The sequence below is a fragment of the Mus caroli genome, unplaced genomic scaffold (genome assembly GCF_978045245.1).
Source record: "Mus caroli unplaced genomic scaffold, Mus_caroli_1 scaffold_6, whole genome shotgun sequence".
Classification (NCBI taxonomy): Eukaryota; Metazoa; Chordata; class Mammalia; order Rodentia; family Muridae; genus Mus; species Mus caroli.
The window spans coordinates 14,306,247-14,450,425 of record NW_028227261.1 but is presented as its reverse complement, the minus strand read 5'-3'; the positions used below and the strand labels follow the sequence as shown (position 1 = coordinate 14,450,425).

Genomic DNA, 144,179 nt, shown 5'->3' with positions numbered 1-144,179 from the left:
CTGGGTCTTAAAGTTGCCATCCCATCTGCCAAGGACAAAAATGTTTGTAAAGACCCTGCCCCAACTCACTCCAGTTTTCCTGATAGTGCTCTCTTTGGGGAGTCAACTCCAACACTGTTGGGACTCCAGGGCTGGCAATCACCTGGTGAGGCAGTGCTACAGGCACCTGGAGGGAGTGGGCATGTGCCCCAATTTCCCAGCTGCAGTCTTCTCAGCTCTAGGGTGTGCTTTTCTCCAGAGATGGTTAAAGCCTCTTTGGGGTTGAAGGTACCAAAGACAACGGTGCAGCTCCTTTACCCACACACAGGTTTTCTGACAGGAAGGAGCCTTTCCTGTGACAGCCCTTGGTCTGCAAAGGTGACATCAGCTTGTGTTTAGGGTTACCTAGAAGCCAGAGGAAGCCATGAAATAACCCCAGAATTCAGATGAGATCTGATTTCATATTGGCATGTTCGTTTGTTTTTTTTTTTTTTGAGACAGGGTCTCACTGTGTAGACCCAGCTGGCCTTGAACTCACAAAGATGTGCCTGCCACTGCTTAGGATTAAAGGCCTGCACCACCACACTCAGTTTGTCTTCTGACATCTTAAGTGATTGAGCAACTCTTTTCCTGTCATAGAAAAGGCTCTTTTTACATCATGGAATCTTAGACAACAGCGATCACTCTCTGTGACACTGAGGGAGAGGCTCTAAGGCAACCCCAGATGGGGGTCAGGGGAAGCCTTGACTTTTGGTAAGAGAAAAACACCCTAAGACAGAGGAGAAACAGCCCGCTTTCCAGGGACCAAGAGTAACCAGGCTACTACCTAGGATTCAAAGTCATCAAGCCACACACTGTCCGGATGGATAAATGGAGGCCCTGTGAATAATTACACCAGGGTAAGCGGCATGAGCCAGGATGCATGGGTCTGCATAGGTTATATTAGACTAATCCTGTACATGGTGCTAATGTAACAAGTTACTACGTGTGAACCTAATATTACCACCACCATCCCCACATCTTTGACAGTAACTGTTCTCAGCAAAAAAAAAAACAAAAACAAAAACAAAAATAAACATAAAAACAAAACAAAAACAATAAAAAAGAGGAAGCTGGGAAAGCTAACAGGTGTCTTCCAATTGAATTCATCGTTTTGCTCTATTCTCCCTTACTTACCAAGTACTCCCTGGAAATTGTATTAGCCTCCGAGGTTTCCTTCTCCGGAAAGTTCCTGTTCAAGCTCTTGCCCTGTAATATGGTTCCGTTCTGTTTTCTGGCTTTCTTCCTGATTACAAGAGCTTTCTTGGGACTGCTACACATTAAACACTTATCCCGAGGCTTTGTCAGGGTCTTCTCACCATAGGTCAGCCTCTAGTAGTTTTGCACCTGGTATCTTTTTTTTTTTTTAACTAGAAACAAATGTGGTCAGACCCACTGAGTTTTGGACTTACAGTCTTATTTACTAATCTTGCCAAAGGCATGCTTCCTTATTTCTGGTCACAAAGTTAGCTTCCTTCTAACACAGTTTTACCTCTCGTGCTGTGATAGTTAACTTTGGTTATTACCTCAACAAAATCTAGAAAACAGCTGAGATCTGAGTCTCACCAATGCACTGTCTAGATCAGGTTGGCCTATGGGTATGTCTATGGGGAATTATCTTGATTATATTAACAGAGGGGAGATGACCCGCCCACTATGGGTGGCACCATTCCCTAGGCTGAAGAATCTGAACTGTATAAGAAAGGGGGTCATCTAGCTAGCTCAGTGGGTAAGGGCACTTGCCTGACAATCTGAGTTCAATTCCTGGGAACTACATGGTGGAAGTCCCACAAATTACCCTCTGATCACATGCATACAATGACATGTGCACATGGGCACACATACAAAGAAGTGGGAAAAATTGAAAGGGGGGGGGTAGTTGAGTTAGGCATTAATTCATTGCTCTCTGCTCTTGATTGTGAATATTATGTGACCAGATGCTTCAATTTCTTGCCACTGTGACTTCCTTACCAGGATAATCTGTAACCTGGAATTGTGAGTGAAACAAACCCTTTCCCCTCTAGGCTGCTTCCTCCAGGGAGTTTTGTCACAGTAATAGGAAACAAAACTAAGACATGTACATGGTGTTCTTAGCCTCAGAGGGGCCTACTTATACATCTGGTGTTAAGCAGTGACAGTTACCGTATCCCCAATATTGTGAACCAGTTTTATTTTCAACCCATCTTTTTCTCCTCTGCAATGGATTGAATGTCTCATACCCACAGTGTTCTATATTGAAATCATAACCCCAAATATTAGGCTATTAGATGTTAATGTACTGGGGAGGCCAATTAGATTCTGAAGGTGGAGCCCTTGTGAATGGGGTCAGTGTCCTCACATAAAGGATGCCAAAGATCTCCTTTGCTCTCTCCACCAAGTGAACACAGGAAGAAGGTGTGGTCTGCCACCTTAGAATAACGTCCACACCAAAACCAGACCCAGCCTTCTGGTCTGCAGAATAGAGAGAAACATGTATTGTTGTCTAAGCCACCCAGCAGGCGGTGACTGACTAAGGCCCTACCCAGCCTGCCTCACTGTGGCTTCAATATCATCAGATAGTCTCTATTTCCGTAGATGTGGGGTGATGTCTCTGCCCTGTTCTGTGGATTCCCAAGACTATTCTATCAATGCTAGCATTTTAAAGTTACTCGCCAATATTTATGTGTATGTGTGCACGTGTACTCAGGAGTGTGTGCATGTGTACTCAGGAGTATGTACACGCATGCTTGTTTATGCAGGGAGGTAATCTCACTAGTTGTGTTTTGTTTTGTTTTGTTTTGTTTTGTTTTGTTTTGTTTTGTTTAAGCAGGATTTCTTCACTGGCCCAGAATTTGACTGTTCAGTTGAATGTATTGGTATAAAATTCCCTTTCTGTTGCTGTGAAAAATACCCTGATAAAATGCAGATTAGAGAAGAAGGGTTTTACTTTAGCTTACAGGGCCAGAGGGGACACAATCCATCATACCAGGGAAGATATGACAGCTGGAACACAAGGCCTGCCTGAGAGTCAGGAAGCTGGCTGATCACGTTCCATCTACGTACAGGAAGCAGAGAGAAAGATTAAGAAGTAGAGTACAGCTATAAACCCCAAAGCCCACCCTTAGTGATATACTTCTGTGGAGGCCCCTTCTCCTTAATGACCTCCAACTTTCCCAAATGGTTCTACCAACTGGGGACCAACAATGCAAACCGTTGGCCCTAAGGGGGACATTTATCACTCAAGCCACATCACCCAAGCTAGTGGTTTGAGTGATCAATGCCCCCATAGGGTCAAGGGTTTGAATGAGCCCGTGAGCCCTAGCACTCCCCTACCTCCACCTTCCTGGTGCAGGGGTCACTAACCCACACCATTGTGTCCAGCTTTTTACATGGACTCTGGGAAATCAACCTTAGCTCCTGTGTCTACACAGCAAGCACTTTACCAACCGAACTATCTCCCAGCCCAGTAAACAACATCTTAAGAAGTCTGGGTTTCCCACAGGGCAGATTTCATTGACCCTACTTGCCTTGTGCTTCAGTCAACAGAGATTCGCCTTCCTATGGATCAAGCGTACATCACAGATTATGCCAACAAGGATGTGGCTCAGGATTAGAAATTACTTCAGAGCCGGGTGGTGGTGGCACACGCTTTTAATCCCAGCACTTGGGAGGCAGAGGCAGGCGGATTTCTGAGTTCGAGGCCAGCCTGGTCTACAAAGTGGACTATAAAAAAACAAGACAAAACAAAACAAAACAAAAAAAAAACAACAAAGAAATTACTTCAGGAAGGAAAGCAGAGAGATTTCCTTTCATAGCCCATGCCTAATCATAGCTTCACAATTAGGAAAGTTATTGGCTAATGGTTAGGGCTCTTATTCCATCTTTACTAGAACACTGACTAAATATCTAATTGATAACCAACTCCAACATAGATGGAGAAGTAGGGAGAAGAGAGAAAGGAAAGACAACATGTTCTCTGTCTGTCTCTGCTAAATCTAAGGAGCTATTGGCCATACACATGGACAAGTATACCACACAGTACATCACAGGCTTGGTAGGCCTTCTTATTGTAGCACAGAACAGACAAGGGCTAGCACCTTTTGTAGCTCTGTAAGGCACAGAGCATCAGCACTGGTTATAAAAGAAGGAAGAATTACCCCTGAAGAAGGAAGAGGATTGTGCTAGTGGAGAGAAATTTGCTCCAGTCAAGCCCTTTGTCCAAGGCCAATCTAAAATACTGTGTTATGCTGAAAGGTTTTAGGGTCAGTCCATTTAGGGCTCGTAAGAAAGAGATGAATTTTCCCTGGATCAAGTCAGTACACAGACCCATATTTCTAAGCTCTCCCTGGGTACATTTTCAGTCTGATAGATTCTAAATTGACTTTTCCCAAAGGGCTCTCTTGACCTTGCAACCCTTGAGAGCTAAGGACTGATTCCACAGGTCAGGTCAGCTGCTATCACCCACAATTCCCAGAAGGCACAGAGAAGCAACTACAGCCATGTAGCACAGACAGAGGCAAGGTAAAGGGTAATGTCTATAGTAATGTGACCCTGAGATTAGAATCAGCTGTCTTATGATATTTCATTCCTCATGGCCAAAGAGTGTTCTGTCAGTCTGATTCATGTGGGTAATAACACAGCATCACAGCCTGGGTATGTTTTAAATAAAGAAAATCTCATTTTGGTTCATGGTTCTTAGAAGTTCAAGGTGGAGCTGCTTCATCTGTGACAGCCTTCTTCCTTGCAGAGTCCCTGGGAGGTTCGGGTCATCACATGGTGTTAAGGTTCAGATATCAAATGTACCCTGCCCTCCCCAAAGCTCACTCACAGATTGAAGGCCTGCCCCACCCCCACCCCCCAGCAGAAGGTGTCACTGAGAGTTAATTCCTCCATGAAAATGCTAATATGTTCAACGGTCAACCTATTGTGGCGTTCATAGATTGATGGGTTATTTGGAGGTGGGACCTAGTTGCAGGAAGTTGGTCACTGGGGGAGTGCCTTTGAAAGCTTAGCATGTTCTCAGTCCATTTGTCCCCATCTTCCTCCTCCTTCCTTCCTCTCTCCCATTCTCTCTCTCTCTCTCTCTCTCTCTCTCTCTCTCTCTCTCTCCTTTTCTGCTGCTAGGAAGTCAATATCTCTTTCCATTACACCATAGTTTATGGTGCACTGCTTCACCAACATAATGAAGCCAGTTGACCAACCATCCCACCCCCAATACCTCCCCCATCATACCACACCACACACACACACACACACACACCACCTACAGTAATTTCACCATAGAATAGACTAGACCCTCTGAAACCATGGGCCGAGATGGGCCTTTCCTTAAGCTGGCCCACCTAGACATTTTATCACAGTGAACCACACACATGGCAATGCACCTTTCTGGTCTCTCTCCTATTACAGAGTCACTAGTATCCCATCACGGGGACTCCACCCTCATGGCCTTGTTCAGTGCTAACCACAGTCCAAAGGCCTCTTTTGAACAGCATAGTCAAATCAAGTTTTCACCCTCGATTTGGTTTTTATTCATCAGGATAAAAGTTCAATTTCACTATGAATATAGTACATTTCAGACCATCGTGGGCAGCTGAGGAGAGGCGGCTGCACAGCATGAACTAGGGTACTGTCGGTTCTGTACTGTATTATACTTTTCAGTCCTGTATGTTCTGTGAACATTCACATTTGCTAGCAGATGCTCACACACCCCTTCCCACAGGAGGAAATGTAAGTTTAGAAAAATATATGTGCTTTGCCAAGATCCCCCAGCCGAGTTGCCTAGCTGTGAGTAGGTAATTTACCTCTAGGTCTCACGGCTTTCCAACTAGCAACGGCCTATCTCATTGAGAAACTGTGCTATGGCTTAGCTACAGAGGTCCCATAATGACTCTAGTTGTCTAGAAAAGTCACAATGATGAATGTTCTCTTAGATTTTTTTATCAGCGTAATTCATATGCTGGATCATTCTATTTATGGTATATATAGTTCTGTGGTTTTGGTATATGCACAGCCAATGACACAGTCAGCATTAATACATTGTAGAGAACTGGGGAGGATGTCTCAATCATAAAGTGCTTGCCACATAAAGACCGGAGTTCAATCCCCAGCACCCATGTGACAGTCCACCCATGGTGGCTGCTCTCATGATCCCAGTGCTGGGTGGTGGTGACAGGTGGATCCCTGAAGCTCACTGGCCAGCCAGTACAGCTTAATTAGCAAACCACAGACCTAGTAAGAGACTCTGTCTTAACAAGCAAGGTATATGGCTCCTGAGGAATGAAATATGAGGTTGGTTTTTGGCTTACACACACACACACACACACACACACACACACACATCCACAAACAGAGAAAGAAAGCTAAGAGTCTCAGTTGTCACCCCCACCCCATCTCTCCCTCCAAACCTCAAAAGGCACTTACATTTCCACATCTATTCACTTCCCTGGTCTGTATTTTTCTGTAATATGTTAACTTTTGTTTGGCTTCCTAATTTTATTATATTTTCCTAATATATAATATATATGTATATTATATATATATAGTGGTTTGATTGAAATTGGCCCCCAAAGACTCATATGGTTGCATGCTTAGCCCCCAGTTGGTGAACTGCTTGGAAAGATTAGGAGATGTAGCCTCGTTGGAGGAGGTGTGTCTCTGGGAGTCAGTTGTCTGTCTATCTTTCTGTCTGTCTGTGTCTAGCTCTCTGTGTGTGTTTCTCCCTGTCTCTGTCTGTGTCTCTGTGTTTCTCTCTGTCTCTGTGTCTGTGTCTTTGTATGTCTCTCTGTCTCTGTCTTTGTGTCTTTCTGTGTGTTTCTCTCTCTCTGTCTCTGTTTCCCTCTCTGTGTTTCTCTCTCTGTGTTTCTCTCTCTATGTTTCTCTCTCTGTGTTTCTCTCTCTGTGTTTCTCTCTCTGTGTTTCTCTCTCTCTCTCTCTCTCTCTTTCTCTCTCTCTCTCTCTCTCTCTCTCTCTCTCTCTCTCTCTCTCTCTCTCTCTCTCTCCTTGCTACCTGAGGATCATGATGCAAAGCTCTCAGCTACTTCAGTGCCATGTTTGTCTGATGCTGATGCAGACATGCTCCCTGCCATGATGAAAACGGACTAGGCCTCTGACATTATAAGCAAACTCCCAATTAAATGCTTTTCTTTTTAAGAGTTGCCTTGGTCGTGGTGTCTCTTCACAGCACAGAACACTGACTAGGGCAGTGTGTATAAACCCCTCTCTACTCTTCTGTTTGTCTAATGCTGGGCATGTGGATTGCTCCCACATGCTGACTGTTATGTTATTCATATTGCGTCGTATCATTTATTATTTATGTGCTATAAGTATATGTAAGCATATCTGTTTGTTTGTTTGTTTGTTTTTTGTTTGTTTGTTTTGGTTCTGGCATCTATTTTCATTTCCCTTGGGTATGTATTGAGGAATGGACTTTCTGGGTCATGTGGTAATTCCATGTTTTAGTCTTTTGGGGAACTGCCTACTTTCCAACAGTGTCATCATTTTTCATTCCTGCCAGCAATGTAAGAGGGTTCCAACTTCTTCACATCACCGCCAATGCCATGACATGATACAGAGCCAAGCACTAGACTCAAAGGTGCAGAGCCTGCACAAATGGACACATGGGTGAATCAGCCTGTGCGTACAGACATAAACAAATTCATACAAATGTGGAAGGATGGAAGGAGGTGGTTTCCTTTGTAGCAAGAAGGCAAGCAGGAAATGTGCAAAATGCTAAGAGTGGAAGTTTGCTGTCTGCAGCCTTCCTTGGTCATGTCTCATGTAGGAGCCAGCCATGCTTGAGAGCAGAGGGTTGATAGGAGGCTGTGTGCCTACAGACTTGAACAACATCCCCACAAAAAATCTGACATCCACAACAAGAGATGAGGTCTCATGCCTAGCCTCCTAGTACATATAGGGATATTGATACATATCAGTGCTTATAAATTATACAAATTATGGCTATCTATAACTAGCAGTATTCTATTCTATGCTAGCATATTAATGCATTGAAGTATTTTAAGCATATACAGAAATAAAACATAGAACAAAATAGCTTAGACATTAGAACAAGGCAAAAAAAAATTAGAATAGTCTAAAGATCCTTTCATTGCCCATGCCAGAAAAGATATTAATTTATGTAAACCTTTGGTAAGTCGTGTGCCTGTGTCAGTCTCTTGAATAGCCACTGAAGATTATTTAAAAATTTATAATGTTACCATGCTAATAGGAAAAAATGAGTATGGAAATAATTTTTAAAATGTCAGGAAAGAGAGAGAAATTAATTATTAAGAAAGCTGATGTGGGGCTGGAGAAATGGCTCAGTGGTTAAGAGCACTGACTGCTCTTACAGAGGTCATGAGTTCAATTCCCAGCAACCACATGGTGGCTTGCAACCATCTGTAATGAGATCCAACGTCCTCTTCTGGCCTGTGGATGTATATGCTGCAGAACACTCCTACATTAAATAAATAAAATAAGAGAGAGAGAGAGAGAGAAGGAAGGAAGGAAGGAAGGAAGGAAGGAAGGAAGGAAGGAAGGAAGGAAGGAAGGAAGGAAAGCTGGTATAGAGTCATATTTGGGGGAGTGTGACTGTCATCCTAGAACACAACATTATGAAGCAGGAGGATCAAAAGTTTGAAGCCATTGTGGTATGGGCTACATAGTAAGACCTGGTATGGTGGGAGAGTTAGAAGAGAAGAGAGACGAGGGGAAGGGTAGGAAAAGAGAGGAAAGGTAGGGAGGAGAGGGAAAAGTGGAGAGAGGAACAGAGAGAGAAGAGGGAGGAAAAGAGGAGACAGTGAAGGAAAGGAGAGGGGAAGAGAAAAGAGCAGGAGAGGGGAGAGAAGAGAGAGAAGAAAGGGAGAGGAGGGGAATGGAGAGGAGAGGAGACGGGAATAGAGGGTAGGACAGAGGAGAGAAGAGAGGAGGAGAGGGACAGGAGAAGGTCTTAGCCACTGTGTACACACATAAAAGCAGATGCCCACAAAGGTACACACATCATACCATCAACAGCAAAGTGGAGCAGTAGCCCAAAGAGGCCCAAATGGAAAATGACAATAACAGATCTGGAAGCTGATTCCCCATGACATCATGACAGAGACACCACACCCAGTAATGGAATGCTCTGTGCAGCTCAAGCAGTTGGAAATGTATGAAAAGATATAAAATCTGACTTTTTTGCCCTCCCAACACAGGCAAAAGTCAAAGTGAGTGGCATACGGATTCCTGTGTGAAGTTTAAACCAAACTCCCTGGCAATGATGGAGAACAGTTTTGTAACATCAGGACAGCGGAGCAGGCAATGGTTTCTTCACTAACGTGCAAAAAGCACTGACCGAACAGAAAGGGATTGACTCATCAGATACCAAAGTTAAGAACTTCTTCTGGGGCTAGAGAGACTGCAAGCAAGTGGAACTGAGTTCAAATCCCCAGCACCCAGAAAAACAAACAAACAAACAAACAAACAAAGCATGGTGGTACACATCTGGAGCTTCAGCACCAGGCACACAGAAATAAGAGACTGCTCCAAGTTCACTGTCCTGCCAATCTAATTACCGGTGAGCTCCAGGTTCAGAGAAACCATGTCTCAAAAACAAACACAAGGTGGGTAGCAGTAGGGAAAGACACCCTGTGTGAATCTCTAGCCTCCACGAGTGCATGCACTGGCTAGTACATCCATGCATAGAGATGTATACACCGCCTTCGCCCTGCAGCTTTTGTGTCCACTCTCCTGAGGCTGCCCCCTGGTGAAGGGATGAAATTTGAAACACCTATAACCAAGAAAAGGTATTTTCCTCATTTCCTTTCAACTGCTGTAATATAATAGAACACTCTGACCAAAAGCAACTAGGGGAAGGAAGGGGTTTATTTGGCTTAGAACTCCCTCCACATCATAGTTCATCACTGATGGAAGCCAGGTCAGGAACTCAGAGCAAGGAAACTGTATTCAGAAATCCTGTGGGAAAGCTGTTTGCCAGCTCTCTCAGGCTCAGCTACCACTTGGGACCACTTTCCTGAGAAATGGTGGAGTCCACAGTGGGCTTAGCTCTCCCACAACAATAAACAGTGAAGGGAATTCTTCACAGACAGCCCCACAGGTCAATCTGGACAGTCGCTCAACTGAGACTGTCTCCTCTGACGACTCTAGGCTGTGCCAAGTTAACAGTTAATGCAAACTAGGACAGATGCATACTCTTATTACAGAGAGAAACCCTTCTGATCAGTTAAACCAACAACTCGCTTAAAGCGTAAGGAAGGAACCTGGACGGGCACTTTGCCGATGATGCCTACGTTTGCTATATATACTTGGTTCTGAGATGGTCTCCAGGGCCGTGCGTGATAAAGGCTCTTCCCCCAGCTTGGTGCTACTGGGTGGTGATGGGAACTTCTATGAGGTGGCCTTATGTAAGGTCATGGAGTCATTAGCACTGTAACCATAAAGGAGACTGTGGGACCTGAGTCTCTTCCTCTCTCTCCAAACTGGCTATAAGCTGAGCAGTTTTGTTCCACCAATCTCTCCTACCAGGACACACTACCTCACAACAGGTCTAAAGCAATGGTGCCAACCAATCACAAAGGTACCTCTAAAGCCACAAGCCAGAATAAAAACACTCTCCTGATAAATAATTAAGTATCTCGGGCGTTTTAATACAGTGACGGCAAGCTGACTAATACACCGTATTTAAAACGGATAGCACGAATAGACAATCTCTGCCAATATTCATAAGGAAAGCAAATGAGCTTATCAATGAACTCTGATTATGTATTCACATCGTAGCCAGCACTGGAGATTGACACCATCAGGTGTTCACAAAGGTGCAGTGCAACAGGAACTCTCATGTGACTGGTGGAAGGATGCAGCAATGGGACCCTTTATAAAGCCATATGGCATCTCATTTTAGAGTTGAGCATCCTCTACTCTGTGACTCTGTCCTAGTGAGCTTTTTGGCACAGTCCAAAGTCACCTGAGAAGGGAGTCTTAAAGAAGAGACTGTCCAGATCAGACTGACATGTAGGTAAGTCTGTGAGAATTGTCCTGATAATTAATTGATGTAGGCAGGACAAGCCCAATGTAGGCGGCATAATTCCCTAGGCAGGTGGTCCTGGATTGTATAAGAAATTAACTGAGCACGAGCCTTTGAGCAAGCCAGCAATAGTCTTCTTCCATGTTTTCTGCTTCACCTCCCGCGTTGGCGTCCCTCAGTCACGGACTGTAATTTGTAAGCTGAAATAGACCCCCTTTTTCCCCAAGCTGCTTTTAGGCAGTGTTTTATCACAGCAACATAATGAAACTAGAGCGCCCAGCAAGTCTCCTAGGTATGTTCAAAAGAGAGCTGGAGAACATCAGCGGAACATTCCCGGAACCATTCATTATTCATGGCGGCCTCAAGCCGCAAATAGCCCAAACTTCCAACCACAGCAGAACAAAATGGATGAGAATATTCATACGGTGGAAGAGAACCAGGATGAAATTGGCAGATGGCAAGGACAGCTGAGAAATAAAGCCAAGTCAAACAAGTCAAACTCCATGGAGCTGCATCTGTTTGAATTCCGTGGACTCATGGCCCTAGGGATCAGAATAGTGCTCACGTTTCTAAAAGGTGGAGAGAGAATTGTGAGGCTCTGGAGCGGCCCACGGACGCCTGTGATGTTCCCTGGGTACAGGCACTTTGCTTTAGTCCCTGTCTGTGTCTCCCTGTTCTGAGTAAGCAATTTTAACCAAAACCACTTCTCTCTCTCTCTCTCTCTCTCTCTCTCTCTCTCTCTCTCTCTCTCTCTCTCTCTCTCTCTCTCTTTCTCTGTATGTGTGTATATGTATGTGTCTGTCTGTCGGTCTCTCCCCCTCCTCTCCCTTTCTCTCCCCCATCCCTCCCCTCCCCTCCCCTCCCCTCCCCTCTCCTCCCCTCTCCTCTTCTCTCCCCTTCTTTCTCTTTATTTTGTTTTGGTTTGGTTTGGTTTGGTTTTGGTTTTTCCAGACAGGGTTTCTCTGTGTAGCCCTGGCTGTCAGGGAACTCACTTTGTAGACAAGGCTGGCCTTGAACTCAGAAATCTGCCTGCCAGTATAGCTTCTCGGCCTTTTGGCTAAGATCAAGTGTAGAAATCTGCCTGCCTCTGACTCCCGAGTGCTAGGATTAAAGGCTTGTGCCACCACTCTGGGCTTCTCCCCTCCTTTCTTGTCTTCTCCCTCCCCCTCTTCCCCCTTCCTCTCCTCTCTGGTATTGTCCTATAGGAGCTGTCTACTTTGAGGATTTTTGTTCTGTTTGTCCAGGAGAGGTCAGTGTTTTTGAAACATTCTTTCATTGATCTGGGCTAGTTTGGCCAGGGAGTCCCAGAGATTTGCCTCTCTGTGCCTCCCTAGAAGCACATTTCTGGTTTTACTTTTGTTTGTTTTCACTTGAATTCTCGGTTCTAACTCAGTTCCTCAGGGCTGTATAGCAAACACTTTATTGGCTGAGCCTTTATTAATTTATCTTAGACTCCTAACTTTTTGTCTTATAAGACAATGTCTAGCTGTATAGTCCTGGCTGGCCTCTAGCTCCTGTATCTACCTTCTAAGCGATTTCACAAGTGTGCAAAAGCCACTTTGGATGATCCAGATGGATGTACACTGACTTCAGTGATTCTCACCTTGAACCAGGAGGACCACTGGGTGGGTGATGTTGTTATTTCAAAGTGTCTAAACCAGAGTGGTCCAGTTCTCACTCATCAAGCTGAAGCAGGGTGCTGTGTTAGCGCTCACCTGGAAAGCTTCGTGTTACCAGGTCACTGCTCCTGAGAAAGGCTTACTGGAGGAGTGAGCTGTTCTGAAAGCAAGCTTTGCCTGTGTTAGCAGCGTTTTGGCAAGCTTTCTCCTGAACACAGCACAAAGTCCAGGATCTCTATGTGGGTTTTGTTGAGCATCATTAATGGATGGGATCTGGCTGAGACCTAGGTACCAGATTCCCCTGGAATAGATTTTCTTTAAGGAGCTGATGGGTAGCCAGTGCCTTGAGTGTGGGTTTAGTCCCCTCAGTTCTGTGTCATTACGGGGCCTATCATTTACTGCCCAGACCAATGCCTTTGAAAGTGTGACAATGGTTGTGGTGGAGACTGGGGGAGATGGCTCAGCAGGTAAAGCATGAAGACCAGAATTCGGATCCCCAGCACCCCACATAAATACCAGGTGAGTGTGGTACACCACCTGTGATCTCAGTGCTGGCAAGGTGGACACAGTAGATCCTCAGAACAAGCTAGCTAGCTAGAAGATGCTGTTGCATGTCTTGGATCTGTACATAGGTCTTAATATAACTATCTGGGCATAATCCGAGGCTGCTCTAGATAGACTGGGAGGGAAGGTCGCAAGGGATTCTGGGACTAGGAACTTGACTCTACAGAAACTTCCAAACTTAAGTCAGGATCCTCTGGGATCTGGGCTGTGCTGCCAGGCGTGTTATTTGAGTGGTAATTAAGCAGCTTGCTTTCTACACAGCAGCTAATGCTGTTAGCCCTGAAATAGAAACCGGTGCTGGATTCATCTTTTGTGTGCCCCTGTAGCCTTTTGTGCTTTTCCCTACTTTATTATCAACTGGGTGCCACATGGTATTCCTGGGTGGAAGACACCTGGGGGCATGTTTTGCCATCATGACCAATGCAAACTAACACCTCTCTCTGCTCCAGTTGCTTCTCTCAGGGTTATAAGTCCAAGTGTGGGCTGCAATCCTGAGTGGCTGGTTAAAGGCAGGAGGTGCCAGAGCTCAGACAAGTGTTTATTAAAGACTCAGGTGGTCCATGCTGTCCTGTTTGCCCACCCTGAGCATGGCACATTAGCACCTGTGGTTCACCTGCCTTGCTTCTCTACATCCTTTGGACTCGGAGTTAATTCCTTCTATTTCTCAACTCTGATTTTGACCCCACAGCCTCACAGAAGATAGCTCTGGCATCCCTGAGTGAGCCAGCCATCTCTACTCTTTAGACATCCTGTGAAGTCAGATTTTGATCTAAGAGTTGAGAGCCATGGTCTTTTAGGACAGTGATTCTCAACTTGTGGATCGCAATCCCTTTGGGGTCTGCATATCAGATATTTACATTACAATTCATAACAGTAGCAAAACTACAGTTATGAAGTAGAAACAAAATAATTTTATGGTTGGGGGTCAGCACAACATGAGGAAGTGCACTAAAGAGTCACAGCGTTGAGAACCACTGTTACAGGGCGAGGTAAACCCGGCACCTGCAATGGGCATAAAATTGAAAGATCTGCCAAGCAACTCAACATAAAGACAAGTAACATAGTTTTTTTTTTTTTTTTTAATCTATAACATCAACATTTAATTTCATTCTTATTATTGTCTGCAGAGGCGTGTGAGTGAGGGGCAGGCATGCCAACTCCTGTATATTAAGGTCACAGCCCAAGTCTCAGGAAGTGGATCTCTCCTTCCACCATGTGGGTTTTTGGGGTGAAACTCAGGCTGCCAGGCTTGGCAGCAAGTGCCTTTGCTGGCTAACAGCTTGGTGGTCCCAAAATCATAATTAAAGGCTGGGTATTGAGGCAGGGCTTGTCAGAGTACAGAGGGCAGAGCCCCATAGTACATGTAACATCCTCCTCTTCCTCACACACACAAGTCAGGGGCTGGAGAGATGGATCAGCAGTTAAGAGCACTGGCTGCTCTTCCGGAGAACCTGGGCTCAATTCCCAGCATCTACATAGTGGCTCACAACAGTCTGTAATTCCAGTTCCAAGAAATCTATGCCCTCTTCTGGCCATCTCAGACACTGCGTCCATGTGTTGTATAGACATATAGACAAGCAAGACACCTATACATATAACTTCAAAATAAATCTGAAAGGTAAGAATGGCACATATGGTGGCACATGCTTACAATCACGCTCTGGGGAGGCCGAGATCGATGACTTCCAAGGACTCATTAGAAAACCACTTTCAGGCCAGTGAGACGCCCTGACTCTAAAAACACAGTGGGGGCTGATGAGATGGCTTTGTGGATAGAGGCACCTTCTGCCAACCCGAGTTCCATCCCAGGACCCTTGTGGTGGAAGAAAACAACAAACTCCTGTACAATATTGTCCTGTATTCTTCACATGCACATCCTGGTGTGTGTGTGTGTGTGTGTGTGTGTGTGTGTGTGTGTGTGTGTAATGATTGTAATAAAAACATTTCAAATTAAGATAGTAAATGAAGTGGGGCATTTCATGGGAAGGACCATGAGTTCCTTACAATAAAATACACAGTGGGGGCACAGCTACAGTGACAATCTGTGGTCTCAAAAGCTCATAACTCACTGTGACATGAACTCTTCAAGAGTGAATGGGGCATTACCCAGTACCTGACATGCCCCACACAGGGCTCAAGAACCTTCCCTTCTATTTATGCAGTGATTATTGCATCTCCTCCAAAAAATTTCCTTGGAAACCCTAATCCCATCCCATCCATCTTTGTGTGACACAATTTGGGAGGGTCTACCAGAAGACCACTAAGGCTCATGAGGTCCTAAGAGTGGGCTGCGCCCAATCATGTTGGCATCTGTATGAGAAGAGGAAGAGAGACAGAGTTGTCCTGGCATAAAAGAAATAGCCATTGGCATGCCAGAAAGAGCATTCCTCAGCAGCTAACCCTACCAAATTTGCTATCTTGGACTTCAGCCTGGAGAACCATGGGAAAATTCAGGCCTGTTACAAGTATCTGTCATGGCCCCTCAATAAAACTAACATAACTCAAGCATGAAAGCCCCTAGTCTTAGAAGGACAACCGTTGTTACAGAGGACCAGTAATTCCTCCCAGTTAAAGGAGAGTTCAGTTAAGTGTGGACCCCCTCCGAGACGGTCAGTGCTGCGTAGCACTGAAGATCATAGTCCCAGAGGGTATCATGCCATTGACTATACACTGCTGTAACAGGGTTATTCCCTGCCCTGAGTTGAAACCACAGTAGGCCTCAGGTTCCCTCTTGGGCCTGCTTCTAGCCTTGGACTATAAAGGAGAAAGGAGCCCCGTGCCTCCCTGAATAGAGGCTTCCACAGGGCTTACAAATGCTTCGGTGTGGAGGGAAGGACTTTGTGGTGAAGAGAGAATGGAGGGGAGTAGAGCACTGCGCTCACAGAGATGTTCATCCATCAGTGCCCAACCCTGAAGCAGAGATATCCGCTCTTCTCCCATTAGCCCAACCAGAAGCCACGATGCAGCTTCAGGCAAGAAAGAATTCTTCCCTCCAAAGAACTCCCGGGGTGGTGCAGATTTTCTTTCTTTTTTTTTTTAATATTTTTATTACATATTTTCCTCAATTACATTTCCAATGCTATCCCAAAAGTCCCCCATAGCGCCCCCCACTTCCCTACCCACCCATTCCCATTCTTTTGGCCCTGGCATTCCCCTATATTGGGGCATATAAAGTTTGCAAGTCCAATGGGCCTCTCTTTCCATTGATGGCCGACTAGGCCATCTTTCGATACATATGCAGCTAAAGACAAGAGCTCCGGGGTACTGGTTAGTTCATCATGTTGTTCCAACTATAGGATTGCGGATCCCTTTAGCTCCTTGGGTACTTTCTCTAGCTTCTCCATTGGGAGCCCTGTGATACATCCAATAGCTGACTGTGAGCATCCACTCCTGTGTTTGCTAGGCCCCTGCATAGTCTCAGAAGAGACAGCTATATTTGGGTCCTTTCAGCAAAATCTTGCTAGTGTATGCAATGGTGTCCGCGTTTAGAAGCTGATTATGGGATGGATCCCTGGATACGGCAGTCTCTAGATGGTCCATCCTTTCATCACAGCTCCAAACTTTGTCTCTGTAACTCCTTCCATGGGTGTTTTGTTCCCAATTCCAAGAAGGGGCACAGTGTCCACATTTTGGTCTTCATTCTTCTTGCGTTTCATGCGTTTAGCAAATTGTATCTTATATCTTGGGTATCCTAAGTTTTGGGCTAATATCCACTTATCAGTGAATACATATTGTGTGAGTTCCTTTGTGATTGTGTTACCTCACTCAAGATGATGCCCTCCAGGTCCATCCATTTGGCTAGGAATTTCATAAATTCATTCTTTTTAATAGCTGAGTAGTACTCCATTGTGTAAATGTACCATAATTTCTGTATCCATTCCTCTGTTGAGGGACATCTGGGTTCTTTCCAGCTTCTGGCTATTATAAATAGGGCTGCTATGAACATAGTGGAGCATGTGTCCTTCTTACCGGTTGGGACATCTTCTGGATATATGCCCAGGAGAGGTATTGCTGGATCCTCCGGTAGTACTATGTCCAATTTTCTGAGGAACTGCCAGACTGATTTCCAGAGTGGTTGTACAAGCTTGCAATCCCACCAACAATGGAGCAGTGTTCCTCTTTCTCCACATCCTCGCCAGCATCTGCTGTCACCTGAATTTTTGATCTTAGCCATTCTGACTGGTGTGAGGTGGAATCTCAGGGTTGTTTTGATTTGCATTTCCCTGATGATTAAGGATGTTGAACATTTTTTCAGGTGCTTCTCTGCCATTCGGTATTCTTCAGGTGAGAATTCTTTGTTCAGTTCTGAGCCCCATTTTTAATGGGGTTATTTGACTTTCTGGAGTCCACCTTCTTGAGTTCTTTATATATATTGGATATTAGTCCCTTATCTGATTTAGGATAGGTAAAGATCCTTTCCCAATCTGTTGGTGGTTTTTTTGTCTTATTGATGGTGTCTTTTGCCTTGCAGAAGCTTTGCAGTTTCATGAGGTCCCACTTGTCAATTCTCGATCTTACAGCACAAGCCATTGCTGTTCTATTCAAGAATTTTTCCCCTGTGCCCATATCTTCAAGGCTTTTCCCCACTTTCTCCTCTATAAGTTTCAGTGTCTCTGGTTTTATGTGAAGTTCCTTGATCCACTTAGACTTGACCTTAGTACAAGGAGATAGGAATGGATCGATTCGCATTCTTCTACATGTTAACAACCAGTTGTGCCAGCACCATTTGTTGAAAATGCTGTCTTTCTTCCACTGGATGGTTTTAGCTCCCTTGTCGAAGATCAAGTGACCGTAGGTGTGTGGGTTCATTTCTGGGTCTTCAATTCTATTCCATTGGTCTATTTGTCTGTCACTATACCAGTACCATGCAGTTTTTATCACAATTGCTCTGTAGTAAAGCTTTAGGTCTGGCCTGGTGATTCCACCAGAGGTTCTTTTATCCTTGAGAAGAGTTTTTGCTATCCTAGGTTTTTTGTTATTCCAGATGAATTTGCAGATTGCACTTTCTAATTCGTTGAAGAATTGAGTTGGAATTTTGATGGGGATTGCATTGAATCTGTAGATTGCTTTTGGCAAGGTAGCCATTTTTACAATGTTGATCCTGCCAATCCATGAGCATGGGAGATCTTTCCATCTTCTGAGATCTTCTATAATTTCTTTCTTCAGAGACTTGAAGTTTTTATTATACAGATCTTTCACTTCCTTAGTTAGAGTCACGCCAAGATATTTTATATTATTTGTGACTATTGAGAAGGGTGTTGTTTCCCTAATTTCTTTCTCGGCCTGTTTATTCTTTGTGTAGAGAAAGGCCATTGATTTGTTTGAGTTAATTTTATATCCAGCTACTTCACCGAAGCTGTTTATCAGGTTTAGGAGTTCTCTGGTGGAATTTTTAGGGTCACTTATATATACTATCATATCATCTGCAAAAAGTGATATTTTGACTTCATCTTTTCCAATTTGTATCCCTTTGATCTCCTTTTGTTGTCGAATTGCTCTGGCTAGGACTTCAAGTACAATGTTGAATAGGTATGGAGAAAGTGGACAGCCTTGTCTAGTCCCTGATTTTAGAGGGATTGCTTCAAGCTTCTGACCATTTACTTTGATGTTGGCTACTGGTTTGCTGTAGATTGCTTTTATCATGTTTAGGTATGGGCCTTGAATTCCTGATCTTTCCAAGACTTTTATCATGAATGGGTGTTGGATCTTGTCAAATGCTTTTTCTGCATCTAACGAGATGACCATGTGGTTTTTGTCTTTGAGTTTGTTTATATACTGGATTACGTTGATGGATTTCCGTATGTTGAACCATCCCTGCATCCCTGGGATGAAACCTACTTGGTCAGGATGGATGATTGTTTTGATGTGTTCTTGGATTCGGTTAGCAAGAACTTTATTGAGGATTTTTGCATCAATATTCATAAGGTATATTGGTCTGAAGTTTTCTATCTTTGTTGGGTCTTTTTGTGGTTTAGGTATCAGAGTAATTGTGGCTTCATAGAATGAGTTGGGTAGAGTACCTTCTGTTTCTATTTTGTGGAATAGTTTGTGAAGAACTGGGATTAGATCTTCTTTGAAGGTCTGATAGAACTCTGCACTAAACCCATCTGGTCCTGGGCTTTTTTTTGGTTGGGAGACTATTAATGACTGCTTCTATTTCTTTGGGGGATATAGGGCTGTTTAGATCATTAACCTGATCTTGATTTAACTTTGGTACCTGGTATCTGTTTAGGAACTTCTCCATTTCATCCAGGTTCTCCAGTTTTGTTGAGTATAGCCTTTGGTAGAAGGATCTGATGGTGTTTTGGATGTCTTCAGGATCTGTTGTTATATCTCCTTTTTCATTTCTGATTTTGTTAATTAGGATGCTTTCCCTGTGCCCTCTAGTGAGTCTGGCTAAGGGTTTATCTATCTTGTTGATTTTCTCAAAGAACCAGCTCCTTGATTGGTTGATTCTTTGAATAGTTCTTCTTGTTTCCACTTGGTTGATTTCGGTGCAGATTTTCATATGAATGAAGAGTCACCAATTGATCAGAGATGGCACACAGGGGCTGCCTGCTGTCCTGAGGCACACACAAGATCTACATTTGATAGCTCCTTTTTTCCATCAGGATGAGAAGTGACAGGGTGTATTTTTCATGAGGCTCGGCCATCTCTGCTTCACTTCTTTTCCTAAATAATCAATCTGCTGGGATCCTAGCTGCAATAAATGTCGTCATGATTTGTGACTAACGCCACTGCCAGTTGGTAGGGGGTGGGGGGTGGCTGGTGACTGAGGGGTGGGGGGTGGCTGGTGACTGAGGCCACTCCCACCTCACTGTAGCAGAGAGAAATCAAATTCTCAAGGCTGCAATGACATTTCTTTTTTTCCTGTCACCACTCCATGGAGACTTGTGATTCCATTTAATCCCACATCCTCACAGGAGGGAACAGGTCAGTCAGGCAGAGGATTTCCGTGATGTTCAGCTGACCTTCAGAAGTTCAAGGTCTCCAAAAGGAGGGCAAAAAACGTGGACTCTGGTCTTTAGAAGTATAAATCACTGAGAAAAAAATGATCTGTTGCTCTTAGAGACCACCGATGAAGAGCTGGTAGTGTATAGAGAGAGGACTTGGCACATCTTGAAGCCACTGCCCCTCCCCCTTGTTTATTTCCATTGGCTTTTGGTACAGATAACCTTGTTCCTCATTAAGCCATTTTGACTTTTGTGTTATTTGTGTAGTGCTGAGATTTGAACCCAGGGTTTCACACACACCAGGTGTGTAGCTCTCTCCCAGCTGAGCTACAGTCTCAGCTCTTGGCTGTTGGTTTGTTTTTGGTCCAAAATGTCTTCTCTGACCCTTGACTGGGGTGTGAACTTTCCTCTGCGTCCACATAGTTAATAGAGACCTTGTAACTTTACCCAACAGCAAGTGTGTCTTTTGGAATCAAGGAAACTATTGGGCAGCTTTAACAAAGTGGGGACTTGGGTTAACTTCTACATAGACCCCAGACCACCAATGGAGATTCAGGTCTCTGTTCATGCACCTCCCTGTCACTTCAGCTGGACAAGATGCCCTAGAATGTTCATGCTATAGACAGAGTTGCCCACGCCAGCCCCCCAGCCTGCATGTTTATAAGTTGAAGTCTTATTTGTCAGAACCCTGTGTCTTAGTTAGGGTTACTATTGATGTGATGAAGCAGCATGGTTAAAGCCTCTTGGCGAGAAAAGGGTTTATTTTGCTCACAGTTCCACATAGCAGTTCAGCAGTAAAGCAATGAGAACAGGAACTCACAGAGAGCAGGAACCTGGAGGCCACAGAGGGGTGCTGCTTACTGGCTTGCTCCTCATGACTTGCTCAGCCTGCTTTCCTATAGCACTCAGGAACAATAGCCCAGGGATGGTAGCACCCACAATGGGCTGTGCTCTCTCACATTAATCACTAATTAAGGCAATGCCCTACAGACTTACCTACAGCCTGATCTTATGGAGTCATTTTCTTAACTGGGGTTCCCCTCTCTCAGATGGCTTTAGTTTGTGTCAAGTTGACTCAAAACTATCTAGCACACCCTGCAAACTAGGACCGTATTTGGAGACCAGGTCTTTAAGGAGGTAGATCAGTGGGGCTGAATGAGGCTATATGGACGGTTGGACCCTGACATACAAAGACTAATGCACCCATAAGAAGAGACCAACACACAACATGCTCACATGCAGGAGTGACCATGTGGGACACAGGAACTAGACAGCCATCTGTAAGCAAGGAGAGCAACCACAGGAGACCACATCCATCATCACCTTGACCATGGAATTCCAGCCTGTTTGTCATGGATTCTGTGCAGTTTGTCATGGCATCCCACAGACTACAGGATCCAGGGTAAACGTTGTCCAACAAAGCATCAGAAGTGGATGCTAAGGTAAGAAGGAACTGACTGGACCATCTGGCAAAGCAGCTGTTTAAACACTCAGGAGCTGATGTATGTGTCCTGTTGTAACAGGACAGGGTGAGGAGAAACAGGAGGCTTAGAGACAAGGAAAATCATCCTGTTTGTGGGGACAAGAGCAGGGATTTTAGTGGTGGTAGCAATTCATATATATATATATATATATATATATATATATATATATATATATGCACTGTCATTAGATACACCAGAAGAGGGCATTGGATTCCATTACAGATGGTCTTGAGCCACCATGTGGTTGTTGGGAATTGAACTTGGGACCTCTGGAAGAGTAGTCAGTGTTCTTAACCACTGAGCCATCTCTCCAACCCTGTTGATGGCACTCCTAACAGCAGGAACACACACAAAGGCTCTACCAAGCTTCTTTTCAAACAGTGAATGCCACTTCTTTCTTCCCTCCCCCAAACAGCTGTCTTCCCCAGCTCAGCTGTGCCTTCTGTAGCAGAGCATAAGCAAAGTTAACATTCCATCTTAGAACGAGAACACAGGGAGGCCATTAGACCCTTGCTTGAGATTCAGCCACTCCTCCCCAGCCATTTGTTTGCAATTCTGCCCCCACTGTATGTGGCCTGGGAATCTCAGGGCATACAGTGCTAAGGTATATAGGTCCGGAGAGGTTAACTGAGAGATACTCTGTGTTGGGGAAGACTTTCCAGGGTAGTTGCTTTGGGGGATCACACATATTCCAGACAATAAGCCCTCACCCATGCTTTTAAGGGCTCCCAGTAAACTCACTGACTCACCAGGGTGGTCCCTGGTGGAATCATGCTTTGGTTTGACAATGGGACCTTGTGAGAAGGAGGTAGATATCATGTATGTATCCCCTCAACAGGACACAAGCCAGCAGTCACCTGAGCATGATGGTGATGGGAACCCAGAGCTTAACCACAAGATGTTGTCATCAAGTCTCCATCAAACTAGGGCTGGAGAGGTGGCTCAGGGGTTAAGAGCACTGGCTGCAATTCCAGAAGACCTGGGTTCAATTCCCAGCAACCACGTGGCAGCTTACAATTATCTGTAAATAAATAAATTACTTTAAAAAAACTTTTTTAAATCAAGCCTCCTCAATCAGACCAATTTGTTCTCGTGTATCTTGTGATGTCACATATGTCCCTAAGGCCATACATCAAATCCTGTGTTGAAGAAAGTACTGTAAGCATTAGTGGACAATTCCATCTTGGTAGCATCCTGCAAATCCCTCCCCTTCCTGTATACACAATCTCACACTCTCCTGGTCAAGACCGCACTCTTAGCAAAGAGCAGGGATCACAGATACACACCACCCTATCTGGTCTATGCCATGCTGGCAATGGAACCCAGGGCTTGCTTCATGCACACTAGGCAAGTACTCTATTAATCTAGCCACATCCCCTGCCCCGACAGTCTTAGAGCTTAAAATTTAGTGTGGACACATTGCCACTAACGGTCTGTAGGCCAGCGCTGAAGTGCTTTTACTTTAAAAGCAAACTTAATTTTCCTAACAACATGCCAACTTTACAGACAAGCAAACTGAGGTACAGGAGGCACAATGGCACCTCAGGACCACAGAGCAAGTTGATGGCACAGTTGGTCCTAGTGTTTATTTTTTACAACAACCTGGAGATAGGAGATCTTGTTAGGTTTTCTCTTACTTTTTTTTTTTTCAATTACTAACAACATAAACTTTCTAATTTAAACAAAAATAGTGTTTTGGAAATCACACCAGTGCCTTGGTGCTAAGGAAGCTCAAATGGGTCGTCTGCGTGGTTGTTAAGGGGTAGGCGGGCAAACCTAAACCCTTAGAAGCCACTGAGGGAGAGATAACCAGGAAGGCAGGCTTCATTCTTCTGGTCTCAGGTAGGGTTTTATGTACCAACCCTGCCTTGCCTCTCTTGGTCATCAGCCCTCCTTAAAGTATTTCACTGCACTTGGGGGCCACAGAATGGATGCATATCAAGGCAGTTCCCCGAAGCTCTTAGCAACAGCCCACTAGGAAACGCTCCTCCAGCAGAGAAGGGAGCTCACTGCTGGTGAAGCCCTTTCTCGCCCACAAATGATTTTATTTTGCAACATCCTGCCAGCCATTGCCCAAACAGATCCTCTTACTCATTCTTCTGCCTCTGGGTCTTTATATCAGATGGCAAGAGAGGGCGGCTATGCATTTAAAAACCAAAACGAGATAAAATCTCGGGCATAAAGCAGAAGGCAGAGCCACAATCCCAAGATGTAAGTGGCAGGTGTCAAGAGTCACTTGAACACTCTTTAAAGAGTCCTCAGGGCCCCACTTGACATTCGGTGACCTTTGCATTCAAGGCAGGAGCTACTCTTGAGAGCAGGGGAGTCACTGCTCCAGCAGCTGGGCTAAAGGCCAGTTGACTGTTGAGCATTCGGTGTCAACTGAAGAAGTCTCTCAAGCTGATCCAGAGGAGAGGGACAGTGTAAGGGCAATTCGACCTCTGCACAGGGCTGCCAGACAGGGCAACATGGGATGCCCAGGCACATCTGAATTTCACACAAACGGCATTTTAGTGTAAGCGTGCCCTGTGTGGTATTATGGATGGACTTACATTGCAATGTTTTTTTTTTTTGTGCATGTATGATTTCCAAAAAGTTCACATTTGATGGGCATCCTGTATCTTATCTGGCAGCTGCTTTGGGAACCCGTTCATTCCCTTGGAGGACACAAACAAAGGCCTACTCTTCCTTGTAGGCCACCGACAACAAACCAAAATATGATTCCACCAAAGCCCAACTTGGGGAAGCGATGAGCTAACTGGGCGTAGGGGAGGGCTTCCTCAGAGGAGCGTGGGTGGCTCCAAAGTAGCTGTTATTGCTGGAAAGTCTCACCCCAACACGAATGGAGACTTTCCCATAGCTGCAAATATGTAGTCCTCCAATCAGTTAACCTTCCAGCCTCTAAGCACTGCCTGAGGCCATGTGCAATTAGGGCAGAATTACATACAGATAACCAAAAGGTACAAGAGGGAGTGGTTAGAATCTCCTGAGGGTCCAATAATCCTCCCCACTCCCTCCCTCCATGTGGGAATGTCAATTGTCAACAAGCCCAATCACGGGAGTTTCTCGCGAAGGTCACAGTGTTGTCAAGGAAGATGGCAGCTGTATACTTGGAGGATAGCACTGTACAATAGCAAGATACCTGAGAAGCAACATTTACAATAAAGACACCTCATTTGGCCCTTGGACCCAAAGGTGGGCACACAGAGAGCTGACACAATAGCCGAGCTAGGCACAGAGACCATGTATAGAAGTGAGGACAGGCACGTAGCCCCTGTGCAGACAGAACATTGGTAAGCACAGGGCTGAATATTCTACCCAGCTTGACATCTTCAAACCAGTCTTTCCATACTGTGATGGTTTGTATATACCTCACCCAGGGAGTGGCACTATTAGAAAGTGTGGCCCTATTGGAATAGGTGTGTCATTGTGGGTATGGGCTTTAAGACCTTCATCCTAGCTGCCTGAAACTCAGTATTCTGCTAGCAGCCTTAAGATGAAGATGTAGAACTCTCAGCTCCTCCTGCACCATGCCTGCCTAAATGCTGCCATGTTCCTGCCTTGATGATAATGGACTGAACCTCTGAACCTGTAATCCAGCCCCAATTAAATGTTGTCTTTTATGAGACTTGCCTTGGTCATGGTGTCTGCTCACAGCAGTAAAACCCTAACTTAAGTAAGACACATACCTTGAAGTTAAAAACAATACAGCCAAGGCCTCTCTGAAGTCTAATCTCCGACACACACAGAGGCCTCCGGTGCATCCTACAGTGACATCCTCCTGAGGCCAGAGGGTGGAGCTGGCAAAGGATACAGAGCTGGTCTTTCTGCATTCATAGAGTTGATGTTTGAGAGACGCTAAAGACTGGAAGATCCCATCCAGCACCAGCTGCAAATAGAAAGCTTCTGCCAACAGAGTGGACAGAGAGAGAGAGAGAGAGAGAGAGAGAGAGAGAGAGAGAGAGAGAGAGAGAGAGATCCTAGGGAGGTGGCGTTTCAGCAGAGATCCATGTGATCATTGAAACAGGGAACAGATTTAGTTCATGCCAACACCTCATAACAGAGGATAGCTTATACATCCCAGTATACCTTAGTGAAATGCAGCTGCTATGTCTGGGCTAAGAGAACAAGACACCGAAGGAAGTGATTACTCAGCATAACAAACGCACAACACCTGGACCACAATAGGGGTACACAAGCAAGGTAACTGGGGTACAAAGTTAGAAACATTCACTCTCAGATTCCCTAGAGTTGGGAGGCTGAGATGGATGATCAGCTGATAAGATCTTGCTGCCAGTTGTAATGACCCGGGTTCAATTCCCAGGACCCATATGGTGGAAAGCGAGAGGGAACCCTTGAAAGTTGTCCCCTCACCTCTACATATGCACACCCGCACAAGAGAAACAAATGCAATGAAAACGATTTTAAAATAATCTAGATTTCCATGAGTGCCAGTTCTCACTCATAGCTCTTCCGGTAGAAGTTGGGTGGCAGTTATCACATGATCGGGCAGCCTGAGCCTCTGAGCAAATATGGCCATATTTCCTGAATGACTGTCCAAGTGGAAAGGCCAGTCAGAAAAGACAAGGTGAAAGGAAATTTACTTCACACTCCACCTATGGGGCCAGGTGGTTCGTCCCATTTTCCGATCGACTAAGGAACTACACCTAACAGCCTGTTATCATCAGAAAGGGGCAGAGGCCAGCTTAGGCTTGGATGAGCCTCCTATGGGGATTCTGCTCTGCTGTCTTTGGTAAAGCAACCTAGAACCCTGAGTTTATGTTCCTCTAGTAGCAGAACCCAACCTTGGGGACCAGGCAGACAGGATGGAGTTGGGTATCTCACCCCAGATTATGGCCTTTCTCCCTTGCTACACACCCAAGGGCCATACCAAGCCTTCCTTTCCAAGGCACAGAAACTCCTGGCTCCCTTGTCCCACCAGACCCATCCTGTCCCTGCCCAGCATCCTGGAGCCCCAACTCCAGGGAGGACCTGTTTGCTGTCAAGAGCCTTGGTTGAACCTACCCTACCAGGACCTGCACAGCTTTGGTGTTAACCTGACTTAGGCAATGGATGAAATGAAGAAATGGCAGACACGTGTACAGAAAAACTGGAATCAGGTGGGGTATGTACTCTAATGGAGACACACCAGAAACCAGAAATTTTGATGCGTTTATTAAGTACAACTGGATGAGGAGGAGGCAAGTTAGCAATTCTTGGTAGGGGTACATTGTAGGGAGCTGTCTCCTAGCTGCACTCATCCAGAAAGAGGAAAGCTGTAGTTGATAGCTTCAACATACACTGACTGTCAATATGGGTACACAGACCAGGAGAAAGCCCTGCCATTCCCCATGGGTCTCGGGCATCGGTGTCCTTGCTGTGGTCCTATTCACATCAACAGTACGTACGCTCAGGATTTCATCCAGTCTCCCTAGGCTTCATTTCCTCCCAGTTACCCAGGATGATGGTCCAACTTCCCAGCCAGGACTAGAAGCAGGTACTATTTAGGAAGCACTGTGCATTCAACTCCAGTCCTCGGGGCATATGTGAGTTTAGTTGTGGTCACTCAGCATTTGTTAAAACCCAGACTTCACCAAAGTCCTGCTTTGCTGTGATTCCCCACTGGGTTTTAAACCATCCCAGAGAAGTTGAAGCCATTCTAACAGCTGCTGGCACAGAGGGATATGGAGCCTCCTATCTCAATAGACTGTCCTTTCGTTACCTCTTTGGAGCCAAGTGGCTGGGTGCAGCAGGCTCTGGGAAGCACCTGGAAGATACACAGTCACATGAAGGCTGGAAAGACAGATAGCTCGATCAATTATGTGCCTTGCAACCATGACGACCTGAGTTTGAGTCCTCAGAGCCCAACTGGAGGAAGGAGAGATCCAACTCCCACAAGTTGTGCTCTGACTTCTACACACACATACACTGTGGCATGTGCACACATACACACTGAATATATGTAAAATAATTAACTAGCCAGGTGCAGTGGTGTGTGCTCATTAATTTCAACACAGACAGAAACACGGGACATCACGGGGCTTGATGGCCAGCCAGTCTAGACTATTTGGTGAGACTCTCCCTTAGAGATGGAATTTTGGAATGGATGTCAGCTGTGGTGCCAGGGAGAGGGACTGTGGTCTGGTGTGGGGTGCCCAACTACTATTTCCAACCTACCAGGTCTCCAGGGTGGCATCTAAGCATGACAAGTAACGTTTCCCTCTGTCCTCTACATGCACACATATATATGTGCATACATGTGTAGGAGGTATACACATACACTGGAGGACACCTGTGCATCCGTGTATGCATGTGTACCTGCACACAGAAAGAATCATCAGGATGTCAGAACTACGTTGGCAATCTCAGTCTAGTGTCTGGCTCAGCTCTGCAATGCTGGTCTCTGATCTGGGTGGCTCAGCTCTGCAGTGCTGGGCTCTGATCTGGACTGGTACTGCAAAGCCTGGCCTGTGAAACCTGAGCCTCTTCTATGGCCACGAACCTGACTTGGAACAAAAGTCTGGCAGCTGAGTGCTCTGTCCTGGGGGTGAGACTGGTCCCTGTGGCAACATTCCCATCTGCTGGAGAAACCAACCCTGTGGAGGTGGAAGGAACAGTGAGGGCAGGGACCAGCAAGTAAGAAATGTCGGCCATTGTTCCCTCAAAGGCTTGTGTCCAGTTCCTGGTCCATATCTACCTGCTGTGTGATGCTGGCCAGATCGTTCAACATCTCTAAGCTTTTGGTGTGATGGTAACTGATGCCCACAGAAACGGCTTGTTGGGAACTGCCTGGCACATCATGGGGCTCAGAAGCTGGTCCCTTGCAACGGCAGCCACCTGCCCAAACACTGAGTAGATATAGTCTAGATGCATTTCTTAGCTTGCCAAAACACCACCTGCAGAGAGGACCCTTGGGACCTGCCCTGCCACACAGAGCCTATTAGATGAGATAGAATTGCTAAGACTTGGCAAGATTCCCAAAGGCCCCTCCCTGCTGCTTCTATTCCTGGGGTTAAAATAAAGCCCACCATGACCAAAAGCAACTTGGGGAGATGGGTTTATTCTGTCTTACAGCTTGTAGTCCATCATCCAGGAAGGGCAGGGCAGGAAGCTGGAGGCAGGAACTGAAGACGACTATGAAGGAGTGCTACTTACTGGCTTGATCCTCATGGCTTGCCCAGCCTGCTTTCTTATATTTTTGGTTGTGAGCCTAGCCTTTAACAGCTGAGACATCTCTCCAGCCCCCAGCCTGCTTTCTTATATGATTCAAGACTACCTGCCCAAGGGTGGCACTGCCCATGATGGGCTGGGCCCTCCCACACCAATCACTATCAAGAAAATGTCCCCCAGGCTCGTACACACACTTTCTCAGTTGAGGTTCCCTCTTCCCGAGTGACTTAGCTTGTGTGAAGTTGACAAGAAACCAGCCAGCACACCATCTGGGAAGCAGCAGCAAACATCTGGGGCAACATCTTGGGGAGGAAACTCCGAGGAGCCCATGTGTTGGAGGAGGCAGAGGTACCGACTGAATTCTCAGACCTGTCCAGCTGCCTGTAAGTTGTGCAGAGCTCCTGGGTTGCTGCTTTTGTGTGCCATAACGCAATGTGTCACCTGTGCTATGGTGGACTTTTCAGAGATATAGTTGCACAGTCCTTTGACTATAATCCCTCACCTATGTTCCTGCTAGCCCCATTAAAAACTCACTAGTTCATCGAGGCTAGCAATGGCCCCACAGCTAAGAGCACTCCTGCTCCTGCAGAGTACCCAGGTTCAAGTCCCAGGACTGACATGGCAGCACACAACCGACTGTGTCTCCAGCTCCAAGGGATCTGGTGCCTTCTTCTGGACTGCCCAGGCTCTGCGTCCATGTGGTTCACAGGCACACATGCAGACAAAACACCCATACACATAAAATAAAAAATTTAAATATACAAAAACAAAATCTCATCCACTCACCAGGTTAGACTTCAGTGTAGTCGGGGTTTTTTGTTTATTTTTGGTCTGTCCTGGACTCCCTTTCTGCGATGAGTACGTGTGTGTGTGTGTGTGTGTGTGTGTGTGTGATCTCTCCCCAGGAAAAGTCTGTCACACAACATTGCTATACAGAGAAATTACTTCTGGTGCCCAATATGGAGATCAGCTGAGGCCTGATTAGCATCAGCCAGAGTTCCTGCGACTCCTTCTCTTCTAGGAAACCCTGATGGCCAACTCCAAGCCCTCTCAACACCCACGAGGCAGGCTGACCTCCTTAGCCGCTCTCTTTAGCATCTCAAATGCTCTAGTTTCTCCTGTATGAACTTGGCTGGCAGTCTTCTTGCCACCACCACTGTGGGATTACAGAGTGAGACCTGTGTGAACCCAGCCCTGAAGTCCAGGACCATAGATTGAAGGTGCGGGCTTCACCGTGTGAGAAGGTTCACCTTCACTTTGCTCCAGAGTGGGAGGTTGTATGCAGTGGTCAGTCCTGCACGTGGGTGGAAGTGAACACTGGATCAGGTTGAACCTGATTTCAAGGTATCTGAGGTTTTCATATGAGAACACCACTTCTTCAATCCCAGAGGATGCACGAGTGTGTCCGGCCTTGTACAACCTCTGGAAGGGGCTGAAGAGAACAAAATTAGGTGGAGCTCTGCCCGGTCCTTGCCTGTCTTAGCATGAATGACCAACTGACACTGCATAAATATTCCCCTCTTAATGAGTCTCAGTGCAGTCTGTGTACTTATCAGGTTGGCACAAGCTATTGTCTTCATTGATGTAGAACGGCCAAATCTACAGTGGGCTCTGTAAGAAAGCTAAGCATGAGCCTGTGAGTAAGCCAGCATCGTTCCTCATGGTTCCTGCCCCGATTTCCCTCAGTGATGGGTTGCAACCTGGAAGTGGAAGCCAAATAAACACACTCTTCCCCAACTCACTTTTGGCCCGAGTGGTTTTGTTGTTGTTGTTTTGTTTCTGTTTTTGTCTTTTTGTTTTTTAATCACAGCAACAGACGGAAACTGGAACAGTACCCCACTTAGGTGGGGCTGATGTAGCTCGCCTCCTCTCCTGACTTGGGCCTGGGACATTCTGCTGACACCACTGGTCCTCAGGTCCTTGGACCCAGAGTGAATGGCACCCTCTGCAGAGCTTCTCAGCACCACGCTTGCAGACAAGCAGATCATGGTGCCTCCTTTTCCATATATGGAAATCTCCTCCTATTGGCTCTATCTCTCCGGGGAGGGGGTGGGAGAGGAGGGGGCTGATCTGTCACTTCTGCTTTTTAAAGAGTGTTCAGGTGAAAATAGAGAACTTTGAACTCTCTCTCCTCATACAGTATCTGGACATCAGAGAAGTTTTGCCCATAACACAAAACAAAACACTGATGTGCGTTCTTCTGTAAGTCTACTGCATCCAAAGCAAATTAGCTCTCAATAAACAATGGAGAGGTGGCCCGGGAGTTAGGAGCATGAGCTGCTCTTGCCAAGGGCCCAGTTTGATTCCTTGCACCCCCATGTCGACTCACAGCCATATTTAACTCCAGCTCTAGGACATCTAGCATCACTGTTGGGGTGCAGGCCCGCCCCCCCACACACACACACACAGGAAGACAACAGTGTATTGCAATCATGAGACTGACCAGCCATAACTGAATATGGTAACATACTATCTGATGCAAGGGAGAGTGACTTGAAGCTAGAGAAACCTTGCCCAACCAAGGACGTCCCCACCACTGGCCTTCTCTAAGCCTCTGGTTTCTTTCATTCCTAAATCAGAGCCTACCCCACCTTTGCTCCACCAGCCCACAATCCACCAACTGGGAAGATGAAGTCTGAAAACGGAGAATGAGCGTGCACACACTCGGGATTCACAATCGCTCAGCACTTTTATTGTTCATGGTCTTCACATGGCAGAATACTGAATCTTCTTCACTGGGACGGAAATCCACTCGCTCGCTCGGGAAGACCGCCACTGACCAGGAAACACCTCGTCTGACAAAACTTTCTCTTGGTTTTCCTGACAATCTGGGAAGTGTTGAAGGGTGACCCAGCACAGTTTGCACATGCAAAGGGAGGGAGGGAGGGAGGGAGGGAGGGAGAGGGAGAGAGAGAGAGAGAGAGAGAGAGAGAGAGAGAGAGAGAGAGAGAAAGAGAGAGAGAGAGAATCCCCCAAGAGCCCAGCAACATTTTCCAAGTTTGACTGAAAGCAGTTTGCCAAGGCTTTGGGTTCGTGCGGTTTTTCCTGGCTGCAGGGCGGGGCTGGGATACAGTCCGAGTGACCAGCTGTAGGACAGACTGTGTCAGTGGGGTTAGCGACAGCCATGAGTCCATGCTTTCGAGGACTAACTGCAGGGTGCGTAGAAGGAGAAAATTCCAGTTGAAGAAATAAAAGAGGGGCACGCCAGAGTCTGGCTGGGTGGGTAAATCGGAAAACTGTGACACTGGACGATGATGGATGTTTTCCTGCCCATGTGAGGGTCTCCAGGGACCCTTTTTCCTGGACCAGTCAGTCCCCTTACTGCAGCCAGTCAACTGATTAATTAAATAACACATGTTATAAAACTTTAAAAATGGGGCATTTACAGCAGGGTCCATAAATACGTGCTTTTAAAAGTGTCTACATACATATCTACAGAGTTGCAATATCAACCATAGTAGCCCTGAAAAAGACAGCCCCTCTCTTGTGTGACAACTCTCCCAAGTTCTGTCCTCCCACTTTGACAGGTAGGGACCAGATCGGAGCTGAGGAAACATTACCAAAATCGTCTCAGGCATCCTCCGCCCCAAAGGCACAAAACCCAAGGGACCTCAGTGAGCAAGGTCCGTGTTTCTGCCAGGCTCCAACTGTCCACCACAGCAGAGGTCAGAGGTCAGCCCTGCCCTCCCCTGGCAAGCAGTTTTATGGCATCTGAAAATCACCCGTTCAAATCCTCCTGGTTTTTGTTTGTTTGAACCCATCCATATACTTTTTATTTCCCTTTTTTTATTTTTTTTTCCTTTGCTTTACTTTGCAGCTAACTTGCAAGGGTCAAATGCTAATGGTGTGGTGGGTCCCACCATGGGAGACAAAGAAGGGCACAGGAGAGTCACATCTCCACCCCAGTGTCCCTAGACACTGCTTCTACTAAATGAGACCAGGTCTGAGAATGGGCGCGGAGGCTGCATCCTGAGCGCGTGGGCTCCAGGGTTCCCAGTGGAGACTTCAGAGCAGTGGACTCCTGAACCTCAAAGGAGGAAATGACTTGAAAGCTGGCAGCTCCAGTTGCTTAGGGAGAAAATGGGGGTTTCCTAGTGCGAGGGCCAAGGCTCAGGCTCAGCCCTGATGGATCTATATGCTATTTGCTATTGATTCCCAGAGACAGTATGAGGAAAAGGGCGGTGAGGGCGGTGGGGAGGGGTGGCATGAGGGGCAGCTTGACCTCTGAAAGGTCATCCTTAGCTAGGACCCCTCCCCACCCCTCGGGGCCAGATCAAAGTCCCAGCGATGGCAAACGCACAGCTCAAGAAGCACGAAGCAGGGCCAAGGAACTCTTTTAAAAAATTGCATAGAAGGAGACGCCCCTCCCGGGCAGGATGGCTGCACCACAGAGCACGGTTCTGGGCCATGTCCAAGGATCATCCAGAGGATGACATGAAGGTCCTGCTCCTGAGGCTGGGACCACACATATGCACCAGCACACACATACATGCACACATGCACTCTCCTTTCTCTCTCTCTCTCTCTCTCTCTCTCTCTCTCATCCTCTCTCATGTTCATTCTCTCACTCTCACAACTGGGAGAGGTCAGTGCTCTCTGCAGGGCAGACTGCTGGTCCCTTTGGCTTCACTGATTCCAGGTCACTTCAGGTGCTGAGGAGAGACAAAAAGAAAATGACAATGTCAGCCAGTACTCGCTGAACTTCCGATGTGATCTATGCATTACATTAAGCAGTTTCCTGAAGTATGATGGACATATGGATAAAAGCCCCACTGGATATCTTTGAGGCATATGTCCAGCATCAGATGAAGATGCAGAATGTGACCCTAACCCATCCTGAACCATCCCCCTCAGGATACCTCCCCACACACAGCATCACTTTAGACGGCTGGCCCTTGCCTGTCTCCCTGACTTCCTTCCTTCCATCCTGGCGTCCTGCCTCCCACACTCTAGCCACGCACCCTCACCACTGAGCAACATCCTCAATGCCTCTTTACTTTATTTTGAGACACTTTCACAATGTGGTCCAAGGGGACTTCAAACTCTGAAATCCTCCTGCATCAGCTTCCTACACGTCTGGAACTATATCGTGTACCACCAAGCCTAGCTCATTTTTAAAAACGTAGACCACACATTGAACTGATGGGCACCTAAGGCTCTGTGCTTCAGTTTTGCATGTCTGTGAAGTTCTGGGCATGCAGTTATAGCTCTGTCTGTCTGAACATGCTGTGTTTCTGTCCATCTGACCATGTGGGTGTAGCTCTGTCTACATGCTGCTCTATAATATGTGGAAACGTGCCACATCTGTCTGTCTGTCTGCTCCACTGCTGACGCACAACTCAGACGTTCCTGGTGGGTCAGTGATGCTCCTGGCATGGCACCACTGGAACTTCCTGTGTGGGTCTAGAAGCCATGGATGATGTACCTGTGCCAAGGTGATGCTGGCAGAGGTACTGCTAAGCCCAAAGGAGCCAGGATGTCAGTTTTGGTGGCCACTAATGGCTGGTTCTCCCTGTGAGCCAGCGTTTGCCCCTTGCTTCCCTCAAAGGTTCACACAGACTCTATGGCAGACAGCACAGATGCTCATGCATCATGAAGGAAACAGGCTCAGAGAGGACTAACTTTTCCTGAGATCACAGGAAGTTTAGGTCCTCAGAGTGACCTTCTCTCCTGCACGCATGTGGCCAGCTCTCCCTCCCTGGGCATAGTCACCTAAGGTTCACCTCCATCCATTCCAGGACTCAGAGGACCAGAGTTCTGATGCACGTCCTACCCACCCAATTCCCGCTTGAAACAGGAGGGTGCGGACCTGTGTGCTATCATCTTGAGCTGAGGTTCTATGTCTCAGATGTCCAAACCTTTCTGTAGCTGTGTCTGGTAGGTTCTACAATGAACTGTGTCTCCCTGGAAGCCCTGTGTTGTAGTCAAACCCCTCAGTGTGATGGAGCAGGACCTTGTGGAGATGGTTAGGGCCCCATCATGTGCGGACATGGTAAGAAAGAAGATACTGTCTACAATCCAGAAAGAGTGTCCCCACCAGAACCGACCGTAGCAATCCTGAAGGTTGTCCTCTGACCTCTACATACACATGTGCATACACACAATGCTTTGGAATACTAGATTTGTTATTTGTTATTTCCTTATGTGTATACAAGGCACGCTGGTGACTACTACCCTCTCTCCCCCTCCTTTGTCTCCTCCCACCTACCCCCCCCCCCCCGCCCACACCTTTTTCGAGCCCCTCTCCCAATAAGTTCCTTTTCAGTCTTCCTGAGTTATTGTTTTGAGACCCATTGAGTGTAACCAGGGCTGTCTGTGTGATTGTGGGTTTGGACCTCTCCACTAGAGACATCTAGTGGAGCTCACCAGTGGGTACTCAACTGACAGCACTGGCTCCCCATTTCCCAGAGCCTCCCAGTGGCCATCGCTTCAGCAGTGGGAATACAAGGGCCGTGCACCCTCCCTTCCGTGGTTGAGGGTTGGCAGGCCTGGTGCAGGCAAGCATATGCACTGATCTCATCGCTGGACCGGTTGTATTACACAATGTTAAGAGAAGTCTCTTACTGCCTGAGTCTGTTTGGGATGCCATAGCAAAATATCATCCAATGGGCAACGTCAACACAGAATGGTTTGCCATTCTCTCCTCTGGAGGCCAAAAGTCCTCCTTTACACATACGGAAGTTGAGACTTGGAGAAACTGACTTGTAGCCCTACAGCCAGCAAATGGTGAAACTAGGGTTTGAACCCTGGTGGTCCAGAATCTACTTGCTAAGCTATAAAACCCGTGCCTGCAGAAGGCCCCGTGCTAGCCTGGAGGGTGCTTGACACGCCATCTCTCCCGCTTACTCACTCACCCAAGATGTACCTGGACCCCACCCTCGGACCCAAGAGCCAGGAGACGGTGCCAGGGTGCCTCTGCCTCCTACCTGTTAAGGAGCAGACAAAGTGCCTACTCTTTGAAGAAGGGTCCCTGGAACGGAGTTGCTGCTGCAGCCTTGACCTTTCTGCATTGTCTGGTAATATAAGGGGCTGTTGATGAGGCGCATCGCGATGCCAGGCGGAGGCTGTAGCTGTATGGAAAGAAGAGCGCAGGTCATCAGCAGCAACCAGTTTGGGCCTCTGGCATCACTGAAGGTGCAGGGATATCTTTGCCACCCATATCTCCCAGGCCCACACAAGGTGGCTCTTCCTGCATGTTCGCGCCACATACCTGGAGGGGTAACAGAACTTCCTAATGGAAATGTCAGTCCAGGGCCCTTTGTGTTTCACTTTTAAAGAAGTGTTTGGAAGAGAGATGACCCCAGCCACCTCTCATCTTCTTTTGTCACACAGACAGCTTGTGCCCAGCTGGGCTCCCACCTCCTCTGGGAAAGCTGCCCTCTTTGCCTCCTGTGAGAGCACCCCATGCCTCATCCCCACGCTGTCTCCCCATTTCCATCCTTGGCATCCTGAACTGCTATTGTGGGACACAGGAGCTGCTCTCCTTCTGGGGCACTAAGAGCTCATGGCTCCTTAGCTGCTGCCTGCACCATTGGCTTAGCATGACAAGAGCCGGAATGGTTGTATGTGCCCGTAACCCCAGCAGCCCAGGAGGCTGAGGCAGGAGAATGGTGAGATTGGAGCTAGCTTGACTTATACTATTGACTGTGCTTCATATAGACCAGCTCCCTTCTTCATACGAGCGACTGACTCAGACCTGTATTATCCTGAATTGACAGAAGGGAAAATGGAGGCACCGAGAGCCCAGGAGCCATCATCATGGGAATCAGCATTATTTAACCAGGGCATGTGCTTGTCAGTGTCTGGTAGTATTTGGGTTGTCACACTGGAGGGGTGTTACACACACACACACTACATATGTTAAGCAATGCTCAGAAAGTTATGAAACACCCCACTATGCACAAGGCAGCAAACAGCTAGAGTCTAACACAGTAGCACCCGCCCCTTAGCAACAAGGGATCTTCTCCAAGACACTCCATCCCCAGTGGGAGCTTGAAACTACTGAGCCTAGTACTGAGACAGTACTGAGCCCAGTACACAGCATGGTTATCCCCACACATACAAGCTGTAGTAAAGCTTAACTTAGAAATCAAATGAGCCAGGCCTGGTGGCTCATGCTTGTAACCCCAGCACATAGAAGCTGAGGCAGGAGCATCACATGAGTTTGGGGGTCAACCTGTGCAACAGTTTCCCATCAGCCTAGGCTAGAATAAGATCGCTGAATGTTCTTTTTCTCTTAATTTCTCGCCGCATGTTCAGCTTCCCTCTGAGAAGCCTTGACAGCTACTCTCTGGCATCTGATACCACCCTTCCTTGTGAACCTATCCAACATTCAAAATCAGCCCCTAGACACAGAAGTCTTTGCAGGCCCCACCTTCCTCTCTAGGCGGCCCCTCTTCGCCAGGAGGCAGCAAACACAGACATTTCCACAAGGGGGCGCACTCTCTCCCCAGCCCAGGGTTTCTGCCCTAGTGTTTCCCAGCAACCTGCAGGAACGGCCCATTCTGTCATTACCCCTGGGCATCTTTGGCAGGAAGGGAAGACAATTTCAGCCACACTCCCATGGCCTCTGTGAATTCCACATCCTTTCTCTCTGAATCCTCCACCCCAGCAGTCAAAAAGAGCAAATGATTCTATGTTCATTTCACAGATAAGAAAATGGAGACATGACTCAAGGACAGGGGCTTATTCTTGGGGTGGCAGAGCTCCCTGACTGTGGTGGACACCAGGTCACCACCTAGGTGACTCTCACGAAGTCTGCGGTTAAGACTCATCTGTGAGATAGACTCCTTCCTGCCTTGGGAGGTTGGGTGCTCACAGCAACTCTGGAACGAGTTGGTCCCCTGCTTAACCTAAGGATTATATGAGTTCCTGAGCCCCAGTGCAGGTGACAACCACCTCATGATCCTGGAGGTAAGCTTGGGGAGCTGAGGTCTGAACCTAGGTCTGACCCCAAGCCTGACATTTCCGAGCTAAGTCTCCCAGAGGGGACATCACCTGGACATTTGGGAGACCCCTTGAATTCAGATCCTGACCTCAACTTGTGACACACATCATCTCTTTCTTGGTTGGTGACTGGTACTCTCTTGACATCCTGAAAGCCAGACCGATGGGGGTCTTCCTGTCCCCTCCTCAGCTGCTGTTGGAGGCTATCTGGTTCACCTTCCTCCCTCAGTCCCCCACCATGGACCACCTCTCTCCAGGTTTCCTACAATGTTCCTTCCTCACGGGGCTTTTCCTGGCCACACGGGCCTCCCTCCAGTCTGTTCTGCAGAACTGTGATCTTTCCCCACAAAGGGCACATTAGACCACGACACCCCTTCACTGCGCCTCTCCCTCCCACCACCCTCAGGACAAGCCTACCTTTTTTCTATACTTAGGATGTACAGCTCTACTGATCTCCTAGCCTACCTCTGTCAGTTCAGGGCTCACTGCTTCAGCTAACCCGGCCAGAGGGTTTGGTAGCAGCTGGTTTTGGACAGCTAAGAAACACAGCCATGTTCCTAAGATTCCCTTTTAAGCATCTGACTTCCCTGAGATTGAAGCTGTGTTGAGGGAGGGGAGGGCTTTCTCTGTGCTTCACATGCACTGGCTCTGCGCAAGGGGGGTGCACCACCCGTAGCTTGCACAAGGTACCTTTCAGAAGCTGCACTTCAGGAAACAAAGTCCATAGGCCGCACACACCATGCAGCCTACCCCCAATCTGTACGGACAGATGGCATAGTGCAGACACCGTAGACAGAGCTCCTTACCCACACCTGGCACTTAGGCAAGGCTCGGAAAAGGTGAGCCACTCGTGGCACGCAGAACACAACCTATTCTATCAGGCAGCCATTTCTACTTCCTGTGTGTGTACTCTGCCAGGCTGTTCAGTCTATCAGGACTCTCTTCCTCTCAAGACGCCCCTTCCTTCCTCTAGGTCTTTACTCAGATGTTTCCCTGTTAAAGACTGTACCCGACCCCTCCTGGAAGATCTATAGGTGATTAATAGCTGCTGGAGGACATGGAGGAGACATGCTATTCAGTGGTGTGGCCACTGTTGAGGTGACAGCGATCCTGTACAGAATCCTCACCCATACTCCTATCAGCAACACTAATGACTCCCAGTGAACGGGTCACAGAGGGGAGGGGGGGAGGGGGGAGGGGAGGAGGAGGAGAGGAAAAGATGACAGCTAGTTGGAAAGAGAAAGGGGACCAGTGAGAGTCAGAAAGGGAGAGGAGAGGACAATGGGAGATGAATATGACTAAATTACACTATATACATGTATCAAAACATCATCATGAAACCTATTATTATGTAATTGTGCAAATAATTCCCCCCACCCCCACCATTCAGGCTTCTGCCCTATGGCCTATAGAGGAACAGCTCTGTGTCCAAGGGAGCTGGGTTCTAGGGCTCAGGCCTCAGGCTGCCAAAGGGTTATGTTCCCTTTTCAGCTCCCAGGGATCCGTGTGAAAGGAACCCAGGTAAGATGGTATGTACAGGAGAAATGGGAGGAAGTTCAGAAGAGGGGGTGTGGGAGGAGATTGGGATGGAGGGAGGTGATACAGGGGCATAGAGGAGCAGCCAAGAGCAGCTAAGTCTCAGGCTGTCAGCAACACATGGTCCCTGAGGGAGTTAGTCTGCTTGTTTGTCCTGGTGACGGAGCCCCAGTGGTTACCACCAAGCCTTGGGGAGCAAGGGAAAAGGTTAGGTCACACCTGAGCTTTCTCAGGGACAGGGGACAGGGAACCTGAGACCAAGGTGAAATAAAGCCATAACAAAAACTACAAAGAAAACAACAACAACAAACAAAACAGAAACAGAAACCAAAACCTCAGAAGGGGGCTGGGGTGTGGCCCGGTTGGCAGCTTGCTGGCAGTTATGGGTTCAAATCTACCAGCACATAAACCCAACGTTCTGGTGCTGGGGAGGCAATCAGAAAGCCAAAGTCATCCTAAGCTACGGCAGGAGTTCGAGGCCACTTTAGGCTACATGAAACCCTATCCCAAAATAAATAAGTAGAAGATAGGTAACTTTATCAAGAAGTCGTTTTAAAAAATAACTTAAAATTGGCAAAAGATACCAAGTCACTGAACAAATTTCAAATATAAACACTGCTAAGTGGCACAGCAAAAGAACAGCACATACCATCACCTTCAAAAGCCAGAATGAAGTGGCCTTTGCATGTGAGGAGACACGGCAAACCCAAGAACAATCCCCAGCTTCCACCACAGAGGTCCCTCCACAACTCCTGAAGTCTGCCCACTGCACCCCTCTTGAAGCCACATTCCCAGACCTAATGCATACACAGATCGTTGTCCAGCACAGCAAGGAGACCTGAAGCACAGCACAGGGTGTCAAAGCCTGGCTCCCTGGGCTCATGTGTGGTAGACATAGCCACAAGGCAAACAGGCACCCAGGACTCCTCAGCCCATAATGGTTAAGTGATCATTATGTACAGAAATGAAGGCAGGAGGGAGGCCGAGACCATGCAGAGGGAAGGCAAGGGCTGCAAAGTCAGAGGAAGGCTGTATGTGAGATGCCAAATGTGGATCTCAAAAGCACTTGGTTCTTAGAGATGCTTGGGCAGAGGCGTGTCTAAAACACCAGAGAGGTGAAGGGGAGGGGAGGAGAGGGGAAGGGAAGGGAGGGGAGAGGAAGATCTTGTAGGCCCTGGGTGAAATGAGAGCTCGCTTGTCCCTGATGGGACAACTGTGGGTTTCCAGGGCCAGAACTGAGAAGACCAGCCACCAGGCACTTGATGCCATCTGGGAACAAGTGATGGGGGCAGAGGGCTGGCCTTTGTGAACTCCTGGAGGCTGAGCAGTGAAAAGCCCCAGCTTTACACACACTGGGATCATGGCAGGAGAAGGGCAGGTAATGACACGGTTGGACATGGGTGTGTGAAGAGAACATTCAGTCTAGCTTAGCTCCAGAGCAGGATGAGTTTGTCCTGCTGCTGTGAGGAAGGGACTCCAGGGAGAGCCAGGCCAGGTGGGAGCAGATTCAACTTGCAATACTGACTAGGCACCCAGGGGACATGTCAGGTGTATGGCTGACCCAAGACCCAGATAAAAACATGAACCCGGGACTGGTCAGCACCCAAAGTTGAAGGCAGGGGCAAGGGGTCCAGGGGCCAAAGGTGCAACGGGATGTGGAGGAACTGCATCCAGGTATAAAGACTCTTGGGGACAAGTAACAGTGACCACCATTAGGGTGGGACACCACCAAGGCCCAGAGCCACCACACATTTAGTCTCTCAGAGGCCAGTGTTAACCTTGGGAGCTGTGATTCCCACAACTGATGGACACAAATGCTCAACAGAGACTTCAAGAGAAGGCTGAGAGGAAAGCACGAGTAGGCAGAGACTAGGTCATGGGAGCAAAGTGAGGACCTTGGAGAGAGCAGGTAACTTAAAGGGACAGGAGCTCTCCAAGGCATGAGGGTGGCTGCTGGGTCTCTGCCTGGCCTTCACCTGGCTCTTCTCTCTCTCTCTTTCTCTCTCTCTCTCTCTCTCTCTCTCTCTCTCTCTCTCTCTCTCTCTCTCTCTCTCTTTCTGGCACAGACGACATTGGGCCTCACACTGATGTCTCACCCATCTCTATAAATTTGTGGCACAGTTCACTGGCAATCAGTACTGGAGGTTCTGTATTGTGCGGGAGGTGGAGGGGAAGGTCAAAGGCGTGGTAGCTGGTGTCAAGGGAAGACAAGCCTGAAACCTCTGCTGAAATCCTCTGTGTACTGAGTGAAGGAGCCACCAGACACCTCCAGCAATGCCGGTCACCTGGCATTACCCATTGTGGGCACCTGGGTGATCCAGGAGGCCCTTCCCATTCAGAGCCTAGCTCTGCCTCCGACTTGCCTTGGGGCCTCTACAAGATTCCTCAACCTCTCTGAGGCACAGGAGACTCTCCTGCAAAGTAAGTACCTCAAGAAGAGGTGGTGGCGTTGGGCGTGGTGGCACACGCCTTTAATTCCAGCACTCGGGAGGCAGAGGCAGGCAGATTTCTGAGTTCGAGGCCAGCCTGGTCTACAAAGTGAGCTCCAGGACAGCCAGGGCAACACAGAAAAACCCTGTCTCAAAAAACCAAAAAAAAAAAAAAAAAAAAGAAGGAGAAGGAGAAGGAGGAGAAGGAGAAGGAGAAGGAGAAGGAGAAGGAGAAGGAGAAGGAGAAGGAGAAGGAGAAGGAGAAGGAGAAGGAGAAGGAGAAGGAGAAGGAGAAGGAGAAGGAGAAGGAGAAGGAGAAGGAGAAGAAGAAGAAGAAGAAGAAGAAGAAGAAGAAGAAGAAGAAGAAGAAGAAGAAGAAGAAGTGGTAGCATGACAGTGTTTGTGACCTGAACACTGGGGGGTCGAGGAGGGTGCTATTTTGGGTCCTTTGCAAGAGTTCTTTGAATCCCCTCCCCTGTGAGGTAGGGCACCATGATCCTGTCTTATTGGAGGGGAAAGAAGAGGTTCAAAGGAGTGGAGGCACCAGCTAGCCAAGTTTACAGGGAAGCGGTCACAATATGAATCCAGAACCATTTGCTCCCAAGCCTATTTGCACCCCTGACATAGGTCCAGCAGCAGTAGCGATGGAGGGTTCTTCAGTGTGGGGTTCCTCTGCCCTAGATCTGCTGACAGACCTCAAGGAGCATGCTCGGTCTGCTTTGAGTTGTCCCTTTCCAAGCTCAGAGGAAGCTGGGAACAGAGGCTCTCTAACTCAGATGCCCTGGTAATGCTTAAAACACCAAAGATAGGCCTCAGAGCCTTCGATATTTGGACTTGGCTCCCCCCACCCCCACCCCACCCCACCCCCCATAGCTCAGCACTGGACATGAGAGCAGGCTTGAAGAGTTGGTGAGCTCCGTACTTCTGCTCAAAATGAGGTCCACGGACGGGCAGCACAGTAACCATGTAGGTGTGACCTACAGATGCTCAGAACCAACAAAAAATCTTAGAAGAAACTGACAGGGGTGGGGCTGGGGGCGATATGCTGAAGGCTTCGAGGGCCTGCAGCTGAGGACAGGTAGGTAGAGACAGATGTACAAATACTTTCTGATCTGGGTTGGGGCTGGTGTCCAGCAGCTGTAAACAAGTCCCTCTAATGCAGGAGTGGGGAAGAAAAGGCAGGTGGTCCCAGAGGGCCAGAAAAAACGCTGGCCCTCCTGGGTTGCCAGATGGCTCAGCAGGTTAAAATGCTTGAATAGCTGAATGGGATTGCTGTGATTTACATAAAAACCGCCAGAAGTAGTGGTGCAATCCCAGCACTCCTACAGGGGGAGGAAACAGGAGACTCACTAATAAGGCAACTAGACACTGTTGTGGAAATAAGAGCAATCTTGTCTCAAAAAGAAGTGGAATGCACCATGAAATGAGTACATCTACACACACACACACACACACACACACACACACACACACACACACAAAAGCAGAAAGAAAAAATTCTTGGGCCTGGCTGGTTCTGAGTCTTATGACACTGGGGCAAGCTGCAGTTGACATGGGCAGTCGGCAAGCACAGCCTAGGCTCCTGCTTTTGGGGGCTCTTTTAGTTTCATCTCCTCTTTAACACTGTAAGATGCCCATACCCTTTTGATGGAGGAGGGTTTCTGTTCCTTTCCAACAGGCCCACAAGGCCCTGGCCTCTTTCTCACCTAAAAGGTCTTATCTATTGAGCTCTGTCCTGTTGGGGCTTCTAGTAGAAGGTCAAACCTGTTTGGTCTGAGCACCACTACTTCTGGCGTTTTTTATGTCTAGTGTGTAGCAAGCTCCTAACACTTGACCCAATTAACAGGAAGGCTGGCAGGCCAGCCAGGCCTGAGGACCTCAGCCAAGGAAGTTGCCAGTGGGGAAACCCCTGTGCGGACGCCTCCCTTCCAGCCAGCAGAGGAAGAGGCCAGCAGTGCAGTGTGGTAAGGAAGCTGCCACTGGCTTCTGTCTCACGAGGGCAAGAGCTGGTGGAGTGTAGGGAGCCCTAGGAACACAGAAGGAAGCTTGGGAGTCGGGAGTCTTAACTGGATAGACTCTCCTTTCCCTTCCAGCTGAACCGAAACAACCAACTGCAAAGGCGCCAAAGGACAGCTTGTATCTGTCCATTTCCCACCTACGGGGCCATCACTGCTGGGGGCACAAAGGGGCGCCCAGAACGTGCATCCTGGGACAATAAGGAACAAATCCACATCTGAGCTCTCCAACATGCAGGTCCCTACTCCCAAGAGTCAAATTCTCCAAGCACTTGCATCCCAGAGGGGTTCACTCTCTTGCCAGAGTCCTGCCCAGAACATGGGTCAAGGTGTCTGTTTTTAACAACTCTGTGAATACATCTGAAGATTCAGACCTCTCCCACAGACCCCACCCCCATCCCACCTAGTGCTGCCTCTTACGTTTCAGGGACATCATCTCTGCAGGAACCCTGCTACCGCTTGAGCCAGCATAGGAATGATCCCCCTGACTTTCTCCTCTCTACATCTCTCTCGAATGCTACTTCCAGGTTCTTTTTTTTTTTTTTTTCCTCCAGTTGAGTGAAAACACACCATTTGCAATGAAGCTGAGAAGAGAAATAAATACATGTGCCAGGAATGCTGACTGCCAGAAAATTAAGACAACCTGTGTGGAAAATCTAAAGAGGGATGCTCTTCCCTGGACGGTACATGGAATTGTTCTTGTCAGTGACAACGCCCTTTGGAGATGCTGAAAACATCATTGGGACCTGTCTTTAAAAGAAGAGCTTAGCCAAAGATGTCAAAAGACGAGGTGAGTACCAGGGCCAAGCAGGGCTCAACCTTCATGGGGTTTGCTATTGGTAGGCTTCATGTGATGTCAGTGGTGAAGATGGTTCATCCTAAGAACAAGCCCAGAGGTGTGCAGCTCACGAAGGCCTTACTGCCCCCACCTCCGTGGAGAAGCCTGGTGTTCCTGGCTGGCAGAGAGTCCCAGACACACGGCTGGCACTGTCACTGGAAAGGCATGCTTACCATGTGAACACATGGCATTAGTCAATGAGAATGGAGCTGCCAAAAGAGCAGGGACATCGTGGGATGGGGGCCAGGTCCCGCCTTCGCTTCTGTGCCTTCCCCCAAAGTCCTCACCCTGTCTGGCGCCAACCTCAACAGTTTAACCTGCTCTACAAATGGGAGGAGACAGTATGGCCTCAGGTCACCTGTCCCACCCTGGGCTGCTTCTCCAGCTCACTGGGTGGAGACCTTCTAGAAAGGCTCCTCCTGGCTGGGGACAGACAACCTGGCCCAGCTACATGCTGCTTCTGACTTGGGGAATACACGGGCTTGCAGCCACGTGTAGGCAGGTATAGAATGGCATTCTCTCCATTTCTTCCCTTACCTGCCCTTGCTAACGGCATGCTGGGGGCCTTGTTCCTTGAGATTTATTCACCAAGAACTGTGAGATGGGTATGCCAGCATTTCAGACAGGGTAAGCACCTTGCCCAAACCCAGACACCTGGCTTGAAGAACCAGGGTTGAACTCAAGCAGTATAGATTCGAAAGGATAGGAGGCAGCTCATTACTGACCCAACCTCTTTCCCCCATTTATCTAACTTGTTGGCACTATGTGATGTAGCCTTGAGCCAGGCTCAAACACTGCACACCCGGGGAGGCAGAGGAGGATGCTCTCCAAGGAGACGGATTTGCTCAGGGACCTATGCTAAGCCTCAAGAAGACCAATGTATAGTTTCGTGTGCTCATGTGCATGTCAAAGACAGAGGACAAGCCTCAGGTGTTGTTCACCTTGTTTTTAGACAGGATCTCTCCTTGGCCTGGAAGTCACCAAGGAGTCTTGGCTATCTGGCCAGGGAGCTCTAAGAATCTACCCATCTCTGCCTCCTCAGGGCTAGGACACAACTGAACCCATTTCGGGAATAATGTTTTCATTAATGACTCCTGGGAAGCAAACACTGGCTCAGTGGTGGTCAAGATTTACAGAGGCACCGAGCTGTAACCATTGGGTACAGTATGCTGGGGTGACTAACTAAAGGCAAATGAGCTCAACTGTGTCATTCAGTCCATAGCTGGTGTCATAGCAAAAGGTCAGAGTGTTTCTGGGGCCTCCCCACCTTGCCAGCTCCTGTGCTTCAACACTTTAGGCAACAGTGAGCATCTGACACACTCAGTGACTGAGAAGACCAGTTTTGTTCATCTGCAGCCATCAACCTTTGATTCTGCCAGCTGCTTTATTACAGCAACTCTGACTCATGGGCGTGATGGAGAAATCACTAAGGTGAGTGACATTAGGCTGTGGAACAAGGCTTTAGAGACATGTTCAAACACAGCTCAGCCATGTGGGTACAGCACTGTGCAAATCAGCCAACGTAGAAGTCAACAGGGGGCTTCCTTATTCTGGGTTAAAAAAAAAAAATCAGAAGACACAAGAGCAGTGTCTGCAATGTATTCTGGGTGGCAGTACTGGAAAGGGAGCCCACAGATGCCAAGTGTCAGGACTAAAGTAGGAGATGATTCTATTTCCAGCTCCCAAACTTGGATGAACATAATTGAAAACCTTGTAAGCCTATGTGGCTAGCTCAACTCCCTACGTTCAGGTGGCTTGGCTGAACAACTTTCCTGTAAGGCTTCAGGTTGACTGTGGAGACAGCAGCCAAATGTACCCATCTCTGAATGAATGAATGGTGTTACGCTGTACTGCCAGCACATGCAGCCTCTGCAGATTGTTGATCAGCTGTCATGTTTTTCAAGTATGAACATGTGTAAGTACACATGAAAGCCAGAAGACAAACTTGAGGGCCATTCTTGCTCCCCATGTCCTTTGAAATAGGTAACTCTCAGTGGCTTCGAGCTTGCTAGTTAGGCTAGACTGAAAGGCCACCGAGCCCTGGCGGGTTGAAATGTACCTGTTTCTGCCCTCCCTGTAGGAGGTTCTGGGGATTGAACTCAGGCACTTTTGCTTACAAAGCGAGTTCTTTACTCACTCTGCTACCTCCCCCAGACCACACTATGAGGATTATAGTCTGAGGTACAAACCTTTAGTGAGGTTTGTCATCACCTGGCTCTACAAAGTAGCCCTACTCTTTCACTAGATTCTAATTGATCATTTCAACAGCTCCAATAGTCACATTTTAACCCCAAACTCCTGGAGTTAAGTTTCCTTAGGGGGTCTTTGAAGTGGAGTAGCTTTCTTTTCTTTCTGTTATCTCACCAGCTGTGTTTCTGTATAGCCATCAGGGCTGTGGCTGGTGCTGGGGACACATGGGATAGGCGGGTGCTACACCAAGCTGACCCAAGTAATGATTCCTATTTCCTCCTCAGGAAACTGCAAAAGGACAGACAAGCCAGAGAACCCTCAGTTCTGACTTTAGGACAGCCCTGGACTTCGACACTGTCCCTGACTTGCCAGTCACTAGAGGGTTATAAAGGCGAAGAGAAAACATGCACGAAAGAGCCTGACAACTGAACTCTATACCAAGGAGAGACAGACAGTAAAAGCAAGAGGAATGCAGAATTAGAACAGGAAGGAAAGCGCCTGAAGAGTAATATATATCTTTTAAGATGGAAAGGAATCCGTAGTCTGGTTACAACTCATTTGGGAAGCTGATTTCAAAGCCTCGGGGGTTATAGTTTAGCATATCTAGAACCTTCCATAAGCTTCCCAGGGCTCTGGGTCAGACACAGAATGGTACCGTTCAATACTCCAGCAAAACACTCCCCTCACCTAAGCAGGTCACATAGAGCTCGGAATGTCACCCCAGGGAGACGGTGGCTCCCAGTGCCACTAATGGGCTTTAGAGAAGACACATGCTTAAGGACAGCAACAGAAGTCATTTTGCACAGTAGTTACTTTAATCCCCACGCCTGGGCTCAACCTGAACACAAGCAGCAGGGGTTTCTTCAGCAGCCCCTTCCCTCCAAAAGTCCTTCAGTGACCATCGCCACGAGACTGCTCAAAGCACTTCAAACCCACTTCACATGGAGACAGTTCCTGAATGTCACCTGGCAGGTACTCAGCGACACCCCCCAAGATTACATTACTTTGGTACTTGACACCAAGTGGGTGTTGACAGCCGCTACCAGGCCTTCCCAGGAGCCTGTGTCACCTTTATTAACACTCGAGGCCAGCACGGGTGGAGGCCTTGTCCTTACTGACAGAACCAAGGGAATCTTAGTCGTTCAGCTGGGACCAGCTCCAGCTCCTCTCTACTGAAACAAAACCGAGCTCTGGACAGTGATGTGTGTGTCAGTCAGGCTTAGAGTTACAGAAATGATTTGAATACAACCGTGGTTCAGCACAGCACCTTCATCAGACTTTTGGGGTGTGGGGTGCCCTTACAGTAGTGTGGAACAGGATCCAAGTACTGTCACCTCTCCCTCTGGGTTACCTGTACTGAGAATTCTACTTCCCCCAGATCCCAGGAGAACAGAGAGTGAGGTCCATTATACACTCGGAAAAGATGCCATACAAGGAAACACTGGCTACTTTTGCTCAACAGGATTAGTGCATTCCAGGCATCATCTCTAAGCCCAGGGGCACAGGAATGCTCTCCGGCTCCAGAGTAAGATATAGAGTATAGCCAAATACCTGGTGATCCACACCATGTTCTCTGCCTGGCAGGAGCCAGAGGCCAGACTGAACACATCCAGTCAGTAAATGCAACCAGAAGCTAGCTGAAATGCCACTGCTTCCTAGCTGCGCTGGCAGGGGCTGGTCCTGGTTATAAGTGAGAAGAGGATGCTATGACCACAGAACTAAATCCAAGAGGCTTACATGACTTCACCCCAGCAAGGAATACTGAAATATCTATCAGCAGAAAACAGCTCTGAAAACAATACAGGGATTATACCCGAAGGTTGACAATACAGTCTTGCTGCTTACGTGTGTTGCAAATTCTACGTCTCCATGACAAGAATCGGGTTTAAAAATTACATTTAGATTGATGCCGACTTAATACATTATTAAAGTAGAACTCCAGTAGATACAGTCAGCGTCTAAATATGACAGATTCCTGCTCGGAACATAAACGTACACTTCAGAGTCCCAGACTCTGTGGCTCCCTACCTAAATGGCATTACAGTCTTGCTCCGTTCGTCCGTCCAACAACCCAGAGAGCATTTATCACAAGATCCCCAGAGAAGCGGCTTCTTTAGCAAGCTTTCGGCTCTGCTTTGTTGGCTAATGTCTTCTTTAAGATGTCTATGTTCCTTGTGACGTCTGCCTGGATTTCTTAACACTTTCTTCCTTCAGAGGCTTTCAAAGGACACCAAGCCAGCACAAGTGAGGCAGAAAACACAAGTATTTTCAAGACCTTCATGGCTCAAAATTGAATGATTTTTGGAATCGCTTTAAGTAATCTAGTGCAGTCACGTAAGCGTGACCCCACCCCATCTCTAGTTCTCAAGATTAGTCAGAAAGTAAGTGAAGCTTACAGAGACCCTTAAGGCTCTAACACTCTTGTTACAATATGGGAGAGGGAAAGGCTGGTTTAGTTCCCAGCACATGACAGCTCACAACTGTTGGAAGCACAGGCAGGCATGCACTGCACATACATAAACACAGGTAAAACCCTCACAAGACAAACTTCAAATGACCTTTAAACATACCATAGGCAGATCTGAGTTTGCACTAGGGGCAGTTTCTGGGGTGGGAGGCGGCTCTACTGGCCTTCCTTTGGGGTTAACACACTGCTGACTACGGTCTTCTGGCAGTCTCTAGCGGACTTCTTAAGAATCACTGTCAAATGCAAAAGGTGTGATGCTAACAGACTTCATTATATGAGCGTGCACTTGGTTCCTGTTGCAGTCAACTGTTGATGAAGCAAAGGGTCCCCCCTGAGAAGGACGGTGTGGTGACAGACTACCTAGTCTGAAGGGAAAGAAGGACAAGGGAGGTGGGGCAGAACTGCCACCTAGGGCAGTCCCTCAGCCCTACAAAGATGAGCCAAGGGGATGGCTCCTGGAGCAACCCTAATACTTCTGGACGAGGGACGGGGTACAGGGAATGGAGCACCATCGGGTAAGTAATGAGCAGCGGGTAGGGCAGTGGCCCCAAGGCACAACTGAGACTACAGTTTACAGCAGCTGATGCCTTCCCTAATCACAGTCACAAACCCCAGGTTTTGTCCTATTCATTATTCCCCTGTATGACACTGACTGCTTCTTAATTGGGATCTTAATGCAACAAAGATCTCATCTTCACCCTCAATCTGGATCTATTATTTGATATTGCACAGCCCTGTTCACTTAAGGTTCTGGCAGGTAGACCTAAGTCTGAGGAGGCTGTGGTTGGTTGTCCATGCTCCCCTAGGCTCTGCACACACACCCTAGCCCTGTGCCACCAAAGCATGTACGCCCCTACCCCCATCCCTGGTTCAGAATCCAGAGTTCAAGAATGACTCCTGCAAAGCTCTGGCTCTCCAAGCCCGTCCTGTGGGATGGCCACGAGGCACCAGGAGGCTCTAAAACCCAGATCCCCAAGGACTGAGCTACACACTCAACTCGTGTGTGTGCTGAAATCAGCCAGATTGTTTAAAGGGAGACTGACTGTCCAGCACTCCTGGGTCTCAGGCTGTAGTGATGAGAGGTTGGCTGAGGGACAGCTCTTCAGATGAACTGCAGAAGCCCCAGGCTAGGCCAGAAGGAATGTGGTTCTCTCATAATGGCCTGCCCACACATTCTAGCAGAAATGTCACTGAGCAAGCGATAGTTGGGCGTCAGGGAACAAAGGCTAGAGGCCTTTCTCTGTATCTGGGAAGCCAACAGAGAAGACTCTTCTCCTTGGCCATCAGGCAAGTCCTAAGGGCACCTGAAAGGTGGCCTGCATATTCACAGAACCCTCTTCATCTACCTAGGTTCTAATCCGTTTTCAAAGTAAACTGCCTGCCCTCTATAAAGTTTCTTATAGACATCAGTCAAGTCAAAGTGAAACTCAATATCCAAATGCCACAAGTGTAAAATGAGCTTCGATGTCAGTCAGCATTTTGACCCAAGTATGAACATCTCCATTTCTGGGGCAGCAACACTCAAACATAAAAGTTGGTTACATCTTTCCTGTCACTCGGTTTTGGGACAATACTATAAATACTAAGAATTTAACTGACAGTTAATTAAGAGGAGCGACGACCACTAGGAAAACACAGGCTCACAGCAGTTTTGCTTGTTTTTCTGAGACAGGGTCTTACCATGTACTCTTTCTAGTCTCACACACAGAGGTCTGTCGTCTCCCCACCCCACCTCCGGAATGCTGGGGTTAATGATGTGCATCATGGACCTTTCCTGGGGCAATCTGAACTCATCACTGGAAATGACATGGGGTGCCTTCAAACAGTGAAAAAGGGACAGAAGGCTCCAATAACTGAGCTTTCTAATGTTTAAAAAGTATTTCATTCTGCATAAAGGGTAAGAGCTCTGGAACGGAGCAGCTCCTCCAGACGGACATGGATGGCATAGCTTCTGGGGAATTATTCCAATTTGGCAAATGTGTATGAGGTTCCAACGCCTGTCAGGGGGGGCGGGGGGATGCCATGGAGAAGGGGAGAAGCAGCACACCCTGTTCTGTACTAGTGTGGGTGGGACAGCATGCAGACCCAGCAGCGATCTACTCTTTGCTTTCTGCGTACTGGAAACTTAAAGATGTAGAAAACAGCACTCACCCAAGGCTAACCCAGCAAACACCAGGAAAGCATGAGGGTACCATGAGTGGATGCTAAGCAGGCAGGTGGAGGGAAGCTGCTTCTCTTGCTCGGATGATCTCCTAGATCTGGCTTCCTGGCGGGGTACTGCTATGCACCTGCATGCATCTAGGTACAGTGTCACAAGAACTACTGCTGAAGACATCCCCAATTTCCATTACCCTCCCCTCCTTCTCACCGGGTTTCCTGGAACCTAGTAGGTAGACTTGTGACTATCTGGACACATTGTCAGGCCTGCAGTCCCCTCCCTAGAGGAATGTCAGACAGTGGGCTCTCGGATGGGAGAAGAGTGTCACACTACAGGAAATGCCTCCTAGCCACACATGAAAACAACAGTCCTAGGAAGAAAGTTAACACGAGCTTCTTTGATTCCTGCTTGGGAGAACAATGAAAGTCAGTCTGCAAACTAAACTGCAGGCAGCACAGAAGCAGCTGAGATCTCAGGTTAACAACTCCCCCAGTCCCCCCCCCCCCCCGCCCCATTCTTTCACACTCCACAAGGTACTTTTTGATCCACCTAAGTATCTACCATCAAAGAGGAATCAACTACAATTAGCAAAACTTGGCTGATGCCACACAGACACAGGTGGAGAGGGGTCCCAGGTCAATGGCTGACTAGGCGTCTACATACCAAACAAGGTCCAAGTGGCCTGTTTCCCCTTTATGGACAAAATGCAGTCCTTTCACAAGTGTTTACAAAGTGTTTATTAGTTACAATGATATAGATTGTATCATCCAAGTCTCCCCTAGTTATCAGGTATTTTAGATAACATGAAAAAAGAGCTTTCTTAGACATCTGACAGAGGATGTGTCCATGCTAACAGGGCAAGGTAGCAAACATCACTCTTGTGTGTCTGTAATAAAAACTCTGTCAAGGCTACATTGGTTAAAAACAATGAACAATCCCTTTTGTATGTCAAATTATAAATTTTAATATTTTCATTAGAATAATCTTTATAGCACTTTGCGACAAGAAGCAATAAAATAACTAACAGCAAACTTCAGTACAGCAGACACCTTCCAGATTAACAATGCAAACACAAATGTAAGCTCTAATCACAGAATACAATTGAAGCACCCAAAACAATTTAAATAATTTTAAATATTTTATTTTTAAACTGCTACAAATGCTTTATACAGTATTCCAACATAAAGTCTCCTGAACAGAAAGGTAACAAAATGGGAATGGTAGTGAAAGATTAAAGTGGCACAAATTCATCACACAAGTATTCAACTACAAAGTGTAAGAGGTAGATTACTTTTAAGGTTGAGTACAAAACACAGTATGAATAAAACGTAGCCGTTTTCCACCACCTCGGTCATTACTCTGGGGGAAGCATCAGCACTCATGGAGAAGTGGTGCTGACCTGCTACAAAAGGAAGAGGCCGATCTGTTGCTTTGAATCTACTGAGACAAGAGTAAGGCCTGGTGTGCAGATACAAACAGCTATACAGGCCTGGATGCTTTCTGTGCACTGATACACACTGCTACACAGCATCTCATAATATAACAGCTATAAATTAGTGCCAGACAGTGAGAGGATAACGTCCAGTTGGACACACAAACATGACACTAACAAGAGGCATGAGAAGGAGTCCTATCCAATCTGGGATCCTCTGCATTATGCTGGCAATCTGCTTATGATTTTTTTTTTTAAAGGGGAGAGGGATAGGGATCAACTAAATGCCTCTCTGTATAATTCACATGAAAGAAGGCATCGAGGGCTGGTGTAAGCAAGCGTTTTGAGATGGGCACACCCGATCTGTCATCCCTGAAACTAGGACCACTCATAAAACAAGGGCACTTGCTTTGCAAGGTTCAGTTCAATTGCTCTCTGCCAGACTCAAGGGCCACACTCAGAGCTGAGCTGCCAGTCCGGTGATGAGGAAGAGCCAGTCCATCTAGCCCATCTTATGGCACCCTTCTCTTTGGATTTCAATCCCCTGAGAGCCCAGCACACACGTGAGCTCCACCAAAGAGACGGATGCCTGACACTAACCAGGGCAAGAAGCCTGTCGGTAAGCAGCTGTATGTTACAGCTTTTGAGTCAGCTTCAACTGGTCTTGCAAGCTGGGTAGATTTCGTATCCTTTGCCGTAGTGCTTATCCTAAGTTGAGCATGCAATATCTTTTAGTCAGTTAAGGTTTGTTTTGTGGGGGGGACTTTTCTACAGGAAGTTCCTAGAAAATAAGAAAACTGAAGATAAATGACAACATACACAACCTTGTATGAACTGACCAATTAAAGAAAAAGGTGAGGAGACTGTATGACAAATGTCACCAAGACAGAAACACATAAACAACTCTAATAGTTAGAAACTCCACTCCTGCTCCAAAGACACAGGGCAGTTTCCCACGCACAGTATGCAGTGGGGGTAGGGGTGGTTGGCTGACTCAGCACCTGGTGGTAGCAGTGAAGAACCTGTCTTGGACTTGCTTCTTCTCTAGCTTTCTAACTTCTGGACACAGGGGTAGTGGGTATCATGAAAAATGGAAACGTTGCTTGGATAGAGCAGCTCTCTTTGGATTACAGGGAAGAACATGGAAGAGTCTGCACTTCTCTCTGGAAAGGAACCAAGCCAAAGGCAGTAGTAGGAAGGTCCAGGCAGACTGGGACAGACTCAGGGAGAGGCTCACCGGCTTTTCTGATGGCTTTGTTGTGAGAAAAGCATTTGGAGCATATGGCTCTTTGTCCTGGAATGGTAAACTAGCTGGTGCTTCAGTAAGTGGCCAACCGGCAATCTGTGGAGCCTGTGCTCAATGCTGTTCTGGCTACAGCTATGTCCTTGAAAATCTGCAGAACCCTATGCTGGCTTTCAAATGTCAAGTGTCTGATACTGGACATGACTTATAATCACAGTTTGCTGCAATCAACAGGCAGGGAAGGAACAAGCTCAGTTCTGCAGAGCTGAGGACAGTACATGGAAGCTCCACCCATGACATCTCCTTCCATCAGTCTCCTCTAAGCCAACTGAGACAACCACCGGAGCTGAGGACCTCTGTCAGTAAACACACCTCCCTAGTCAGCACAAAACACACAAGCACTGAAAATGAGCTCAGGCTAGTCTGTAGCAGCCCTGAGTTAGAGGACACCTGGTGTATGGATGCTAGCAGGCAGGAATCCTACTGTTGCCTATATGTTTGCTAGGGGTACTAATGACTGAAATACACTCTGCACAAATAAATACCCACTCTCATGTCTAGATAGTCAAACACGATGTTCAATTGGACATTTGGTTTTTAATTGTCCGAAACAACTCAAAGGTCATAATCTCTTGGAAAGTATCTTGGATGATGTCTCTCATTCTGCAGATCTGTCTACAACACAGGGCAATAACTCACCAAGGAAAAGGATTAGCCATTAGGAACAACTCACTGTGTCTGTAACTGAGCACACTACTGATGATTTCGTTATCTGTAGCTTTAAGTGGTGCTTTTTAAGCCAACTTTTAACTCCAGCAATATAATTCTGTTAACTATCAAAACAGTTTAAAATCCACTGGAGCAAGAGAAGAGACACACTTTGGGACACATTAGCCTTAGGGAGTCTTTAAAACACCAGATACGAGTGAAGCAAGTGAACTTTATACAAGCACACTCAGCTCTTACATTTTCATATGTTTACCCTGAAAAGTCTACAGGATCTAGTACAAAACAGTTAATTCTTTTAGAAAACACTGGAAGAAAGTACACTCTAAATCATCAGTCACCTACTTGCTAACCCAGGATGGTTCAAAATGTTAAGTTGGTGTGGAATTCCCTAGAGCAGAGGCCAGTAACAGGTAAGGAGCACTGGCGGCTGAAAATAGTGCTTTTCGTCACTACAGCCAACTCAACCATGTTGCCCAAGCACCTGCGTGGCTAAATATGACCAGATCGATAGCAACTAACACTCAGAATGTTTAAGTACCTTCCAAAAAACTCAATCCTTCAGCACTACAGGAAACTGTTGTGCCCAATGTCTAGAACTCTCTTTTGCTATGCTTCAAGGCACACAGCACCAAGAACTTTACCTGAGTGACACTGGAACCTTGGTATGCTTAGGTCTTCTCTCCAAGTCATTCCACAGCTGTCCCTAACTCTGTTTGCTTCTAATACCCAGAATTACAGCCATGACAACCCAGAATCAAGACAGGCTGCATAGAAGGTGTCCAAGTATTTGCAGAGTAACCACCTGATGAGGGCCACTAACCTGTGGACATTATTTGGGAATAAGAAGGAATTCCAAATGTATATCAACTCAGCTTGAGAAGTCAATATAACAGGCTATCCTAGGGCCACATCACTGTCCCTGAGAACCATGTGTATATGGGGAGAATATGGAATAAGGCAGTAAGGTCAGCTCAGATCTAAACTGAGAAACCTAACATTATAGGAGAAGCACTGAGCCCCAGGGCCTGGCCTGCTCTTCTTCCCCATTAGAACCTCAATTGCTAGTCTCTCTATTGCTGTAGGCAGAGGGCTAGAGGGGAATATAAGGCATTTTAAAGATATATGGTGATTTTATTTTAAGCAACGTGGAAAAAATTTTAAATTCAAACACTAGCAAATGGAAGTATTAACATTAGACATTTAGACATTATTAACTATGCTTAAGTCACAAACTATTAAACAAGAGAGCACTGAGGTTGCTACTGGACTTGTCACCCACTTAACCCTAAGGAGCAATGCAGGACCACGAACCAACACGAGTGGCACTGGAACACTGCCCAAGATGTAAATTAAGAGAACTTCGTCTTTTCACACAAGGAACTGGGTTCAAGCTCCATTCAGAAATTAAAGAAATGGTACCACTTTGTGAGCACTAAGTCTGAAATCAATGTATTTATTCATCAGTACAGCAGTCAAAGCAGCAAGGGTATGCCACAAGATTATGCCACTGCCACTCTGCTAAAAGGACAGACATCCTCCAGGCCAGCTACAGCTCTCCAGCAGTCCTCACCTCCCCGAGTTCTGGGCTTACCTCAAGTCCTTCAGCTCATGCCTGGCACTGCTATCCTCTCTCCTGCTTTCACTCAGGTCCGCAGCAGCTGCCAGCTGAAGGCTTCGGGTGATTGGGCCCCCGCTCCGCTCTCTAGATTTTACTATGAACCGGTCTGTTCTTTTCTTGCTGGCCAGGGCAGTCTTGCTTTGTAGAACAGCTTTGCTCTTCTGCACTTTCACGTGCAGGCTTCGGGATGCTTTGCTGGAGAGCTGAGTAGAATGACTCTTGGCAACAGCTTTGGATTTTTTGCCCTCAACATGAGTAATTTTAGCCATTCTTATGGGACTAGAATTCCTCAAGGATGAAGAGCTTGCTTTTTTGGATTTGACTGAAGCTGCAAATTTGACATTCTGTCTGGATCTGAAGGATGAGGAGGGCAGTGAGGCTTGGGCAGGGCCTGTACTCCGAGCTCGGGTCTTGCCCAAGGGTGCCTGCATGCTCTGCATCTTGATCTCTGTATCTGCGGTGCGCCTCCGGGGATTGCTACTACTGTTTCTGTCACTGCTAGCAGATGATGCGTGGCCACCTTTCTTAGATGAATGGGAAACTTTTCTTTTGGAAGGAGAAAGGGGTTTTTTAGGACAGCTGAAAGCAGCATGCTTATTCAGGCTGCCAATGTACGTGAACTCCCTGTCACAGTAAGGGCAGATGTGTGAGGATGCCTCGGAAGTGTCCCTCAGGTCTGCCTTCTGCTTCGCAGATCTGTTCTTCTGAAGGATCGCTTTCTGTACCAGCTGATTTTTTTTCTTCAATGCATTCAGCTTGAGCTTATTTGGAGACATTTTGCTGAGTTCAACATTGAAGCTCAGTCTCTTAGGCTGCCCCATCCGTCTGAAGGCATTTTTCCCAGAGTTGTCTAAAACCAGCACTCCATTTTTGGGCTGCACTGTCTGTCTCAGCGGCACTGGGTTTTTCTTAGGAGTGTACCTCTTCTTGTCACTTGCAGACGCACACGCCAAGATGTGCTTATGCAGCTCAGGCATGTTATCAACACTCTTGCCACACTTTGTGCAGCGGATGGCAGTAGTGAAAGTCTGTGGGATATTGTGGGTGGTGAAGTTTGTGGCTGTTACCCCAATCCCCATAGGGTTTCGATGGTGGTACTGAAATGGAGGTGGCTTAAAGCTCGGGTAATGCTGGTTGAGACCAAGTCGAACATCTGGCTCTTTCGTCTTTATTCCGGAAGCCATTATTTTGATGGTTGTGTAAAGCTCTTCAGAGGAGTCATTTAACTCCTCCTCTCTAGAAGCTTCCGCAGGCTCTTCTGGCAAACTCGGCATATGCTCCACATGGGCCTTGCTGGGGTCTGTGAAGTTCTGGGGCCTCAGGGTCCCACTTTCAAACTCGTGGTGTGTGCATAACTCATCTGGGTGGAGATCACGCTGGTGCTGCTGTAAATTGCATAAGAAGGCAAATTCTTTCTTACATACAGAACACACAAAGATATTTCCGACTCCATGAAGCAGAAATCGGTGCTCTGATAGATCGGTCTTACCCTTAAAAAGCTGCACACAAAACTCACATTTGAAGGGCCATTCTTCAGCATGGACAGATAAATGTTTGGTTAGGTCTTTAATGGAAAGAAAAGGTGATTCACAGACATTGCAGACAAAGTTTCTGCTGAATGTTTCTTGGACAACACTCTGTCCACCTGCAGGTGGGGCCTCTTCCTTGGGTTTCAGACCTTCACTCTCTGACTCCTCCTGTTTGAAAGTCATCGCAGGGAGAGGTGCTTCCAGGTTGTCCCCAGAGGACACCACAGATGACACTGCTGAGAGAGGGGGTGGTGAGGGGGAGGAGGAGGAACAGGAAGAGGAAGAGAAGGAAGAGGAGGAGGAAGAGGAGGAAGAGGAAGAGAGTGTCGGAGGACCAGGGGAAGCAGCAGACATGAGTGGCTCTACAGGAGGAATAGGAGAGGGAGAGGGGGACACTGTGGGGGAGAGAATCGGAAGAGGAGACTGAGCAGTGGCATTTGAGAATGGAGAGGGGCACTGTTGAGGAGAGGCATCAGAAGAGGGGTTGGGGAGAGGGACAGTCGGAAGGAGGGGAGGTGGTGGAGTGGCAACAGTTAACACAGGAGGGCAGGGTGGAGGGGAAGAAGGCTCTGTGGGGATCAAGAGAGGAGGCAGCTGACCAGAGGACAGGGAGGCTGCCTGGAGAGGGGGTGATGAAGGGCCAACAACCTCAGGTGGAGACTCAGCAGTGGGGGCTGAGCAACTCGAGTCAGTAGCAAGTTCAGGATCTGGCTGCGTGTCTGGTGATTTACAAGGGCTTGGGCTCCTGGTCGCCTCTGGTGTGCTTTCTGTAGGTAAGCTAACACCATTATATTCATTGAGAAGAACCTTTTGTAGCATGCAGGTGGTTGGTTTTTTCTTCTTTGCAGCTGGCTGTGCCAAATGGTTCTCTTTGAATTCTTTGCCTTCAGAATCACAAGGCTTTTTATGCACACTGAGATCCAATACAGATTCCCATGGGACTGGAGTCTTGCCTGTGCCCTCTGACTTCTGTTTGACACCGCTGGATAAATCCAACGGCTGTTGGTTGCACACGCTGCTGAAAGTAGAACTGGCTGCCCATTCTTTTGATATTTTGTATTCATCAAAGCAAGGAGGGCTTCCAGTTTCTCTCTCATCTCTCCCAGACAAACTCCACGCTGGTGAGTCACTACGACTTTCTAACTTCGGTTTCTTGGAAGTCAGAGCTGTGTCTGTCCATGCTGCTTTCCCATCACTTGGTTTCCCAAAGTCTCGAAGGGCAGGGCTGTGCTGTGGAGAACTGGGTGGAGAGCTGGTGCGCCTCTTAAACCTACTAGAAGTCACAGGTAACATGGATGCAGGAGCAGATACACACACAGGACCTAACTTAGGAATCTCAGCTGCTGAAATCCCTGCAGGAGGAGTCAGTTTGTCCTGGGTCTGAAGAAGCTGCTTGAGCTTTGAAGACAAATAGACACCCTTCTCTTTATGGAAAGACACCACCTCTGTTGTTGATATGCTCAGAGGCAGACTTAAGGAACACGAGGGTGCCGTGGAATCAGAATCTGTCTCTGCTTTAATTTTAGGGAGTACAGGTGGACTGGCAGTCCTCCGTTTCTTGGACTCACAATTTGTGCTACTGGGAGACTCTTTAAGAAGATCATCTGTCACAGAGCCCTGAGTGCTCTTTATGTTTTGAGTAATCTCTACAGTTACTGGAGTGAGCAGACAATCTATGCCATACAAGTGTGCAGAGTTAGACTCCATCTCAATCACATCACAATCACTAGTGCTGTTGTTGGTCTGAATCTTACCATCAATATAGTAATTTAGGTTCTCAGAGATGTTGCTAGAAATGTCCATGATATACACATCATCCGCGTCCCCGTCCTCCTCGGGCTCTGTGCTTGGTACATAGACATTCTGGGAGGGCGGGGCCTGCTCTGCTGGTGGCTGCGGTTCTTCTAGGAGGCCTCCTTTTCGCCGGACACCTTTGGGGATCAGGTGGCGTTCGTGAACCCTACGCTGATGTCGTCTCATATTAGTATGAGTTCCAAATACCTTTTTGCAGTATTTGCATGGATGAAGTTCTTTAACTTCACCATTTTCTTCCACAAAAGATGAATTCAGTATTTCCTGTGAGGTTTTCTCTGAGTTCAATATCAAACAGTCTTGCCCAAGTTGAGGTGGACTCAACTCATCTTTAGAAGTAACATTTTCCCCCTTGCCATCATCTGGATCCTCTGAGGATTGTAATGTCATGCTGGGTCTTCTCTTCAACCCTGTTTCGTGGCGCCTTTCATGCCGCCTCCTGTTGATCTGTGTGCCAAATGGTTTCCCACAGTACTTGCACTTGAAAGCGTGGTTGATTGTAGAAATGTGGATGTGCATGTGACGTTCTAGCCCCTGCTTTGTTGCAAATTTTCTTTCACAATGCTGACATGGAAACATGAATGTTTCAAGCCCATCACCGTTGGCCTCCTCTCTAGCTCTGGGAACGTGGAGAGGAGGGGTGACGCCTGGAGAGCCTTCAGAAGTTTCAGTTGACACACTCTGTGGCTCTTCTAGTAAATCTTCTGGCTTTTCTTCACACCGTATCTCTGGCTCTTTCACAGAGCTTTCATTAGGCATGTCTGCTTCTTCCTCCCCATCTTCTCCCAACTCCTCCTCCTCTTCTTCCTCTTCCAGCTCCTCCTCCTCCTCTTCCTCTTCCTTCATATTGTTGACCTCACAGTCTGTGACTTCTTGTTTCCCATCTGCCTCTGGCTGTGACTCGCAGGCAGGAAGAGGGATGGCCACCTGTGGAACTGCATCCTGGCTTACCACCTCTGGCAGAAGGGCTGGCTGCTCAGGTGCAGAAGCCAAAGGCCTCTCATCCTCTTCTTTTGGACCTAAGGAGCACAGAGGAGCAGAAGCACAGAGATAAAGACACAGTGGTTGCTGTGTAATCAACGCCTATGACTCTACTGCTAGAAGCTGCTAAGATGTGTGAGCAAAATTATTTCATTTGGAGGTTGAGCTGAGTGCAAATCTCCCATTAACTTAATTAGCAAATGTAGAAGACTGCTAAGCACCAGACAGCACGCTAGACACATCATGACAAGCATGCCCACAGGGCACTAAGCTTTTCTGCTTATAAAAACTAGTGCCTACAACTGGGTTGGAATAGCCAATATTAACTAATGAGCCTGGTTACAAATTCCAATTTCTCATGATTCAAACTATCAGATTAGATTCTTGATGATGTACCTGAAGGATGGAACTTGTTCTAGATGATGAAATCCACTCTGCTAGTCAAACAAACTTCCTATCTCTCAGCAGCATAAGGAGCAGTTTACTGAGTAAAACAGCCATCCCCAATCACTCGTCTATGTTCATCCCCCTGAATTAGACAGGCCAGAGAGGGCTTGCTGATGAGGCCACAGCTGATCAGAGACATTAAAAAAAAAAAAAAGAAAGAAAGAAAGAAAAAGCCATGCAGGAGCTGGAGAGATGGCTTAAGAGCACTGACAGCTCTTCCAGAGGTCTTGAGTTCAATTTCCAGCAACCACATGGTGGCTCACAACCATCTGTAATGGGATCTGATGCCCTCTTCTAGTGTGTGTCTGAGGACAGCTGCAGTGTGCTCATAATAAATAAAAGATAAATAAATCTTAAAAAAAAAAAGTTATGCAATCATCTGGTAGACAAAATGCCTTGGGCAGAGGAAGCAGCAAATAAAATACCATGAGCTATCTCTGAGTCAAGATGACACTAAGCAGGTTCAAAGTCAGGAAGGCTGTAGAGAAGAGTTGGAAAAGGCCAGGAGATGAGACTAGGGTGAGCCAGTGCTGAGGATAAGATACCATGAGAAGCTGCTCACTGCCCTGAGTCAAAAAGGAGTTCTAACAGAGAAGTCAACCAGCCCCACTGGGAAGAAGGGAAGGAGGTGGGCAACAAGAGCTCCCTGCTCCAGGACAGATGCAGGTAGTAGGCTAGGGAAGTTGGTAGAAGTAATCAGATCCTGAGAACTTGTATTTTGGAAATGAAGCTAACAAAATGTGCTTGCTGACTAGGTGTGATGAGAAGCCAAAGCGGACTGCAAGAAACTGCAATAACCCTGCTTACCAAACCAAAGACTGCAGGAGGAACAGGATGACTATAAACACATGGGGCAGAAAGAAATTACTTAGGATGAGCTGAAATTTAAAGTATGGTAATATGTGTCTCAGTGAGTGAGGAGAGTGAGTAGAATTTCATAAGATCTTATGTCAACACAGAGGCTGCAGTACCTGCCTCAGGAGAGAGAGTTCATGAACAATGAACTGCACACTACCTAGAAAGTGGACAGACAAGGAAGGATTATATCCCAGACGCTGAGAGGCTAACCATCTTTGATAGCTTGCCTTACATGGGAAGTGGGAATCTCAGCTGGGGAAGTGCCTCTATAACATCAGCCTATAGGCCTGTCTGTGGGTATTTTCCTGACTGGTGGTTGATGTTGGAGGGTCCAGCTCACTGTGGGCGATGCAACCATTGGGCACTTGGTCCCAGGCTATGTAAGTAAGGTAGCAGACTATCAGCTCTGAAGCAAGCCAACACAGCAGTGCTCCTCCATAGTCACCGCTTCAGGCCCTTCCTCGTCTTCCCTCAATAATGGACCATAACTCACAAACCAAATAAACCAGTTCTTTCCCAGAGTTGTTCTTGGTCACTGTTTTATCATAGCAACAGAACACAAACTAGAACTTAAGAATGAGGAATGGCCAAGAAACAAGTCACAAGGAAGGAATGGTTTGTTCAGTCCAGAGCTTCAGGATGCTGGATAAATAAAGGGTGTGCTCCATTTGTCAACAGGGAGGTCTAGTGACCAAGACAACAGCCACAGCAGCACAGTGATGACAAACTCAGAGGGAAGGAAGGAAATAGAAGGAATAGTAGCAGCTCTTTCATGGTTCTCTATAAAGGAAGAGAATGGGCTTGTGGATGGAAGAGAACAGAGACCAGAAGACTCCTCCAGATCAGAGATGTAAGAAGATGCAAGGTGAATGCTGGTGGAGTGGGCGACAATGTCACCAGCCCTAGAAGATGGACCACCTGCTATGCTATTGAATTCAGCTCCATCTTCCATAGTCCTAAGAGTTCAGAAAGCTCTGCAAAAGAGGCAACAGAGCTATAGTTTTTCTAGGCCTAGTAAATGGGCCAACTCAAGTTTTCCGACAGAGCCCCATGGAGCATGCACAGAAGATAGCACAGGTTACACTAGACTGCCAGGACCCTTCTCCCTACCTCCCACACATACGTCCTAAGTTTACAGCAGGATAAAGTTATTACAAAGCTCAGTTTTACTTTGGCAGAAGCTACATACAGCAAGCAAGCAATAGTCCTATAATAAACTTATGGCCATATTTGTGGAAGTAAGCGTAGTGTGAAGTGTGCTATACAGGTTAAACCCAAAGGTAATAAACATCAAGGAGAAAGAAAAAGGCAAAAGGGGGTAATCAAAATGTGGGATAAAGAGCATCCAGGACGGCATCTGAATACAGCAGAGTCATCCAGGACACTTGAACTACGCGGTAGATTAAGAGATTGAGAAAAAGGCTTGAATACTGAGACCAAGGAGAGCGCGGTGCTGTTGGACAATACTCCATGAGACAAAGGCATAAAAGAGTGGCTCAACTGTCAGAATACAACAGGCTGTCCACAGACAGGGACAGTGGAGGGAGGAGATGCTACAGAGTGGCCAAATGCTACAGTCTCTACAAACACGAGTTAGGAACATAAGCTCACTTAAACACCCAGACCTCAGCCCTCTTGCTGTTTCCTAGAATGAGGGCCCTGCTTCTACCATCTGCGGCTACTTCATTAGCAGTTAGCCTCTGTTTCTAAATAAAAATCAAACTGTTCTCCCTTGGACACACTTGATACTTTCTATGTGCTTTCAATAAGCCAGGACAGCAGTCAATGGCAATAATAGCACATTTCAAATGTGCTCTCAGACACATTTTCAACAGACACCCAACACTGGACAAAAAAAGTCAACATAGGATAACAGAAATATGCTAGCTCAAAATGTCTTTCTAGAATTTGTTTTCTGTGATAATCTGTGGTTTCCTTAGTTTTAAAAGCTGTTCCCTACAATTGGTGATCAATCTGATTTGAAACTATCTCAATGGTTCTCAACCTGCCTAATGGTGTGGCTGTTTAATACATTTCTTCATGTTATGGTGACTCCTAACCATAAGACTATTTTGTTGCTACTTCATAACTATAAATTTGCTACTGTTATGAACAGTAATATAAATATCTGATAAACAGGATATCTAACACGCGATCCCCAAGGGGGATATGTGACCACAGGTTAAGAACCACTGGTCTAAAGTAAGTAATAGGAGCTTAACGTGTACAACCTTACTAACAAGTCAGGCCCCAAAGCACTGCCTACTTTCTTGGGCTTTCAGACACAGGGCTGGGAGACCTCCGGTCATCAGCTACATTAGGCAGAGCAACCCATAAGTGCCAAACACTGGGCCCGAGCATCAAATAACTTTTTCATTACGGTAGAGCAAAAAAAAAATGCAGAACTCTTGAGTTATTAAAGAGATCTCTTAAAATTTCAAACTCTATTTTTTGTTGTTGTTGTTTGTTTTTTGTGTCTCAAGACAGGGTTTGTGTGTGTGTGTGGCCCTGGCTGTCCTGGAACTAGCTCAGTAGACCAGGCTAGCCGCTATCTCCCAAGTGCTGGGATTAAAGGCGTGTGCTAATCAGTGCTCACCTTCAAAGTCTACCTTTTTTTAAAAAAGATTTATTTATTATATGTAAATACAGTGTAGCTGTCTTCAGACACCCCAGAAGAGGGCATCAGATCTCATCATGGTGGTTGTGAGCCACTATGTGGTTGCTGAGATTTGAACTCGGGACCTTCAGAAGAACAGACGGTGCTCTTAACCGCTGAGCCATCTCTCCAGCCCCAGAGTCCACTTTTAAATAAAAATTGTTTTGCATCTTTTTGTATTGCTCAAACAAATGTCTTATCAAATTTGCTGCTCTCAGGAGGCAAAAGTTAGACTTAAAACTAAGAAACATACTTGTCTCACTTCCTACACCATGTCAAGCGAGAACGAAGGTTTGGGGATGAAAGGGGAGTGGCTGCCCTCCTTCCAGTTAAATCCTGTTTAAAAAAAAAAAAAAATCACACTGACCTTCTACCTGACTCCCTCAGCCACACTAAAGGCCATGTACACATCACTCACAATGAACCCATCCATTCTTGATTCTCAAAAGGGCATAAAACCTGTGATTTTTTGATGTCATCACAAACAGGGCAAATTAAATGGCCATAAAAGGTATTCAAAATACTGACCTCTCCACTGCTCACACACACACAGTGTTTGGTTTTTTTGTTTCTGTTTTCAAGATTCACAAGTCTATATTCTGAAATCTGCCTGTCTGTGTCACAATCAACAACCCAAACACGATCCTGTCTCTGTGTAAATTCGTCTGAGGCACACAGACGTCCCAAATATGGAGACTCAGCTATGCTGAGCAGAGTAAGGTGAGTGATTTAACTTTCAAACTGCTTCTCTGTAAACTCTCACATCATGAAAGTTCTAGAATATCAACGTTCAGAGGCATTATCAGGTAAAAAGAGAACTTGTGGAAAGAAACATAAAATAACGTACAATTTTAAAATTCTGGCACAAAGTAGAAACATTATTCATTCTGCTATACAGTATCAAAAATGTCTGATATTTGTAAGTAAATGTTTAACTGACGATACACACACTAATACAGATAAACCACAGTTGTATCACAGACAAATTGTTTCCCTAAGTAAATACAGCCCTACACTCACTGAGCAGGTCAGAATGCCACACTGCTAGTAACCTACCAGTCCTCTTTGTTTTTAAAACAGTCAACATATGTCTGCCTGTCTATCTAGAAAAAATGTGTAGTCAGTCTCACTATAGAGGCCTGGCTGGTCTTGGACTCAGACCCACCTGCCTCTGCCTCTCTCATGCAGGGAGTCACTCTGCCTGTTTCTCTTTATGAATATAACCTTGTTGCATGTTTTATTCCATTTTAAGGGGAGAATAATTTCATTCTGAAGAAGAAGTAGGTTTTGGAAAGTTCAGCTTACTACAGTAAATACGTGTGCTCAGCAAGCATGGCCAGCACTGACCTTCTGCAGAGCCCCTCATGTTTGCAGAGGTGGAGTCCAGCTCGCTCGCCTTCCGCGCTACAGCCTGGGTTCTGACGCCTTTGTTTTTATTCTCCTGTGATTTCTTCTTCCCTGAAACACAGCATATATTTATTTACTCATTCATTCATGATACTCTGGTCCTTGAGACAATTAACCCAAGCAAAGTAGACTGTATTTGTAGGCAATTATCATTTTGATTTCCAAAGAAAAGAATGGATATGGCTAAAAATATCATCAAATCTGTCAGGAAAAAAAAAAAAACAAACAAACAAAGCTCGTAAGTCCTGCATTTTTAGATGTCTGGTCCTTAGTTTCACAGCATAATAGCTATCAAATTAATGAACAATGTATTCTCAAAAAAGTTAATAATACTAATATAAAAAAACTCTAGAATCAACAAAATTTGAAATCATATAAATAATATGGAAAAATACCTATCAGAGAGAAACAATATGTCACAATTTAAAACATTTTATTGGTTAAGATAGGATAATCCGGGACTACAACTTCAACATTGAAAGTAGGCATTACACTACATTATAGGGATAAATATGGTCTCTCTCAAATGCAGAGAAATCACAAACATGGCCCTTATTGCATTAACAACATGGAGACACACAAAGTTCAGAAAATAGTAACTACACTCAAATGATCCCAAACTATAGAAAGTTAAATTAAACCATGACCTCTCCTGAGAAGCTACAACAAAGAACTGAAGCCCCAAAGGAACACAATATATTGCAGTAGTGGTCCCAAACTGGTAACCAAGGTTACCAGATCCAGATGAGTCTCAAGTCCCTTCCCAAGCACTTCCTTCTCTTCTGGCACTATTCTCCTCACACCCAAGCCACCTCCACTCCTAGATATCCCTAGGACAAGCTTCCCTGCTTTTCCTGAACAAGACTTCTGCCTCCTCCATAACCGTTACCTTATCCAAAGACAGGAAAGACACTACTCATGACTATGGAACACCGAGAAATCAAATTCTACATAGTCTGAATAGTAGATGATCATGAGAGATATACTATCAGCTAAAATGAAGACAACAGATAGCTTTAATGTCGAAACACAAAAATGGCATAATTGAAAAGATCATTAGATTAAAAGTATAGAAATCAACCATAATAGAAAGTACTAGTTTAAAGGATTCTGAAAAATATCTAACAGACATAACAAGAAAACAATTTGTTAGTCTTTTAAGGGGAAGTCCTTAGATATCATTTTAAAGTGCCCAATTCTTTAGCTAATAAGAAAACAGGCTTGGTGTGTTCTGTTTCCTTTGGGAGTGTGTGTGTGTGTGTGTGTGTGTGTGTGTGGTGTCAACAATATGTTTAGAAGTTCCCAACAGTATGGTCACATGTTCCTTTCCACATGCACCTTAGGAACACAAGTGCACACATGACCAAAAGCTCATCTACTCTGATATGAAGCAGAGGGCATGGCAATGAATGAACGATCCTATCTCCAGGTGAAGACTCATCCTAACTGGTACTACACAAGGCAGATAGATACACAGGCACCTTCCACAGTAGCTCTTCACACTCTCCTGTCAACTTCCTCCTGTTTAATGTGAGCCTGGTAATTGCTGGCTCAAGCTCCTGAAGGATATGTGTTGAACAGAATCTAATTCTCTCCCTTCCTGTCTATGTCTATACCCTTTCTGTGTGTGTGATGCTCAGTCTGAATGAGATTAGTAACTCCAAACAAAACACATGCTAACCACAAACAAAAACACAAATGACAATCTGCTGATCTAGTGCAACCGAACTGCTGAGTGTCACAAGGCCAGCAGCAGAACCCTCAGATATTCCACTCAAAAGTTGAAGAGAGATCCTTTCCCCCAGCCCCCGCCCCCAATCAAAAGCACATCTTTTTCTAACTACCAGTGCTTCGTGTAATCAGTACAACCTCACATCCTCACACAGACCAAGAAAGATTTACTATAACTGTTTACAGGTTTTTAAATGGAAAATTATAATCTAAACATGCCCTCTGCAATAAGCTTCAGATACATTAAAAATAAAGCACATTGTAAAATTTAATAGAAACAGGTGTCAATTTGTTGACCAAAATACTCTGGCGAGGATATTATTATAATTAAACAAGTAACATGATGAACTCAAAATGTAGCTGCTTAAGCATGTGAAAGGCAAATGCTATGTTATACCGTATTCCGTATCTTAAAACAAAACAAACACCCTTACTATAGCTAGTCCGTGCCACATGTCCCCCTCTGAACTCCTCAGCAACAGGAGTTTACTACTCCCCAGGTATTCACTGTAAAGCCACAGCCACCATGGAAATGCAATCCATTGTGAGGACAGACCATATCAAGATAGGCATCAGGATGAGTACCCACCTCCTGTGCCTTTCTCAGAGGACTAACAAGAGTTAGAAACAGAGAGCTAACCAGCCTGGTTTCTCAAGCAGAACATAAATGACACTCTTGGTCACACAAGTGTCTGTTGTGGGGATTGCTGATTCACCAGAGTTTGTTTCACAGCATACTGCAGAGGGAAGGGTGCTCTACCCAAACTCCAGCAGCGATGCTTCCACGGCCCGTGTGTGACAGCCTCAAATTGAAAACACAGCAAAGTCTCCGCAGTGCACTCTCTGTGGGGAGATCTCTCAAATATCAGAGCACTAGACTAATGTACTTACTATACTTGAGGTTACTCCAGACATATGTGGCTCTACAGTCTACAGATTTATTAAAAATCATGCTAAAAACTAAAATAACACCAATATAAAATTTCTAAAGATGAAGAAATGAAACCACCAAAGTAACTTAGGGACAACAATGGATTTATGTGGCAAAAGAAATCTAGCAAAATTATCACGGAGCTATGACATCAAAATTTTCTCAATCAGAACCATTTATCAAGATACTTTTGAAGCCCTCTGATTGGAGATGATAGAACTACCAAAAAGAAACAAAAAAACAAAAAACACCTGTCTGTCCCATCAGAGTGCTATTTTGTGGACGAAACTGGAGGCTCAGACAACAAACAGAGGAACAAACACATCTGTGACAAAGAACAAATTAAACCCTGCTCCAACTGATTTGAGTGCCTGGTACCACACCAGTACTGTTGGACACATTTCCTTAAACAGTAAAGTTCTTTCCAGGTACTTGGTTTCAGTCTGCTACATTAAAAGAGAAAACAATATTGTCTACCAGGACTTTTCTAAAGGGAAAGGGGACTTGTAGCTTCTATCTTAGAGGCAAGAGGTGCCACTGGGTGGCTGGCAAGTACACAAGTGCACTTACCAGGGGTTCCTGCAGGGTCCTACATGGCGCTACTGCCAGCTGGCTGCTCCACTTGGTCTAGACAAGAAAGATACAGGAATGAAACATGAGGGGAGTGAAATGGAAATGACAAAGAGCAGCATGAGACATAGCGTGTGTAGAGGAAGAAATGTGCACATAAAGATGAAGAAAAACCAAGACAGAGCAATTATCTACTGCATCAAGTCTCTTCTATATCCAAACACAGGCCACGCCTATGTTCTTAGTTGCTGAAGTTAAGATCCATGTACTAGGCTCACTGTCACGTTTATACCATGCCTATGTTATAAGACATGACGCTCACACTACCTACAAACCATTCTTCTAGAAGACCTTAAAGTACCAACCCATGCCTGAAATAAAGACCCACAGATCAGAGATGAGAGGTGTCTACCCAGGTCTCACAACTATAGCTCTAGCACCATAATTAATGAAGATAATACTGCTCAAAGTGCTCCTTCTCCTGCAGCCATCTCCTCATGCCTCAGTCAGCACACCCGACTCTTGGCACCCGTTAATAACCTGGTACACGAAGCAGATACATTAAGACTTCTACACACTCAGCATAAGGATGCCAGTCAAGTTGGAAGGAAGCACTCTTCCATTTTCATTTTACCTTACATCAAAAACTCAGTCAACAGCACAGATCTCTGCTCCAAACAAATATGATTCAGCAAGGAAACAGGCGTTTCTAATCAAACAGCTGCCCTATAAAGACACTCAACAGCTGAAATGGCTGCTCTCTAGACAATGGACAGCCTTATACTGCTAGTGCCCAAGGTGGGAGTTGCAAAATCAAAATTGCTTAAGGCAGCACATTAATAATTTAACCCAGATCTGGACTATGCTCTACTATTTGAATAAACTAGACAAACAACAGGAAATACTAGAGAATAATGTTTCACTTAAAAATGTTCAGGCAGCAAAGAAAATGCAAAATTCCAGGTTTGCTCAAGCGACATTAAAAATTCAGCACAACAGTGAAGTTCCTGCATATGATCATTTAACTGAACTAATTTTAGAAATCCATAGAACTCTCCTTGTGTGTTGCCTCCTCACTGAGGAGTTAGCCATCTCTTCAGTATCAACAGAATTAGGGCAGCACAAAAGCCAGGCCCATGGATCTTTCTTTGGAGCTCATACTGTCCCCATCCTTGGATACAAACAGTTAACCAGGATTATTGTGAGACTGTACGCTTCACCATGAAAGGTCACTGAAGGTCTGAGTGGCAGACCAACAGTATCAGCAGAGGCCATCAACTTGGGCTGTCCACTGCCTCTAGTCCTCGCCATTCAGCCAGACCAACTTCTCAGCAACTCAACTTCTGTTGCCACCACTCTAGCAAAGTCCATTTCCCGTGATTACCACAAAGGTCATAATTTCAAGTTGAATGTTCCTTCTGTTTCTTTTGTCTTGTATTCTTCCACTGACAATGGGATAGAAGTATCTTCCATCCCTAGAATCCCTCTTCCTAATCTCACAGCATTACCATCCACTATCTCCAGCTTCTGCAAGGTCTCTCTTTCTTCCTGTCCCTCAGGGGAAATCTGACAATTGGAAGTATGCTTCCCTAGTAGGCTACAGAAAGACTTCCACAAACACACAGAGCTAGGATGAGAGAGAGGCACAAAGGCTCAGTGAGCACACAGAAGGTAATAGGTGTGGGAGAGCTGTTTAGTCAAAGGTGAGAACCAGCACCATGAGGAACTTGGAAGACTATCCCAGCTCCCCTAACCTCAAACACAGCTTTCAACTTCACATTATTGTGTGAACTGCCCCAAGTCACAGCACATCAAGTCAGTACCATCCTGGAACTTCAATTCTCATCCAATTCTCCCCTTCATCCTTTGTGTTCCAAGAGTCCTGTTTATGACATTTTTCAGGTTCTAATTTCACTCTTAAAAATGAGACACAATGAATCCTTCTATATCTCAGGCAAAGTGTGAGCAATTCATTAAATCACTTAAGCTCATTATACACTTTTCCCCACATTTCTGTACGGCAACGTCGGCTGATGAGCAGCACTCAGGAAATATAGCTAAGATACAAACTTGGGTTCTGAAAACCAGATGAGAAGTTTAACTGGGAATAAGTACTAAATACTAGCTCGGGTGGACTGTTAAAAGTAAAGCCACCTCTGATCATGTTAACAAGGTAGAAGAATAGACAGGTAATGGCACCATCAGTACCTTAAGGAGCCAGTTATGTTAGAGAGTAGTGGGCAGGAGGGAAAACAATGTCAGCACTGTCTTCCACTGGAGGTAACTGAATGGTCTACAGTGGGTATACAGACAGCAGAAAAGCTGGGAACACGTATGAAACTAAGTTCTTCACAAAGAATTCCAGCCAATTTTCTATATCTGTATACTTGTAGGTCACCAAAAGCCACTGGAGGGAGACTCAGGAAGCGGAGATGACAGGACTGATGGGGCCCAGTGTCTGAGACATGGTGCCCAGAAGGACTTCTGTAAAGGTCATCAAACAGCACTATGTCCCTGGAACAAGGTCACAAGTAGCTCCCAGGGAAGAGGCCCTGTCAGTCTACTAGCTTGACACTGCTAAGAGGCTGGGACTCGCTTTTCATGTCATAGAAATGAAAGAAACATGCTACACACTTCTCAGAATTTTTTTTTTAAACTTAACTTCTAATTTACCTGAGAGCAAAAAACTGGTAAGCTCCTTCAGAACAATCACACCTCTTTTTCTACAGCTAGGGTCACTAAGAGCTGTCTGTAATCACTGAGGCACATTATCAAAATAAAACCTTCATGACTTTAACTTTGTTCCACATATTAAACAGATCTCTCCAACAACCTCCAAATGCCTAAGCTCTGCAGCTTTGCTGTGTAAATTTCTAATGTGCCTGCTCCTTCCAGGGAGCTGCAGAGCCTGTGTGAGACTTCAGGCTCCCCCACTTCCACACAATCACACATAGATAGATGCTTCTTCTTATTCTACCAATTCAGGAGGATAAACAAGAGTGTTGACCCTAAGGGTGGGAGGAAGACTAGGATGAAGGCTTGCCAGAACCAGGTTTAGAACACAGGGGCCTCTGAGGCCAGTGCTCATGGTTGAGGGAAAGGGTCTCTGTCATTCTCAACCCAGGCCCTCATTTTACCTGTTCCCAGTAGATGTTCCATGTACAAGGTCATACATCCTTCTCTTTAAGAACTGTGCTAAATCAAGGGGGCACACTTAATCAAAAGGTCTTCAGAAAAAATAACCTGCAAACCCGAATGGACGTACTGCACCACAGCTCTTGGGCCATGATGAGAGAAATAAGAGCTGACCCCATTCATTGCAAGCAAACAGGAACCACCTGGGTACAGGCTGGTGGTCCAGCGGCAGAGGCAGGCAGATTTCTGAGGCCAGTTTGCTCTACAGAGTGAGTTCCAGAACAGCCAGGGCTAGACAGAAAAAAAAAAAAAAAAAAAAACTGTCTCGAAAAAAACAAAAGAATAAAAAGAATCATCTATAAGGAGTACCCATCAGATTCTACTCAAAAAACTCTGGAATCCTCCGCCCTTAGAAATCTAAGTTGTCGGCCTATGTCCCTTCATGTGCACCCTCTGGTAAATCTCTACGTCAGCCGTTTGTGTTGGTCCTTAGGTTGACACTCAACAGGAACAGAGGTGATTATGGATATGTGTGAGTCTAATGAGGCAGGAAAGAAAAAGTATTCCCAATACCCATAAACACTCTAGCAGTGCAGGCCAATGCTTTAGCAGTATAAGATACAAGTGCAGTCTACTTTTACAAGTATAAGATACAAGTACTATCTATTCTTACAGACTTTATTACTCTTAATACTTTCTTATTATTATTCTTTTCTTATTACTTTCAACCTGCTTTGCTCTAACTTGAACATCCGTTTTACATTTATTTTAATGTGTGCAATGTGTGTGTGTGTACTCAAGTCCGTGTGGACATGAGAGGACAACTTTCTTTTTTTTTTTTTTAAATTACGTATTTTCCTCAATTACATTTCCAATGCTATCCCACAAGTCCCCCATACCCTCCCCCCCCCCCAGAGGACAACTTTCAAGAGTTGGTGTTCTCGTACCACCACGTGCATCCACAGATGGAACTAAAGTCATCAGGCTTGGAGGTAAACACTTTTTTGTGCCTCTTTGGTCCCCAAGTTAAGTTCTTTGTTTTGTTTTTAAATTAAACACATTGAGGTTCACATTAGTAGTTTTTACTCTTCAGGGAAGGACACCCTGGACACCTTTGAAATCCAGGTAAAACCTAAGGCCTCTCTCCCAAGTTCCTCCATTACTATGGAATAAACATGTTAGTCATGCTGGGCATGAGCACATTTTGTAGTCCACACTAAGGTCTGGGCCTCCTCTTATTGGAAAGCGGCTGTAAGTGCACACAAGCACAGTGCCCACTCCACAGAAGCACACCTGTGTAGTCTCTAACTTCTCAGAACTGTCAAATCCCTTTGCTTCCCTCAAAGCTAGATTCAACAGTCACTTCTAAGAAAGTGGTTCTTCACATTTGAGTACAAAAAAAATCTGAAATGTATTCAGTTACTTTTAAGACTAATGATTTCTGAGAAAATGTATATAAACTTCATTCAAAATGTCAAACACATAAAACCTGGTTAAAAGGCACGGCAGTCAGGAGTGCTGTGAACTACACAGGGTAGACCAAAGAAGACAAGCCTTCATCCCAACAAGCCAATGATGAGCAGATGTTCGACACATACATCAAATGTCACAGGTCATCTGCCCACGCCCCAGCAGCACAGGTGAGCAAGTTAAGGTAACAAGTACAACCAGGCAGACTACAAGTAGGACTGCAGGTAAGACTAACTCTTACATAGTTAAACCTAATAGTTACGTCTGTATCTCAAAAGCAAAACTGTCGATTTCTAAAGAGCATGTTAGAAAATGTTGAAACTTGACTTGTTAGATGCGTGCTGGTAAACCCAAGCACTGACAGTCAGTACAGAATTGTGCTGCTTCCTCCATTACTGTGGAATAAGCCAAGGATCAGGAGATGCACAGCGAGCAGCAAGGGAGGAGCCATCCTCATTCTGCTATTGTGAGGCAAAAGCTCTCACTTTCGGTCCTAGGCTGGCTCAGGTGGCAGGAGCCACCACAACCTGCTCATCTATCTTACCCCAGCTCACAGAGGCTTACACTAAAAGGCAAGAACACGAAAAGCAACATTGTTACTAAAACAAGGAGTCAATTTGGCCTTCTTTTTATTTTCTGGTTTTTCAATCTGGCCCTTCTGATTCTAAGGCTGTGCTATTTTTGCTCACTGCAAACATAGTCCATTCTTCAACACTTGAGGTACAGAGATCTGCAGTACCCCCCACCCCCCACACATTCAGACGCCATTTGAAGAAGTCACTCATTTGCAAAGTATAGATTTGTATTCAACAAGGAAGCAGCCAACAGTGAATCTGTGGATCCCTGCAATGTGCATTTCTGCTTGGCTTAGGATAAAAAACAAAACAAAACAAAAAAATATTTAGGTCATTATTTTAACTTGTACTTTTGACAATTACCCAAGAGATGTGTAAGACATTGTCTCCTCAAAGCTTAACCAGAAACAGAGTAAGCTACATACAGTTTAATACTGTCTACACCACATTACAAATATATGCAACTATGAATTTACCACCTTAGCATACAGAATAGGTTTTTTTAAATCTTCAACAGTTTTGATGCAATGGTAACTGCAACGTGACACTTAGCCTCCATCTTATCATTAAACATTCCCATAACCTAAGTAACAAGCAGAAGATATTTCCTGGAATAATTCATGTCGTTACTGGTAAAATTCCTAATGGTGAGTACACATGGCACTTTGGGTCCTTAAAAAGAAAAAAAAAAAGTCAACCAACTGCAGCTAATGACAGACTAATCCTCCTAGATATAGAATGTGTGGGTACCATTGTGAACTGCATTGTACAGCCTCTGAAAACATACCAGGAGACTGTCCCACATTGGAGAAATCAAAGTTGTCTGTTTATGGATAGACTCCACACTGCCCCCTGCCTGTGAGCACTCACATCCTCACAGCAAAGGACCCAAGGAGGAGGCGCAGAGTGACCCCCATTCTTCTCCTAGACTTTGGACTTTATCTTATAGCCAGCAGTCACTCTATCCCTCAGGCAAAGAGGCTCTGACAATCTCAGATTAAAAACACAAACAGCTAGCAGGTCCAGAAAGGCATATTCTACATCTCAGCCTGGCAAGAAAATGAAAACTAAACCTGAGAAGTCAGTAAAAACAACAAAAGGCCCAAAGACTGAATCGTCAACTGTACTAGAACTTCAAACAGTGCCCATAATACTGTTCTTAGATCTAAATACGGGCAAACAAACCAGTTTGCCTTCATTTTTTTGTGGCACGTGATGTCAAGAAATCTACAAAAGACTGTATCCCAAGAGGTGGGATTATAAACACAGGAGTAAAGATTATCACTATAGTGTGCTTACTCTCTCTCTCTCTCTCTCTCTCTCTCACACACACACACACACAGAGCTTAAGCATATTTATTCCTTTAACCAACGCAGAGACAAAGCCCTACTTAACTAACAGTGTTCACTCATTAACTGTGAAATTGGTCTTGGTCAAGCCACCATTAAACTAGTAACATACGTCTGAAAAGGTCCAGAGTATCACGTGAGCAAAGACGCCATCTCATTTCAGAAACCAGAGAATTTTTATATACCACACTAATACAGTCTCATTGCTTTATCATAAAATGTCTTGGCTCTAAAACTATATTCCTGTAAATTCAAAATAAGTGTTATAGTATGCTTTGAGTATATAACATGTAAGGTAACCATCCATTCACCAGCTGATAATTAAAATGTCTATGAAGAAGTACTCTGAAGACAGAGTGGCAGTACAGTACACATCTTTAGTCCCCACACACTGGGGGATGGAAGCTGGAGGAGAATTTCAAGTTCAAGGCCAGTCTGAGATAACAATAAGCCAAAAAAAAAAAAAAAAAAAAAAAACCTTCATAAATGTCCAGATCATGCCCTCTTTCCTTTCTGTCACTGCCATGCCATCCAGACTAAGGAAGACCTGGAAACTCCGGGGCCACATGAGCCACAGCCACAGCCACAGCCGCATCGGTAAGCACAACAAGCACCCAGAAGGCCATGGAAATGCTGGGGGCGTGCATTACCACAGACTCAACTTTGACAAATATCATCCAGGTTACTTTGGGAAAGTTGGTGTGAGGCGTTACCACATGAAGAGGAACCAGAGCTGCTGCCCAACAGGCAACCTGGATGAATTGTGGACGTTGGTCAGCGAGCAGACACTGGTCAATGCGGCAAAGAACAAGACTGGAGCTGCTCCCATCATTGATGTTGTGCAATCGGCTACTACCGAGTTCTGGGCAGGGGAAGCTCCCTGAGCAACCTGTCATCGTGAAGGCCACACTCCTCAGCAGAAGAGCTGAAGAGAAGATGAAGGGTGTGGAGGTGCCTGTGTTCTGGTGGCTTAAAGCCACTCTGGAGGTTAATTAAATGCTAACATTTTCCATGTGGTCTGAGTAGGCTCTTTGCACCCTTCCTTGTCTACAAGTTTGGAATCTGCCTAACATTCTAGGAAGACGTGAGGTGTGGGCCCTTGATAGAGCCACTCAGTCTGCGATAATAAAGGTAGCCCAACTTCACACAATTGTAAATTCCTACATCCCTGTGGGCTCTATGTATGGGTCTTGATGTTCAAAGAATTGATGAAGGCCACTACTTTCAGCCCAGCATGAAAATCCTCAGGACCAGAAGCGAGATGGGTTTTCCTGAAAATCTAAAGTTCTGAGAAAAACCTTGCTGTCCAGATTGCTAGCTGTTGCCTGGCTTTGTAAGCTCACTGTAACGGACTGGGCCACTTATTACTGGACAGCTTAGTATGGAAACTTAGGGGCGGAGGCAGTGGCTCCATCCAGCTTCACTTTCTGAGGGCATCCAGGTGTTGTTCCTAGGAGCATGCCTGCCTGCAAGAGGACATCAGCACAGCACACTGACTGAGACACTTGACAACCAAAGCTGTGACCTTTGAACTATTGGCAAGATGAAACTTTACGTAAAGAGTACTGGAGGAAATAAAACCAAGATCCTGACTGTCTACATTTTTAATCTGGAACATTAAACCAAAGTTAACTCTTGAGATTTTAGGGAGTGAGGGAGACTGTGCATGCTTAGTACTGAAGCTGCTTTAGTAGCCAAGTGCATGGTAAGAGGCAATATAAGTTGGGAGGAGTCATTTAATATGGAAAAAATCATTTTAGGAGGTTTTGGAGGATAAAAGACTTCTGGCTCTAGAGATATAATACTGTATGTCACTCCTAGTACTACTAGGGGTCCAGATGATGTACCTGTTATGGGGTAGATAAGCATGTGGCAGTCAGGACAACTATAGGATCTGTAACATGACATTTGTGTAACCATAGTAATTCTATATAAAGGTTTTAGGCATGTGGCTTCATTGTTATCTCCTAAAGCATATATTTAAACAGGTTTTTATAGCAAAACACTAAAAAAAATGTTCCAGATGGTAACCAGAGTTGGAAATAATAAACAGCTACACTCGCTGGTTCAAAGCTCCCAGAGTTCTCTAGTCTCCCACTCACGCTCTACTGGGGCTTAACATGCACTACTTCTGACACTGTAAGCAATATCACTTCCTCCAAACTTCTGGAGAAAACAACAGAAAGGAAATATTTAAGATGTTTGGAAATTGAGTGCAAAGCTACCTCTGCGCTGCCAATCAAGCAAGGCTACCACAGGGTCAGGTGTCAGCTACCTAACTCCAGGGGGGGGCAACTGTCTCAGCCGGAGTTTCCAGATTCACATTTATCACATTCTATTATTTAAGCAGGAAAAAGATAAAGACTCTACAGTGGGCCAAGTCGGGATGTAATGATGTGGTCAGTAGCCCAGCGATATGGTAAAGCACTTCAGCATGTCTAAGCCTATATCTGAGTCCAAGGTCCGGTGCTCCAAACAAACAAAACACTATGCACACAGACATAAGCATATAATGAATTTAAAACAATTTCTCATTAGAGGTATACATTGTGATCACAGCAAATGGGAAACTTATAAATTAAGTTGTTCATTCTTTTGAGTATCCAAAAGTAAACAGTTTACAAAATACTTGCAGCTTACTTCTGCCGACATGTTTGCTGATGTGGGATTTGTTGACTATTTTGTATTGTCTCAGCATTAGTCATGAAACACTCTTAGGACCTTGCTGCCCTGTCCACCCCCTGGCCCGCTTTACTCTTACTGAGGAGTTCAAGGAGGCAGTGCTGATGCGCGCAGTCTCCTCCTCTGCAGCACTCTGAGGCCTTGTCACTGCCGCACTGGTTCATGAACTTAGGCCAAAGACTAAGGACCCTGAACAGGATCTAATATAAAAATTAAATCTAGAAACTGATTTAGTGGAGTTCTAATTCATTTTGTGGCTGTAGTAGAAGGAAGTAATGATGGTTGCTTCTTTCCTTCCCCGCCTTAGGATGTAGGTAAGTGTTCTGGTTTTTCTGTTTGTTTTGTCAGATTATATATTTGTGAAGGGTAGTGTCTCATGGTTCATTTTGGCTTTTTGGAACACAAATGCACTACTTTGAAGTGGCATCTCCAAAGGTCTGATTTGCTGACGAAGCTGGTCTCGTCCTAGCTGCCTGACTCATTCTGTAGGAAAGGCAGGAGAATGGACTTGTTAGGAAGGAACAGTTTCCTGGACTCAGGCACAGCACCCCTTTTTCCTCTTTATTTTCTCTCTTCTTGCCTTCCCTCTTAATGGACTTCTCACGCAGTCCAGACTGGATTGTAAATTTCTGATCTGATAATAGGCATGTGCTGTTAGGCCTGGCTGAACTAACTGCAAAGGAGTGCTGGAGTTCATTTCTTCATTGTGCTTATCCTACAGTAGATTTTGTTTTTGAAGATGATCTCCCTATGTGGTTCCTGCTAGCCTAGAACTCCAGGAAAGCCAGGGCTACACAGAGCGGGAGAGGGAGGATGGGGGCACAACTGCTTTCAGTATCTTTTTCACTTAGAGGAAGTTCTTGCTTCTGTACTGTAATATAAGCTCCCCTAAACTATTAATGCTAATAAAGACCAAACTCCAGATCTCTCTGGCAGCATGGAATACACATAGGGAATCCAAACTACACAGCTCCAGGCTGTTAACCTGGACTGCAGCTTTTTCAGCTCTGCATGCAGCCTTCACTCAAAGTGCCCATCAACGGTCAATCCCCAGTTAACCAATCAAGCTTTCTATCCAATCAATTCCTAGTTGTTTAATTTTTTATTTATTCATTCATTCATTCGTTTACTAAGACATGGTCTCTCTATGTAGCCGTGGCTGTCCTAGATAGAACTCTCTTTATACACCAGGTTGGCCTCAAACTCAGAGATGTAAACTCAGTCTCAGTCTCCCAGATACTGGGATTAAAGACATGCACTACTACACCTGGCTCCTGCTTTCGTTAGAGGCAACTTCAAATATAAAACTACAACTACACCCTCCTCTGTCAGGTTCCAAGCTCAGGAACACCGAGTTCCTGTATCTAAACACCATCTGTGAACTGGAATACGAAACTGCCTAGGGAAGAGAAGCACAGCTAGTTTTAAACCAATTTAAAGATCAGTTATTTAAGCAAAAAAACCTGGTGTTCATATATTTAAGGAAACAACAAAATTAAGGGTTTTAACATGCAAGTTATAGTCAGATTTAAAAAACTAGACTAATCTGAACTCATTATAAGGGTCTTCTAGAAAATGCAATTATAATCAAACTTTTTTTTCTGGATTAGACAAGTCATAGCTTCCAATTCCCTTATAGACAGAATACACAGCAGCACGTGTCAGAGTTCCTAACACACTCCATCAGATGTCTCAAATAGTTTTTTTTATATTAGGATTCTACACTGGCAAGTGAGATGGCTCAGCAGATAAAGAAAGGCACTTGTTCCCAAGCCTGACAAACTGAGTTTAATTCCCAGAACCCACATTGTTATGATCTACACCCTACTCTGCCTCTGGCCATGTGCACAGGCACAGGCACAAGCACAGAAACAAAGAAATTACACTTGTGAAGACATTTTATAAAATTCTGGCTAATCCACACAATTCTTCTGTGAACAAGGCTACATATCATTAAGAATCAAAGGCACAGAAACAGTTTCCAACACGTAGCACAAATCTGGAGCCCCTCAGCGGAGGCTCAAGTATAGAAAAAGTAACAGATGTCTTCTCCCTCCTGGTGAAAAGCTTACTGAAACCGTACTGAGCATAGACACAGTCCACAGCAGGAAAGGTGGGCAGGACATGCACTGTTCAATGAAGGCATCTCTCAGATGGATGGCATCTAGGGTTTCAGGAGACACCACTGTTAAGACTCACTATATTCTTTGCCTGCCATACAGCCTGACTTAACAAGTCTGAGGTCACAAGCACAGGAACACACCTGTCAAGAGGTGAGGGCCCAGTTAAGTCTACCTAAGAACTGCCTACCACCATCAGGCCTCGATCACTCGGCTCCAGTCAGGAATATGCAACAGTTGCTAGAAGAGACCAAGTGATCATTTCATGTAAGCCAGCCTGTTCTCTTCTTTTATAAAGTGTACTTTTGAATAGCTAACTTCAAACCCTGTACTGCTGCCCACTGCATTTACAAAAGCATGGACACCTCCCCAGTTGATAAGTTGATATCCTTCAGCAGATCACCAATCTCAAACACGTTCTTGACTCTCGCCTGAGCAGCGCCCATTCTTCATCTGGAGCTAGGACAAAACACTCCACAGATGTAAGATGAGTGGGAACACTGGTGGGGGGCTCAGCAGTCTGCAAGTCTCTCTTCAGGAGGCTGGGCACCCACCACCAGCACACCTTTCCTTCTACACATTTCCAACGAGCCTAACAGTCTTCTTTGATGCCATATCCCTCTCACAGGGAAAATTCATGCATTGCTCTTTCTCAAGATCCTTCTCATGACAACCAGGAAGCCTCAAGGGGCCTCTGCTGACCCACATGAACAAGGAGAGACACTTAGTATGGCTTGCACTTGATTGTAATTATGTAGACTAGGAACTTCACAGAGCTGGCATTTAATGCCTAATTTAGCCAGCTCCTGAATCTCCCCAACCAATGCAAACATGGTACCTTGCAGAAAAGAGGCCAATATAGCCATGTACAGAGCTGAGTTTCTCAGGTCAAGAAATTCTCACATGCATGGAGTATAAGCTTGTCTAGATCATATGTCTCGTCTCTGCCTGGAGCCCTCAGCCCCCTGGAACTTCATGTCACTTATGACACAGGTGAAGGAAGGCCCTGACAGGAATTGTACCACACCCCACACAGATGTTATTATGAGCCCTTGGCCAACCTTATCTCATCTGCCCACGCCCCTACCTGGACTGCGTTCTCTGCATGTGAAATTTTTCAGCTGTTCTAACCTGGCCTGGGCTGCTCAGCACCTCTGGGGAAGAATGTCAAGTATGCTCAATTTCAAAACACGCCAGTGCTCTTCATTACACCAAGAGGATTCCTTTGAACAATTCTATGCAGAAACAGATGAAGCACTTCCTTCTTAAGGTTGACTGTAGTTTAAATGTTGTACGTTAGTTGAAAGTCACCAGGTAACTAGCTGATATTCTCAGACAGGACAGAGCCTTACTGAACATAATCCTGTGCAGCCCATTAAAGGCTATATACTTAGTCTTCAACCACCCAGCTCTCAGAGCCAAGGGACTTCTTGCTCCTATAAATAACTCTTCTCTCCTAACCTGCCTGAACCGGGAGGTCAGTGGGTTAGATAGCTACTAGTAAGGGTGAATGGGAGTGAGGCTGAACCTAGTGAAGAAAACAGGGAAGAATCCAGCACTTAGGTAGAGCTCTAGGTGGTCATAAACATCCGCTGGCTGGAGGAGCCACCAGCTCAGTAAGTCCTCAACAAGAAACCCACAGCCACATTAGAGTCTCGTTTCCAAGTGTCTTCAAATTTCAAAAAACACCCTCCCCGTTTTGTTATCCCACGTGTTCCTCAGTGACCAAGAGGTTAAAGATGAAGCTAAAGCTAGAGCTCATGTGGCTTCACAATCACCCATTGTTAAAGCTGGAAAAGTGTACCTCAGAACAGTGTCAAGACTGGGCCACCGTCCCACACCAGGGAGAGCCCTAGGTACCTCACGTCTCCCATTCCTTCCAGCAAACCCATCTGTGCAATGCCGGTGATGCTCCTCCTTCAGGTAGGGCTCTGTACACACACTGCGACTGCAGTGAAGTTCCAAAGCCACACTCCCCACAACTGGGTTTAGTGCAGTGCCACAGCACTTGCTTATTAGCACCACAAGACCCTGAGTCTCATCTCCAGTGCCACTAGACAAAGAAAGATTCATTAACAGTCATTACTTATGGTTAGCCAACTCAATTGCATTTCTCAGTCATGAGTAGGAGACAGAAATCAAGAAGGAAATAAAAATTCTCAATGTGGCCTTTTCTCTGTTCCATTATAATCTATACAGTTCATACTTAATTAGCTGGAGACATCCAACACTAAACCTTCCACTTTTCTACCTGAAAGCTTTAACCTGTTCAAACCAAGCCACTTCTGACATTCAAGCTTACAGAGGCTGCTCAGACATGCATACGATTCAGCAGAAACAGAAAGCTGAGTTCCAGTGAAAAATGCCTAGTGCATGTACACCTACAACCATGGGAAACACTGCATGCTCCTTGGTCAGGTACAATATGAACTGCCATCTCAAAGCACTATGTACTGTTCTTCCTTTATACATTGTCTGAGTGTTGGCTGAGGGCCAGCCAACCCCTCAAACATTGATCACTGCCTTCCTGGTGTGCCCATTTCCCCTAAGTCTAGGTTACCCAAGGAACTACACAAATGGCCAGAAAGTCCAGCACATGGCAGGGCTTAACAAACATTAATGAGAGAAAGAAACAAACAAACAAAAATAGAGAGGGAGAGGGAGGGAGCAGGGAAGGAAAGTAGAAAGGTAGGTAAGTAGGTAGTAAGTAGGTAGGTAGCAGACACAGGACCCAGGGCTTCTAACTACCTAATACACACAAAAGTCCTCATGATCCACCGACAATCCGATGATGAGTTCTGAAAGGTCCCTCTTGGCAACACACAGCTGCCATGCAAAGGAGCTAAGGTCCAGAACCGTGAAGAACTCAGTCCTTTGTTTCAAAAGTACGAGGTTATGCCAAATATCAATCTACTAGACAGCTGTATATTCCCAACATCTGGCTTTCAGAAATAGTCCACACTGTCTATGAATCAATTTACTTTGATTCTCTCTGGTATTATTATTTAAAATGTCTAAAGTTATCCAATATAAAAAGTTCTGCCTTCAGATCTTACAAGCTGTTAAGTTAGATTTCACAGCATAATTTAAAAGGCTTGATTCATTAAGTTCTCCAAACTCAAGGTCACATATAGCAAACATGCCTCTTCTGAGATAAGCTGCCTAGAGAAGAGAAGCTATATGTTCTAAGAACGAACTCCACACGAGTCTTTTCATTAAAGCTCAAGAAAGACTCAGTGAGCTGTCTGCTACTCAGACTCTTTATCAAAATAATGGGGCAGAAAGAAATATAATTACTGCCAAGTGGTGGTGGTCCATGGCCTTTAATCACGGCACTCTGGAGGCAGAGGCAGGCAGAGCTCTGTGAGTTTGATCAAGCCTGGTTTACAGAATGAGTCCCAGGACAGGCAGGACCACATAGAGAAACCCTGACTCAAAAAAAAAAAAAAAAACAAAAAAAACAAAACAAAACCAACAGACAGACAGACAAAAGAAAAAAAAAAAAGGCACCAAACAATATAAAAACCAGCAATCTAGCCACAAAATGTGTACATTTGTGTATCACTAATAAAACAAAAAGATTATTTTCAGGTTTTTCCTCCACACTGAATTGAATTTCCACAGTAAGGAATAATAATAATAATGAAACAGTTCTGAATACACACACCAAAGTTGACACAAAGCAAAGTATGACTGCCATCAAATTACAGATCTGATAATAAGTCAAAATTAATTAAGTATAGTGGCACAGTAAGAAAGTCCCCATATCCCCTAGTTTTCAGCCTCCACAAGTCATACCTTCTCTAGGAAGGCTGGTAGCATGGCTCTTGCTTACAAATATACATTAAGTACAGAAACAAGACAAATAATGGCATGGAGTCAAAATGCTGAGCCTTGGCCCAACAAAACCTCAACGTAGAGTTAAAACACTTGAGAGAGGGCTGGAATTTTCTGGACTCTTTCTTATCTTCTGACCCAGAATCAAAGTATTTACTGACCTAAAACAACAACTAAATCATCGTCAATAAACAGAAAAATGTATTCAGCAAGCGACCCACCAGCCATCCCTTGGGTGAGCCTATTTCACTTTGCTGTGAAATGCAAAGGATATGGAATTGAAAAGTCACAATGAGCTCATCAAATATGGCTTGAGAGTTTTCCAAAACCATGTTTATGCTTTTGTTTATAGCCTCACTCCCACAAAATACAATGTCTGGGAAAAGAAAAGGCTTGTTCAGATTTACCAAGATCTAAGGGGAGAGCAAAAAACAAAAAACCCAAAGTTCTTATCAAAAGCGACCACCACACCGTGCCTTGGCCTGTATTCAAAGTAGACTCAAATAAAAGATCCCCAAATTCACATTAAAAGTTTTTCGTAAAAATATTCCAGCGACGTATCGGCATGCCAGCTGGAAATATGATATAGCCAAACTATTTTCCTACCCACAAATTATCCCCTCCCTTTTATAAGTGACTGACTACACTCTACCTTCTGTTCAAAACATCTTTAACACAGATCTGAGGGGAAGGCAAGCCTCCTAAACTTCCACCAAAGCCCAACACATTCTGTGCGGCAGCCTACCTCCCTCGGCTCCCGATGCACCCCATCTTTGTCTCTCCCAGGTCCGGTTCTCCCTTCCCGTCTCCCTCCTCTGCCGCGTCCTGCGCTGTCAGCCGGGCCGGAAGGCGCAGGCGGCCCTCCCTCGCGGCGCGGCCAGCCCTATTCCGGGAGCAGGGCCGGGCCCGCACTCGGCGGCCGCACGCGCACTTCCCGCCGCGCGGGCGCTCAGGCACAAGTTCGCAAACAGCCCGAACGCGCCGGGACTGCCGTGATTCAGCAGCGGGCCGGGTGGAGACGGCGGGCAGAGCCCGGAAAAGGTCACCCCGACGCTACGGGCAACGCCCGGACCTCGACCCTTACTTAGGCCGGCGCGGGTGCGGCCCAGACCCGGCGGCAGCGGCGGCGGCGGCGATTCCTACCTCTCCGGCTCTTCGGGGAGCTCCGCTTGCTCCGGGCGCTGGCTCGCTCTTCCTCAATCGCAGCTGCTATCTCGGGGTTGTCTTCCCCATTGTACCAGACCAGGAGCTCCTCGCCAGGCGCGATTGGCTACCAAAGAGAAGAGACAAGGGGCAGACCAATCAGAAACGCGGTTGTTGGCGGGGGCGGCACGGCAGCGGGCAAGAGCGGCGCGCCGACCGCAAACAGCTGTCGGGAGGGCGCCGCCGCCGCGGGCACGCGCGGAGGGAGGCGGGGCCAGGGCGCGCGCCGGGGAAGGAGGCGGACCCTACGACGTAGGCCGGGCAGAAGGCGGAGCCGCGGCCAGGGCTAGCAGAAAATTCCTTGGCCGGCTGGGCACTCGGGACAAGCAGGACAACCTGGCAGCTTGTCACAGATGCTCGCAGGAGTGCGTGCACCGGCTGATCTGGGCCTAGTGCTCAGCCTCCATCTCCATCAACAGATTCTTTTTTTTTTTTCTTCGAGGTAGGGTTTCTCTGTGTAGCCTTGGCTGTCCTGGAACTCACTCTGTAGACCAGACTGGCCTTGAACTCAGAAATCCGCCTGCCTCTGCCTCCCAAGTGCTGGGATTAAAGACGTGTGCCACCACACACACACACACACACACACACACACACACACACACCCGCCATCAACCGATTCTTACAGCTAGTTCCAAGCCTCATGCCAACAAAGCAAAAGAGAAAACATGAGACCATTTTGCCCATGAAATTTCAGTGAATGAGAAATGTAAAGTGCTACTAAGCAAATGGCATGAGAGCTAGCAGCATACGTTTTTGATTCCAAGCACAAGTTAAGCAGGAACGCAGTGCACCTTTATCCATGCACACAACCACTATGTTAAGTATTTTAAAGCTCTGAGCTCAGAGCCTAAGCTAGCATTCTCGATGCACATCATCAAAGCAGCACAGGCCTCTGAAAACACATCAAGAGTGTATAGTGCAACTTCTAGTTACAGAAATCCTAAGAATACCTTCATTAATTATGCTCCTAAAACATTAAATTCTTCACAGTCACACCATCATATAACCACACCTGCAACATCCTGAAGAAATATTTTGAGTAGAAAAGTGAGGCCTAAACAGAACTGGGAAGGTAGCTAATAGTTGTCTTTCATTGTCAGGAACCCATCTGTTCAGAAAGTTCAAGTAAAAGCCCATCTAAACCCACATGCTGACACCGATGATCACAGGAAGAGACACACAAAAGGAAATGTTTTTGCTTAGTGTAGAATGAGTGGGAATGAGGCAATTAAAATAAACCCATATTGCAATCATCACCGCAGATTGATCCAGACAAGGCTCCCCAGTGGACCTACTGTCGTTAGGTGAGAGTGTGAGAAGTATCAGAACATTTGCTTCCTGTCAAAGCCCTCTCCCCATAAGCAGCCATCAGTCACAGATGGAGGAAGAGTCTTTACCATGAGTCAGAGGGACAGCACCTGCCTCCTGAGACCACGCAGAGGACAGATCCCGTCTGGGATGCCCAGAGGCCTAAGTGGGATCTAATCAAAAGGAAGGCCAAACTGAGTCTCCTCAGAACTGAAAAGTTATCAAAGACCAAAGTAACTGCCCAAGTCTAGGAGACAAATGAGAGCCCGAGCTCTGTCTCTAGGATGTGACTGAGTGGACGGATCAGCTGATAGAATACTACCTAGGTGCTGGCTTCCTCGTGTGCAGCATACTGGGGCTATGGAAGAGTTTGGTCCTGGAGTTTTTGTTTGCTGTTTGTTTTGGCTTTTTGAGACAGGGTCTCACTCACTATGTAACCTGGACTAGCCTGGGAACTCTAGTAGACCAGGCCAGCTTTGAACTCAAGAGATCCACCTGTGCTCTACCTCCCAAGCACTGGCATTAAAAGTGTGTAAACAACACTCAGTCCTTATTTTTGTTTTAAAGCAGAAATTCAAACAGAAATGTTCAGTTTAGACAGTGTGATGGTTTGTATATGCTTGGTCCATGGAGTGGCATTATTAGAAAGTGTGGCCCTATTGGAGTAGGTGTGTCACTGTGTATGTGAGCTTTAAGACCCTCTCTCATCCTAGCTGCCTGGAAGCCAGTATTCTGCTAGCAGCCTTCCTTGGGGCAAGATCCCATCCAGCTAAATTTAGGTTCAGGCATGGTAGTACAAACCTTCAACACCAGGAGGCAAAGACAAACAGATCTCTGAGTTCAAGAATAGACTGAACAGAGCAAGTTCTATATGAGAAAAAAAAACAAAAAAAAAAAAAACTTAAATCCAGGTTTGGTGGACTACAACTTTAATCCCAGTGTTTAGGAGACAGGCATGAAGATCTCCAAGTTCAAAGTCATGTACAAAGCAAGTTCCAGGACAGCCAAGCTTAGGTAGTAAAGGAGTTGGAAAACAGAAAGCTGGTGATAATGTAATAGAACAAGGGGGCCATGTTCCAACCCCTGCAAGCAGCAGAACTTGGCAGCTTTGGACACATGGCTCTGGCTTGAGAGTCCAGAATGGAAAGGAATACTGGGACAATTGAAGCTGGTTAGCTGCAGCTAAGAAATTAGTGGTGATTAAGAAGAGACCAGCACCAGTCAATGGCGGCTACACGCCTTTAATCCCAGCACTTGGGAAGCAGAGGCAGGTGGATTTCAGAATCGAGGCCAGCCTGGTCTACAGAGAGTTCCAGGACAGCCAGGACTACACAGAAAAACCCTGTCTCAAAAAAACAAAAACAAAAACAAAAAAACAAAACAAAAAAAACAAGAGAGAGAGAGAGAGAGCGAGCAAGCGAGCAGCATCTCTGTCTTCTGGGAAATCTTCTGGGAACTATTTCTGAGAGCTCAAAGAAGCTATGTTCGGGGCTGGAGAGATGGCTCAGAGGTTAAGAGCACTGACTGCTCTTCTGAAGGTCCTGAGTTCAATTCCCAGCAACCACATGGTGGCTCACAACCATCCATAATGAGATCTGACTCCCTCTTCTGGAGTGTCTGAAGACAACTACAGTGTACTTACATATATAATAAATTCTTAAAAAAAAAAGAAGCTATGTTCTAGAGATAGTCAAGGTTGTTTCTCATGGTACAGCTGTACTTGATAATGTGTAAGAGTCACCCAAGGGGTACTGGTTTTGAAGGCATGAAGGGGTCATGAAGAGCAGCTGAGGCTAGGTACTGTGAGAGGCCAGGGAAGGCCATGGTGAAGGTACAGCTTCAGTAGCAGTTAATGGCCCAGGACTAAAGGGGGTCATGCAAGGAGTTGAGGCTTGGAATCATGAAGAAAGCCTATGAGCGGCTATTGGTGAAGCCTAGCTGCAGCAGAAGACCCCAGCATATTGGAGGTCTCAGCACCATGGGATGATCACCAAGAACAGCAGCAGCAGTGGAGTGGATCAACCTGAGCTTAGAGTGCGACAGAGGGCAGTGCTGGAGAAGTGATGCTAGCCCTTTGGAGAAGGCACAGAAGATCATATGTGGATCCCAGACACTGAAACAAGATGTAACACTTAAGTTGCCTTGGAGACCCAAAGATTTTGGAGATGCCAGGGTTGTGGGCTATCTGCTGAAGAAAGCTGCTAACAGGGAGTGGAACCAGCCCAGGAGAAAGAAGTTTGTTGCAGTCAACAAAAGTAAAAAAGGAGTGGGAAATCTGAAGACCTCTTTGACATCAGCCTTGAAGATACAAAGTTTGAAGTTTGCCCAGCTGGTTTCCTGTCTTGCTTTAGGGATGACAGTTAAGTGATTGGACAAATCTCAGAAGAGACTTTGAACTTTGAACTTTTAACATTGTTGAGACTGCTATAGACTATGGAGACTTTTGAAGTTGGACTAAATGTATTTTGCATTGTGCTGTGTTTAGCTTTGGCCCTCTTAGACTCATGTGTTTGAACAAGCCTATGGGGGCCAGGGAGTGGAATGTGATGGTTTTTATATGCTCAGCCTAGGGAGTGGCACTATTAGAAGGTGTGGCCTTGTGAATTAGGTCTGTCACTAGGGTGTGGGCTATAAGACTCTCTCACCCTACCTGCCTGGAAGCCAGTATTCTGCTAGCAGCCTTCAGATGAAGATGGAGAACTCTCAGCTCTGCCTGCACCATGCCTGCCTGGATGCTGCCATGTTCCTGCCTTGATGATAATGGACTGAACATCTGAACCTGTAAGCCAGCCCCAGTTAAATATCCCTGTATGTGTTGCCTTGGTCATGGTGTCTGTTCACAGCAGAAAAACTCTAAGACTTTGTTTCACTGTCTACAGAACTCTCATTATTTCAAAGTATTCAAGCTGTTTAAAATAAAAGAACCAGGGCTGGAGAGATGGCTCAGTGGTTAAGAGCAGTAACTGTTCTTCCAGAGGACCTGAGTTCAATTCCCAGCAACCACATGGTGGCTCACAACCATCTGTAATGGGACCTGATGCCCTCTTCCAGTGTGTCTGAAGACTGCAACAGTGTATTCACATATATAAAATAAATAAATCTATAAAAAGAAATGAAAAAATAAAAGAACCAGACACTGTTTACTTTGTTCCTCCAAAAATAGCTAAACTCTACCACTTTACTGTTTTTGAACCAATGTCTCATATCCTTTTTTGAATCAGCTAAACTTAACCAAAATCCCTACTTTGAAAATCTATTAATGAGCTAAAACGGCCATCAGAAACACCTTTTGGCACTCTGATGAGCTAATCTGATTTGTTTGCCTTCCAAAATTAAACTGTTTTTAGATCATATAAATTTTAGTTCAGATCTTTTCTTATGCCATATGTAATAGATAGTATTATTAAACATTATCTGACATGATTAGGACCCTAGAAAATATAAAATACAAGCAAAGTTTAAAAGTAAAGGGGAGCCTTTAATCCCAGCACTCGGAAGGCAGAGGCAGGCGGATTTCTGAGTTCGAGGCCAGCCTGGTCTACAAAATGAGTTCCAGGACAGCCAGGGCTACACAGAGAAACCCTGTCTCGAAAAACCAAAAAAAAAAAAAAAAGTAAAGGGGAATGAGGACAAATGTATACCATGGTTTCCATCACAGCACAGTCAGAACACTGGCCAGAAGCAAGCAGGAGACACCCAGGCCTCTAAGAACAAGAGCCCTGTACCTAGCTCCTGGCTTCCTTTTCATTGCTCTTGGGGCATCACCAGAAATAGCTTTACTTCACACAGAGATGACTTAAACAGCTCACAGAGATAGGGGTGAAGCCCTGGGTTTGAGCCTTGACACCAAAGATGGAGAGGGCAGAAATAAACACAAATCCTCATACAGAAGAATACTTATGTCCACACAAGTTAGTCTTCATTGAAAAACACAACCTAGAACCTGTATGTACTGCAAATCAAATAAAATAACCACTTAAGTGTTGGTAGACTGGTGAAATACTGAAGGGGAGCCTAGTGTGTTCTGTACGGAGCAGCTTTCAGTATTGTCAGTGACTGAGATGTTGCTATACTATGGAGCTACATGCTAACAGACACTCTCTGACAAAAAGAAAAACAGTATTTTTATTTTGTACTCCTTAGCATTTTCAAGATCTCTTGCAGTAAACCAAAGAAGAGTTCAGAGCCATTCCTTGTAATTCATTTACAAAGCCTGCCTCAGGAATGCTGAATCCTGGAGAACACAGCAGATCACAGCTGAGGGATCCAAAAGGTCTCAAACATACCAGAACAACCGCCAAAGGTTAGGCCTTCAGGTGTACAAAGATCAGCTATGCTCTACCAGTACTGCTCATTAGCTCACACGTGAAATAGTTATTAACACCCTACACCGACCACAGCATACTGTCTGCTTTTTATAGCAACTGTATGAATTAATTTTTTTTTTTATGTTAAATATCCCAATACAAAACTCTGAAGCTGGAAATGCTCCAAATTTTCAGTTATATGTGGTGACATAACCCCCACAATCAAAATCAGGACAATAGAGCCCCTGCATAAAGTTCCAGTATGTCCACTTGTCTCAGATGTACCTGAGATATAAGTCAATTCCATATTTACAGGTGGGTCCCAGACTAAAAAACTAAGTATATGCAGATGTTTAAAATCCAAAACACTTTGATACTAAGCAGTGCAAATAAGGAACACTTGACCTATGCAGCTACCTCCATCCTTAGCTTACTTTACACAGCTGTCTCCATCCCTAGCTTACACTGCCTATCTCACAGCCACGTTGTCTCTACCAGGATTCTACCTTGCCAACAGAACCAGTTGTATTTCCTGCTTGAGATGTATTTGATAAACAAAATGAATCCTTAGTGCTCTTTGAAACCAGGCAGCGGGTCTACTAGAACAGCCTATAGCTACAATTCAGCAAAAAGAAATGGAAAACAAGTTTTGGGCAGCCTAAGTATGAACATGGGGGGGGGGGGGATCCAAATTCTGCAGAGGCTAGAAGCCAGGTTTAGGTATAAACATGTCACAGAGGCAAAGTTAGGAAAATACAATTGAAGAACATTGAACAGCTACACACTAACTCAACTTGCAGAAGGCCTTATGCTACTACATATACCATGAACTCAGGACACTGCCCGAAATGCTCAAGAGTTCTCAACTCTGTGAAGATTTAAAAAAAAAAAAAAAGAAAGAAAGAAAAAAAAATCTATAGACTTGTCCCTGACTTGTAACATAGATAGAGGAACCAAGTGAATGAAGAACTATTTGTTTGTCACAGCAATTTGGACAGAGATATCTATTCCAAAAGAGGCTACCATCATCTATCTTTCCAGCCCCAAGATTCCATTCTAGAACATTCCATACATGGAATGTAGATCTGTCTGCTACTGAAATATGACCAGTAAAAACCAAAGAGGGAGCCAGAATCTTGCTCACCACAGAAACATGCTAACATGAAGAGCATCCTAGTAGCAAGGTCCAAAATGCGCTGGGTACCTTCATCACCAGCTCTGAGGATGGTCCTCTTCATCTCTGCAATCAATTTTCCCAAGAAATATTTTGACAGGAAGAAGTAAATCCCAAATTCTATCCTGAATATAATCAACGGAAAGGAAAAGCTAATCCAAGGCTTACGCACTCTGAACACTGCGAGTGTGCTTTCTGTTACAGGCACTACCATGGTACCACGTAACAGCGACTCACGGTGGGCTAAACCTGCCAGTCAGTTCCTAGTGCATCTGTGTCAGAGGAAGAGGGGGGGAGCAGATGTCACAGATAATCAATAGTATGAAGAAAGATGCAGTCTGTAATTACTCAACACAGTCTTCTTGCTCTAGTTCTCCAATATATGCAAGGCCTCATGAACCATGTATTTAATATAGAGTTTTAGGTGTGTGGATGAACCACTGCAAACACAATCCATTCTAGGTCTGGGAAGTTGTTCTTTTCAGTTACAATTAGACTGCATTTAGAGAAGGCTTACAAAGTAGCCAGGAGTAGACTAACACTAACACTGTTACCTTTAAGGTTTTATAGTAAATGGCTCTGTTGATTTCCAGTGGAAATAAATTCTGTTCTTCTCCTGAGCAAGCCCAGTTCACATAGCGGAGCCAGTTGCCCTTCTCTGGATCAGTGGCATCAATGCACATCCACCCCAAATTTGGGTAGTACACCTAGATGGAGAAGAACAAGCTTGTATTAGGATAGGAATGCCTAAAAACAGTTTCATCTTCAACTTTCCAAACAGCTTTTCTCACTATATACAAGCACTCTAAAAAGCACTTCATAGAAGCAATATAGAAAAACACAAGCAGAAAACTGAAGCTGTAAAATCGTAGTCTTTCTTTAGGCTTGGTTTCCCATCCCACCTCCCGCCACCATATGAGGAACTGAAGGTCACATGCTTGATCTACAAATGTTCCCTGGGCATGAAAATAAGTAACAACTACATTCTCTCAAATGTGACTTAGCAACATGCTTTCTAAGATACTCTATTGGTCCAATCCAGGTCTGGACTGCTGAGGACACAGTTCAGTGGTCTCTTTCTGGCATGATTTACAGAGATGTCGGAAAATGGACACACGTGAACCAGCCATGTAGGTGAAAACTGCTTTGTAAACTTCACTGTCCCTTAACACCTACTCCATCCAGCATATGTGTTAGAACTAAGGTTCAGCAAACATCTTTGCAAAGTTCTAGGATGCAGATAAAAACAAAACAAAACAAAACAAAAAAAACAAAACCAGAAAAGCCAGGACACAGGAACATTCATGCTTGTTCAACTCTTCCTCTGAGATGCTGCCAACAAACTCATAGCTGGTCATGCCTTCATTTGAAAGAACATGAACTCTGCAAGTAGTCTGAAATTTATGACCTCTTTCTCACTGAACAGATGAGGCAGTAATTCTTCAAGCATAGCATAAATGTCCCACAACTTAGTTTTAATTCTATGAATAATGCAGTCATTTTAAAATAGTTCTAAAATAATCTAAATTCAAAATGCAGTACACATGCCCACTTGGCATGCAACCTCCACTGGTGTGCAGGTCTATGTTTCCTGCGACCTCCCCTGGTGTGCAGGTCTATGTTTCCTGCAACCTTCCCTGGTATGCAGGTCTATGTCTCCTGCGAAGATTTGCAAGAGGGTACTAAGGTCTGGGTGAGAACCAAAGAGCCATATATAGTCTAGCAGGTGCTATTGAGGAATAATGGACCTTCAGGATGTGGGCCTGGTAGAAGGAAGGCCCTTAGGCCATTGACACCTCAGAAGGAACTGTAGGACCCTACCTTTCCCTCTGCTACTGCTCCAGTCTGAGAGAGAGAACTTTGGCTCCTGCACGTGCTCCTGCCAGGAGACACCCCTGTTACCAGAGGCCCAGCCTGCAGGACTGCCCAATTGTGGATGGTTACTCATCAAACCGTGCGCCAAACAAAACAAACCTTTAAAATTTCAGATAACCCGTCTTTGGCATCCTGTCATAGTGATGACAATACACAAGGGTGTACATTACAAAATACTCTATGATCTTTGCTACAGGAAGATTACTGGTGGCAACCCAGAGGCTTAGTCTGGTTTGACTCCGGTATAGCAGCTTGAAGTCCCCAAGGAGCTACTAGGAATCCAAACTTATCATCTGGATGAGTCTCGTACTCCAGACCAACAACCTCCATGAGATAGAGCCAGGCTAGAAGCACATGTTGCTATGCCAAGATCAATGCTGCAAAACACACAGAAAAGGCCTAATGAAGAGACATTAAATGGATGAGTAAATAAACTCCCAAGGGGGAAAAATGCACCATACTAAGAATGCTAGCCTAAGTCAAAGTAGTTAAATTGTTTGAGAAATTATTTAATCGTCTCTACTTCAATACCCTCAACTATTATAAAACTCTTGAAACAGCAGATATTTGGCTCTGCTGTTACTATGACAATCATCCTACAGTTGAAGTACCAAGTTCTGCATACTGCTGTACCCCACTGGGTAAACCAGAACACCAGACACCTCCACATTCACTCCTCTGGCTTGTTCCCCACACTGCCAAGACACAGTAAACTTTCCATAGAATAATGTGAAAGTATTTGGGGGGGGGGGGGGAGAAGACAGGAAATATGGCCCAGGAGTTAAAAAGCTCTTCCAGAGGACCCAGGTTCAATTCCTAGCACCCACACAGCAGCTCACAAATGTCTGTAACTCCGGTTCCAGGAGATCTGACTCCCTCTCCTGGCCTCTGCAGGCACTGTACACACATGTTGCTCAGGCACACATGCAAGCAAAACGCTGACACTTATTAAAGGTACCGTTGGCCTTACTGACCATACAGAACGCTGCCACTGTTCAACTCCACAGAAAACAGACAAACGGATGTGGCTGTGTACCAATAAATAAACTTTCCTCATTAACTGAAATTTGAATTTCATGGTATCTTCATGTGCCACAGTGTTTAAAAATATAAAGATGCTCCTTAGTTTGGGAGCTTTAAAACACAGTGCGCAAGTTGGATCTAGAGACACTCTGTCTGACAGCTGGACATCAGCAGCAAGCATAATGAGCACCTCATGAAACCAGGCTCTGCAGAACCAACTGGCAGCTTCCAAATGACATCCAACTACAAGGACACAGCCAGCACTAGCTGTCGAGCTCACACACTAACATTTATTCACAATGCTAACTTATAAAAAACGGGGGTTTGCTCCTGAAAACAAAACAAAACAAAACAAAACAAAACAAAACCTGTATTAAGAACTTCTCACTATGCAGTGATCATTTCTGTATCAATTTCAATTGATAAGAGTTCTAGCTCTTCCCTCTGTCCTCTAGAATTTATTGCCAAGATGATCAAAATGTAATACAAGCAGTCAGTAACCATTCACATAAAAGAATAGATTTTTTAAAGGCTATTAAAAAGATAAGCAATATTAAGTTTCAAAGGCCTAGAAAAAATATGCTCTTGTTGGTCTTGTAAGTCTTTCTAAGTGCTTTTGGGCAAAACTGACAAAAAATGTACAGAAGTTTACATAACTTTTGATTTAACATTTACACTTCTAGGAATGTATCTTAAAGAAAATATCAGACAAGTCAGAATATTGCATGTATAGTGAGGTTATTCTTGGAAGAACTATACATACTCAGCAAAAGATTAAAGCCATTTAAATGTTCAACAGAAGGTAAATATGGATGGCAGACAGACAAACGAGTTATGAGCAGCCAAAAAACAAAAACAAAAAAAAACAAACAAACAAACAAACAAACAAAAAAGAAGGCAAACACAAAGCACCTGACACAGACAGACACGGCTCCTGGGACATGGGTAGGAAAAAGCATGTTCCACTCCTACAAGTGGTGTGGGAATGGGTACTAGTATTGAAGAGGCAAGACAGGAGCGGCACAAGGCAGAGAAAAGACAGAATCTACATGAGATTCTGACCAAGGCAATTCCTCACTAGCTTAGCAAACTCTTACTGTAGAGTTAGAAGAATGTTCATCAATGCTGGGTGCGAGGAGTTTAAGTGAACTTTACCTCTTGGTGAGCTTTTTATATACTCTCATACAGTTTATGGGAAGTACATAGTTTTCTAATTACATTGTAAGGGGGGGGTCTTCTTCCACCATGTGGGTGCAGCAATGGAATTTAGGTCATCAAGTTGGGTGGCAGGATCTTCACCTAGTGAGGCACCTTGCTAGCACTGTTTAAAATTTTAAGACTTATAACTGGACCAGGTACACACGTCATGAATCCCTGCACTGAAAAAGGGGTTGTGTACTGAATACTAGAGATATTGATGGATGAAAAACCTGTGAGTATTCAGGTCAACTGGGTAGAAATGGCTTCCAAATGTGTGTACTGTGTAGAGACACAGGGTGTAATGGGGCGTTGAGGTTGTAGCAGCTCTGGCTGCAGGTTATAAATGGCTATAGCTTTCCTCTCAGGCTCTGCCTTCATCTGTAATAGATTAAGAAGTGCTCATCAGATACATAGCGCTCTTTGTTCTTGGACCTCTCAGCCTTCATGATGAGCTTCTGTATGTTGCACAGGATCTGGTACCTTATCATAGCAGAACAAAACAAACTGAAACAGAAGTATCCAATCAATTTTTCTCTGAGCCTAACACTGTTCTAAAACAAAATCTAATTAGGAGCTTGAAGAGTGGTATGTGCCTATATTATCAGCACTCAGGAGGCTAAGGCAGGAGGAGTTTGAATTTGTGGCTAATTTACAACCAAGGCTCTGTTTCAAAGCAATAAAAGCAAAATAAAGCAATCTATCCTTAAAGGGTTATTAGAATAAATCTTGCTCAGAAAATTCTTTTTTAAAAAAATCTGTTTTTAGCAACCACATGAGCCCAAAACTTGAAAGGCTTTTTATCAGCTCCAGGCATACAGTAACCCGTGCTCAAAATTCTAGCACATGGGAGATAGAAGTAAAAGGATACCAGTTCAAAGTCAACCTAGGCTACAAAGCAAGACTCTGACTTTCAAAAGGAGGGGAGAACTTTGTATCGGGGATGGTTTCAAAATTCTGTTATTGCTCAACACACCAGGATGGTCAAAAAAAGTGTTACAGACAGTCCAGCATGTCAGGTCCCCACAGTCCTGCTGAAAGCAGATCAAAGCATGCTGTCCTCTCTCTAGAGCACCTCCTCCATGCACTCGCCCTGAGCATCCTTCATCTTCATCTGGATTAAGAGGAATGTGAATGCTTTCAGTGAAACCTTGGAGCCTGGCAAGATGGCTCAGCAGGTAAGAGCACTAATTGCTCTTCCAAAGGTCCCGAGTTCAAATCCCAGCAACCACATGGTGGCTCACAACCACCCATAATGAGATCTGACGCTCCCTTCTGGTGTGTCTGAAAACAGCAACAGTACTTATCTAAATAAGTAATAAACAGATTTTTGGGCCTGAGGGAGCGAGGCTGACTGGAGCAAGCAGAGGTCTGAAATTCAATTCCCACACGAAGGCTCACAACCATCTATACAGCTACAGTGTACTCATATACATAAAATAAATGAATAAAATCTTAAAAAAAAAAAAGGAAACCTTGGAGAACTTAAGGAGTCAGACAGTCAAGGGCTCAAGAAAGGCAACTGAACACCTTGTCTTAGGTGAGCACACAATGGTCTATGAGCTGGGACGTAAGATTCCATTGCTAATGTATTTTAAGCAGGTCTTAAGGGACTTTGATGGAAGGACAATCACCAAGATGCAGTTCTGATGATAAACTCTATGATATTAGGAAGAGAATTTCTGATACAAGTCTGGGGATAAGACCAATAAGTTAATTTTTCAATTTATTTATGACAAATATGCCCATTATTGTTATTATTCCTGATACTTTGCCATATGCATATATATACACCTATGCCACCTATATCCTATTTTAACACTTCTTAAAAATAAAAAGCCCTCTCAGATGTGACCTAAGTGAGCTTCTGACTTTCTTTCTTGTAAGGAAAGTCAGTCTTCACAAGAGCAAGATGTAAACTTGAACCTGACTACAAAGAAGTGATATTTTCACAAGGAATTCCAAACTGAAGCCTATATATGCAAAGAATCTTAACTAGGACGTTATGTGTAGAGGAAAATCAGTTCCTAGTAGTTCTCGGTTGCAAATCACAATTGTGAGCACACTGTACATGAATTTGAATGCAGATGATAATTGTTTTAAGACTTGAGTGATGGTTTACACAGCATGTCCAATATTACACTGCTACACTGGTTACAAGGTGCCACTGCATTCCCTTAGGCAATGGTGGCATCTGCTCTACTCGGCACTGTACTCATAGACTGTAAATAAACATGTAATTCCCCGACATTCCTCACTTAGATTACTAACCAAGTCAAGCTTACCTTTTAGCTTCTTCTGCGAAACTTTTTAAGTTAATAAGGTGCTTTATTTGAGAGCAATATTGTACAAGCAATACATTTTTAATAATACTAAAATAAAGGTATTATCTTTAGTAATGAAGACTTTTTGTGACCAAGCCATTTTTTTACAATTACAAAGCTCTTTCACTTCCAAACAGTCCTGATCCTTGAGGTAAATTCTTGTTTCCCAAAGCTCCCAGGGTTTGCAGTCAGATACTATCGCAAACAACTAACTCATAAGAAAGAAATACAAATGATGAAACTGTCAGACCAAGCTATAACCTTTATAGCCTTAAGAATTGCCCCTCCCAATGCCCTGAGACTCTTGGGAGGTATCTGCCTACACATTTCACTGTCAGGCTTCTCTATGTCAATAAGTGTGAAACAGATGTGATTACTTCTCATTCAAACGGAACTTGTAAAGGAGCCATCCCCTGAGGTGCTTCCCACTCTTTAATGGAAGGCTTAACGGCACAAGTTAAGTCAGAGAACTGGTGTAGAAGCAGAATCCGGCCCCGGCAATCTGGGAGAATATGTGTAACTGTCCCACTGTTTCCAGGAGATGTGTGTGGCTCTGACTACATCTGCCCTCCTCAGGCCTGGATGTAGAGCAAAGATTGCCCCTGCATCACTGAAAGCTTCTATAAAAGGCTGCCTGCCACTGCCCTGCTTTGTCCTCCAGGATTGTTGAAGATATATGAAGTAGAAGAAAATCCTTCGTAAAATAAAAAGTTCTATGTAAATGTGCCATGTGCTATATATGTCTACCTCTGAATATTCCAGGGACATAGAAACTGCTTTCTGACATGCAGAGACGAATCTAAGACTATTCTTTGCAGCCTTTGGAGTATGTTTTATGGTGTATCTGTGTCATTTATAAATGACAGAGGAAGTCAAGGTCTCAGGTACAAGGCAAAATGCCCTGAACAAAAAATACAAAACACAGATGTGCCATTTACCATCAAAGACAATGGGGCAGCTTCACACTACACACACATGCAAACAACAGTCTACCCAGAAAAGTCATTTTCTCTTTAACGAACAACCTTTAAAGAACACATTGAAATTACTGTTTTAACTTTAACCCGTCAGATCCTGTGAAAACAGGGAGTGGGCTCTTGAAACTCTCTTTCTTACCTCCCACATGTACACATTATTCCTAACCTGGGATCTCTTCTTCTTATCACCAACAAATGGCCCAAACTTTTTCCCTTTTAAAATTGGTTTAGTGGCCCAGACACCTAGAAAATAAAAACAGTATTTTTATAATGTAACGTGGTTATTTTAAATATCGAGAGCATTAATGTCATTCAGTTTTACAAAACAATTAAAAAGCTAGGTTGCTTAACAGCAAAGTAACTGAATTAAGTTCAATCAAATCAACTAAAGTCCTCCGGAGATTCGGAGTTTCCTTCTGTATGCCCTTGATATCTTCTCAATATCTGTAAAGAATCTGCACTGATTACAACTTTTTAAAAGCTTATATTAACTTTCATATGTAAAATAGACCATATGTAGTACAATCATAAACACTTGAAAGTTAACATAAGAGAAAATATGAATGGAATAAAGCTATAAATCATTCAAACTCTTCATTCTATCTCTGTACAAACCTCAAGCTGCCCTTACTAAACAAAGCCACTCTTACAGTTCTCTTATAATCAGGGTTAGACTTGGGTCTTATAAATAAATACTTCTGAAGTTGATTTGCCTAATTACAGTGGAAACATCGTTTCCACTCATTAGCTCTGTAAAACATCGTTCATGAGACATCTTGTCTTGCAGAGTTTCAGAGTCAGCATACATGCTAACCTATGGCATCTCCTATTTACCTGTCATAAAACCTACCAGAAAGGACAGCAAACCAATGAAGATGCAGTCAGTAGAACCTCAGGATCCCTGCAGTCAAGAACAACACATTCTGTACAGAACAGGAGGCAGAGGCTAGTCCTGCTGCGTGTGGCTGGGACATACACACTCCACTCCCACCAAAAGTCAGCTAGGAATTGCATCTATAAACACTAACAACCAGTTAAACTGTGAGACAGCCGTTTCTGTTCAGACAAAACAATGTAATATCCCCAGTGCTCAGTAAGCAAAGTTCCAATGAGAATGAGAAGACATGCAAGTCAGATTTACACTAACACTCACCAGAAGAAAATCTAAATGACAAAAGGATAGAAGCATGATCTATTCAGGAGTGTGTTCTTACAAGAGCTTTACAACTTACTCTTAGTGTTGCATCTAAAACTTACATCACAGACACAAAAATCAAACACAAACAAGCTTTTATACTCAACAAGAAAGTCTAGCCAGCTTATATCGTTCCGTTCATTCAAATACCCACAAAAGGTCCTTAAGTGGAAATGGTAGGGCAATGGGTAAAGGCAGACTGTCAGTAACAGGAACAGATGTAAAGTCAACTGAAAAGTAAGGAGATAAATGTGTCTCAAGGCTCAGTGAAATCAGAGGAAACCACCCACTGTGTAGGATGAGGCCCGTGGAGATGCAGAGGAAGGCACACTGGAACACAAAACCTAGGATCGAATATGCAAGAGGAAGCTGGTTTGCTTTCTATAACCCATGTCTACCCTGGATTCTTATGTAGAAAGTGCACACACACCACTTAATCTTTTAAGTGAGGGTCAAGCTTTCCCTTTTTTGGCATAATGCCTACCTAGCATGATCCTTGCTCCCCCAGAAAGCAGCCTACTCTTTGCTGCCCAACTCCTACAACAAGAGTACTCACCAATCCGAGTCTTGTCGACCGCAGATGGTAAAAGTCTTACTTCCTCTGGAAGTCCTCGAAGCACGTGTTCAGGTACCTCAGCCAGAGTCTCAGTGGCTGCCACAGACTCAGTGTTCTGCAAGGCAAACAGCAGAAGGGTCATAGCAAAAGGAAGAAAACCAGCAGTGTTTTTTGTTTTGCTTTGCATTGCTCTACTGAACCTGAAGTGCACAAAGCAGAAGGGGACAGGTCTGGAGCTGCTGTATCACTGGCTGAGCCTAGTAATGAAACACTAGCATCCTGCCAACCAGGGTCTGGTCTGCTCCAGCCACCTGTATCCACTTTCAAAATATGTAAGTCCCCAGCACTGCACTGCTCTCTAACAGTGCTCCCACAGAACTGGCAGCAGAACACAGCTGTTACTAAATCAAAGGCTACCAGCAATACACTACAACCCTAAAAGGATAATTTTGCCACACTCCATGAAGGCCATTTGACCCATCAGATGCTGCCTCCCTCCTGTATCCCTCCAGCAACCTGAGCAGGTTGGACATTCTATAGAGAGTGCCAGCTCACTGTTAGCCCTCACTTCAAGTGGGACTTTCCAAGGAGCAATAGCTGACCACTATGTATCAGGCCACTGAACAGCAAAGATCACAATATCTCAGAGTTGACAGAAATAGAGACTTATGTCTCAAAACTGAGCTGGAATTCATCAGAGTCTTAAATAAGATTAGTATTAAATGTTTGTGTAAGGAATAAGGATACTGGTATCAACAAGGAAAACCAGGATGTAGCTTTTAGAATCATTTCCAAATCAAACTGAAAACTAAAGACTAATTTTCTTACAGCAATGAAGCATTTTTAATTTTTGTTTGTTTTTCAAGACAAGGGTTTCTTTGTATAGCCCAGAATTCACCATGTATACCAAATTGGCCCCAAACTCAGAGATCCACCTGTCTCTTCAAGTGCTGGGATTAAAGGCATGTGTCACCACTGCCGGGCCTGAAGCACCTGTAACTCTCATTACATGTGTGCCAGGCTTGGTGGAGCATGCCTTTAATCCCAGCACTGGGTGACAAGAGGCAGGAGTATCACTGTGAGTTCAAGACCAGACTGTTCTACATATCAAGTTCCAGACAAACAGAAACATAGAACAGAAATACCTTGTCTCAAAAACAGAAACAAAATGTTAGGCGCCAAAACAAAGCAAAAAAAAAAAACAAAGAAAAACAAGCCACCCAAACTCAAAACCGCCTCAGTTTCAATATTTAAATATATATATTTCAGTTCCAACAACTCCAATCATCATTGGCTGTCCCCTGGCTGGCTTGGAGTCAGAGAGCCCAAGAGAGCATCTATAGCTGTATCACCTCTGGGGAAGGCCGAGCTACCAGTGCGCTTGCTTCAGAAGCGCAGATACTTTCTTTGCTATGACTTATATCCTTTTCCCAACAAATCCTCCAACATACTTTCTAAAAATATAAGTTTCAAATTGCCCCCAGAAAATAGCCTCCTGTACTTCTAATTAGCTAAAAATATCAATAAACTTAACAGACATTTCTCACTTCTATATATGCGATTCCCATTTTAAAATGTTTTAATACAGAAGCTAGATATTTAGAAAAATGAATAAGTTTTTTCTGCCAAAAGGGGAAAAGTACTGACCTGATAATATCCTATGGCACCAATAAACAGAATAACACCAATAAATATTAGCCAGAATTATGAGTGTGTGTGTACGGCTAGCCACTTAGAATAATCAATGAGAACCTTCTTCCCTTTCCTCAGCTGTAGCCTACCTATCCTCCCTGAGAGGTAGCCCCTACAGACTGACAGACAGACAGACACACACACACACACACACACACACACTTCTAGAAAACTGAGGCTTAGAAAAGTGGCGTATCTGACTTTGAACACTAGTTTAACTTTAAAGCCCAAATCCATAGTCACTGTGGGTTTCCATTAAGACTCGCTGGAGAGCCGGGCAATCCCAGCACTCGGGAGGCAGAGGCAGGCGGATTTCTGAGTTCAAGGCCAGCCTGGTCTACAAAGTGAGTTCCAGGACAGCCAGGGCTATACAGAGAAACTCTGTTTCAAAAAAAAAAAAGACTCGCTGGAATCATCAGAGAGCCTGTGCCCTCAATTCCCAGACTCATGGGAAAGCAGCAGGAGGTACCCAAGGCAAGGATGGTCTTCCATAGGAAATGTGTGGCTTCACTGAAGACTTATTAAACTCCTGAAACACCTGTAAATACAGAAGACCTCAGCAGAGCTGCTGGGGGGCGGGAGGGGGGGTAGGGAGGAGCTGTTTGTGGGTCAACCACTCATCTAGGGTGTGTCTTATGTTTTGCTTTGCTTATGGTCTTGCAAATAGCCTTGACTCAAGATTTTCCCACCTCAGCCGCTGATGTACTGGGACGAGGAAGATGAGACGCCATAACTAGACTCAACCACGATTTTAATGTGGGCTCGTCTTTCTAGTAGAAGCTCTTTTTTCTGTTCACTGTATTTGTCTTCAGTGAAAATAAGATGCAACTAAACTCACAACAGAACACTCTAGAAACTGTCAGCCATGGCTTCCCCCTCCCATCTGGGTAATTGCTGGAACATCTCCATGGCTGCAAACTGCTCAACACATCCTTAGAAAAGCAAAGGCAGGCTCAATTCAACCACCCCCTCTCTCCCTATTTTTCTTTTAAAGTTCTTAGGCAATTTTTCATAATGATGTGTATAGCTATGTGTTGAATTGTACATCCCTGTGAGACTGTAGCAGACACACTCTGTGTCTCTCATTCCCACTGTTGGAGAGTCAAAATAGTTGTTGCATTTACATAGTCGAATAAGTATATGATTCTCTATAAAATGATTAATGTAACATCTTTCTTCTTCTTTTCTTCTTCTTTCTTCTTCCTCCTCCTCTTCTTCCTCCTCCTCCTCCTTCTTCTTCTGTGTGCGTGCTATGAACCAAACTCTTATACTTTTGGTTTTGTTTTGTTTTTAAAGATTTATTTACAAATATATATATATATATATATATATATATATATATATATATATAAAACACTGCACCAAAAAAAAAAAAAAAACCAGCCGGGCGTGGTGGCGCACGCCTTTAATCCCAGCACTTGGGAGGCAGAGGCAGGCGGATTTCTGAGTTCAAGGCCAGCCTGGTCTACAAAGTGAGTTCCAGGACAGCCAGGGTTATACAGAGAAACCCTGTCTCGAAAAACCAAAAAAAAAAACAAAAACAAAAACAAAAACAAAAACACTGCACCTACCTTCAGACACACCAGAAGAGGGCATCAAATCTCATTACAGATGGTTGTGAGCCACCATGTGGTTGCTGGGAATTGAACTCAGGACCTCTGGAAGAGCAGTCAGTGCTCTTAACCACTGAGTCATCTCTCCAGCCTCCAAATGTAACATTTTTAAAAAAATATTTGTGCTGGGCAGGGTGGTACACACCTTTAATCCCAGCACTCAGGAGACAAAGGTAGGCAGATCTCTATGAGCTGGCCTACAGACAGAGCTCCAAAACAACTAGGGCTAAAGGAAGAAACTGTCTCCAAACACCAAAACCAAACCAAACCAAACTCTGTGTGTGTGTGTGTGTGTGTGTGTGTGTGTGTGTTTGTCTACACATATACAAATGCACCTCATGTGTGTTTTGTGAACAGAGGCCAAAAGAAGATGCCAGATGCCTTGGAACCAGAGTTACAGACAGTTGTGAGCTGCCATGTGTGTGCTGGGAATCAAACGCAGATCATCCCCAAAAGCAGCTCTTAACTGCTCAGCCACCTCCATCACCATCGCCATCACCCGACCTCTCTTAAGACAGACAGACTTGAACGAGCAGGGTCATCTCTCAGAATACAGTTTTCAATGTATGCCAGAATGTCTTGGATTTGTAATAGATAATCCATAGGGCTGATACAGTTGTCTCCCAACTGATCCAGGATCAGGACTTATCCTACTCTCAAAGTCCAAAAGTGCTCAAAGTTCCTTATATGAATAGCACAAAATGTGCATATGATCTGCACACATCTTCTTATATACTTTAACCTACTCAGTGCAGGTTAAACACTATGTCAGTGCATGGTATATCTTATTATTTAGGGAGCATAGAGACTTACTACACAAAAATCCTTTTTATTAGAAAATGCAATTTTAGCCAGGCAGTGGTGCCTTTAATCCCAGCACTCAGGAGACAGAGGCAGGTGGATTTCTGAGTTCAAGGCCAGCCTGGTCTACAGAGTGAGTTCCAGGTGTCTCGAAAAACCAAAAAAAAAAAAGAAAAGAAAAGAAAGAAAGAAAGAAAGAAAGAAAGAAAGAAAGAAAGAAAGAAAGAAGAAGAAAGAAGAAAAAGAAGGAAGAAAGGAAAGGAAAGGAAAGGAAAGGAAAGGAAAGGAAAGGAAAGGAAAGGAAAGGAAAGGAAAGGAAAGGAAAGGAAAGGAAAGGAAATTTTAGAAACAAGCAATTTAGAAATAAACCTTTGGAGCAAAAGAATGTTTTTTAAAAAGTTGTCTCCCCCCTTTTCCCTTTCTGCCACCGCCATGCCATCCAGACTGAGGAAGACCCGGAAACTCCGGGGCCACGTGAGCCACAGCCACGGCCGCATCGTAAGCACCGCAAGCACCCAGGCGGCCGCGGGAATGCTGGAGGCGTGCATCACCACAGGATCAACTTTGACAAATATCACCCAGGTTACTTTGGGAAAGTTGGTATGCGGCATTACCACTTGAAGAGGAACCAGAGCTTCTGCCCAACAGGCAACTTGGATAAACTGTGGACATTGGTCAGCGAGCAGACGCGGGTCAATGCAGCAAAAAAACAAGACTGGAGCTGCTCCCATCATTGATGTTGTTCGATCAGGCTACTACAAAGTTCTGGGCAAGGGAAAGCTCCCTAAGCAACCTGTCATCGTGAAGGCCAAATTCTTCAGCAGAAGAGCTGAAGAGAAAATTAAGAGGCAGAGGCAGGCGGATTTCTGAGTTCGAGGCCAGCCTGGTCTACAGAGTAAGTTCCAGGACAGCCAGGGAGATACAGAGAAACCCTGTCTCAATAAATAAATAAATAAATAAATAAATAAATAGTGAAAATTAAGGGTGTTGGAGGTGCCTGGGAGATATAAAGAAACCCTGTCTCAATAAATAAATAAATAAATAAATAAATAAAGAGTGAAAATTAAGGGTGTTGGAGGTGCCTGTGTTCTGGTGGCTTAAAAGCCACACCGGAGGTTAATTAAATGCTAACATTTTCCATGGAAAAAAAAAAAAAGTTGTCTCCCGAAGCACTTATAAGCTAGACACTTTTGTACATTTACTTAAGACAATATTAGATGTATTTTCATACTTTGAACTGACCTGCCTTGGTTCTTACATGAAACAATCACAACTGTTTCTCTTTCCAGTCTTAATCTAAAAGAAACTATAATATCTATCTACTCAATATTAATGCACCACTATATTTCTGAGTCCCTTCTGGGAGTCCCATTTGCCCCAACAATGCCTCTATGTAGTAAGAACAGTCAAAAATGCAAAATCCAAACAGTGCCCAATGCTCAGAGTCCAGATCAAGTGTAGAAGATGAGCGGGGAGGGGACTGCAGTCCAGGGGCCACGTCAGAGAAAATGCTTCAAGTGTGACAAATGCAGACAGCAACAGTAGAAACCAAATCATGACTAGGAAGAAGCCTGGTGAACTCAGAGAGCAGATAGGCAAAAAAGGTCAATGTGTTCAGAACAGAGGACATGAGAGAGACAGCCAGAGCTAAGGCAGGAACCGCCAGAGGTGAGCCTGGAGAGCAGCATCCACCAGCATGGAGCGAAAGGCAAAGGAGGCAAACACAGAATGGATGTGCTCAGCAAGCCACCCACAGCTTCCTTAGACTCGCAGGCCTAAAATGTCTGTCTGTCCTTGCTGCTGCTGAAGATAGGCATGTCACTGCTTTGGGGTTAATGAGACCTCTGTGTTCTAGATGGAAGATGTTACCAGATTTTTCTTTCTGCTTTCCTATAATGAGGACTCACTCCAAACATGCCAATTGGATCAGCAAGCCTGAAGTTTAATGTGGTAAGTTAGTGATTTACTGAGTCTTAACTAATTCACTAATATTTGTCAATCTGATGCCCTCAACTTTCTACTCCCTCAAACCAAAGAGAGCCAGTTGTCCCCAACTGATGGTCACAGGTCTCCCTTCTTCATTCAATCATTAACAAATCTTTCCATGCTGGCATTGTACTGAGTAGGAAGGAAACAATGGTGAGTTAACACCTGCCAACCTCCTGCTCATGAAGCCATCTATGGGGAAACTCTGTCCCCACTGCCTAACACACAAAAAAACCCCAAAACCTTAAAAATGTGATGTTCCAGGTCTGACCTTACTGGAAACTGTGAAGAACCATATGCTTTTCCCTGCCATCTATCCCTTGGCCCAGGTGACTTACTCATGTTACATCATGGATTCCATGGTGGCGTAGCTAATTTGAGAGAACAAACTAGAACATTCTAGGATGTACTGCTATGTTTCAGAGTCCTAAGCATAGTGATCTTTGATCAGGGCTGCAGTCTGGCAGGCCCAGGAAGGAAGCCATACCTCACACCAGAACCAGCACCTAAAGGTGCCAATTTGTATTTGTACTGCAGCCTCTACACTTCACCAGGATCAGCCAGGCCTCAAGTCTGCCTCCACTTTCCTCCCTACAAGACTCCTGGGGCTGAAATTTAGTGAGCCCTTACTGGCCGGTGTGTCAATCAAGAGCAGGTTTAAGGCATGTACTCCTCCGTCTGGTGTTTTGCCCAGGCTAGGAGACACAGAAAAGGGAGGGCTATGAACAAATGAGCAAAGGTCCAGCTTCAACTGCTAAGAGGTCTGAGACACAAAGGGATAGATGAAGAGTACATGGATTCCTGGAAGTGCAGAAAGAGTTCATGGGAAGTAGAGAACTCAAGATGCCATTATCCCAGAGTGAAGCAAGACAAAGGGAGAAATAGGTCCTTGTATTAGGAGCCATGGCAGAGACAGAGGAATTCATGAAATAATATCATCAAAGCAGGGGGCTGGTGAGATGGCTTAGCAGTTAAGAGCGCCGACTGCTCTTCCAAAGGTCCTGAGTTCAAATCCCAGCAACGACATGGTGGCTCACAACCATTTATAACAAAATCTGATGCCCTCTTCTGGAGTGTCTGAAGACAGCTACAGTGTACTTACATATAATAAATAAATAAATATTTTAAAAAATATATCATCAAAGCAGAAAGGAATTCCAGAAGTAATGTGTCCACAAACCAAGATGACTGAACTTTTTAAGTCTATGGTACCTGATGCTCTTACCTACTCCACTGCCCTAACGCCTGAAATAGCAAGGCAATCTCTATTACACCCACACATGCACAGTGAGTGTCTCATGAGCCAATGAAGTAGGGCAGGTCTGACCAGTCTACAGCACCCAGGCTGATGGAGGACAAGCAAACATCCTCATCAATACCAGCAGCAACAGCAAATCATAACTGACCTGCAGATGTGGTTCACTGGAGAGCTCATGTCTACATGGACAAGGCCCTAGGCTTGATCACTAATCACACACCCATTCTCCCCACCCCTTACACGCACACACCACACACACACACCACACACACACACACACACACACGCACACACCACACACACACACACACACACACACACACTCACCCCTCACACGCACACACCACACACACACGCACACACCACACACACACACATACCACACACACACACACACACACACACACACCCCTTACACGCATACACCACACACACACCTTACACGCCTACACCACACACACACACACACACACACACACCACACACACACACACACACATTTAAGATCCTGCCCCACGGAAGACAAAGTCTAAATTGATACTTTAATTTTAAACTATTTTTATCAAGGGCAGCAAACAAAGTCTACAGACACATTGTCAGATGGAGTTTGCTTGGTCTACTGTGTGCTTTAAAGAGAAAAAGAGAAACAAACAAAAATCCCACAATTCTGTGGGGAGATAAAAAGGTTGCCATCTTGCTCTGGCCCGTGACAAACAGCAGGCATAGCTTCTGTGTTCTTCCTCCTCTGGATCAAGGAGTCTATCACAAGGCAGGTTTTCATGCTGCTGCTTCTCCTAAGCCATCCTTCCAGCCAGTCAGTGTCTTCTTCATCTTTCCAAGTTCAGTTTGAATCCCAGCTTATTCATAAAGAGAAACAACTCACTGTGACTACTCCTTTTGAGTTTCCATCACTTTTCTATCATAGACACACAGGACACAAAGGCCATGGAGAAGCTGTCAGCAGCACAAGCCATAAGGTTACTGTACCAGAACAAGCAAAGGTCTGAGTTCACATCCACCATGAGATGTAATAGAAGGTAGAGGGTAGCAAGACAGCTCAGCAGGGAAAGCTCTTGTCATGCAAACATGTCCTGAGTTCAAACCCCAGCCTCTACAGTGGAAAGAAATCAGACTCCGCAGAGTTATCCTGCAACTACCTGTTGCACGCATCCCTCCCCAGCACACAGTACACATCTACACATAATAACAATAAAGATTGTTTTTGTCAACAACAAGGTACTAGAAAGCAGAACCACAATGTAGCTGCTGCTGGCTGAAGTAGCAGCAGTAATTTACAGTGTTCCCACTTCCCAGGCAGCAGCCCAGAGGCTTTGTTTACCAACCCATTTACCATGACTGTAACCACCGGCCTATCCTTTGCCCATCAGGATGCAAGCCTGTCAGTCACAGACGGAGTGATGCTCAGAGGAATCAAGGACCATAAGGCTAAGGCAAAGTCAAACAGCCCTAAGTCTGGTCTACCATAATCCATGCCCAAACAACACAAAAAAGCAAAGCCTTCCAATTATTTAAAGAAATACAATCCATGTGGTTTTTTTTTTCAATTTTCAGATAATCTAATCGTTTCATTAAAAAAAATCACACCCATGTTTATAAAAATTATTATATATCTAGCAGAATACTGGATTTAAAAGATTTAGGTGCCATTATTAGAATACAAATTTCTTAAGATAATATTTATTGAGATCTAAATCATAACAACTAGGAGTACCTTATGGAAGTCTTTTTAAATCTGAAATTTATATTTGTATCTATAATTATAAACACTTCTTTGCTACATAATTAGCATATGCTGAAACAGTCTATTTTTAGGGTCAGAAAAAAAGGAAGAAGATAATGAAAATGAAATCGAGCAGTCACCACAGTGTTAACCATCTGGTAGAATCATACCTTTGAACGGAGTTGGCCAAACTCAGACAGTCTTTAAAACATAAAATAAAATAAAATAAACCTCTGCAAAGAAAATGCAGCCACTACGCAGCAACAACCCGGATGGATGACCAAGTCATGGGAAGATAAACACAGGATGCACTCCGTAGGACTGCATAGCTATGACACTAGAGAACAGGACAGTAGAGACACCAAGTTCGTCAGCAGCTGCCTCTTGTGAAGGACTAATCAGCAAGGGAAGCCTGGGACAGGGCAATGTCCCACAGCCAGCAAATGGCCATATCTCCTTGAGTGCAGATGTGTGTCAAATGGGTACACCATGAGGCACACAAATCACACCTCAGGGGTGAAAATCTAGGGAAAAACTGGCCTAGGAGTCTCATTTTATATCAAACAACTTAAAATTTAAGCTCAGAGATAAACAGCTGAGGTAAAACGTTAACAAGATACTCAGAAAAGAGAAAACCAGAAACGACATACAACTACAATGGTAAGCTAAGGCAAACAACAAGAAAGAGTTTAACTAACAGCAGAAAAACAGTAACACAGAGGGCAGAGTTCAGCAGCTCTACATCTTAACAAGAACTAAAATGATGGGAAAATCCTTAAAACATGAAGAGGTAAAAGAAACCATGAACCAGTGTCAAACTGTAAAAATACCACGACTGGAATAAACACAGCGTCTATAGTATTAAAAAAGAAAGGAAAAGAAAACCCAAGTATGTTCATGTAACACCTCTTTGCAGAAAACACTAAACCGGGCTGGAGCTGGCTCTGGATGCCAGCGTCCCCAGCAGGAGGCTCAGAAGCATCTGTAGCTCCAGCTGCAAGGCCTCCAGGGGCATCTACATACAGACACATGTACACACATACAAACAGAATAAATATTTTTAAATGTATGAAACTAAGATAGAGTTTTAAATACTTTCTATTTACAGATAGAAAGGCCAACTTACAAACACATGAAAATCTAGCTGACCTCATAATTAATAATCCAAAATATTTATTAATCATTAAAGCAAAATGAACCTTTAAGTCATCAGACTTAAAGAACAGGAATATCAGTATAACAGAACAGAAAATATATCATTTTAATTAATATTTATTAACACAACTCAAACATTCCTTTACTCAGAACTGTCCCAAACACCCCCGTCACTCAAGCAAACTCTCCTCTGATCTTTAACAAGGCCCATGAAACTGACCTTGTACCTCTTTGCCTGGCTCCATGTGGCCTCAGAACCAGCCTCTCCTCCCCTACCACAGCCCCTCTCTTCACACACTCTGCCAGCTGCCAGCTGCTACTGGTGAAATGGCTATTATAGAAGGTTGCATTCACCATTTCACATGAGCAATATGGATTAATGGCTCTGAATTTTAAAAATATAATAAGGACTGGGTATGGTGGTACACATCTTTAATCCCACCATTTGGGAGGCAGAGGCAGAGGGATCTCTGTGAGTTCAAGACTGGCCTGGTCTATATAGTAAGTTCTAGGACGACTAAGGCTATGTAGAGAGACTTTTTGCCAAAGTTAAAAAATAATAAATAAATAAATAAATAAACACCCAGAAAACAAATATATATATATGAATATTCATACATAATAAGCAAATTTTACTGCCTTTTCATGAGAAGAAATATAAATAAGCAATTCCACTTCTACACTTTACCCATTTGCAATAAAATATAATAAAATATGGCCCTGCCCTTTGTGCACTGTGCGTCAGTCTGCCCATTACTTCCTTTCCTGTATTGTTGTGCACCTGGATTCTGGCTGTGTCCCACCTTGGTTCTGAGATCAGCGTCTGTGTAACGCAGAGCACTTCCTCTAGCCCTCCCCGCCACTCCTCCTCACAGGCACTCGATGCTTCACAGCACTTTCACTATCCTCTGGAAATGGCCTTGCCTGCTTCTCTGAGCATCAAGACTGCAGAGCCTCATCCACATGGTTCACTGCAGTGTCCATGACATGCTGGGAGGGGTTCTGTCCATGGGAACAAATAACACCCAGGACAGATAAAGTCTAATCACACTTGATTCTTATAGACTCAGTAGGACATGAGAATCAATGCACAATTAACCCTAAGCTTACCGTCAGCTCCTCAGATAAATGAGCACAAAATACCACACCAAGAACAAAGTCTGCATTCAAATTCCACTTTGGGAAGTCACTATCACTCCCCCCAGAACTGACTCCTCTAACGAGACCCAGACTGCTGAAAAGCCAAAGCTGATGACCAGGTTCACATTAAGAATCAATCTTAAGTTAGGAAAATAAATGAAATGCATACATAAATATACCTCTGGTGGATGATCCCCAAAAATACATTCTGCTTTTTTCCTAACCCCTCACCATTTCAAATATAAGCTGCCTTCAAAAGCATGTCAGTAAATCTTCAACTATTACTGTAATGGAGACCATGTGCCCATGTGCTCGCCAGATTCGTGTTTATGAGGTACAGTCCTGTGTATTAAAATAAACTTATCATTGATAATGAAAGCAATGAAAAGAAATCAAAATGACCCACTCCAACAATTCATCTCTCTCAACGCAACATGAGACAGAATTTATTAAACTTCATCACCTCATGAAACTATGCTTGTGCTTTCTAGTTAGAAACACCTGGAAATGATTTTTTTTTAAGTATCTAAAGTTTCAATTGATAAGATACAAAATGTTTTCAAGTCTTAAATGATTTAAGCTATGAAGTAAAAAATATATATATACATATATATATACTTTATATTTTTATTTTTCACATCTTTTAAAAATCTGCTTATAAAAAATTTTAGGATAATGTTTCTGATATCCATATTGGATTTCTTTTTTTGTTTGTTTGGTTGGTTGGTTTGGTTTTTTTGAGACAGTGTCTCTCTATTCTGTAGCTCTGGTTGTCCTGGAACTAGCTCTGTACACCAGGCTAGCCTCAAATTCACAGAGACCTAACTGCCTCTACCTCCCAAATGCTGGGATTCAAGGCATGCTTACAAAAACTTTTAGGAGATTGTTTCTGACATCCATGTCTGTAACTGTGAGAATGAGACAAAAAATAAGAAAATTGCTCTAGAATGCATTAAAATCACATAGCTAATACCACTGAGGTTACAGAAATATCCCATAGCAGAATAGTTTAATCTCCTGGTAAACACACATCCTCCTGCAAAAGAAAACATCTTCCATTTCAGTATCTGCATTCTGTACTTTATACAAAGAACTTTCAAGAACAAGATACTTGAAAGTTTGTTTGAGCAGTAGTGTCTCTAAAATTGATTTTTAATCTCAGTAAATTACAAAATAAAAAGTTCAGAGAACAAAGGATTGATATGTACCAAACAAACAAACAAACAAACGAACAAAACACAAAAAAACTAATTCTGAGTGTGGCAAAAGAGGAGTTAACAAAGGAAATCTGAGGTAAAGTTCCTAAATTAGTCTCCCTCAGGATCCAAAGAAACACCAACACACATCAAGCAATGCGCATGCCACACCACACACAACTCACACTGTGCAAACAAAGGCAGAGGGATAACGGTGTTAGGAAACAAAAGCAAGCATCCAGGAGGAAGGAATGAAGGAGTGTGCCTGTGTTGCTATCTTTAAAAATCAATAGCTTGCCTAACATCTAGGTCATGAATTTGTATATATTTTTATATTTAAACTCACCTGATGCATTTTCAGTTCCTGTTGTGTTCTGTAAAGATACACACAACAAAGAAACTTCTTTGATTACATGAGCCCTAAAAAGAAAAACAGACAATTGTAATATTCACCTGCCTATAAGTTTACAGTGATTTAAAACTACATATGAACTACAGAATGTGCTTCAAGGGCTATTCATAATCCATGCCAGTTAAGCTCAGTCCACACTGACAACTAACGTCTCAGATTCATTATAACAATAAATAAATGCCCTTCTCGCTAAACCTTACTAGGATTTCACTGTACTCAATAATCAAAGCAGTATCATCAGGATGACATATTTTTTATTAAGAATTATATCACTCCTTAGGAGAAATAAATTAACTGTGTTAATAGTCAGAAACACAAAGCCTGAAAGAGGGAGTAAGTGGTGTGCAATGAAGATAACTTTCTTTTGCTTTCAGTATTTGCTACATGCAAACACAATTAGACTCCATTACTCTGTTTTTCAAGCTCCTGAAGCAGTAAGGTGGATTGACTACAAAGAGCCACATGGAATTCTCTTCAAAGGGAAGAATAAAAAGCAGACAGTACCATGCAAAGGCTTTTTTAAAAAGGTCTGGAAAGAGCTACAATTATATCTCTAGAGTGTTACGTTTGACATAGTCGACATGACAACAAAAGTTCTTGTAAATACATATGGCATACAGTCATATACCTCATTACAATAATGCAGTCAACCACTGACCACATATACAGTGAGGAGCCTATGAGATTGTTTTGTTGTGTCATGGTGTAGCACTGGTCTCAGCAATGGTGTACCAGTACATACTAACATGCAGAAAGAAAACTGCCCAATGATACATTGTCAGAACATTCCCTTAAGTAGTATGTCACTGTATCCATTTCTAAATAATAATCTACTAGAGAGGTGTGGTGTCACATTGTGATTCTAGCACTCAGAGACAGGAAGATTCAGAGTTTAAGGTCAGCCTGAGCTATGTAGCACTGCTATCTTTAAAGTCAATGCAGGGCTGGAGAGATGGCTCAGTGGTTAAGAGCACTGACTACTCTCCCAGAGGACCTGGGTTAGATTCCTAGCAACCACATGGTGGCTCACAACCATGTATAAGGGGATCTAATGTCCTCTTCTGGCACACAGGTGCACATGCAGAAAGAACACACACACATACACACATATGTGTGTGTATGTGTGTGTGTTCATATACATATATATGTGTGTATATGCATATATATATGTATATATATATAAGAAATATATATTTTTAAAAGTTGATACAGACAGTTGTTTCTATATAATATATGCCATTATAGGCATGATGGTTCATACCTGTAATTTCAGCATTTAAAAAGTTAAATCAGCTGGGCGTGGTGGCTCACGCCTTTAATCCCAGCACTCGGGAGGCAGAGGCAGGCGGATTTCTGAGTTCGAGGCCAGCCTGGTCTACAAAGTGAGTGCCAGGACAGTCAGGGCTACACAGAGAAACCCTGTCTCAGGAAAAAAAAAAAAAAAAAAGTTAAATCAGGAGTTCAAGGTTACCCTGAATTATATGAGACAGCATCCAAAAAATAAAAATAAATTAATTTAATTAAGAATTTAAAAAAATAAATTAAAAAAATATAAAGCTACAACATGTTTTAAGTGAATTTATGATTCTTATATACAAATTATAACTATTCAGTCGACTCTCCACTGTAGCATTGTAAATGTCTCCAGTAAGCACATATAAACATACCATGAAGTATAAGAGACCAAGACACAGGATTTTTCCCTGTCCAATTACATTACTTCCTTGATCTACGAGACATCGCCTACAGGGTAACTGTCCGACGTGACTATAAATGACACAGGGGCATGTGATATAAGACACACATTTTAGACGGGAAGGATAAGAGGAACAGTGCTTTGAGAAGCGATATTCTTAGCTAGCTCTAAGGGGAGTTGCCTTTCTGTTCTTCCCTGAGCTGTTGGGAACCATGATGGATGGCTTTTAACAAGCAAGGTCTTACAGTTAAATCTGGACATGCTCATCTGAACTAAGTTTTATGTTTACTGTGCCCGAGGAATGTATTCCACAGCATGCCATCTTGTTACATGGGTCAGTTCTGGTTATATTCAATAGATAAAATATGAAGGTAACTTAAACATCTTTCTCATAGATATTCAATAAGACCTTCCCTAGGATGTGTATAATACAGTAAACACAAATGCCCCTATAACCTGAGACTTAATCTGTTATCCTATTTGAATGTGGCTCTGGGGTATGAAGAAGTCCTAAGGCCCATGGTCTCTTAGATATGCATACCTGAGGTCACTGGCTACTATCAGTTCCTCTAGGACTGTGTGACATCTTAGGCTCCAGTTTTCTGTTACCTTCTTCAAGCTTTTACATATGAGTTTATAAATTCTGCCATGGGAACTTCTTTGAAAAATGAGAAAAATACTACAACCAACTACAGTATTTTGTTGAGAGATATTTGGAAGGTAAGACACCTGTGCCATTTTCCTTAAGTGTCACTTTTCATTCTCCTAAGACTCAACAGCATCACTGTAACTATCACAAATGAAGCTTCTTCCAGGGACAGCAGGCCTGTGCCATCTTCACATGCTTCCTTTGTTCTGAGGGAAGCATTGGCGTCTTCAGCTTCAGGCAGACTGAGAAAACCTGGCCATTGTGTACAAACCTGCTTCTAGCTATTAGTTAATTGTGTGGTGCTGCTGTTTGATTTTGTTTGGGTTTATGCTGCTGCAATTTAACAGATTTACTGGGCTATTCCTGTGTCATGTGACTAACTCCATTGAAATGTACAGTTCAAGAGTCTTTATGGACTGAGAGATGATGGCTCACTTGTTGCTCTTGCAAAGGATTCAGGTTCCATTCCCTATACCTAAAAGTGGCTCACAACCTTCTATAACTCCAGATCTAAGAAATTCAATACCCTCTTCTGACCTCTGTAGGCAACCAGACATGCATATACACATACATGTGTATATGTACATAGACATACATGCAGGCAAAACACTCATCATCCACATAAAATGAAATAAATAAATCTTTTTTAAAAGATTTAGTTTATGTATATGAGTACACTGTAGCTGTCTTCAGACACCCCAGAAGAGGGCATTGGATCCCGTTACAGACGGTTGTGAGCCACCACGTGGGTGCTGGGACCTCTGGAAGAGCAGTCAGTGCTCTTAACCACGGAGCCATAAATCTTAAAGAGAGTATTTGCCATCCTTACAGAGTAGTGCAACTGTCACCACAATCCACAGATGCTTTGTCAACACACACACACACACACAAAAAAAAACCTTAGCAGTGACAACACCTGCCCCAACTCCTCCTGCGCAGCCTGCAGTATCAGCAACAACTGACAACTTCCTGTCATATATAGTTATCAGTTCTGAACATTGCACTTCGTCAATCAAGAGAAGTCATGGCAATGAATGACCTTAATGGGCTTTAGTTTACATTCCAGAAATTAGACAGCACTTGGTTCCATACAAGCAGGTAAGTGGCCCTTCACCTGCGCACTACTCCTTCCATCCTGAGCACTAGGGGGCCACAAACACGAAGTTCCCTGGCCTCTAGAGAAGGGGCCAGCAATGAGCAAATACAGAAAATACCTGAAATGTGGAGAAAGTGCTATACAGAAAAGCAAAGAGAGGTCTGCATCACAATCTGCTCGTCCCCACACATGCAGTTGCTGCCAATCAAACAAGCTGCTCTAGAGACAGGAAGAAGAGCTGGGACCTGAGAAGGTGTGGGAAGAGGAAGAACACAAGAGACTCCAGAATATGAGCTCGAAGTCTACACCAAGGTGGCCACTGCTTGCAGGTGGCAGTGTCAGGGGCAAAGACAGTGCCGAGTGCTGGTTATGGCATGGTGAAAAAGAAGGAAGAAGTGACTGGGTCCTGGATAAGTTTATCAACGAGCCTGTAACGTTAGCTGCCTGGTTAGAGATGAGTTAGGAAAGAAAAGGCAAGTGGAGATGAACCTGGGTCCCCACGTTCCATTCCCAGAAGGGAGAATGTGGCTGCTGCTTCCAGGGGTGCTGCCCTCCCCTTGTGTCTGGGTTGCAGTTGGTTTCCCCTCTTTATTTCACATTTGTCTTCTTTCCTTTCCTTACCCTTTGTAGTTGTTAACTCACAGGCACAATTCAAATAGCAGAATTATCTGCTATCTGACACTGGACAGATAAAACAGTACAGTATTTAAAACATTTTTTGATGCATTTAGCTTAATAAATGACAACTTTTTCTAATTAAAAAAAAAAAACCAACAACCTACCCTGTAATATGAGTTGGTACACGATGAAGCACAGTCTAAGACTTCCTATACCTCCCCCTCCATGTCCAAACAAAAACCCACTCATCATTTCTTGCTGGAGAAAATAAGGATCTTAACCTTCTCTTTTCTCTTCTTTTCTTTCTTTTTTTTTTTTTTTTTTTTTTGGTTTTTCAAGACAGAGTTAGTCCTGGATGTCCTGGAGCTCACTTTGTAGAGCCTCAAACAGAGATGTGCCTGCCCCTGCCTCCCAAGTGCTGGGGCTAAACGTGTGTACCACTACACCACACCACTTTCACACCTTTTTTTTTTTTTTTTTTTTGGTGTTTCGAGACAGGGTTTCTGTGTAGCCCTGGTTGTCCTGGAATTCACTCTGTAGACCAGGCTGGCCTCAAACTCAGAAATCTGCCTGCCTCTGCCTCCCAAGTACTGGGATTAAAGGCGTATGCCACCACTACCTGGCTCACTTTTTTAAAAAATATTTCTTTATTTAAATGAGTACACTATAGCTGTCTTCAGACACACCAGAACAGGGTATTGGATCCCATTACAGATGGTTGTGAGCCACCATGTGATTGCTGAGAATTGAACTCAGGACCTCTGGAAAAGCAGTCAGTGTTCTTAACCCCTGAGCCACCTCTCCAGCCCCACACTTTCTTTTAAAATTTCACTACATAGTCATGTTCACTGGACCCTCTTCTCTGTTACTTCTAATCCTAACCATTAAAAACCACATCTTTGTAGGTAAAGGAACTTGCTGCCAAGCCTGATAGCCTGAGTTCAATCCCCAGAACACAAGTGAATAGAAAGAATCTCAGTTGTTTTGACCTACACAGACACAGATACACACATAGACACACACACGGGGGGGGGGGGGGGGATTCATGCACCCATTCATAAATATTCACAAATACAATAAATAAATCTACCTTTAAAAAAATATTTCCGAATAACAGAACTATTACAAAACCAATAGTTCTTAGCTGATTTTTTAGCATGTGTACATGCATAGTATATACAAGCATGTGCACACACATGTTCACATGTGAGGAGCACACCAGTATGTAAGTGTCTATAAACTTGTGTGAACACACACATGGAGGTCAGCAGGTTGACATATGATGCCTTCCTTAGTGGCTCTCCACTTTATTTACTGAGTGAGAATTTCTCACTGGGCCCAGAACTTGGTAAATCAGCTAGTCTAAGTATCTGGCCCGCCCTGGGATCCTGCGCCCACTTCCTGAGTGCTGAGATTACAGAGAGGCAAGCCACTATTTTTATATTGGTGCTGGGAATCTGAACTCCAGCCCTTACACTCTTGCAGAAAGTGCTTTTTATCCACAGAGGCATCTCCCCAGTCTTCCTTTTTTGGGGGGAGGGAGGGCTAAATTCTTTATTAAAGTATGCTAAAGTAAAGCCATGTATGGTAGTGTGTGCCTGTCACCCTACTCAGGATAGCAAGATCACCCTTGAGTCTAGGAGTTCAAGACAAGCTAGAACAACCTAGCAAGACCCTATCTGTAACACCAACACCAACAACAAAAACAACGGGAAACTGTACTGAACTAAACAGCCCCTAGCCTGAGACTGTGTCTTTCATTATGGGCATTTAGCACTACCCTAGGCCATCAATGCCAGCAGTGCCTCAATCATTTTCACAACTGAAAACAAAACAAAACAAAACAAAAAATTAAATACCTTCCTAAACACACGCCAGGGGCTCAGAATAAGGGTCTGCAGTAATCATGTGACTAGTATAACACCATCACATGTGCTACCTATAGCAATGACACACTGCAAACACTATTCTGAAGTAACCTTCTTAAGGGTCCACCAGCACTGCTCACAAGCCCTAAGGCCCTGGCAGTACTCTGAGTTAACACTGGCTAAGACAGCATCACTTTCACATTCCCACTTAGCTAGTGTATGGCATCTCAAAGCCAAAGTAATCCACAAGAGATCCACAATGGGTCCTATCAGGACAGAGAAGAATCTTCTCACACAGATCATCAAAACCATCCCAGCAAATGCTTTTTATAATTTTTTTAAGATTTACTTATGGGTGCTGGTTGGCTCAGTGGTTAAGAGCACTGACTGCTCCTCCAAAGGTCCTGAGTTCAAATCCCAGCAACCACATGGTGGCTCACAACCACCAGTAATGAGATCTGATGTCCTCTTCTGGTGAGTCTGAAGTCAGCTACAGTATACTTACATATAATAATAAATAAATAAAAAATCTTTTTTTTTTTTAAGATTTACTTATATGTGAGACTGTTTCACCTGAATGCATGTATGACTGCCACATGACTGCCTGGCACCCACAGAGGTCAGAAACAGGCACCGGATTGCCTACAAGTACAGTTACAGATGGTTGTGAGCTACCATGTGAGTACTGGGAACCAAACTCCAGTCCTTTGCAAGAACAAGTGCGCTTAACTGCTGAGCCATCTCTCCAGGGCAGCAAATTCTTTTTTAATACTAAAAATTCAGTGCTTCTGATTTTCTATTTACTAGCAAATACTGAAAATAGGTAGAAAAGGTACAGTAAGCAGATATATAAGCTTTGAACCTGTCAATCTCAGTCATCAATTGTTCACAAATAGCAGAGAAGCTTGAAATGGCACAAGCTTCAACAGCACCATCGGTTTCTAAAGTTCTAACCACGTGCACACACTTACTCTTCTTAGATTTACTTACTTCATTCTATGTATACGGGTGGGTGTTCTGTCTGAACGTATGTATATACCATGTAGGTGTCTGGTGCTCACAGACATTAGAAAAGTGTCAGATCCCTTAAACTTAGAGTTAGGGGTGGCTGTAAGCCAAATCTGGGTCCTCTCCAAATGCAATAAGTGATCTTGATCACTAACCCTTTTCCCCAGCAACCTTTTTTATTTAAAAAAAAAAAAAAGGGGGCTGGTGAGATGGCTCAGTGGGTAAGAGCACCCGACTGCTCTTCCGAAGGTCCAGAGTTCAAATCCCAGCAACCACATGATGGCTCACAACCATCTGTAACGAGATCTGGCGCCCTCTTCTGGAGTGTCTGAAGACAGCTACAGTGTACTTACATATAATAAATAAATAAAATCTTTAAAAAAAAAAAAAATAGTGTCTAACTACGCTAACAGTTCTGATCGCCCTAACTCTGACTTCTGAGTGTTGGGATTACAGGAGTGTACTGCCATTAGTAGTTTATAGTGCTAGGGGAAAAACCCAGAGCTTTGCCATGCTAGGCAAAGTCTGGGAACTTGGCCACATTCAGCTGTCCTTTCAAAGATATTGTTTTCAAATTCTGGAACAATCATCCTTACCAATATTAACCTGTTAATATAAGGGTGACTTGATTATTGAAGGTCAGTACCAAAAAGCAGTGAAAAATGACTCAGGTCTCAGTATCAAAACAATCTGAACAACTAAAGACATGCTCCAAAGACCTGACAATGTAGATAAGTGGCTCTCTTGACCCTGGGTGTGCACAGTCACATATCCACTCACCATCCTCTGAAATTAGATCAATCTAGGGGAAGACACACTAGCACAAACCAAACAGATGTGGCTGGTTATGCTGTCTTTGTGCACATGTGCAAACTTGGGACTTTTACAAAGCTAAGGGAAAAGCAATTATTTTTAAAGTACCAGTTTATGTCTAGGAGGAAGGAAGAATGACGAAAATATTTAATATACTCAACCATAAATCACTCAGCTATTTTTAAGACCAACTTAGATCTCTTGTTCTTATTTGAAAAATACTGTAATTAACTTCAAACTGTTATTTTAAAATTACATTAATTTATTGTATGCATGTGTATATATGTATGTAAATATGTGTTTGCCACTATGTGTAAGGGGTCAGAGGACAACCTGCAAGAGTCAGTTGATTCTCTCCTTCCAGAAAGTTCCAGGAACCAAACTTTTGTTGCCCAAGATAATGGCAAATGCCCTTACTTGCTAAGCTATCTCTCTGGTCTAAAAGTCATTCTTGCCACATGTGTACCACCAAGTAGACAGTTACTATATATGTTGAGGAGCTCTGAGGTCAACAGCCCATGGCTCTAGAGGGCCTTAAGCAATTAAACACCATCATACTAAAATGTCAAGTAGGAGACCAGCTGATATCATAGGAAAGTACTATAAATCTGCACGTAGACTGCGGGCACCCAGGGGTTTTCCAACCAAATGGAATTTTTTTTTAACTTTAAAACAATAGTTCTTAACCTGTGGGTCACGACCCCTTGAGGGTTGAATAACCCTTTCACAGAGGTCGCCTAAGACCAATGGAAAACACAGATATTACATTACGATTACAATTATGAAATGCAGCAAACAATTTTATGGCTGGGGTCACTGCAACACTAAACTGTTGTAAAGGACCACACATTGGCAAAGCTGAGAACCACTACCTGAAAACAAAATGGGCTGGGGATCACTCAATAGATAAAGTGCTTGTTGCTGCGTAAGCATGGGGACCTGAATTCAATCACCCTTGTTTAAAAAGAAAAAAACAAAAGCCCAGTGCCACAGTGCACACGCATACAATCCAGTGCCAATACAGTGTCACAGTGCACATGCCTACAATCCAGTGCTGATACAGTGTCACAGTGCACATGCCTACAATCCAGTGCTGATACAGTGTCACAGTGCACATGCCTACAATCCAGTGCCGATACAGTGTCACAGTGCACATGCCTACAATCCAGTGTTGATACAGTGTCACAGTGCACATGCCTACAATCCAGTGCTGATACAGTGCCACAGTGCACATGCCTACAATCCAGTGCTGATACAGTGCCACAGTGCACATGCGCCTACTTGGATGCACCTATGAGTGCAAACATGCACATGCACACGCACATGCACGTACACACACAATCAATCCATCAATCAATATAAAAACAATTAATGGGAAATTCTTCATGAAACATTACTCCCAAGCTGGGGGTGTAGCTCGGTGGGAGAGTGCTTACCTAAGAAGTATGAAATAATGAGTTCAGTCCCCGGCACTGCAAGGGAAAGAAGAGTTCCTAGCATCCATTAATAGAAAAGGAAGAGCCTGCCTTTTCTAGAAGCACTACAGTTGTGGCTGCCATGTCCTAATCACGTTGGGTGGCAGAGAGGACAGAAGCTATGTCTACAGATGAATATCTAAATGATTAGTAGTCTAACATTCCTTGAAGAAAGACAAACCTGAGAGGACCACCGGTCTAGCACTACACAGGCCTTGATGGCTCCCAGGACACAGAGCAAGCCAGAGACTAGAAAAACCCTGCCTGGGTCTGAGGCCCTCGGTGGTAATGAGCCCCAGATCCCTCACATGGGATCACTTGAGGTCACTGGGCATGGAGTTAGGCAGGCAGAACGAGGAACAAACCTGAGATGATCGCCAGACCGACCCCATGGGGCCTGGACAGGGATCTAGCCTCAAACAACCACCAGTTGGGCACTGCACAGGCCTGGAGGTAGGGGGGATGACACCATGTCCAACATGATCCCTGTCCAACACCATAATTCATAAGTCAGGCACTCCTGGACTAACCCCAACACTCAGAGAGCCCAGGCATCACCAAGAGAAGCAAGCAAGTGGTGGAGAAAGGAAAGAGAAAAAGAAACAGAAGGATGTGGGCACATGAAGAGAGGCAGACTTAGAGACCTGAAGATACCTGATGTGAATGGCTGGTGATACCACCTGGGACCATGGTGGGGTCCTAGCCTGTTCTGCCACTGGAGAGACCAGATTTGGGATCTGTTACCGCCCTCTTCCTTCATCTCTTGCCATCTACGACAGACGCAAGAGCTGGCCCCAGGGTCATGAGAGTGGGAGAACTGACCATGCCCCTCACCAACTGCAGCACTCAGGAGAGTGGGCCCTGTATCTCGCCAGGCAGCAGGATAGAGCTGGCCCTGGTTGGGGGTGAGGAGGTGTTGCTGGTGACCCAGACCCAAAGGCATGAGGGCATGAGAGCAGGAGAGCTGGTGGGCTGACCAGCTCGGATACTTGTCCAGGTATCTTTGAATTGGCCCACCTCAACATCTATCCCATGGTTGAGTGCATGAAGGGGCCAATCGTACAGATCCAAAACTATACAATCTCCATGACCAGGGCAACAACAGGATATCAACAGGAGTAACAGCAGGGCTCCAGTATCAAGTAGAGTAGCAGAAGCTAGAGGCCACATACAAGCCATCGCAATGAACATGTGCAAGCAAGGAAGCGGGGACCAAGGGGGATACTGTGGGACACACTGTGACACACTACAGCTTCCATCAGACTTTTGTCCTCTGTTGCGGGGGAGAGGTTGCCAGGGTAAAGAGCAGGTATGGGGAGACTGGGATGCATGGTGTCAAATTCACAAAGAACCAATAAAAAGTTAAAAAAAAAAAAAAGAAAAGAAGAAAAAAGGAAAAGGAAGTAAAATCAACTCTTCACTAACCCTCAAAGTACAGCCTCAAAAAGAACATCTAAAGCAAGGAGTGATATGATTGCTCATTCCAGTTATCCTACAAAGATTTAGTTGATCACTTTGAGTGACCTTTTCCCATCAGAGCTCCCAAAACAGCACTACTTTTGTGGTTCGACACTGAGAAATATTCAGGATTCTTGCCTAAGTGTTTCCTGAAAAGCAAAAAAAAAAAAAAAAAAAAAAAGCTACAGCAACATAGACATGGTAAACATGTCACCCAAATCCAAATTTTCACCCTACGATCCCCTAAGTTTCATTTGGTCATGCTTCAAACACTACATGCAGCCCTTCAGATTTGTCCAACATACTGCAGAATGCAAGACAGCTCATCTTGGACATCACTCACACCTGTGATGGGCTTCCTTACACTATAGGTGAACAGCTGAGAACTGCGGCTGACACCAGACACATCACCACTGGCACTGTGCTTGCTCAAGGTACTGGCCACGTGGACACCACAAGATTAACCTTCGACTTTAGTGACTGGATTTTTTTATTTGGAGTGGGAGCTAACTTGTATAATCTGAGGTTTGTGGTTTACACAATAGATGTGTAACAACTGTTCTCAAGACCACTTACAAACAGTAGCAGTACCTACTGTTTACAAAGTGTATACACTGCTCTACAGTTTTAAAAGGCCTTGAATGCATTGTTGTTGTTGTTGTGTTTAAGAAAGACCTATTTCTTTTTTTGTTGTTTTGGGGGGTTTTGTTGTTGTTGTTGTTTTTCGAGACAGGGTTTCTCTGTATAGCCCTGGCTGTCCTGGAACTCACTTTGTAGACCAGGTTGGCCTCGAACTCAGAAATCCGCCTGCCTCTGCCTCCAGAGTGCTGGGATTAAAGGCGTGCGCCACCACACCCAGCGACGCATTTCTTCAAAATAGCTTATTTGTAATTCTCAATTCAACATAAAAGTGTCTAGAAATTTATGATAAAAACATGAAAAAAGTCTCTTCATATTGGTCCACTATTTTCAATAAAACAGTATCCCCGATGCAAGGGTCTAGAAAATAAGGACAAAACAGGTAGGGACAGTTCCATGGTGCTTTGGATCCCAGGTTAAATCTGACCTTGACCTTGTGGTAAGTGTCCTAGTTTGCTTTCTACTGACCAAACTTGGGGAGAAAAGATTCATTCCACCTTACAGCATACAGTCCATCACCAAGGAAAGCTAGGACAAGGACTTACACAGAGATTGTGGAGGCATGCTATTTACTGGCTTGCTCATCTTGGACTACCTGTTCAAGGCTGGCACTATCCACAGTGTACTGGCTCTCCCACATCAATCAGTAATCAAATAAATGTTCCACAAGCATACCTACAGGACAACCTGGTAGAGGCACTTTTTCAATTGAGAGTCCCTCTTCCTAGGTGCCCTTAGCTGCTGTCAAGTGACAAAAAAACTAAGCAGCACCGTAGGACCCCCCAGATAGTGTTGCACTCTGCCTGGTCCCAAGCCCTGGAGATCCGTCTGTAGGCTAAGTCAGAGGTGGGAATGCTGAAAAGCAGAGCCAGCATCACCTACAGGACAGATGTCTTGGGACAGCCGTAAGGAAGGTCTTATCCACCTGGGAGGAGCAACAAAGACTTTCTGACTGAGGATAAACCCTAAACAAAATAAAGTCTCATATATAAGGAGAATGTAAGCAAGGAACCCCAAGCTAATAAGCAATTAGAGCCTAAACCACACAAGATAACTGGAAAGATACCAAAAAAAAAAAAAAAAAAAAAAAGCATCCACACTACAGTGGAGGAACAAACAGAATGTGGTGGCCAACTTAACAGGAACAAGGAGAGATGGTGAATGCAATCTAAAACGTGGAAGGTAACTACCAAGGAAGGCCATGAATACATCTACAAAGCGAGCAGCCAGGCACAGGGATGGGACTGAGGTGGAACGTGGGCTCCATGCTGGCATCTGATGCTCGGAAGGCAAACGTCCCCAAAGAAAACCACATCCATCAAAGGGGAAAACTGGTCCCCACGCAGATGGGCACGAAGGTCAGAGATAGAGATGCAGACATTTTTAGTCTCCCTAGGGCACCTGAAGTAAGAGACCTGCCAAGAGGAGAAACAGTAGTTGTTGGACTTGACTCTGGAAAGCGTGGAACTGATGGAGGAGTCAACTCACACTATATCCAGAGAGGGAAACATCCTAACAAGGTCTAAGGACAATTCTCTCAACAACAGATATTCTCTCTCAAGACCTGCTGTGCTGGAAATATCTAAGGAAATGTTAGTTTTTCAAAAATATTAAACTACTTGCATTTTTAAATTTTCCTAAATCATATTGTGTGTGTGTGTGTGTGTGTGTGTGTGTGTGTGTGTGTGTGTGTGTGTGAAGGCATCTCAGGTCAAAGGGACAAATCCCGGGGATTCTCTTTCCTTCTGCCGGATCCTGGAGAGCCTTAACATACTAAGCTATCTTGCTGGCCTTGCTTGCATATTCTTTACCTTATCAGCTCAAAATACCCCAGTGAAAGGAAAAAGTAGTATTTGTCCCCAGTTTACAAACATTAAGAGGCCAGAAGAAATGCTACCTACATCCCCCTCACACACCACCACCACCACCACCACCACCACACAGAGCTATGTGGTCCCATGATCCTGTCATTCTGTATGCTGAGGTAGGGTTCTGCTAAGTAACACAGGGCTATACGCAAACAGTGCCTCCATATCTTCTAACATAAGTACACATCTACGCCGGGCGGTGGTGGCGCACGCCTTTAATCCCAGCACTTGGGAGGCAGAGGCAGGCGGATTTCTGAGTTCGAGGCCAGCCTGGTCTACAAAGTGAGTTCCAGGACAGCCAGGGCTATACAGAGAAACCCTGTCTCGAAAAACCAAAAAAAAAAAAAAAAAAAAAAAAAAAAGTACACATCTACATTTATCCCAAGAGCCTTCATTTCAAAACCTCTACTTGCAAGTGTATCTTAAAGCCAACATTTGCTGAATTATGGCAAAGTCTTTAAGTCAGAAAATCAATCTGAGTGTCATTTATATGCTTAATATACATCGTCTGAATAAGGTCTTGAAAAATATACAGGATTCATGCTGAAGTATGTACAGGTTTGGAGAAATCTCACAGTTCTTTTCAAATTTTGAATGCATCATTTAAATTTCCCATGAGAGTTTAAGAAAATCTTAGAAAAACTTCATGTAGGTACATATAAAATATGTAGGTTTTACCAATTTCCAGATGGGCTGCCCACAGCAATCAAGTTAACAGTTCCACTTAACTTTACACATTTCAGACAAGCTGTGCCAAGAAATAATTCAGCTCTTTCAAGCAAAGCCTAACATGTAATTTGTTTTTTCACCAAAATAGCTGAAAAATATAGATTCAGTGAACCTTTTTTTCCCATGTTCTAAGGGGCTAGTAAGTAAGAACACAGTGTAAACAGGACATGGACCAAGACGCCACTAGTAAATACTACACGGAATTAAGGGAACACACACATGCTTTTACCATTGCAATTACCAGGTTTACTATACACAAGGGCTCTGTGCATACTCCAGGGAGGTGGGGTAGAAAGGAAAAGCATTCCTTTATTGCACTGAAATCATTTAGATATTCCTGTAAGTAAAACCACTCGTTACCAAATATGGTTCCAATAGCAGATTTTTTTTTCACATGTTGTATTTAATGGTGCATTCTCAATAGTATTTCACAGCCAAAACAAACAGATACGAACCACAACCAATACAGTCTCTACTTAGAATAATTAGAAATAAAGATTAGGAGGCATATTTTCTCCCCCAGCGGAAAGTACTTCAATGACATGTTTTCCACGAAGATGCATTAAACTAAGCATTTCAAAAGTAAGCCTTCTTTCCTTAGGACAAGCTTCAGTGCATAACCCCAACTGGTTCTTTTAGGGGTTTTTTTGTTTGCTTGTTTTAAAAAAAAGAAGGAAAAAAGTAGTTTAGAAAAGTACAGTTTAGCCAATCTTCAAAGAGTTGCTTCAAGTCTCATTTTCTGGAAGAGTTATTTCTGTGCTATTCAGCATCATGGACCAAATAGTTAAATTATGCATCCACTCTATGCAAATGTATTTAAATTTTATAATAATTTAATCTGCATACTGGGAATGCTGATCCCATGTCATGAAAACATTATAATCTCCAGCCTACCTCACATTGCCATGTTTCTTCCCATAAAAGGACGTCAATGTTCAACTACAGAGAGTTGAACATTGAACTCTATAACCACAAAAGCAAAAGCTAGAAGAAATTTGGATGGGAAGACAATTCCCTTCTTCAAGGTATAACCCATTGCATCTATCCTCAGAGTTCTTGGAGACACCACAGCTGCTTCTGTGATTCAACCACCCAACAAAGGAAGTTTCATTTAATGAGGTAGTTTAGAATCATACCATTTTGTCCCTCCATGGCAATGTCTGGTGACTTCACAGCTGGTCATAACTAAAGGAGGGGCCACTGCCACTTGTGGGTGGATGAGGAGAGCTGCTAAGCATTCCACCATGGACAAGAGTGACACCCCCACGAAAACTAATCCAGTCCACACATCAGCAGTAGAGTGGCTGAGGAACATTTTATTGTAACTCACCATGCTATCCCTACCAACAGACTCCAGTTTCCCCTGACCTGCTCTAAGAAAATCATTTTTTATAGCTCTAACTAAAAATTTCTAACTGCAAAAGGCAAGCACTAGGACATGACACCAGGCCCAATCCCAAACACTGTGACTGCTAATAGGCAGCAATCAAACTATGAAGCCCTAAATGCAGCAGGAGCAGAAGTGCTCAGCAGATGTCAGCAGGTGATGTCCCGTTTGCATCCAGCATTCCCTGCAGATTCCCTGCAGATGCTCTCTGCATGCAGGTCTGACATGCAGCATTCCCTGCAGATGCTCTCTGCATGCAGGTCTGACATGCAGCATTCCCTGCAGATGCTCTCTGCATGCAGGTTTGACGTATCCCCTCAAGGCCCAGATACACTTCCACTATGGAGTTTGCTAGTGAAAGCTGCATATTTGCTGTTGGGTTTTCCCCTGTACATATATTAAAACTAACAGGAAACTAATCAGAAGACATGAAAACAGCAAATACTCCACAGTGCCCTCCACCCTGGAGCCTGTGATTTAACACACCCCTGAAAGGGGTCTAAGTTAGATCTAAAGTTGAAAAGATATCAGCATTCTGAAAAAAGGAAAAAAAAATCCCATGAATAAATAAATAGCCAGTGTAAAATAATCATCAAAAGAAACTGTGTGCAGATATGTGTGAGCTACAGACACCACAGAGAAAACAGGGAGGTTACTTCTTAGGTAGCTGAAACAAAAAAAAAAAAAAAAAAAAATGTATCATCAGACACTACAAAAGCAGATTTTCCAGTTTTCACATCTTAAATAGTCGCAGAATTTTAAAATTCATCACAGAGAAAAAACTTCCGAAAATTAATGAAATGTCAGACTTTAGAAGACTTACAAATCAATGTGGGATTGGTTGATGAATGATGGCCCATCCACATATCAGACAGCCATTAAACATCAAATTGAAGAACAGTTAAAGACATAGAAACACACAACAGCATAATGGAAGACGGAAGACAAGCCTCATCGATATACACAACATATCAATTCTCTATAAACTGTTATACAGAAGTGGATGCTTCTATAAATGAATATATGTGAATAAAGAAATACAAGCAGGCACACCATGAGGGACTAGTGACAATCTGCTACAATGTTAACAATGGCTATCTGAGGAGGCGGAAGTTTACAGGCGGTTTCTATTCCTTCTTTGTGCGCCTCTGTTTTCCAACTGTCTTTCAGTGCGACTGTTTTGCTGCTTTGTGCTTACAGAGCTAATACATTATTACAAAGTTACACCTTCTTATCCGGAGCACTGCATAGAAAATTTGAAACAAACCACCTCAAACCTCAATGAAGCCAAGTCTTCCATCAACAAACAGCGAACATTCATTGAGCATTCTCATTATATCCCTGGTTCTAAGAACTTTGTAAATGCATCGACAGCTTTTCTTTTTTTTTTTTTTTTTTTTTTTGGGGGGGGGGGAGGGTCGAGCCCTGAAATAACACCAAATGCAGCTGAGTGTTGCTTCCAACAATGGATTTACAGCTCTCTTCCCATGGCTTGGAATAAAGGGGGCTTAAAATGATCTCTGAAGGTCTTCAAAGCTATGGCGAGATTGCTCATGAAAAAGAAATTTCATCAAATAAAGTGTGTGTAAGAGAGCTTGGAGGGTGGCAGCTGCGTGCAATCTCAAAAACAGAACTCTATAGAACAGGAAAACAACAGAATAATGTCTCTCAGTTCCTCCTCTTAATATCCTAAAACCTCTTTTCTAATATCATCGTGGGCAGAATGATCAAACTGTAGTCTGTGCTATTGTAGGTAAAAAACAAACAAACAAACAAAAAACATTGGGAAGTTGTCTTTGCTGTATATATTACTTTAAAGAATAACCCCGAAGTAAACAAAAAAAAACTTTGAGATACATTTTTAGTCATGTTCTGGGGACACCGTGTACTAGAAACAAACATTCCCATGTTTCATTAAAGGGTCCTAAGGGCAAGGCACTGGAATTTGGCAAAAGGCAGTTCACGTGTCAAATACACCCAAATCCTCAATACATGAAACGCGGGGGTGGGGGGAGACCCCATTTCTCTAGTGTAAATTCCAGCTGGGTAGTAAGAGGCAACGGGGCTTCCCGGCGATCTGTGGGATTGTTTCCCCAGCTCGAGGCCCGACCTAACGGTAAGTGCTAGGCCATTGGCCGGTGCTTCACGCGTGGATCGTGGAAGAACACTGACCTGTTAAGGTCTATTTCGTGTCTCACTCGTCACCCTGGGAGACATCGTAGGTGGATCTTTTTGACGAACGCAAACCAGTCCTATGTATGTTAGCGCACACCTGTGACACATGCACGTATGCACCAGTGGGTCGATGGGGACACTCGGGGAGACCACTGCCAGGTTTAGAGCACACGGAAACTATACGGGGGTGAAAAACACAAAGGCTCGAGGCACAGAACCAACTCGAGGATTGCAGATGCGCTCGCACATTCAACCCGGGACACAAAAGAGCAGAGATCAGCGCAGCCCTGCGGATGGGGACCGCCCGGGGCCCACGTGCGCTCCCCGCCGACCCCGCAGCCACGCACCCCGAGTCCGCCGCGCCGTCACCAAACGGACCCAAAACTTGGCCGCGGGGACTTAAGAGCCGCCGAGCGGGAGCCTTCGCGCCGCCTCGCGTCGGCGCCAGCGCCAGCGCCAGCCACCGGTTCCCGGCCGTTCGGAGGAAGCTCGAAGGGGGCGCGTCAGCCCGCCCCGCAGTCCCCCTAGCGCCCGGCCCGGTCGCCCCCGCCGCGGTGGCCACACTCCTCACTGACACCCAGGGACATTCCCCCGAGGCCCTTCCGCCCTCCCCGGCTCCGCCGCTCCTCACCAGAGTGCGACGTGCCAACGCTTCAGCGAGCCCAGAGCCGCAGCCGCCGCCGTCGCTCTGGCGCCCGCGGCCGCGCCGCCGCCATCTTGGCTCCGGCCGGAAGTGACGTCGGCACGGCGCCCACAACCCCCGACCCCGACCCCGCGCGTAGCTCGTGGCCTGCGACCCCGAGGAGCTCAACACGACGGTCAGGCGTGACCCTGGCGGACTGTGTGGTCCTTTCTGTCAATCACGGGCTCGCCGCTCGTCCCAGAGCGTTATTACCTCGAAGGGAAGCCCGCGGTCGCCATGGCCGGGCCAGCTTGACCACTATAGAGTTAGGGCTGAGAAACTCAGAGTTGGGCAGAGAAGCCACCCTACTTCAGACGATCGCAGCTGACAGGCGTGGTGGCGCACACTTTAATCCCCAAACTCGAGGCAGAAGCAGCCAGAGCTACATAGTGAATTCCAGGAAGGCAGGACCACACCCTTAGACCTTGTTTCTAGAAAAACAAAAGCAGAATCCACTCTGAAGGCCACTCACTAGACCTCTGCCAGGCAAATAGACCGTTTAAATGGTGTGCAAAGGACCAATATAGACACACACACACACACAAACCCGAAACTTCAGCAAAGCAGATGCAACTGAGCGGCTGTATTCATCCTTTACCAGGAGGCATTTGCTAACTGCCAGCTATGGGCCTAGGTCAGTGCCAGGGCTCTGTGGTACCCAGCATGGCCTTCATCTTGCCCTTAGGAACTGCATCACTATTTTACAAACAAGTGAGCTGGAGATGGATTGGGTTGAACTGGAGACCATTTCTGACATCCCAGAAAAGAGGTTTGACGGAGAACACAGTTGACAATCAATCTGAAGTTGTGGAGAGATGAAAGTTACTTGTCACATCTAGATGGTACCCAGAGCCATGAGTACTTCAAGATAAAGCTATCCTCTGAGAAGAAAGGAAAAAAAAAAATCTAAAATGTAGTGGGCCGTATTAGTCCCCTGAGAAAAGGATCTGAAGAATAGATAATGTATTATGTTCAAATGTGCCTCCAAAACTTTGGAAACACCAGACAAGTTCATCAAACGTGCCTGTTGTTTAGAAAGTACGTGGATCAACATGGATTGTGGTATACTCTGTAAAGGATTGGTGACATGGTGATTATCTCATCAGTACTGTTGACAGGTGAGGACAATGTCAAGTGTTGTCAAGGTCCGGATCCACCACAGAGCCTGTGGAGAAAGGAAATAAAACCTCAAATGTTTGCTTATGTCTCTCACTAGTCAAGGAAGAGTTTATAAACCTAAGAGATACATGCGACCTTGTCACTAGAATCTATACTATTATGGTACAGGCTGCCACTGGAATTTGCACTCTTTATTTGATTAACACCTTACTTACTAAGTATATGCATCAAAACCATCTGAGGTAGCGTGGGAGCAAAAGGGAGACCACCACCTCATCTACCACCAAACTGCCATAGTCATCATTTTAAAAGAAAATCTACACACCCCCTGGCATCCAATAGAATGCAAAAGGAAATATAGGGGATTTCGATTTTTGTCAAATCAAAACATAACACAGTAAAACCAGAGAACACCATTCCAAGAAGTCAGTGGCTGCTCTTCCTGTCTTTAATCTGATATGACTGCCTTTTTCCCCTGGGGCAACTGTTTCAGATTTGATGTCTTAAAACAGCAGAAATTTAATCTCCTGCAAATGTAGAGGCTAGAGTCCAAATCAGTTATCACTAGACTCAAGCTAAGGTGTCGGTAGGACCACACTTCCTCTGAGGTCTCTGGGGAGACTGTTTCCTTCTTCCAGCTTCTGGTGACTGCCAACATGCCTTGGCTTGTCACTATGCCACTCAACTCTTCAAGGCCAACATCATTACACTCTCTTCATCTTCACATCACTTTCTCCTCTGTAGGTAGTGAAATTTCCCTCTGTTCTTTCGTAATCTACACAGTTGCACTGAGGATACCCAGCTAAACCACAGTTCATCTCTTCATTGCTGAGTCATAACAACAGAAGTTCCACATGAGGTAATACTTGAGAATTCGAGGGATCGAGTTGAGGTCAGATGCTTAGTAACGATTATTTAGCCTACCACACTGAGTGAATCTTCGGTCCTTCTAAATACCACCTCTAACCAACCATTGTGTACTTTTAATCTGTGTATTTTGTTTGGACCTGTTTCAATTCTCTAAACTGTGATACTTCCCAGACTGAACGACCCACTTTATAGTTCATCTGTTCAATTAAAAAAAGACAAAGGCTACGGAGATTACAGTGAAATTTCATTAGTGATGATTAGCTGTGCGGTATACTAAATACTCCTGTTTTCCTTCTTTGAAATGATGAAATGCCTTGCTAATGAAGGAGGGCAAGAATAGAGATGCTTTAATCAGAAATTGTGGTCTGTTTATTAGAAGACAGACGTATACAACACACTATCAAAGTCTGCAACATGAATGAAATTCTATGTTGCACAAGTCACCTGGCTCAGCCCTGGCCACTTATGCACACATCATGTGTTACCATGGCACATGCTACACTCAAAACCCAGAGCAATGTCGTCTAAGCACTAAATAGATAATTCTTATGGGGAAAAAATGGCATCTCCCTGACTCTCAAAATGGATAGAGATAAGCAGTTATGTATAACCAAGACATTGTATTTTTTTTTAAAAAAATGTGATTGTAATCAAAACCACAGCAATTTCTATAGAATTGCCCCTTAAAAGATTAAAAATTTAGTGGGGCAGTGGTGGCGCATGCTTTTAATCCCAGCACTTGGGAGGCAGAGCCAGGTGGTTTTCTGAGTTCGAGACCAGCCTGGTCTACAGAGTGAGTTCCAGGACAGCCAGGGCGTCACAGAGAAACCCTGCCTTGAAAAAAAAGAAAAAAAAAAAAAAGATTAAAAACTTTATAGCTAGTACCAAAGACTTTAAACTACAGTATCAGGGACAATGTAAGTGGACTTAAGACTCCCTGAATGACAATACTTATTCCCTACTAGATGTTATAGACATTGTACATGGATTATGTCCCATTCATCATAGCTGTGTGTGTTGAGAGCATGTACAGCTGTGGGAACTAAGGCCAGTGTGGATGAAGACATTGCCCAGTTAAAGAAATGAAGCCAGGGGCTGGAGAGATGGCTCAGTGATTAAGAGCACTGACTGTTCTTCCAAAGGTCCTGAGTTCAAATCCCAGCAACCACATGGTGGCTCACAACCATCCGTAGAGAGATCTGACACGGGGAGGGATTTAAAAAAAAAGAGGGGGGGAAGGATTAAAAAAGAGAGAGAGAGATTTGACACCCTCTTCTGATGTGTCTGAAGATAGTACAGTGTACTTACATATAACAATAAATAAATCTTATTAAAATTTAAAAAAAAAAAAATGAAACCAGGTTTTTAACTTGGACAGTTCAGTTCCATAGAAAGCAACCACCTCATTCATCCTTGGTGCACATACGTGCATAGACACGCACACACACACACTTGAAAGCTAGACCAGACCAGTAGCCATTGTAGGCAACTCTGCGTGTGTGTGTGTGTGTGTGTGTGTGTGTGTGTGTGTGTTGCCTGCACACATACACATTCTCAAGCATAATTTATTTCTAAGGTAAATATTGTCTTGATGGCCCATTCAATCACAATTATCAACTGTCATGTTCGAGATCACCATGCTTCCTCTAAGATATTCAAGACTTGGAGTAGGTAAGAGAAGTGTGTCTGTCTGTCTGTCTGTCTGTCTGTCTGTCTGTCTGTCTATGCATAAAGAGTGCTAGGACTGATGACATAAGCCTACAAGCATAGCTATATGGGAGGCCAAAACAGGAAGAACCTGAGTTCAAGGACATCTTAGGCTACATGGGGAAGTACAAGGATGGACCAGGCAATCTAGTGAGCCCTTCCTAGCAAGTGCAATCCCTGGCCTAGGCTCACTCCCTGGCATGGCAAAGTATAAAACAGCATCTGCATCAAAAGAGCCTGAGCATCCTAAATGTTCTCCCTGAACGAGAACAGCTTTGCAAAGAACAGAAGTGGGCCCAGGATCTGAGGAAACTGTCTCATGACTTCACCCGTCCCGGTAATGAATCGGCTGCTCTCCTTAAGAACAACAAAATGAGCCGGGCGTGGTGGCTTACGCCTTTAATCCCAGCACTCGGGAGGCAGAGGCAGGCGGATTTCTGAGTTTGAGGCCAGCCTGGTCTACAAAGTGAGTTCCAGGACAGCCAGGGCTACACAGAGAAACCCTGTCTCGAAAAACCAAAAAAAAAAAAAAAAAAAAAAAAAGAACAACAAAATGAAACAAAAACAGAATCTCTTCTCTGGTGGATATGAACTACTTTTCAACAAGAAGCAGTGTCTCCTTGGTTTGGTGACTTTGCCATTCTCATTCTCCACCCCTCTGCCACATCCTTTATTCAAGCAAGAATGATATCTTACACAAATCACACGAGCCACCAAAAGATGTGAAGCTCATCTTCTGGATGCTTCTTAGTTAAAATGAATGAACTCCAAAGCTGGGATGCACCTGGATGTGTGACAAACAAGCTACATGGTCTCATAAGAAAACTGCTACAGCCTCACCACACAGCTGCTACTCACAGTGGTGAAGCTGAACAATGGGCAGAGGGATGGAAGAAGTCATCTGCACCGAGCATCAATCAACCCCGCTCTGACACTGGGTCAGCCTGGCCACAGCATTGACAGCTGCCAGTTACCAAAGAGGCTGAAGCTGAGAGTCATTGCTGACAGATAGCTAGTGGCAAGCTGCAGGCAGAGCTGAGGACCTGTGTGGTGTCAAAGTCCAGAATGTGTCCACTGTTCACTATGCTTCCGGTCATGAAGGAGCATCAGGGCACAGGAGACTGAGACACTGTCCCAGCTCTGCAAGAACGTGAAGTTGAGGCTAGAGGACTGGACTTAGCAAAAGCAGCTTACAGCACAGTCAGAGCTTGGAACCGCACCCTCACCCTATTGTCATGTTCCTTGAGAGCCAGCTTATAGGGGAGGGTGTCTTTTACATGTGTGTGTGTACGTGGTATATTATGTGGTTTGCATGTGGAGGTCAGAGGCTGGCATCAGGTGTCTTTCTTGATTGCTCTCCACTTTATTTACTAACGTAGAGTCTCTCACTAAACCTGAAGCTAGTATTCAGCTAGAACTATTCAGCAAGTTTAGCTGGCAGCTAATCCTGTCTCAGCCTCCAGGGCACTGGGATTTTTGGTGGACTGTTGTAGTCACCCACGACTTACATGCCTGCTGCTGATACAAACTCTAATCCTCCCTCTGCTTTGGCAAGTACTTTATCAACTCAGCCAGCCTCCTGCCTGTCTTACTTTGTTTTGCTTTGCTTTGCTTTTGCTTTGCTTTGCTTTGCTTTGCTTTGCTTTGCTTTGCTTTGCTTTGCTTTTGCTTTGCTTTGCTTTGCTTTGCTTTGCTTTGCTTTGCTTTGCTTTGCTTTGCTTTGCTTTGCTTTGCTGTTTTGTTTTGTTTGAGACAAGCTCCTACTGTCTAGGCTGGCTTCAACCTTACTAAGTGGCTGGAGAGGACCTACTACTCCTGCCTCTGTCTCTAGAATTATAGGCATGTCCACCACACCCCAACTCACGGGCAGCCCCACTACCACCAAAAAGAAGAGGAGGACTAGAGAGATGGCCTGACGTTTAAGAGCACTGTCTTTCCTTTCAAAGACCAGAGTTCAATTCCCAGCACCAACATGGCAGCTCACAATAACTCCAGTCCCAGGGGATCTGATGCCCTCTTGGGGCCTCTGCAGATACCAGGCATGCACAGACATGTGTGCAGGCAAAACATGTATACACATAAATAATAAAATAAATATATATTTTTTAAATAATTAAAAAAAAAGAACAAGTCCAACATGATGAAATAACAATTCTAGCAAGAATAATCTTATCTTATCCCAAATGAAGCCAGATGTCAGGTTCTTCATTTTTCCTTTGCAGCCTTTGAGCCAAACACTTTCATGAATGAGTTAAGAGGCCCCGTGCTGTTCCCACACAGCAGCCCCTAAGCAGCCTTCTTCCCTTCCTTCTCAGAAGCCACAGTGTGCAGAGCTCAAAGGCCCTCGTTGTCTGCTCCCCAGCTCACAAAGGGAAGGTTCCATCTCTGCAGTCCTCCGGTTGCAGAATTAATTCACTAACACACCACCACGACAGCATGAATAAAACATACCCGCTGGTAACAAAGGCGAAGTGAAATGTTTTCAGCTAGAAACGGCAGCAGTGTGGGAGGAAGCGGGAAATAAATCAGGTGCACAAATCCACAGGCCACACAGAGGTGGCCACATGGGGAGGTGAGTTTTCTTCCCTGGGATGGGAGCTGTGCTTTCTGCATATGAGGGGTTAACTGCACACAAGATGACCCGTCCTCTACCTACTGGTCCTTTTGTTTTTTAAACACATCTTCAGCATAAACCATCTCTACACAGGGCACCACTGCTGCAAAAATGATGTCTGCTGTCTCTAGAGCCCCACGCTTTGGAAATGCATGTTTTTTTGGTTTTTTGGTTTTGTTTGTTTGGTTTTGGTTTTTGTTTTAGTATGTTTTGGTTTTTTTGCTGTTTTTCTGAGTGTCTCCCATTACAATTTCTATTCTGCATCCACAGTTTGTCTTTCTTACTTAGAAGCCAGCTACTGGGTGAAATCTTCCTTAGTGTTGTGGCTTTTGTACACAATACAGTATTACAAAGTTGCTGAGTTAAAGCCATTTGCAGGGTTCTCTCACCATTCTGCAGGCATGGGTAGGGCTAGGTCCTTCTGAGGGTTCAAAGGGATAACCAGTTACATGCCTCTCGCCAAATCCTGGGTTTGCCTCTGTACTTCTCAGCGTGTGGACTGCATCATTTCAGAGCCTCTGCCTTCACTGAAAGAATATCAGCCACTGCCGGGCGTGGTGGCGCATACCTTTAATCCCAGCACTCAGGAGGCAGAGGCAGGTGAATTTCTGAGTTTGAGGCCAGCCTGGTCTACAGAGTGAGTTCCAGGACAGCCAGGACTACACAGACAAACTCTGTCCCGAAACCCCCCCCCCAAAAAAAAAAAAAAAAAAGAATACCAGCCACTGTATTTGAGGTTCACCCTAGATGAGGATGGTCTCCACGAGTTATATCTGCAAAGAGTCTATTGAAAAGTCACATTCTGAGGCCACTAAGTACATGAATGTTGGAAGACATTTTCTTTTTCTTCTTCCTCTTCCTCCTCTTCCTCCTCTTCCTCTTCCTCCTTCTCCTCCTCCTCTTCTTCTTCTTCTTCTTTTAATATTTATTTAATATATATGAGTACACTGTAACTGTCTTCATACACACCAGAAGAGGGCATTGGATCTCATTACAGATGGTTGTGAGCCACCATGTGGCTGCTGGGAATTGAAATCAGGGCCTCTGGAAGAACAGTAAGTGCTCTTAACCGCTGAGCCATCTCTCCAGCCCCATGGAAGGCACTTTCTAACCCAGAAATAGAACCCATGTGTGTCATTTCTTCTTTCTGTGATCTCATTACAACACCTGCATCTGCAACTACCTGTGTGCTGTCTGTCTGCTGTGGTGCAATTCCTGAACATGCCTGTCTTATACCCCAAAGGTATCTTAAGCCCAGGAGAGAAAAACAATCCCATCCCATCTTCACTGTGTGTGAGTGACAGGCACAGGTCTTCCACATAGACACTGCTGAGTGGTAAACACAGTGCTCTGTTTTGTCATTTAAACATTTATTTATTTATATTATTTATATGTATGAGTACATCATAGCTGTCTTCAGACACACCAGAAGAGGACATCAGACCCCATTACAGATGGTTGTGAGCCACCACGTGGTTGCTGGGATTTGAACTCAGGACCTTTGGAAGAGCAGTCAGTGCTCTTAACTGCTGAGCCATTTCTCCAGCACCCTGTTTAGTCATAGTCACAGCCATAGCTGGGCTGGTGCTCAGCAGTAGGGTGCTGGATTAGCTAGATTCAGTCCCCTACTGGGCGTAAGATGCCTTAAATTCTTGTTTCTTCCGTCCTTCACTCTGCCCAAAGGATTGAAGCTCTGATTTCCTTATAAGGATTCTTGGACTACCCACAGAAATAGGAATTCTTTGGCAGTCTTGATAAGAATGTGTCACAAGCCAGGCGTGGTGGAGCATGCCTTTGATCCCAGCACTTAGGAGGCAGAGGCAGGCGGATTTCTGAGTTCGAAGCCAGCCTGGTGAGTTCCAGGACAGCCAGGGCTACACAGAGAAACCCTGTCTTGAAAAAGAAGAAGAAGAAGAAGAAGAAGAAGAAGAAGAAGAAGAAGAAGAAGAAGAAGAAGAAGAAGAAGAAGGTGTCACAAAGGTCACTTCAACAACATAAGGCAACCATACAAGTGTTATAGGCAAGGCAGCGCCTGTCTGGGCTGAAACACCAGAGTGGGAATTCGTAGGCACTGACACCAGCCCCTGTGGGCCCCTGACTAACTTTCATTGTGAAGCTGGGTGAGACTTCTAACCTTCAGGGGACACTTTGCATGTGCAACAGCAGCAGTGTCATCATTGACTAGAGAGCAGGTGTGGCCTCTAGTCAGACATGGACAGAGAGGTTGCTAAACAAACATTCTACTTGGTACAGAAAAACATCTTCCTTATCATAGGAATATCTGGCTATAAATACCACAACTGTTTGCAAAACTGTCCTGGATAACTACACTTGATTTTCCTGCCTCACCTTGAGATGTTTCTGCTTGGCTGGAATATGGAGCCCAGACTCATCCAATATATATATTCCACTTTTTATTATTTTCCCACCTTAAGAGCTCTTTGCATTTTTCATGTTTGTTTTCTTTTCTTTTCTTTCCTTTTCTTTTCTTTTCTTTTCTTTTCTTTCCTTTTCTTTTCTTTTCTTTTCTTTATTTATTATATGTAAGTACACTGTAGCTGTCTTCAGACACTCCAGAAGAGGGAGTCAGATCTGGTTACGGATGGTTGTGAGCCACCATGTGGTTGCTGGGATTCAAATTCAGGACCTTTGGAAGAGCAGTGGGTGCTCTTACTCACTGAGCCATCTCACCAGCCCATGTTTGTTTTTCTTAATCCCTCCCTGTGGCGGTTGGAATAAGAAACCCCCTCCACGGATCTGGGTCTATAAAAACTGGGTCCACAGTTAGTGGCACTGCCTGGGGAGCTTTAGGACGTACATTCTTTTTTCTTTTCTTTTCTTTTCTTTTCTTTTCTTTTTTTTTTTTTTTGTTTTGTTTTTGTTTTTGTTTTTGTTTTTTCGAGACAGGGTTTCTCTGTATAGCCCTGGCTGTCCTGGAACTCACTTTGAAGACCAGGCTGGCCTCGAACTCAGAAATTCGCCTGCCTCTGCCTCCGGAGTGCTGGGATTAAAGGTGTGCGCCACCACGAGGAGATACATTCTTGCTGGAGGACGTATGTCGAAGCGAAAAGGCTTTGAGGTTAAAAGTCTTGCTCCAGGGCTAGTTTACCACTCTATGCTTCCCGACTGGGCTTGAGAATGTGAGCTCACAGCATCAGACCCCTGCCGCTGTGCCTGCCTGTCATGACAGACTCCTATCCTTCATAAATCATATGCCCATATAAACCTTGTCTTCAATAAGTTGCTTCGAGGGGCTGGAGAGATGGCTCAGTGGTTAAGAGCACTGAATGCTCTTCCAAAGGTCCTGAGTTCAAATCCCAGCAACCACATGGTGGCTCACAACCATCTGTAATGAGATCTGATGCCCTCTTCTGGTGCATTTGAAGACAACTACAGTGTACTTAAATATAATAATAAACAAATATTTAAAAAAATAAGTTGCTTCGTTCTCACCCCTCATGAAATATTAATATCACAAATATGTTCGCTTATACTCTGTACAAAAGTCTCTAGAATTCTGGGAGAACACCTCCGGGGACTAGGGGTGTGGCTCAGAGTTAAGAGTATTTGATTAGCACGCAGGAGGCCTTGGGTTTAACACCAGCAAGGAAAAAATGGTGGTTTGAGGCTGACATGGAGGTGCTTGCCTGTAATCTCGGCTGCTAAGGAGGCTGACCCAGCCTGGGCAACATAGTGAGACTTTTTCTCTTTCTCTCTAAAAAATGGTATAAAAGGGGCAACTGGGGAGAGGTGTTTGTCAGGGGAAGGGATAGGTGTGTACAGGAGAAGAGACAGTCAACACTACGGATGTTTGAAAAAGCAATATAGAAACATAGTGTTCTTTTAAAGCCACATATATGTGGTGTGTGTGTGTGTGTGTGTATGTGTGTGTTTGTGTGTGTATGTGTGTGTGTGTGTGTATGTATGTGTGTGTATGTGTGTGTGATGTATGTGTGTATCTGTGTATGTGCATGTGTGTGTGTGTGTGTGTGTATGTGTGTGTGTGTGTTCAGTAAGAGTTACCTTACACCTGAAACCATAGGTTGTTAAACTGGCCCTTGGCCAGGTGTTCTTAAAACGTTAGTCAGGTGTGTTCCTGAGCCCCTCCCCCACCCCCAAACAATATAGGCTCTGGCTCTTGGTTTTAATGGTAAAACTCAATGACTGAGGACTTCAAATGCTTTTGTCACAAGTCATGGAGGAATCTAGCGATTCTGATCAAGACACTTCCTTGCTTCTAGACAGATCTTCTAGCACCAGAGAGCCTTGACAGCCTTTGGGTAGGAGAGGAATCTACGTTCCCCGCCTAGCTGAGAATTCTCTGTGCTGCAATAGACTGCCTGGCAATGTGTAGCCATGATGCAATGGTGGTGTGAATGTTATGGGGATTACCAGTCACTCTCTAGCTGCCTCTAAGGCCAATACCTAGGAAGGAACGTGTTTGTACTGTAAATCGGGCCAAGAACCCCTGGCTGGGGAGATAATAGGACCCAGGGGTAAAACACCTACTAGTATTTTGCTAAACGGACATATTATCAAACTCCCCTCTGAATTCCAATCTCTCTACCCATGATTACTGCAGCTCTCAGAACTCATCCGAGAAGATTCTTTGTGCAGTGGACAACACCTAAGGCAGATTCAACTAAAGTACAGGAAATAAGTGTCACTGGAACTCTCAACCGGAAATGGGTCATCTGTATCATGTTCCTTCCCTTGAGGCTCACAGACTTTCGAAGAAGAGGACATGGAAAGACTGTAAGAAATAGAGATTGAGGGCTGGAGAGATGGCTCATTGGTTAAGAGCACTGATTGCTCTTCCAGAGGTCCTGAATTCAATTGCCAGCAACCACAACCACATGGTGGCTCACAACCATCTGTAATGGGATCCAATGCCCTCTTCTGGTGTGTCTGAAGACAGCTACAGTGTACTCATATACATAAAATAAATAAATTGTTGATTGAGAAGGGCCAGAGTAAAACAGCGTCTTCAGCCGGGCGTGGTGGCGCACGCCTTTAATCCCAGCACTCGGGAGGCAGAGGCAGGTGGATTTCTGAGTTCGAGGCCAGCCTGGT

At 44.7% G+C, this 144,179-nt stretch overlaps 1 protein-coding gene and 3 pseudogenes across 9 annotated transcripts; 3 read left to right on the top strand and 1 right to left on the bottom strand.

The window, feature by feature from the left end:
- Positions 1-31,480: 31,480 nt before the first annotated feature.
- Prdm2 (PR/SET domain 2) lies at positions 31,481-132,840 on the bottom strand. Of its 9 annotated transcripts, XM_029476797.2 has the most exons (11): positions 132,746-132,822; positions 123,820-123,855; positions 114,570-114,643; positions 101,642-101,756; positions 100,030-100,133; positions 93,049-93,201; positions 85,646-85,772; positions 66,042-66,152; positions 56,385-60,771; positions 35,737-35,880; positions 31,481-33,462 (listed from the first exon to the last, which is right to left on the bottom strand). In XM_029476797.2, exons 3-10 carry the CDS (start codon positions 114,576-114,578, stop codon positions 35,760-35,762), a joined length of 5,127 nt encoding a protein of 1,708 aa, XP_029332657.1. In that variant the 5' UTR covers positions 114,579-114,643; positions 123,820-123,855; positions 132,746-132,822; the 3' UTR covers positions 31,481-33,462; positions 35,737-35,759. The 9 variants fall into 9 exon arrangements, with proteins under 9 accessions (XP_029332657.1, XP_021017125.1, XP_085694832.1 ...); XM_021161466.2 differs by lacking the exon at positions 123,820-123,855 and having other exon boundaries at positions 132,746-132,840; XM_085838706.1 differs by lacking the exon at positions 123,820-123,855 and having other exon boundaries at positions 100,057-100,133; positions 132,746-132,840.
- On the top strand, positions 76,388-76,837 carry LOC110293589 (large ribosomal subunit protein uL15 pseudogene; annotated as a pseudogene).
- LOC110292356 (large ribosomal subunit protein uL15 pseudogene) lies at positions 106,175-106,632 on the top strand (annotated as a pseudogene).
- On the top strand, positions 123,905-124,021 carry LOC115031038 (small nucleolar RNA SNORA17; annotated as a pseudogene).
- Positions 132,841-144,179: the final 11,339 nt, after the last annotated feature.

Excerpts from the sequence above, each read along its gene's own strand:
- Prdm2 (XM_021161466.2), bottom strand. Across the intron at positions 100,134-101,641 it reads GGTCGACAAGACTCGGATTG|GTGTCTGGGCCACTAAACCA; the intron begins GTGAGTACTCTT and ends TTTATTTTCTAG. Across the intron at positions 93,202-100,029 it reads ATAATGTGTACATGTGGGAG|GTGTACTACCCAAATTTGGG; the intron begins GTAAGAAAGAGA and ends TTCTCCATCTAG.